This window comes from Phyllobates terribilis, unplaced genomic scaffold, assembly GCF_046119375.1.
Source record: "Phyllobates terribilis strain yellow unplaced genomic scaffold, ASM4611937v1 Scaffold_9__5_contigs__length_417890890, whole genome shotgun sequence".
In the NCBI taxonomy this organism is placed as follows: domain Eukaryota; kingdom Metazoa; phylum Chordata; class Amphibia; order Anura; family Dendrobatidae; genus Phyllobates; species Phyllobates terribilis.
The window spans coordinates 392,871,981-392,976,926 of NW_027362769.1; the positions used below are offsets into that span (position 1 = coordinate 392,871,981).

Below are 104,946 nucleotides of genomic sequence, written 5' to 3' on the forward strand. Positions count from 1 at the left end.
CCCAATGCACCGCAGGCGCTGCACATTTTCTAGAATATTTCTTATGTACTCCTGCATATCTTGGCCCTTTTTTTATCTTAGACTGTGTGGTAGATCGGCTCACTCAGCTGAACGTGGAGGTAGACACGGGAACACTGTCTCTTTAAGGTCTTCCCAGGTTTATTATAGAGGCGGAAAAAAAACATGGAGAAGTATAAATAAACACGGGCCTTTGGGCAAAAACAGGAAGACAAACAAAACTCAGCGGTAATACCACGCACAGTCCTTGTGGTAGCAGGGATCCACCCTCTCAGGGTTCAGCAAACACACTGTTCAGATTTAGCTCAAGCCAAATGTCTCCTGTCTGGAGCTAGCCTTTCTAGATACTGAACACCACATGACTCAACAGGCTGGCTATTTATATCTCAGACCACACCCCGGGGAGGAGGTATGGTGAACAGCCTCCCACCTGCTCTACAGATGTTCACATAAAACCTGGCCCATTAAAAATGGCTGATTAACCCACTCAGCACATACCATGCTGGGGAAAACTTCCAGGTTTCACATCACTGAAGCCAACAGCCTCAGTGAATCATATCTCCAAGCATTCTGCCAGTGACTTTGTCACAACTGATACAGCTATCTCATTAAATAGAGCTTATTGCTGAGATTTATCTTTTCATGCACTTTCTGCAGCTGTTCCCACATTTCTTTTGCAGTTTCACATTTACATACATCTATAGTGAGGGAGATAGTGCTTTGTGCTTTTTAATCCTTCTCTACCCAGTCTTCTGGTAATGGGTCAGGTCTAAACTCCTCTGTGTATTTATTTCCACATGCCTTCTCTTATCAGCAGCATCTTTACCTTGAATTTCCAGGATTGGTATTCCTGGTTGGTTAGATTTTACACTGTGAACTTCAGAGTCTTCTTCTCCTTCTTCTTCCTCCCAACTGCTTAACATATGGCAGGATACACCTCAGAATCAGAAACCACCAAATGCAACCTTGAGGATTTTCTAAAACTTAACTTTTACTTGTTATCATAAAATATTGGCCTCAATTGCCATAAACCCAAAAAAACTTAACCAAAATGACCCTACCAACTTCGGGACAGTTAAGAGCTATATATAACAGGCATAATAAACTCTTATATCTATAAATGTCATATCTCTTCACATGTAATGTCCAGACGGTTAGATAATATACATAATCATAAACAAGTGCTCAACAATAACAAAGAAGGAAAATGTGTGGATCTCCCCCATTTCACTGGTATGCATTTCTCAGGGATACTCGTCCATGTTCGTAAGTTCTTTTTACTGGACTATTCTACCGTGTCGTGCCCCGGTAATAGCTCCTGTCCCTACAAGGACAGTACCCAAGTATACCTTCAACTTAGTCCCATAATAACCCTACCGACGCGTTTCTTTCTCCTTTCAGAGAAGTCATCTGGGGAGTATGTTAGGCATTTGGGAAGGCACGGGTATTATATAGAAAATAAGTGACTCTGTGCATAAAAAGTGCTTAAAAACGCCAAAAGAGCTTCCTGACAGCGGTGAGTGATCTCTCATAGTGGTGCAGAGTCCTGCCGGCCACCACTCTCTCCAGCAAAAAATAATAGGGAGACATCATACAGTGTGTGGTGTGACTGTGGGGGAACTATGGGGACATCATACAGTGTGTGGTGTGACTGTGGGAGAACTATGGGGACATCATACAGTGTGTGGTGTGACTGTGGGGGAACTATGGGGACATCATACAGTGTGTGGTGTGACTGTGGGGGAACTATGGGGACATCATACAGTGTGTGGTGTGACTGTGGGGGAACTATGGGGACATCATACAGTGTGTGGTGTGACTGTGGGGAACTATGGGGACATCATACAGTGTGTGGTGTGACTGTGGGGGAACTATGGGGACATCATACAGTGTGTGGTGTGACTGTGGGGAACTATGGGGACATCATACAGTGTGTGGTGTGACTGTGGGGAACTATGGGGACATCATACAGTGTGTGGTGTGACTGTGGGGAACTATGGAGACATCATACAGAGTGTGGTGTGACTGTGGGGGAACTATGGGGACATCATACAGTGTGTGGTGTGACTGGGGAACTATGGGGACATCATACAGTGTGTAGTGTGACTGTGGGGGAACTATGGGGACATCATACAGTGTGTGGTGTGACTGTGGGAGAACTATGGGGACATCATACAGTGTGTGGTGTGACTGTGGGGGAACTATGGGGACATCATACAGTATGTGGTGTGACTGTGGGGGAACTATGGGGACATCATACAGTGTGTGGTGTGACTGTGGGGGAACTATGGGGACATCATACAGTGTGTGGTGTGACTGTGGGGGAACTATGGGGACATCATACAGTGTGTGGTGTGACTGTGGGGAACTATGGGGACATCATACAGTGTGTGGTGTGACTGTGGGGGAACTATGGGGACATCATACAGTGTGTGGTGTGACTGTGGGGAACTATGGGGACATCATACAGTGTGTGGTGTGACTGTGGGGAACTATGGGGACATCATACAGTGTGTGGTGTGACTGTGGGGAACTATGGGGACATCATACAGTGTGTGGTGTGACTGTGGGGAACTATGGAGACATCATACAGTGTGTGGTGTGACTGTGGGGGAACTATGGGGACATCATACAGTGTGTGGTGTGACTGGGGAACTATGGGGACATCATACAGTGTGTGGTGTGACTGTGGGGGAACTATGGGGACATCATACGGTGTGTGGTGTGACTGGGGAACTATGGGGACATCATACAGTGTGTGGTGTGACTGTGGGGGAACTATGGGGACATCATACAGTGTGTGGTGTGACTGTGGGAGAACTATGGGGACATCATACAGTGTGTGGTGTGACTGTGGGGGAACTATGGGGACATCATACAGTGTGTGGTGTGACTGTGGGGGAACTATGGGGACATCATACAGTGTGTGGTGTGACTGTGGGGGAACTATGGGGACATCATACAGTGTGTGGTGTGACTGTGGGGGAACTATGGGGACATCATACAGTGTGTGGTGTGACTGTGGGGAACTATGGGGACATCATACAGTGTGTGGTGTGACTGTGGGGGAACTATGGGGACATCATACAGTGTGTGGTGTGACTGTGGGGAACTATGGGGACATCATACAGTGTGTGGTGTGACTGTGGGGGAACTATGGGGACATCATACAGTGTGTGGTGTGACTGTGGGGGAACTATGGGGACATCATACAGTGTGTGGTGTGATTGTGGGGAACTATGGGGACATCATACAGTGTGTGGTGTGACTGTGGGGGAACTATGGAGACATCATACAGTGTGTGGTGTGACTGTGGGGGAACTATGGGGACATCATACAATGTGTGGTGTGACTGTGGGGAACTATGGGGACATCATACAATGTGTGGTGTGACTGTGGGGAACTATGGAGACATCATACAGTGTGTGGTGTGACTGGGGAACTATGGGGACATCATACAGTGTGTGGTGTGACTGTGGGGGAACTATGGGGACATCATACAATGTGTGGTGTGACTGTGGGGAACTATGGGGACATCATACAGTGTGTGGTGTGACTGTGGGGAACTATGGGGACATCATACAGTGTGTGGTGTGACTGTGGGGAACTATGGGGACATCATACAGTGTGGTGTGACTGTGGGGAATATGGGGACATCATACAGTGTGTGGTGTGACTGGGGAATATGGGGGCATCATGCAGTGTGTCGAGTGACTGTGGGGAATATGGGGACATCATGCAGTGTGTGGTGTGACTGTGGGGGAACTATGGGGACATCATACAGTGTGTGGTGTGACTGTGGGGGAACTATGCGGACATCATACAGTGTGTGGTGTGCCTGTGGGGGAACTATGGGGACATCATACAGTGTGTGGTGTGACTGTGGGGGAACTATGGGGACATCATACAGTGTGTGGTGTGACTGTGGGGAACTATGGGGACATCATACAGTGTGTGGTGTGACTGTGGGGAACTATGGGGACATCATACAGTGTGTGGTGTGACTGTGGGGAACTATGGGGACATCATACAGTGTGTGGTGTGGCTGTGGGGAACTATGGGGACATCATACTGTGTGTGGTGTGACTGTGGGGGAACTATGGGGACATCATACAGTGTGTGGTGTGACTGTGGGGAACTATGGGGACATCATACAGTGTGTGGTGTGACTGTGGGGAACTATGGGGACATCATACAGTGTGTGGTGTGACTGTGGGGGAACTATGGGGACATCATACAGTGTGTGGTGTGACTGTGGGGAACTATGGGGACATCATACAGTGTGTGTTGTGACTGTGGGGAACTATGGGGACATCATTCAGTGTGTGGTGTGACTGTGGGGAACTATGGGGACATCATACAGTGTGTGGTATGACTGTGGGGAACTATGGGGACATCATACAGTGTGTGGTGTGACTGTGGGGAACTATGGGGACATCATGCAGTGTGTGGTGTGACTGTGGGGGAACTATGGGGACATCATACAGTGTGTGTTGTGACTGGGGAACTATGGGGACATCATTCAGTGTGTGGTGTGACTGTGGGGAACTATGGGGACATCATACAGTGTGTGGTGTGACTGTGGGGAACTATGGGGACATCATACAGTGTGTGGTGTGACTGTGGGGAATATGGGGACATCATACAGTGTGTGGTGTGCCTGTGGGGGAACTATGGGGACATCATACAGTGTGTGGTGTGACTGTGGGGAACTATGGGGACATCATACAGTGTGTGGTGTGATTGTGGGGAACTATGGGGACATCATACAGTGTGTGGTGTGACTGTGGGGAACTATGGGGACATCATACAGTGTGTGGTGTGACTGTGGGGAATATGGGGACATCATACAGTGTGTGGTATGACTGTGGGGGAACTATGGGGACATTGTGGCACCCCAGGGATCTGGTTTCCACAGTAACAGCAATGTTACGTCTGAGAGCAGGTGGGAGGTCTCTTGGTCAGGGATCCTATGCATGCCACACCTCCTGCCCAGTCCTGGGAGGGGAAGAACTTCCCCTATATAAACCTAGGGCTGAGGCAGGGTTAGTGGGTAGAGAAGAAGTAGAGACAGAGAAAAGAAGCAACTATAGGAACAGAACATCAGGAGCTCTGTGGGAGCAGTGTTACAAGGAGTCAGGGGCTGGCAGCTGCAGAGCTCGCCCTGACTGAGAAGATTTCTTACCGGACCCGGAGTCCGAGGCTGTGGGGACTAACTCCTACCCAGCAGCAGAATCCGTCAGGCAGGGGATTCCAGGTCCTCTGGCCAAGAAACCCGAAGGCACAGTCACACGCATGGGACCAGCACCGCCGTCGTGGAGCGGAAGCTACTAGAAGGCCCCGAGTCACCGGCCATACGGGTGAGCACCATACGGTACACTCAGGGACGTGGGCTACTTATACCCGCCTCTAGCAAGGTAGCCAGAAGAGTACAGTTAGTTTGGGAGGCCTACAACTCCGCCTGGCCAGGGGAGATCCCATCTGCTCAAGGACTGACCAGGCCCCAATCGCTAGCCAGTACTCCGGGAGGGTCTATCTTTGTCACCAGTAAAGACCCTGAACTACACCGTACCGTCTCCGAGTGGTTCCTGCTACCCCCATCATCCACGTCGGCTGCCCTGAGGCCATACCCCTCCCGTTGGGGGTTATACTATCACGCTGCACAATCCTACCACCGGCCTCAGCGGTCTGCCCTGCAGCAGCAGCTCCTTAGCTGTACTCAACGGGTGGCGTAGTCGTCCAACATCTACCGCTGATACATCGCCGCTCAGTTTGACTCCCTGGGCACGGACCGGGTCACCGCCACGAGACTACAACCCTCAACAGATCCGGCTCCGGGTAAGCTCCCGCGTGCGCAACGCAGCGCGACACAGGCCCAGGGGCGCGTCAACTTTTGGCGTAGTCGGCAGGATCTCGTGCCCGCAACCACCGGGTACTGCGTGCCTGAAAGAGACTGTTCAAACTTACCTGTGGTGAAGATTCCCGCCATCCGGCGCCATCTTCAGCCTTCTTCCCGCCATCGGTGAAGATTCCCGCCATCCGGCGCCATTTTCAGCCTTCTTCCCGCCTTCCGTGGATTTTTCGCGCCGTTGGACGCCATCTTGAAGACGTCGCGCGGGAAGAAGAGGGGCGTGGACTCCGAAAGCGCGCGAGAACTGAAGCCCCGCCTCACGTCCGGACGTCGCGTAAGGTCTTGGAAGGAGCCCAGCAGACGCCGACGTCACAGGAGCGCGACGGAAGGTCCTCAACCCTGACGATCTACTGCGGAGCCGAGGCCTACGGAAGAGGATCATCGCAAGGTAGGCCACGGTCCACTAGGGGGGAGGAGGATGTCGGATACGGAGGAGAGCTTCACTGCCTCAACCCCCGCCAGCGCCATCGCTGCTGCAGTCATGCCTTTCACCATGCCCTATATCCCGGGAGCGGCCTGGCTACCCCAGTACTCAGGGGAGTCACATACCCTGCATGACTTTAGAGAAAAGCTGGATAGCCTCTTCCAGGTGTACCCCCTCACAGAAGAGCAAAAAGTGAGCATCCTGGTGGCCCAATTAACTGGGGCAGCCCGAAGGGAGGTAAAGTCCTGGCCACATGGGGGGAGGACTGTCGCAGGGATACTAACCCGGCTGAGGGACACCTTTGATACCCGCACCTCAGCCGAGATCAAGCTTAGATTCTACGGGTGCAAACAGCGGGCACATGAGAGTATAAGGGACTATGCCCTGAACCTACAAGAGGCCCTGAGAGCCATTAAGCAGACCGACCCTGACGGCGTGGGAGACGAGGACAGGCTGTTGACTGAACAATTTATAGAGGGTTTATATTGCAATGCCCACCGAACCCAGTTGCGGGCAATGGCCTTACAGGACCCTCATCTGGGATTTGCACAGTTCAAGGACAGAGCCATCCGGGTGCTCCGAGAACCGGCACCAGGTGGCGTTGTGACCCACAGACGCCCCACTACTACTTACCACCAGGAGGCGGCGCCCTTGTCGGCAGGGCCTGTGGGAGCTGATGCGCAGGCTTTGAGCAATGACCCGGCTCCAGACCTGCACCATCAGGTCCAAGAGCTAGCTAAAAGCGTTGCTGCGCTAACCCGAACTGTGCAGTCTTTACAGGTTTCTACTCCAGGGAAGATCCAGCTGGCATCCGGACCGGAGGACATCCCGTGGCGTCGACCAAGGAGGACCCCACCGGCCAGAGGAAGACCCAGCGACCGATACAACGAGGACGGACGACCCATCTGACGCCGCTGTAATCAACCCGGACATATGGCAAGGTACTGTCCTTTAAACTGGCACAACCTAGGGTAGAGGGCCAGCCCCTAGGAAAAAGATCATCAGGCCCATCGAACTGGCGCGACAAATATGTGGGAGGACGTCCAGTCTTGCCTGTGGTACTGGATGGCATTCCTATGAGTGCCCTACTGGACACCGGGTCACAGGTCACCACCATCCCGTACGTGCTCTTCAAGCAGTACTGGAATGACTCGGATATTACCCGCTACCCTGACGACGACTTGAGTATCATCGCCAGCAATGGTCAGCCCGTGCCACAGATCGGATTTAAAGAGGTGACCATTAAAATTGGTAGAGTTGAACTGGCAGCACAGGGACTGATCATTGTAGACATTGACAAACACGAGAGTCACCCAAAGATAACTCTAGGAACTAATGTAATTGAAAATTGTCTTGCAGAGGTGATTTTCCTTTTACAGCAGGTTGCCAAGAACGCCAGCTCCGGCGAGCAGCGAGTGCTCCAAAAAGAGATCCGGGCACTGATGCGACGGCAACAGGTGGAACTCTCCGGCGGTGAGATTGGTAGCGTGAGAATGTGTGACCCTTTCCCTATTGCCATGCCCCCAAAAAGTGAAATGATGATTTGGTGCCGGGCAGCTATTGGTCTGAGAGGTAGAGATTACCAGGCAATGGTAGAACCAGTTTACTCAGACAGTAGGCCCACCATCTTGACAGCACGGGGGGTGGTTAATGTACGCCATGGGAGGGTGCCCGTTCGCATAATCAATATCGGGAAGAGGGAAGTGTACCTGCCCCGGTATGCCACGCTAGCCAAATTATATACCATTAACCAAAATGCTATACAATCTGTGGAACCCTTGCCTCCATCTCACCCGGAGGAAGGTAACGGCTCTAAGAAAACAATGGAGGACTGGTGTCAGCAACTACATTTGGGTACTGACTCCACTCCCTCACACCAGAAACAGGGAGTCTATCGGGTGGTTCAAGAGTACGAGAGAGTGTTTAGTAAACACCCATTAGACTTCGGGCGAGTCAAGGGGGTAGAACACCACATCCCCACGGGAGACCATCCTCCCATAAAAGAGAGGTATCGACCCGTACCCCCTGCACACTACCAACACGCCAAGGGGATGCTTAGAGACATGAAGGAGGCTGGGGTGATCAGGGATAGCTGTAGCCCCTGGGCAGCTCCACTAGTCTTAGTCAAAAAGAAAGACAACACCATGAGGATGTGTGTAGATTACCGGAAAATCAACCGTATCACACACAAGGATGCGTACCCCTTACCAAGGATAGAGGAGTCTTTGGCTGCTTTAAGATCTGCTAACTTCTTCTCTACCTTGGATCTCACTAGTGGGTACTGGCAGGTTCCTGTAGCAGAGGCGGACCGGGAGAAGACCGCATTCACCACCCCGATGGGACTTAGCGAGTTTACCTGCATGCCGTTCGGACTCTGCAACGCACCAGGAACCTTCCAACGATTAATGGAGTGCTGTCTGGGCCACAGAAACTTCGAGACGGTCCTGTTGTACCTGGACGATGTCATCGTATATTCTAAGACTTATGAGGACCACCTGAAACACCTGGCGTAAGTGTTCGAAGCTCTGGCAAGCTACGGCCTAAAGGTGAAACCCTCCAAGTGTCACCTCCTGAAACCAAAGGTGCAGTACCTGGGACACGTGGTGAGCGCTGACGGAGTGGCTCCCGACCCTGATAAGATCACCGCAATTAAGGAATGGCCAAGTCCCTCCAGTGTAAAGGAAGTGCGGCAGTTCCTCGGGTTGGTAGGCTACTACCGCAGGTTCATCCCCGGTTTCACCAAAAAGGCAGCTCCTATGCAGGACCTCCTGATAGGCCAGTCCCGGAAGGCCAAGAACCAGAAGCCGCCCTTCAGATGGGAGAAGTTGGAAGAAGAGTCCTTCCGCCAGCTGAAGATGGCCCTCACGGGGGATGAAATCCTGGCGTACCCGGATTACAGCCAGCCCTTTATCCTCTACACCGACGCAAGTAACATCGGGCTAGGAGCCGTGCTGTCCCAGATCCAGCAGGGGAAAGAGCGAGTAATCGCTTACGCCAGCCGAAAACTGCGACCCACCGAAAGAAACCCTGAGAATTACAGCTCATTTAAGCTAGAGTTCCTGGCAGTGGTGTGGGCAGTCACCGAACGCTTTAAGCACTACCTCGCTTCTTCCCGGTTCGTCGTGTACACGGATAACAACCCGTTGACACACCTGGACACGGCAAGACTCGGTGCCCTAGAGCAGAGATGGATGGCCCGCCTGTCCAACTACGAGTTCACCATCAAATACCGGGCAGGACGCTCCAATACCAACGCGGACGCCCTGTCCAGGATGCCAAACCTACCGGACGTAGGAGAAGATCCAGAGGGACTGGAAGAAGTCGAACTCCCTGCGTTTCACCGTCATGGGACTATCCAGTATTCCCATCGGGTAAGGAGTAAGCAAGGCGCTACGCTTAACCCCTTACCTCACTACAACTGGGCGGAAACGCAAGACAGTGACCCTGCTGTCCGGCTGGTGAAGGAGATGCTGACTCAGCCAGAGGCTCGCCTTGACCCAGACGCTCCGGAGGAAGCCAAGCAACTGTGGGCAGAAAAGAGTAGACTGTTCCTTTACAAGGGGAAGTTGTGCCGCAGGATGGTTAACTCCCGGACGCATGAACTAATCTGGCAAGTAGTGGTGCCACGACGAGACGCAGCCATGGTGATGGAGGCATACCACGATGGAGCTGGGCATTTCGGATGGAAGAAGCTGGAGTTCCTGCTGCGCGGGCGGTTCCATTGGGTAGGCATGAGGGGAACCATTGAGAGGTGGTGCAGAGACTGTGGCCCGTGCAACCTGAGGAGGAAGGACCGTGCCAGCCAGAAGACTCCCCTGCAGTCCATCGTCACCTGGCAGCCGTTGGAACTGGTAGCCTTGGATCATGTAAAACTGACCCCAAGCAGAAGTGGCTACGTCTACGCGTTAACCATCGTGGATCATTACTCCCGGTTCTTGGTTGTCGCCCCCGTCAAGGACTTAACGGCTCAAACAGCAGCTAGAGCCTTCCAGCAGCACTTCTGCCGTCCACACGGGTACCCGGACCAAGTGCTGACGGACCAGGGACCTGCCTTTGAAGCGGAGGTCTTTCAGGAATTCTGCAATCTGTATGGCTGCCGGAAGATAAGGACGACACCCTATCATCCGCAAACTAATGGACTTTGTGAGAAAATGAACCAGGTGGTAATGGATCTTCTGAAAACGTTGCCCCTGGAAGAACGCAGTCTGTGGCCTGAGAAGCTGCCCGATCTAGTGGACCTATACAACCACATCCCGGTAGGTTCCACCAACTGTACCCCGGCTTACCTAATGAGGGCGAGACCTGGTAAGTTACCTGTTGACCTGGAAATGGGAGTCCTGACACCCAAGGACACTTCACCAGAAGCATACTGGGACACAGAGAGGCAGCAGCAATACCGGAAAGTACAGGAGAGCGTGGAGCGAAGTCTCTGTCAGGCTAGGGAGAGACAAGAGAAAACTTACAACCAGTATGCTCCCGCTGTTCCCCTGGTGCCCGGAGAGCAGGTCTTGAAGAGGAAAAGACGGCTCCACAAGTTGGACGACCAGTGGGAGAAGGACCCGTACACCGTACTGCCCTCAAGCCACGAGAACCCGAAGGTCTGTACCATCAGTAAAGACGGAGGGGAGACCACAGCCATTGTATCCCGGGATCACCTGAAGAAGTGTCCTGAACAGCTACGGAACCCTGAAGAGGAACAAGAAGACCATCGACCCGTAGAGGAAAGGGAAGATATGGTTAGTACTGTGCTCGGAGACTTCCCTCGGTCTTGGACTCAAGTCAATGGTGCAGTTGTGGTACCCGTACTTACCTTCCTCCAACCAGCATCCCAAGCACCTACGGAGCAACAGGTAGAGCTGGAAAAACAGCCGGTCCAGGAGGCAGAAGACCCCACACCAGCAGACCAGGAGGATCAACCCTCTGCTTGCAGTGAGCCTGCCATATCCCTAGTGAGCCAAAGGGCCCGTAGACCGCTGCCCAGTTTACCCTTAACAGCTCCTACACCCTGTAGTTCAGGGCCAGACAGTCAGCTCCGTAGGTCCACTAGGGCCACTAGAGGCCAGTTACCCGCACGTTGGAGGATTTGAAGTGTATAAATTGTTTTATTTGTGGTTACCTGTTTTTCTTGTTGCTTGTGTATAATTATGTGTTTCTAGTTGTTTATAGGAGTCTTTGGTGGATTTACCGGGAATCCTGTGTACATTGTTGGAGCGTAACCCAGGACGGACTAAAGACTGTTAAGGACTCGGGGCAGGACAGACCCCTACCTGGTTACGTCTCCCTGTTTTGGTGAAATGGACACCTTGCTTTCTTCAAAGACTGCACCCGGTTACGGACATGCCGTGACCACCTTTATGTGTTTCTTTATTGTATTGTTATTGTTATATCTTGTTATGTTTTTCTAAAATATGTTTAGTCCCGGAGTACTAAATTTCACTAGGGGGGAATGTGGCACCCCAGGGGTCTGGTTTCCACAGTAACAGCAATGTTATGTCTGAGAGCAGGTGGGAGGTCTCTTGGTCAGGAATCCTATGCATGCCACACCTCCTGCCCAGTCCTGGGAGGGGAAGAACTTCCCCTATATAAACCTAGGGCTGAGGCAGGGTTAGTGAGTAGAGAAGAAGTTGAGACAGAGAAAATAAGCAAATATAGGAACAGAACATCAGGAGCTCTGTGGGAGCAGTGTTACAAGGAGTCAGGGGCTGGCAGCTGCAGAGCTCGCCCTGACTGAGAAGATTTCTTACCGGACCCGGAGTCCGAGGCTGTGGAGACTAACTCCTACCCAGCAGCAGAATCCGTCAGGCAGGGGATTCCAGGTCCTCTGGCCAAGAAACCCGAAGGCACGGTCACACGCATGGGACCAGCACCGCCGTCGTGGAGCGGAAGCTACTAGAAGGCCCCGAGTCACCGGCCATACGGGTGAGCACCACACGGTACACTCAGGGACGTGGGCTACTTATACCCGCCTCTAGCAAGGTAGCCAGAAGAGTACAGTTAGTTTGGGAGGCCTACAACTCCGCCTGGCCAGGGGAGATCCCATCTGCTCAAGGACTGACCAGGCCCCAATCGCTAGCCAGTACTCCGGGAGGGTCTATCTTTGTCACCAGTAAAGACCTTGAACTACACCGTACCGTCTCCGAGTGGTTCCTGCTACCCCCATCATCCACGTCGGCTGCCCTGAGGCCATACCCCTCCCGTTGGGGGTTATACTATCACGCTGCACAATCCTACCACCGGCCTCAGCGGTCTGCCCTGCAGCAGCAGCTCCTTAGCTGTACTCAACGGGTGGCGTAGTCGTCCAACATCTACCGCTGATACATCGCCGCTCAGTTTGACTCCCTGGGCACGGACCGGGTCACCGCCACGAGACTACAACCCTCAACAGATCCGGCTCCGGGTAAGCTCCCGCGTGCGCAACGCAGCGCGACACAGGCCCAGGGGCGCGTCAACATCATACAGTGTGTGGTGTGCCTGTGGGGGAACTATGGGGACATCATACAGTGTGTGGTGTGACTGTGGGGAACTATGGGGACATCATACAGTGTGTGGTGTGCCTGTGGGGGAACTATGGGGACATCATACAGTGTGTGGTGTGCCTGTGGGGGAACTATGGGGACATCATACAGTGTGTGGTGTGACTGTGGGGGAACTATGGGGACATCATACAGTGTGTGGTGTGACTGTGGGGGAACTATGGGGACATCATACAGTGTGTGGTGTGACTGTGGGGAACTATGGGGACATCATACAGTGTGTGGTGTGCCTGTGGGGGAACTATGGGGACATCATAAAGTGTGTGGTGTGACTGTGGGGGAACTATGGGGACATCATACAGTGTGTGGTGTGACTGTGGGGGAACTATGGGGACATCATACAGTGTGTGGTGTGCCTGTGGGGGAACTATGGGGACATCATACAGTGTGTGGTGTGCCTGTGGGGGAACTATGGGGACATCATTCAGTGTGTGGTGTGACTGTGGGGAACTATGGGGACATCATTCAGTGTGTGGTGTGACTGTGGGGGAACTATGGGGACATCATACAGTGTGTGGTGTGACTGTGGGGAACTATGGGGACATCATACAGTGTGTGGTGTGACTGGGGAACTATGGGGACATCATACAGTGTGTGGTGTGACTGTGGGGAACTATGGGGACATCATACAGTGTGTGGTGTGACTGTGGGGGAACTATGGGGACATCATACAGTGTGTGGTGTGACTGTGGAGGAACTATGGGGACATCATACAGTGTGTGGTGTGACTGTGGGGGAACTATGGGGACATCATACAGTGTGTGGTGTGCCTGTGGGGGAACTATGGAGACCTCATACAGTGTGTGGTGTGACTGTGGGGAACTATGGGGACATCATACAGTGTGTGGTGTGCCTGTGGGGGAACTATGGAGACCTCATACAGTGTGTGGTGTGACTGTGGGGAACTATGGGGACATCATACAGTGTGTGGTGTGACTGTGGGGGAACTATGGGGACATCATACAGTGTGTGGTGTGACTGTGGGGGAACTATGGGGACATCATACAGTGTGTGGTGTGACTGTGGGGAACTATGGGGACATCATACAGTGTGTGGTGTGACTGTGGGGGAACTATGGGGACATCATACAGTGTGTGGTGTGACTGTGGAGGAACTATGGGGACATCATACAGTGTGTGGTGTGACTGTGGGGGAACTATGGGGACATCATACAGTGTGTGGTGTGCCTGTGGGGGAACTATGGAGACCTCATACAGTGTGTGGTGTGACTGTGGGGAACTATGGGGACATCATACAGTGTGTGGTGTGACTGTGGGGAACTATGGGGACATCATACAGTGTGTGGTGTGATTGTGGGGGAACTATGGGGACATCATACAGTGTGTGGTGTGACTGTGGGGGAACTATGGGGACATCATACAGTGTGTGGTGTGACTGTGGGGAACTATGGGGACATCATCTTGTGCGCGGCAGAGAGTGGGATTATACTGAGTTTAGAGTGGAATCATACAGTGTGTGGTGTGACTGTGGAGGCAAATTGTGGGGGTATCATACTGTGTGCAGGGGACATGTTTGCTGGTATTACGCTGTATGGGGGCCATGAAAAGGGCATCCTAGTGGGTGAGAACAATAAGGGGTTTCATGGGCGACATTACATGTCCCTCTCACTCTCTTTAAGGCTATGTGTCCACGATGCAGAAATGCTGCGGATTTTTCCTGAGCGTTTCTGCTTCTCCCTGGCAGAAAAAAACGCATGCGGATCGTACATGCGGATCGTACATGCGGAGTGTACATGCGGATCGTACATGCGGATCGTACATGCGGAGTGTACATGCGGATCGTACATGCGGATCGTACATGCGGATCGTACATGCGGATCGTACATGCGGAGTGTACATGCGGATCGTACATGCGGATCGTACATGCGGAGTGTACATGCGGATCGTACATGCGGATCGTACATGCGGAGTGTACATGCAGATCGTACATGCGGATCGTACATGCAGATCGTACATGCGGAGTGTACATGCAGATCGTACATGCGGATCGTACATGCGGAGTGTACATGCAGATCGTACATGCGGATCGTACATGCGGATCGTACATGCGGATCGTACATGCGGATCGTACATGTGTTTTTCCTGCCAGGGACAAGCGGATGTGAAGCGTTCTTCACATGCATTTCCGCATGTGGGTTGACAAGCGTTTTTAGCATCACTTGGAAAGTGCTTGTCAACTTCACACTATATAAATCCATGCAACTGGCAACCGGCATATATAGTGTGACCCGAGAGAATGTCAAAAAATAAAAAAATAAATATATACTTACCCTCCGATGGCCCGCGCTGTCCTGCTTCGCTCTTGGTCCCGGCTGCCGGCAGCGGTAGAGTGAAGGACCTGCTAACGTCAGCATCGCGTGACCCGTCACATGACTGTGACGTCAGCGCAGGTCCTTCATTCCATTGCGAAGTGCCGGGAAGCAAGCAGGAGCGCAGCGCGGGCCGCCAGAAGGTAAGAATACATTTATTTTTTATTTTATTCTTTTTTTACAGCTTTTTTAATGGTACCTGGGTGTGGATGAGACTCTCCTCTCCTCCACACCCGGGTATCATCCGCACATTAGAACGCGTGGAATAAGCATCTACATATACAGTAATGCGGATTCCATGCGTTCCAATGCAAGTCAATGGCGGCGAAAACGCAGCGTTTCCACAAAATAATTGGTAGTGCTGTGTTTTTTTCCGCAGCGGAAATTTCCACAGCATGTGCAGATTATCATTGGGGAACATGGCAGACCTTCTACCAAGCATTTTTTAAGCGTTTCTGCAGCGGAATTGCCGCTGTGGAAACGCTTAAAAAACGCATCGTGGGCACACAGCCTAATAGTTGGGGGGTCTGCTCTTCTGTGACTTTCTGCCGTGACCCAAATAGATATTTTTTTAGGTGGGGGCAGTTTAGAATTTTACTATGGGGCCCCATGATTTTTATGTAGGTCCCTGCTGATACGTCTGCTGAGCCGTGTATCTAATCTTGTGAGTGATACATTCTGCTGTATCTAATCTTGTGAGTGATACATTCTGCTGTATCTAATCTTGTGAGTGATACATTCTGCTGTATCTAATCTTGTGAGTGATACATTCTGCTGTATCTAATCTTGTGAGTGATACATTCTGCTGTATCTAATCTTATGAGTGATACATTCTGCTGTATCTAATCTTGTGAGTGATGCATTGTGCTGTGACTACATATAAATTCTCGGTAATCCAGAATAACCAGATAATTAGAGGAGGCTGCAGCAGTCGGGGTGAGGGGGTTAATAATGAGGTCACATGGTCTGCTCCAGCCCTGCAGGCCCCGCCCCTGCTCTTCTCCACAGTCAGTCCTCTCACTGATGAGTGCTGGGAGTGCGGCTGCCGCCATCCTCAGGTAAGTGCAGGGTCAGTGCTGGATGTGCTGTCCCGGACCTCAGAACACATCCAGAACCAGAGGCCTCGGCGAGAATTGTTCAGTTCTTCCCAGTGAAACTGCACAAGGCTGAGAAAAAGGATGTGGAAGGGATTCCTATGGATCCTGGGCTGGTTCTGGTACTCCGCACGCTGGGCTGGTTCTGATACTCCGCACGCCGGGCTGGTTCTGATACTCCACACGCCGGGCTGGTTCTGGTACTCCGCACGCCGGGCTGGTTCTGATACTCCGCACGCCGGGCTGGTTCTGGTACTCCGCACGCCGGGCTGGTTCTGGTACTCCGCACGCCGGGCTGGTTCTGGTACTCCGCACGCCGGGCCGGTTCTGATACTCCGCACGCCGGGCCGGTTCTGATACTCCGCACGCCGGGCCGGTTCTGATACTCCGCACGCCGGGCCGGTTCTGGTACTCCGCACGCCGGGCCGGTTCTGGTACTCCGCACGCCGGGCCGGTTCTGATACTCCGCACGCCGGGCTGGTTCTGATACTCCGCACGCCGGGCTGGTTCTGAGGACAGCTGATCTGTCAGGTTCTACGTCTTAACTGTAGTAACCGAACAATTGCGTTATTGTGACAGTAAATTCAATAACTCTTTCGTAAGTGTCCAGCTCACAAGTCAGAACTATGTGGCACCATGGTGACTGCCTGACAGTAACCAAGAGGCCCCCGAACCAGCAGTCATATTGTGTGTAGATTAGAAGAGGGAGATGGAACATTTCTGCAAACTCACATCATCCACAACACTAAAGATAATGTTCTTATCTGTCCCAAAAAGCAACAGATACGACATACTGAGACTATTATCTGCTCATTAACACCCAAAATATATCCTGTATGTAGAATATATCCACTATAATACTGCCCCCTATGTGCAAGAACATAACTACTATAATACTGCCCCTATGTACTAGAATATAACTACTATAATACTGCTCCTATGTACAAGAATATAACTACTATAATACTGCTCCTATGTACAAGAATATAACTACTATAATACTGCCCCTATGTACAAGAATATAACTACTATAATACTGCCCCTATGTACAAGAATATAACTACTATAATACTGCTCCTATGTACAAGAATATAACTGCTATAATACTGCCCCCTATGTACAGGAATATAACTACTATAATACTGCCCCCTATGTACAAGAATATAACTACTATAATACTGCCCCTATGTATAAGAATATAACTACTATAATACTGCTCCTATGTACAAGAATATAACTACTATAATACTGCTCCCTATGTACAAGAATATAACTACTATAATACTGCCCCTATGTACAAGAATATAACTACTATAATACTGCCCCCTATGTACAAGAATATAACTACTATAATACTGCCCCTATGTATAAGAATATAACTACTATAATACTGCTCCTATGTACAAGAATATAACTACTATAATACTGCTCCCTATGTACAAGAATATAACTACTATAATACTGCTCCCTATGTACAAGAATATAACTACTATAATACTGCCCCTATGTACAAGAATATAACTACTATAATACTGCCCCTATGTATAAGAATATAACTACTATAATACTGCTCCTATGTACAAGAATATAACTACTATAATACTGCTCCCTATGTACAAGAATATAACTACTATAATACTGCTCCCTATGTACAAGAATATAACTACCATAATACTGCTCCTATGTACAAGAATATAACTACTATAATACTGCTCCCTATGTACAAGAATATAACTACTATAATACTGCCCCTATGTACAAGAATATAACTACTATAATACTGCCCCCTATGTACAAGAATATAACTACTATAATACTGCCCCTATGTATAAGAATATAACTACTATAATACTGCTCCTATGTACAAGAATATAACTACTATAATACTGCTCCCTATGTACAAGAATACAACTACTATAATACTGCCCTTATATACAAGAATATAACTAATATAATACTGCTCCCTATGTACAAGATTATAACTGCTATAATACTGCCCTTATATACAAGAATATAACTACTATAATACTGCTCCCTATGTACATGAATATAACTACTATAATACTGCCCGTATGTACATGAATATAACTACTATAATACTGCCCCCTATGTACATGAATATAACTACTATAATACTGCTCCTATGTACAAGAATATAACTACTATACTACTGCCCCTATGTACAAGAATATAACTACTATAATACTGCTCCTATGTACAAGAATATAACTACTATAATACTGCCCCTATGTACAAGAATATAACTAGTATAATACTGCCCCTATGTACAAGAATATAACTACTATAATACTGCCCCTATGTACAAGAATATAACTACTATAATACTGCCCCTATGTACAAGAATATAACTAGTATAATACTGCCCCTATGTACAAGAATATAACTACTATAATACTGCCCCTATGTACATGAATATAACTACTATAATACTGCCCCTATGTACATGAATATAACTACTATAATACTGCCTTCATGTACAAGAATATACAGTTATATGAAAAAGTTTGGGCACCCCTATTAATCTTAAGCTTAATGTTTTATAAAAATTGGTGTTTTTGCACCAGCTATTTCAGTTTGATCTATGTAATAACTGTTGGACACAGTAATGTTTCTGCCTTGAAAGGAGGTTTATTGTACTAACAGAAAATGTGCAATCTGCATTCAAGCAAAATTTGACAGGTGCATGTGTATGGGCACCCTTATCATTTTCTTGTTTTAAATACTCCTACCTACTTTTTACTGACTTACTAAAGCACTTTTTTTGGTTTTGTAACCTCATTGAGCTTTGAACTTCATAGCCAGGTGTATGCAATCATGAGAAAAGCTACTTAAAGTGGCCACTTGCAAGTTGTTCTCCTGTTTGAATCTCCTCTGAAGAGTGGTATCATGGGCTCCTCAAAACAACTGTCAAATGATCTGAAAACAAAGATTATTCAACATAGTTGTTCAGGGGAAGGATACAAAAAGCTGTCTCAGCGATTTAACCTGTCAGTTTCCACTGTGAGGAACATAGTAAGGAAATGGAAGAACACAGGGACAGTTCTTGTTAAGGCCAGAAGTGGCAGGCCAAGAAAAACATCAGAAAGTCAGAGAAGAGGAATGGTGAGATCAGTCAAGGACAATCCTCAGACCACCTCCAGAGAGCTGCAGCATCAACTTGCTGCAGATGGTGTCACTGTGCATCGGTCAACTATACAACGCACTTTGCACAAGGAGAAGCTGTATGGGAGAGTGATGCGAAAGAAGCCGTTTCTGCAAGCACGCCACAAACAGAGTCGGCTGAGGTATGCAAAAGCACATTTGGAGAAGCCAATTTCTTTTTGGAAGAAGGTCCTGTGGACTGATGAAACCAAGATTGAGTTGTTTGGTCATACAAAAAGGCGCTATGCATGGCGGCAAAAAAACAGCATTCCAAGAAAAACACTTGCTACCCACAGTAAAATTTGGTGGAGGTTCCATCATGCTTTGGGGCTGTGTGGCCAATGCCAGCACCGGGAAATCTTGTTAAAGTTGAGGGACGCATAGATTCCACTCAGTATCAGCAGATTCTTGACAATAATGTTCAAGAATCAGTGACAAAGTTGAAGTTACACAGGGGATGGATCTTTCAGCAAGACAATGATCCAAAACACCGCTCCAAATCTACTCAGGCATTCATGCAGAGGAACAATTACAATGTTCTGGAATGGCCATCCCAGTCCCCAGACCTGAATATCATTGACCATCTGTGGGATCATTTGAAGAGGGCTGTCCATGCTCGGCGACCATCAAACTTAACTGAACTGGAATTGTTTTGTAAAGAGGAATGGTCAAAAATACCTTCATCCAGGATCCAGGAACTCATTAAAAGCTACAGGAAGCGACTAGAGGCTGTTATTTTTGCAAAAGGAGGATCTACTAAATATTAATGTCACTTTTCTGGTGGGGTGCCCATACTTATGCACCTGTCAAATTTTGTTTGAATGCAGATTGCACATTTTCTGTTAGTACAATAAACCTCATTTCAAGGCAGAAACATTACTGTGTCCAACAGTTATTACATATATCAAAGTGAAATAGCTGCTGCAAAAACACCAATTTTTATAAAACATTAAGCTTAAGATTAATAGGGGTGCCCAAACTTTTTCATATAACTGTAACTACTATAATACTGCCCTCTATGTACAAGAATATAACTACTATAATGCTGCTCCTATGTACAAGAATATAACTACTATAATACTGCGTCTATATACAAGAATATAACTACTATAATACTGCGTCTATATACAAGAATATAACTACTATAATACTGCTCCTATGTACAAGAATAAAACTACTATAATACTGCCCCTATGTACAAGAATATAACTACTATAATACTGCGTCTATATACAAAAATATAACTACTATAATGCTGCTCCTATGTACAAGAATATAACTACTATAATACTGCGTCTATATACAAGAATATAACTACTATAATACTGCTCCTATGTACAAGAATATAACTACTATAATGCTGCTCCCTATGTACAAGAATATAACTACTATAATACTTATAACTACTATAATACTGCTCCTATGTACAAGAATATAACTACTATAATACTGCCCCCTATGTACAAGAATATAACTACTGTAATACTGCCCCCTATGTACAAGAATATAACTACTATAATACTGCCCCCTATGTACAAGAATATAACTACTGTAATACTGCCCCCTATGTACAAGAATATAACTACTATAATACTGCCCCCTATGTACAAGAATATAACTACTATAATACTGCTCCTATGTACAAGAATATAACTACTGTAATACTGCTCCTATGTACAAGAATATAACTACTGTAATACTGCCCCCTATGTACAAGAATATAACTATCATAATACTGCTCCTATGTACAAGAATATACCTACTATAATACTGCCCCTATGTACATGAATATAACTAATATAATACTGCTCCCTATGTACAAGAATATACCTACTATAATACTGCCCCTATGTACAAGAATATAACTATTATAATACTGCCCTCTATGTACAAGAATATAACTACTATAATACTGCCCTCTATATACATGAATATAACTACTATAATACTGCCCCCTATGTACATGAATATAACCACTATAATACTACTCCTATGTGCAAGAATATAACTACTATAATACTGCCCCTATGTACAAGACTATAACTACTATAATACTGCCTTCATGTACAAGAATATAACTACTATAATACTGCCCTTGATGTACAAGAATATAACTACTATAATACTGTCCCCTATGTACTAGAATATAACTACTATAATACTGCCTCTATGTACAAGAATATAACTGCTATAATACTGCCTTCATGTCCAAGAATATAACTACTATAATACTGCCCTTATGTACAAGAATATAACTACTATAATACTGCTCCCTATGTACAAGAATATAACTACTATAATACTGCCCTTATGTACAAGAATATAACTACTATAATACTGCTCCCTATGTACAAGAATATAACTACAATAATACAGCCCCCTATGTACAAGAATATAACTACTATAATACTGCTCCTATGTACATGAATATAAGTACTATAATACTGCCCGTATGTACATGAATATAAGTACTATAATACTGCCCGTATGTACATGCATATAACGTATGTACATGAATATAACTACTATAATACTGCCCTTATGTACAAGAATATAACTACTATAATACTGCCCCTATGTACAAGAATATAACTACTATAATACTGCCCCTATGTACAAGAATATAATTGCTATAATACTTCCTTCATGTACAAGAATATAACTACTATAATACTGCTCCTATGTACATGAATATAAGTACTATAATACTGCCCGTATGTACATGAATATAAGTACTATAATACTGCCCGTATGTACATGAATATAACGTATGTACATGAATATAACTACTATAATACTGCCCTTATGTACAAGAATATAACTACTATAATACTGCCCTTATGTACAAGAATATAACTACTATAATACTGCCCCCAAGCTGTGAGGTTGTGTTTTGTAGCTCTCCTCATGTCTGGAGCAAGCCCAGGGCGGGGCCCCCCTGGGCGGGGAAGCTCCCCAGGCAAGGCCCAGGCTTCTCGGCCTACACTGGGACAAGGCTCCCAGGCTACTTCCAATGGGAATAATACACCCAGAGTCACTGTGAGACCTGTGACTGCAGCACAAAGCTCCAGCAAGAAAGAAGGAGATAAAGAATCTGTGTGTAAAGTTTTGGGAGGAAAACCAGCTCCAAGTGCAGCAAAGAAGCCAGAAGTGAGTAAAGAAATGCAGCAAAGTGTGAAGCTTTGTAATCCACCCAGTGGAAGTCCAGTCCGTGCACAGCCCCAGCCGGCAGCTCAGCCTCCATCACCATCAGGTGTGCAGCTCAGCTCTCCAGTCTGCAGACAGAGACGGACGTCTCTGGAGAAACAAACCCTCCAGGAAAATCTCCAGCAGCAGCATGTGGTGTCCGGCATGGTGAATTCAGGTCGCACGAGGTCGCAGTCTGGTGTCAGCGGTAAACTTGCCGCAGTGCCTGAATCCAACAAGGTAGCCACAAAAACACCTGTGGTGGACGCAAGGGACAAGTCAGTATTCAGAGTCCCTGACCCTGTGGCCAAGCCTAAATCTGTGGAGACGCAGCGTGCCCCCGAGCTGCAGCTGGCGGAGGAGATACCCGGACTGGTCAGGAAGATGGGCGAGTTGCAGCAGCACAAACAACTGCTGCAGATGCAGATAGACTTTATCTATAATCTAAAAGCAACTAACCCTGAGAGTAACGCTGTATGTGACATGAAACTGAACTCACTTGGTGTAGAGCTGGCGAGTGTGGTGCAGGACATGGACAGTGTGCTGGAAAACATGGGGCCCCTGAAGGAGACCTACGCAAACCGGGCACGGTTCGCCTCCTATAAGCAGGACTGTGCTGCGGAGTCCAGTACCCCTGATGTGAAGTCAGAGACCCCCCAGCTGCAGGCACGACCGGTGTTACAGGCTCCCCGCTTCTGTTTCCAGGTTGGAAAAACACTGCAACAGCAGGCAGCGGCGTGTGAACCGGAGTGTATCCCTCAGATTCCAGCAGAGGCACCACAAGTCCCAGAGTGCCCCACACAGGAGCAGGACATTGCATGTGAGACTGTTTGTGCTGATGAGGCCGAGGCTGAAGCACAGACTGGCGCTAATGATGCTGTGCCTATGGGGTCGGGGGCTGGGGGGGATTCACAGGCTGTGATGGACGTTGTACTGTCTGATGATAATAATGCTGTTCATGATAATGTGCATGATATGGGTGATTGTCCCCCTTTACCATCTAGTACACAAGGTGTGACAGCCCCTCCTGCTGCAGACCCTATCCCTGTCAGCCAGCCTAGTGTGACCCGGCAGGTGCCCCCCAGGAATGCCTGGAGCCGCGGCGCTCCGTCTTTCACCTCCGGAGCAGGGTATACGGGCCAGACATTTAGGCGCATAAATGTAGTGCGTTTTAAATTCTTAGGTGCCAAGGAGGATCTACCACAACGCAGGTATGTGGTGAGAGAGCTACTATGCCGCCAGATGGGGTTTGTGCCGACTGAAATCCTGGCGGTAACTAATCTGCAGGACAGGCAGGGCTATGATGTCAGCTTTAAGCTCATGCCTGACCTGGATAGATTCTGGGCCAATTACCCCAAGTTCAGAGAAACTGAAGGCTGGAATAAGTTTATACTGGTTCCCATTTCCAGGCCAGATACCGTCACTGCGAATATCACCTTCTGGAATGAGGCCGTTCCCCCACAGGACATCCAGGTGTGGCTCCAGAGACATTGTGACCTCGTCTCTGGACTCACCAAGATCAGAGATGAGGATGGTATCTGGACAACGGGGTGGAAGGTCCAGGTGAAGCTGCGGCAGTATAACAACATCACTGCCCACCTACCCAACTCCTTCTTCATTGGGAGGGAGAAGGGGGCATGTTACTATCCCGGGCAGCCAAGAAAATGCTTTAAATGTGGTAAAACAGGTCATCTGGCTAATGCCTGTACTGTACTAAAGTGCAGCCTGTGTGGGGTAATCGGCCATGTCGCTGCAGACTGCCGGGACGTTAGGTGCAACCTCTGTGGTAAGATGGGCCACCCTCACAGGGACTGTCCAGACGCCTGGCACAATATCTGCAAAGCCTTCCCTGATGAGGATGTGGTGGCAGGGGCAGAGGCTCAGGAGGTGGTGGCAGGGGCAGAGGCTCAGGAGGTGGTGGCAGGGGCAGAGGCTCAGGAGGTGGTGGCAGGGGTGCAGGAGGAAGAGGATTTAACTTCAGCAGGGATACTGAATAGCTCAGGTGCCCGTCAGGAGTCCACCCATGTAACACCAGAGCAGCGGGGTACAGAGGGTGCAGAGGGGAACATGGAGGTCGTGCCTCAGGTAGCCCCCCCTTCAGCATCAATGTCTGTATCTGATGACTGGAGCGTAAATCATAATAAAAGAAAGAAAAAGAACACGTCCTCCCGTAAACCTGAGGCAGAATATGACTCTGGTCAGAGTGGTAGTAAGAAGGTCCAGAGTTCTGCAGATGTGATGGTTGTGTCCAACAAATATGGAGTCTTATCTGAGGATAATGATGATGACTATGAGGAAGAGTTGAGGAAAATTGATGCTGAATGTGACAGGGACACAGAGGACCATCCCCCGCCAAAGCGGAAGCCCTTATCTGTGGACCCTCAGGTGGAGGCTGACATGGACACCGGTGGTGGACAGAATATCTCTGATTCACGATGATGGCTGTTACTCTGCTCCTTCTATATTGTGTTGTGATGGCGGGGTTCTCATTAACACTGACATCAAGTAACGTGAATAGTATTAAGGTGAGGAGGACGAGACACACGGTGTATGAACATCTCAGATACCTGGACACAGATGTCATCTTCCTGCAGGAGACACGACTGACATCTCTGGGGCTTTTGAGAGAGGCTGAGAGGGAATGGCGATCCGGTCCATCTTTCTGGTCACTGGCTGTGGAGCCTTACGCCGGGGTTGCTATCCTGTTTAACACCCATGATGTGACTGTACATAGGATGACAGAAGTGGTCATGGGAAGGTGTCTGGTCCTGGAAGTCACTATCCATGGTAGGCGACTCCGGCTTATTAACATCTATGGGCCACAGACGGTGACTGACAGGATCCAGCTGTTTAATGACGTCAGGCCTTTCCTCTTCACCTCTCTCCCGGTGGTGATGGCGGGAGACTTTAATGCCATACTGACATCAGGTGACAGCTCCTCAGGTAGGACAGTGACCAGGGACGGCAAGGTCCTACATAACATCATAATGCAGGCAGGACTGACTGACATTTTCACACAGGGAGGTCGTCAGCCAAAATTTACGTATTCTTGTTCCAACAGGAGCAGTAGGATAGATTTTGTTTTTGCGAGTCCTACTGAGGCTGTCAGCACCCTGAGTGAGAAGGTCGTCCCTTACTCTGACCACCTCGCCTTGTGCTTCTGTCTGGGGACCTCTAACCGCCCGGACATTGGTAGAGGGTTGTGGAAGCTTAATTCCAGTCTCCTAGGTGATGCCTATGTCCAGAGTCGTGTCCACTCCCTTATTCAGGTCCATCTAGACAGGGTTGATTTTTATGACAACATGACCGACTGGTGGGAGGACGTCAAGGAGGATATCAGATCCCTCTTAAAGAGACTGTCAGTTAATAAAGGGAAGAACAAGTACAGCCAGTACCTAAAGCTGCGTAAAGAATTGGAGTCATTGTATTCGGCAGGCGGGGATGACAAAGTGAAGATCGACCGGCTGAAATCTGAGATAAGGCAGTATCAGTACAGCAGGTACACCTCCCTGGTTCTTGAACGGGATTATGGGTCCTTAGGGGCACCTGATCCCTTTGAGAATTGCAGGGAGAGGGTGGCCAAAAAAATGGTCCCAGGTCTCACTGACTCCCAGGGTGTATTGCAGGATTCACGGGAGGGTATTCTGGGGGTCGTGAGATCTTACTATGCTGACTTGTTTCAGAGGAAAGTTTTGGATAAAAATAAGATGGCTCAATTCTTGGAGGCAACTCCAGTGCCTGATACTAACGATCTGGACTTTTCTTCTTTGACAGCAGAATTAACGGTGGAGGAAGTTAAGGCGGCTATTGATAAATTATATCTGAAGAAGGCACCAGGTCCAGATGGTATAACAGCAGAATTTTATAAGGAATTCAGAGACCTCCTGGCTCCAATCCTTGTGGATGTGTATAGGAATTGTCTAGAAAATCACCTGATGCCTCCATCCATGAGAGTGTCCTCGTTAATTCTGCTGTCTAAAGGTAAAGAGCCGAGTGACATCAAGAACTGGAGGCCGATTGCCCTCTTGAATGTAGACAGGAAGATTCTGGCAAAGATCCTGTTTTCTAGGTTAGTCTGTTTGTCCCCGGCACTGTTGGCAGGCTCTCAGTTTGGCACAGTAAAAGGGCGGAACATCTCTGGAGCAGTCATCTCGATACGGGAGATGTTTGAGAGATGTAAAGCTCTGCGGTGTGGGAGATATGTTGTCAGTCTGGACCAGGCTAAAGCCTTTGACAGGGTTGATCACGATTATCTGTGGGCCACTTTGTCAAAGTACGGTGTTCCGGGACAATTCGTGGATTGGCTGAAGACTTTGTATAGAGAGGCGGTGAGCTTTCCTCTGATTAATGGTTGGCAGGGTGATACTTTTGGAGTTGGGGCGGGGGTGAGACAGGGCTGCCCACTGAGTCCGCTCCTGTATGTTTTCGCCATAGACCCGTTTCTGAGGTCACTGCAGGAGTATGATTTTCAGGGGGTGCCGGTCCCCCACTGCCTGCCTCTGACTGTTGTTGCCTATGCTGATGATGTGACGTTGGTGATCTCCAATCCTCAAGAGGTGCGGATGTTATCGGCGGCCATCAGAAGCTACTCTGAGGCCTCCGGGTCTCTGGTCAACCTTGAGAAGAGTCAAGCTCTGTGGACGTTAGACACTGATCCTGGCTTTGATCTGCCACAGTTTGCTAAAGCCTCCACCCATATTAAGATCCTAGGGGTTAAATTTGGGAGGGATGATAATGCCAAGCTAAATTGGGAAGAGAAATTGGAAACCGGAAATGCAAAGGTTCAGCGATGGAAGAACTGGAGGCTGACCTACAGAGAAAGGGTCGCTATGTTGAAGACCTACCTGGTCCCCATCTTCTTGTATGTCTCTGTTATTTTCCCTTTGCCAGAGTCTTTCTCAGCGAGGCTTTTCAGCTTGTTCTTCCAGCTCTTGTGGGGGAATAGGTTGAACCTAATAAAGAGGGGAGTAACGTACCTACGGCGGAGAGATGGTGGGCTGGATATGTTAAATCCAAGGGTTTTCTTTGACTCCCTGTTTCTAAAAGTGAATTTTGGGAACATGGACTCAAACAGTAGCTCCCTGTGGGTGAATAGTATCAAGGACTGGATATTGCCTTTTGCAGAGTCTTGGGTGCGAGGCGGCAGTCTCAAGAGGAGGAGATGGACAGGTGGCCACCTCCCCCAGTATCTGGACTACGGTCTGAAGTGTGTCAGGAAGTGGGGACTGGAGAGGTCTTACATTGAGAGCAATACGAGAAGAGACCTATATGCTCATGTATGTGGGACGTTCTTCTTTTCTCCACTGGCCCTGAGAGATTGTGTCACCACCACCCTGCAGGAAAGTCTCAGGTTCCTAAACGGGAAACGACTTCCTCCCAAACTGTTTGACATCTCTTGGCTTTCACTACATAGTCGGCTCTTTGTCAGGGGGAACCTGAAACATCTGAGTGTCTCTGATCGGAATTGTCCCCTTGGTTGTCAGCAGGAGGAGACTATGGAGCACTCTATCTGTGATTGCTGGGGAGGGAGGAAGATCTGGGAGGAGGTGTCAGCTAATCTAAAAATCCCCAGACTTCTGACCCTAAAGTATCCTGACATAATCTATGGTGTCCCATCCACTGTCAGTAACATCGACAGAGAGACCATGTACATTATAATCAGTGTCATAAAATACTATCACTGGCACATGAGAACCCGGGTGTCACTGCACAATGAGCCGTTCGATCACACCGCTGCAGCCAATCAGGTGATATCAGAACTCCGGTGGATAAAATCACTAGAAGTTGGAAGGAGTCAGAAAAACATAAAGTTATGGAGCAACGTAAAATTCAGTTAGGGAATATGATTATTATTATTATTTATTTTATTTTTTTTCTCTTTCCCGCAGGCGTGGACTTTTTAATTTATTTATGTATATGATCTGATTATTTTAATGGTTTTTTTTTGTATATATAACCCATGTGATTTGTCTTTTTGTAATACTGGATGATTTTTGTTTGTTATATTTGTATTTATGTTTGTTTTTATAATAAAAATTGCCCCCTATGTACATGAATATAACTACTATAATACTGCTCCTATGTACAAGAATATAACTACTATAATGCTGCTCCTATGTACAAGAATATAACTACTATAATACTGCTCCTATGTACAAGAATATAACTACTGTAATACTGCTCCTATGTACAAGAATATAACTACTATAATGCTGCTCCTATGTACAAGAATATAACTACTATAATGCTGCTCCTATGTACAAGAATATAACTACTATAATACTGCCCCCTATGTACAAGAATATAACTACTATAATACTGCCCCCTATGTACAAGAATATAACTACTATAATACTGCCCCCTATGTACAAGAATATAGCTACTATAATACTGCCCCCTATGTACAAGAATATAGCTACTATAATACTGCTCCTATGTACAAGAATATAACTACCATAATACTGCTCCTATGTACAAGAATATAACTACCATAATGCTGCTCCTATGTACAAGAATATAACTACTATAATGTTGCTCCTATGTACAGGAATATAACTACTATAATACTGCCCCTATGTACAAGAATATAACTACTATAATACTTATAACTACTATAATACTGCTCCTATGTACAAGAATATAACTACTATAATTCTGCCCCCTATGTACAAGAATATAACTACTATAATACTGCCCCCTATGTACAAGAATATAACTACTATAATACTGCCCCCTATGTACAAGAATATAACTACTATAATACTGCCCCCTATGTACAAGAATATAACTACTATAATACTGCCCCCTATGTACAAGAATATAACTACTATAATACTGCCCCCTATGTACAAGAATATAACTACCATAATGCTGCTCCTATGTACAAGAATATAACTACTATAATGTTGCTCCTATGTACAGGAATATAACTACTATAATACTGCTCCTATGTACAAGAATATAACTACTATAATTCTGCCCCCTATGTACAAGAATATAACTACTATAATACTGCCCCCTATGTACAAGAATATAACTACTATAATACTGCCCCCTATGTACAAGAATATAACTACTATAATACTGCCCCCTATGTACAAGAATATAACTACTATAATACTGCCCCCTATGTACAAGAATATAACTACTATAATACTGCCCCCTATGTACAAGAATATAACTACTATAATACTGCCCCCTATGTACAAGAATATAGCTACTATAATACTGCCCCCTATGTACAAGAATATAACTACTATAATACTGCCCCCTATGTACAAGAATATAACTACTATAATACTGCCCCTATGTACAAGAATATAACTACTATAATACTGCCCCCTATGTACAAGAATATAGCTACTATAATACTGCCCCCTATGTACAAGAATATAACTACTATAATACTGCCCCCTATGTACAAGAATATAACTACTATAATACTGCCCCTATGTACAAGAATATAATTGCTATAATACTTCCTTCATGTACAAGAATATAACTACTATAATACTGCCCCCTATGTACAAGAATATAATTACTGTAATACTGCCCCCTATGTACAAGAATATAACTACTATAAAACTGCCCCCTATGTACAAGAATATAACTACTATAATACTGCCCCCTATGTAGAAGAATATAACTACTATAATACTGCTCCCTATGTACAAGAATATAACTACCATAATGCTGCTCCTATGTACAAGAATATAATTACTGTAATACTGCCCCCTATGTACAAGAATATAACTACTATAATACTGCCCCCTATGTACAAGAATATAACTACTATAATACTGTCCCCTATGTACTAGAATATAACTACTATAATACTGCCTCTATGTACAAGAATATAACTGCTATAATACTGCCTTCATGTCCAAGAATATAACTACTATAATACTGCCCTTATGTACAAGAATATAACTACTATAATACTGCTCCCTATGTACAAGAATATAACTACTATAATACTGCCCCCTATGTACAAGAATATAACTACTATAATACTGCCCCCTATGTACAAGAATATAACTACTATAATACTGCCCCCTATGTACAAGAATATAACTACTATAATACTGCCCCCTATGTACAAGAATATAACTACTATAATACTGCCCCCTATGTACAAGAATATAACTACTATAATACTGCCCCCTATGTACAAGAATATAGCTACTATAATACTGCCCCCTATGTACAAGAATATAACTACTATAATACTGCCCCCTATGTACAAGAATATAACTACTATAATACTGCCCCTATGTACAAGAATATAACTACTATAATACTGCCCCCTATGTACAAGAATATAGCTACTATAATACTGCCCCCTATGTACAAGAATATAACTACTATAATACTGCCCCCTATGTACAAGAATATAACTACTATAATACTGCCCCTATGTACAAGAATATAATTGCTATAATACTTCCTTCATGTACAAGAATATAACTACTATAATACTGCCCCCTATGTACAAGAATATAATTACTGTAATACTGCCCCCTATGTACAAGAATATAACTACTATAAAACTGCCCCCTATGTACAAGAATATAACTACTATAATACTGCCCCCTATGTAGAAGAATATAACTACTATAATACTGCTCCCTATGTACAAGAATATAACTACCATAATGCTGCTCCTATGTACAAGAATATAATTACTGTAATACTGCCCCCTATGTACAAGAATATAACTACTATAATACTGCCCCCTATGTACAAGAATATAACTACTATAATACTGTCCCCTATGTACTAGAATATAACTACTATAATACTGCCTCTATGTACAAGAATATAACTGCTATAATACTGCCTTCATGTCCAAGAATATAACTACTATAATACTGCCCTTATGTACAAGAATATAACTACTATAATACTTCCTTCATGTACAAGAATATAACTACTATAATACTGCCCTCTATGTACAAGAATATAAGTACTATAACACTGCCCCCTATGTACATGAATATAACTACTATAATACTGCTCCCTATGTACAAGAATATAACTAGTATAATACTGCCCCTATGTATAAGAATATAACTGCTATAATACTGCTTTCATGTACAAGAATATAACTAATATAATACTGCCCCTATGTACAAGAATATAACTACTATAATACTGCTCCTATGTACAAGAATATAACTACTATAATACTGCCCCTATGTACATGAATATAACTACTATAATACTGCTCCCTATGTACAAGAATATAACTACTATAATACTGCCCTCTATGTACAAGAATATAACTACTATAATACTGCCCTCTATGTACAAGAATATAACTACTATAATACTGCCCCCTATGTACATCAATATAACTACTATAATACTGCCCCCTATGTACATCAATATAACTACTATAATACTGCTCCTATGTACAAGAATATAACTACTATAATACTGCCCCTATGTACAAGAATATAACTACAATAATACTGCCTTCATGTACAAGACTATAACTACTATAATACTGCCCCCTATGTACAAGAATATATCTACTATAATACTGCCTTCATGTACAAGAATATAACTACTATAATATTGCCCTCTATGTACAAGAATATAACTACTATAATACTATCCCTATGTACAAGAATATAACTACTATAATACTGATCCTATGTACAGGAATATAACTACTATAATACTGCCCCTATATACAAGAATATAACTACTATAATACTGCCCCTATATACAAGAATATAACTACTATAATACTGCTCCTGTGTACAAGAATATAACTACTATAATATTGCCCCCTATGTACAAGAATATAACTACTATAATACTGCTCCTATGTACAAGAATATAACTACAATAATACTGCTCCTATGTACAAGAATATACAGTGCTGGCCAAAAGTATTGGCACCCCTGCAATTCTGTCAGATAATACTCAGTTTCTTCCTGAAAATGATTGCAATCACAAATTCTTTGGTCTTATTATCTTCATTTAATTTGCTTGCAAAGAAAAAACACAAAAGAGAATGAAGCAAAAATCAAATCATGGATCATTTCACACAAAACTCCAAAAAAGGGCCGGACAAAAGTATTGGCACCCTCAGCCTAATACTTGGTTGCACAACCTTTAGCCAAAATAACTGCGAACAACCGCTTCCGGTAACCATCAATGAGTTTCTTACAATGCTCTGCTGGAATTGTAGACCATTCTTCTTTGGCAAACTGCTCCAGGTCCCTGATATTTGAAGGGTGCCTTCCCCAAACTGCCATTTTGAGATCTCTCCACAGGTGTTCTATGGGATTCAGGTCTGGACTCATTGCAGGCCACCTTAGAAGTCTCCAGTGCTTTCTCTCAAACCATTTTATAGTGCTTTTGGAAGTGTGTTTTGGGTCATTGTCCTGCTGGAAGACCCATGACCTCTGAGGGAGACCCAGCTTTGTCACACTGGGCCCTACATTATGCTGCAAAATTTGTTGGTAGTCTTCAGACTTCATAATGCCATGCACACGGTCAAGCAGTCCAGTGCCAGAGGCAGCAAAGCAACCCCAAAACATCAGGGAACCTCCGCCATGTTTGACTGTAGGGACCGTGTTCTTTTGTTTGAATGCCTCTTTTTTTTTCCTGTACACTCTATGTTGATGCTTTTTCCCAAAAAGCTCTACTTTTGTCTCATCTGACCAGAGAACATTCTTCCAAAACATTTTAGGCTTTCTCAGGTAAGTTTTGGCAAACTCCAGCCTGGCTTTTTTATGTCTCGGGGTAAGAAGTGGGGTCTTCCAGGGTATCCTACCATACAGTCCCTTTTCATTCAGATGTCGACGGATAGTACGGGTTGACACTGTTGTACCCTCGGACTGCAGGGTTGCTTGAACTTGTTTGGATGTTAGTCGAGGTTCTTTATCCACCATCCGCACAATCTTGCGTTGAAATCTCTCGTCAATTTTTCTTTTCCGTCCACATCTAGGGAGGTTAGCCACAGTGCCATGGGCTTTACACTTCTTGATGACACTGCGCATGGAAGACACAGGAACATTCAGGTCTTTGGAGATGGACTTGTAGCCTTGAGATTGCTCATGCTTCCTCACAATTTGGTTTCTCAAGTCCTCAGACAGTTCTTTGGTCTTCTTTCTTTTCTCCATGCTCAATGTGGTACACACAAGGACACAGGACAGAGGTTGAGTCAACTTTAATCCATGTTAACTGGCTGCAAGTGTGATTTAGTTATTGCCAACACCTGTTAGGTGCCACAGGTAAGTTACAGGTGCTGTTAATTACACGAATTAGAGAAGCATCACATGATTTTTCAAAGGGTGCCAATACTTTTGTCCACCCCTTTTTTAGGTTTGGTGTGGAATTATATCCAATTTGGCTTTAGGACAATTCTTTTTGTATTTTTTTCATTGAAGACAAATGAAATTAAGAGAATAATACCAAAGAATTTGTGATTGCAATCATTTTCAGGAAGAAACTGAGTATTATCTGACAGAATTGCAGGGGTGCCAATACTTTTGGCCAGCACTGTAACTACTATAATACTGCTCCTATGTACAAAAATATAACTACTATAATACTGCTCCTATGTATAAGAATATAACTACTATAATACTGCTCCTATGTACAAGAATATAACTACTATAATACTGCCCCCTATGTACAAGAATATAACTAATATAATACTGCCCCGTATGTACAAGAATATATCTACTATAATACTGCCCCCTATGTACAAGAATATAACTACTATAATACTGCCCCCCATGTACAAGAATATAACTACTATAATACTGCCCCCCATGTACAAGAATATAACTACTATAATACTGCTCCCTATGTACAAGAATATAACTACTATAATACTGCCCCCTATGTACAAGAATATAACTACTATAATACTTCCCCTTATGTAGAAGAATATAACTACTATAAAACTGCCCCCTATGTACAAGAATATAACTACTATAAAACTGCCCCCTATGTACAAGAATATAACTACTATAATACTGCCCCCTATGTAGAAGAATATAACTACTATAATAATGCCCCCTATGTACAAGAATATAACTACTATAATACTGCCCCTATGTACAAGAATATAACTACTATAAAACTGCCCCCTATGTACAAGAATATAACTACTATAAAACTGCCCCCTATGTACATGAATATACCTACTATAATACTGCTCCTATGTACAAGAATATAACTACCATAATGCTGCTCCTATGTACAAGAATATAACTACTATAATACTGCCCCCTATGTACAAGAATATAACTACTATAATACTGCCCCCTATGTACAAGAATATAACTACTGTAATACTGCTCCTATGTACAAGAATATAACTACTATAATACTGCTCCTATGTACATGAATATAACTACTATAATACTGCTCCCTATGTACAAGAATATAACTACTATAATACTGCTCCTATGTACAAGAACATAACTACTATAATACTGCCCCTATGTACAAGAGTATAACTACTATAATACTGCCCTCTATGTACAAGAATATAACTACTATAATACTGCCCTCTATATACATGAATCTAACTACCGGTATTATAATACTGCCCCCTATGTACATGAATATAAGCACTATAATACTGCTCCTATGTACAAGAATATAACTACTATAATACTGCCCCTATGTTCAAGAATATAACTACTATAATACTGCCCCTATGTACATGAATATAACTACTATAATACTGCTCCCTATGTACAAGAATATAACTACTATAATACTGCTCCTATGTACAAGAACATAACTACTATAATACTGCCCCTATGTACAAGAGTATAACTACTATAATACTGCCCTCTATGTACAAGAATATAACTACTATAATACTGCCCTCTATATACATGAATCTAACTACCGGTATTATAATAATGCCCCCTATGTACATGAATATAAGCACTATAATACTGCTCCTATGTACAAGAATATAACTACTATAATACTGCCCCTATGTACAAGACTATAACTACTATAATACTGCCTTCATGTACAAGAATATAACTACTATAATACTGCCCCCTATGTACATGAATATAACTACTATAATACTGCTCCTATGTACAAGAATATAACTACTATAATACTGCCCCCTATGTACATGAATATAACTACTATAATACTGCCCCTATGTACAAGAATATAACTACTATAATACTGCCTTCATGTACAAGAATATAAGTACTATAATACTGCCCCTTATGTACATGAATATAACTACTATAATGCTGCTCCTATGTACAAGAATATAACTACTATAATGCTGCCCTATGTACAAGAATATAACTACTATAATACTGCTCCTATGTACAGGAATATAACTACTATAATACTGCTCCTATGTACAGGAATATAACTACTGTAATACTGCCCCTATGTACAAGAATATAACTACTATAATGCTGCTCCTATGTACAAGAATATAACTACTATAATACTGCCCCTATGTACAAGAATATAACTACTATAATACTGCTCCTATGTACAAGAATATAACTACTATAATACTGCTCCTATGTACAAGAATATAACTACTATAATACTGCCCCTATGTACAAGAATATAACTACTATAATACTGCCCCTATGTACAAGAATATAACTACTATAATACTGCCCTCTATATACATGAATCTAACTACCGGTATTATAATACTGCCCCCTATGTACATGAATATAAGCACTATAATACTGCCCCTATGTACAAGAATATAACTACTATAATACTGCCCCTATGTACAAGAATATAACTACTATAATACTGCTCCTATGTACAAGAATATAACTACGATAATACTGCTCCCTATGTACAAGAATATAACTACTATAATACTGCCCCTATGTACAAGAATATAACTACTATAATACTGCCCCCTATGTACAAGAATATAACTACTATGATACTGCTCCCTATGTACAAGAATATAACTACTATGATACTGCCCCCTATGTACAAGAATATAACTAATGTAATACTGCCCCCTATGTACAAGAATATAAGTACTATAATACTGCCCCCTATGTACAAGAATATAACTACTATAATGCTGCTCCTATGTACAGGAATATAACTACTATAATACTGCCCCTATGTACAAGAATATAACTACTATAATACTTATAACTACTATAATACTGCTCCTATGTACAAGAATATAACTACTATAATACTGCCCCTATGTACAAGAATATAACTACTATAATACTGCTCCTATGTACAAGAATATAACTACTATAATACTGCCCCTATGTACATGAATATAACTACTATAATACTGCTCCCTATGTACAAGAATATAACTACTATAATACTGCCCCTATGTACAAGAACATAACTACTATAATACTGCCCCTATGTACAAGAGTATAACTACTATAATACTGCCCTCTATGTACAAGAATATAACTACTATAATACTGCCCTCTATATACATGAATATAACTACTATAATACTGCCCCCTATGTACATGAATATAACCACTATAATACTGCTCCTATGTACAAGAATATAACTACTATAATACTGCCCCTATGTACAAGACTATAACTACTATAATACTGCCTTCATGTACAAGAATATAACTACTATAATACTGCCCCCTATGTACATGAATATAACTACTATAATACTGCTCCTATGTACAAGAATATAACTACTATAATACTGCCCCCTATGTACATGAATATAACTACTATAATACTGCCCCTATGTACAAGAATATAACTACTATAATACTGCCTTCATGTACAAGAATATAACTAATGTAATACTGCCCCCTATGTACAAGAATATAACTACTATAATACTGCCCCTATGTACAAGAATATAACTACTATAATACTGCCCCTATGTACAAGAATATAACAACTATAATACTGCCCCCTATGTACAGGAATATAACTACTATAATACTGCCCCCTATGTACAGGAATATAACTACTATAATACTGATCCCTATGTACAAGAATATAACTACTATAATATTGCCCCCTATGTACAAGAATATAACTAATGTAATACTGCCCCCTATGTACAAGAATATAACTACTATAATACTGCCCCCTATGTACAAGAATATAACTACTATAATGCTGCTCCTATGTACAGGAATATAACTACTATAATACTGCCCCTATGTACAAGAATATAACTACTATAATACTTATAACTACTATAATACTGCTCCTATGTACAAGAATATAACTACTATAATACTGCCCCTATGTACAAGAATATAACTACTATATTACTGCTCCTATGTACAAGAATATAGCTACTATAATACTGCTCCCTATGTACAAGAATATAACTACTATAATACTGCTCCTATGTACAGGAATATAACTACTATAATACTGCCACCTATGTACAAGAATATAACTACTGTAATCCTGCCCCCTATGTACAAGAACATAACTACTATAATACTGCCCCCTATGTACAAGAATATAACTACTATAATGCTGCTCCTATGTACAGGAATATAACTACTATAATGCTGCTCCTATGTACAAGAATATAACTACTATAATTCTGCCCCCTATGTACAAGAATATAACTACTATAATACTTCCCCTTATGTACAAGAATATAACTACTATATTACTGCCCCCTATGTACAAGAATATAACTACTATAATACTGCCCCCTATGTACAAGAATATAACTACTATAATACTGCTCCTATGTACAAGAATATAACAACTATAATACTACTCCTATGTACAAGAATATAACTACTATAATACTGCTCCTATGTACAAGAATATAACTACTATAATACTGCCCCCTATGTATTAGAATATAACTACTGTAATACTACTCCTATGTACAAGAATATAACTACTATAATACTGCTCCTATGTACAAGAATATAACTACGATAATACTGCTCCCTATGTACAAGAATATAACTACTATAATACTGCCCGTATGTACAAGAATATAACTACTATAATACTACTCCTATGTACATGAATATAACTACTATAATACTGCTCCCTATGTACAAGAAAATAACTACTATAATACTGCCCGTATTTACAAGAATATAACTACTATAATACTGCTCCCTATGTACAAGAATATAACTAGTATAATACTACTCCTATGTACAAGAATATAACTACTATAATGCTGCTCCTATGTACAAGAATATAACTACTATAATACTGCTCCCTATGTACAAGAATATAACTACTATAATACTGCCCGTATGTACAAGAATATAACTACTATAATACTACTCCTATGTACATGAATATGACTACTATAATACTGCCCTTATGTACAACAATATAACTACTATAATACTGCCCCCTATGTACAACAATATAACTACTATAATACTGCCCCCTATGTACAACAATATAACTACTATAATACTGCCCCCTATGTACAAGAATATAACTACTATAATGCTGCTCCTATGTACAAGAATATAACTACTCTAATACTGCTCCCTATGTACAAGAATATAACTACTATAATACTGCCTTTATGTTCAAGAATATAACTACTATAATACTGCTCCTATGTACAAGAATATAACTACTATAATACTACTCCTATGTACAAGAATATAACTACTCTAATACTGCTCCCTATGTACAAGAATATAACTACTATAATACTGCCTTTATGTTCAAGAATATAACTACTATAATACTGCTCCTATGTACAAGAATATAACTACTATAATACTACTCCTATGTACAAGAATATAACTACTATAATACTGCTCCTATGTACAAGAATATAACTACTATAATACTGCCCCATATGTACAAGAATATAACTACTATAATACTACTCCTATGTACAAGAATATAACTACTATAATACTGCCCCATATGTACAAGAATATAACTACTATAATACTACTCCTATGTACATGAATATAACTACTATAATACTGCCCGTATGTACTTGAATATAACTACTATAATACTGCCCTTATGTACAAGAATATAACTACTATAATACTGCCCTTATGTACAAGAATATAACTACTATAATACTGCCCCTATGTACATGAATATAAGTGCTATAATACTGCCCCTATGTACATGAATATAACTGCTATAATACTGCTCCTATGTACAAGAATATAACTACTATAATACTGCCCCTATGTACAAGAATATAACTACTATAATACTGCCTTCATGTACTAGAATATAACTACTATAATACTGCCTCCTATGTACAAGAATATAACTACTATAATACTGCTTCTATGTACAAGAATATAACTACTATAATACTGCTCCTATGTACAAGAATATAACTAATATAATACTGCCCCCTATGTACAGGAATATAACTACTATAATACTGCCGCTATGTACAAGAATATAACTACTATAATACTGCTTTCATGTACAAGAATATATCTACTATAATGCTGCCTCCTATGTACAAGAATATAACTACTATAATACTGCTTCTATGTACAAGAATATAACTACTATAATACTGCATCTGTGTACAAGAATATAACTACTATAATACTGCTCCTATGTACAAGAATATAACTACTATAATACTGCCCCTATGTACATGAATATAACTACTATAATACTGCTCCCTATGTACAAGAATATAACTACTATAATACTGCACCTATGTACAAGAATATAACTACTATAATACTGCCCCTATGTACAAGAATATAACTACTATAATACTGCCTTCATGTACAAGAATATAACTACTATAATACAGCTCCTATGTACAAGAATATAACTACTATAATACTGCCCCTATGTACATGAATATAACTACTATAATACTGCTCCCTATGTACAAGAATATAACTACTATAATACTGCCCCTATGTACAAGAACATAACTACTATAATACTGCCCCATGTACAAGAGTATAACTACTATAATACTGCCCTCTATGTACAAGAATATAACTACTATAATACTGCCCTCTATATACATGAATATAACTACTATAATACTGCCCCCTATGTACATGAATATAACCACTATAATACTGCTCCTATGTACAAGAATATAACTACTATAATACTGCCCCTATGTACAAGACTATAACTACTATAATACTGCCTTCATGTACAAGAATATAACTACTATAATACTGCCCCCTATGTACATGAATATAACTACTATAATACTGCTCCTATGTACAAGAATATAACTACTATAATACTGCCCCCTATGTACATGAATATAACTACTATAATACTGCCCCTATGTACAAGAATATAACTACTATAATACTGCCTTCATGTACAAGAATATAACTAATGTAATACTGCCCCCTATGTACAAGAATATAACTACTATAATACTGCCCCTATGTACAAGAATATAACTACTATAATACTGCCCCTATGTACAAGAATATAACTACTATAATACTGCCCCCTATGTACAGGAATATAACTACTATAATACTGCCCCCTATGTACAGGAATATAACTACTATGATACTGATCCCTATGTACAAGAATATAACTACTATAATATTGCCCCCTATGTACAAGAATATAACTAATGTAATACTGCCCCCTATGTACAAGAATATAACTACTATAATACTGCCCCCTATGTACAAGAATATAACTACTATAATGCTGCTCCTATGTACAGGAATTTAACTACTATAATACTGCCCCTATGTACAAGAATATAACTACTATAATACTGCCCTCTATATACATGAATCTAACTACCGGTATTATAATAATGCCCCCTATGTACATGAATATAAGCACTATAATACTGCTCCTATGTACAAGAATATAACTACTATAATACTGCCCCTATGTACAAGACTATAACTACTATAATACTGCCTTCATGTACAAGAATATAACTACTATAATACTGCCCCCTATGTACATGAATATAACTACTATAATACTGCTCCTATGTACAAGAATATAACTACTATAATACTGCCCCCTATGTACATGAATATAACTACTATAATACTGCCCCTATGTACAAGAATATAACTACTATAATACTGCCTTCATGTACAAGAATATAAGTACTATAATACTGCCCCTTATGTACATGAATATAACTACTATAATGCTGCTCCTATGTACAAGAATATAACTACTATAATGCTGCCCCTATGTACAAGAATATAACTACTATAATACTGCTCCTATGTACAGGAATATAACTACTATAATACTGCTCCTATGTACAGGAATATAACTACTGTAATACTGCCCCTATGTACAAGAATATAACTACTATAATGCTGCTCCTATGTACAAGAATATAACTACTATAATACTGCCCCTATGTACAAGAATATAACTACTATAATACTGCTCCTATGTACAAGAATATAACTACTATAATACTGCTCCTATGTACAAGAATATAACTACTATAATACTGCCCCTATGTACAAGAATATAACTACTATAATACTGCCCCTATGTACAAGAATATAACTACTATAATACTGCCCTCTATATACATGAATCTAACTACCGGTATTATAATACTGCCCCCTATGTACATGAATATAAGCACTATAATACTGCCCCTATGTACAAGAATATAACTACTATAATACTGCCCCTATGTACAAGAATATAACTACTATAATACTGCTCCTATGTACAAGAATATAACTACGATAATACTGCTCCCTATGTACAAGAATATAACTACTATAATACTGCCCCTATGTACAAGAATATAACTACTATAATACTGCCCCCTATGTACAAGAATATAACTACTATGATACTGCTCCCTATGTACAAGAATATAACTACTATGATACTGCCCCCTATGTACAAGAATATAACTAATGTAATACTGCCCCCTATGTACAAGAATATAAGTACTATAATACTGCCCCCTATGTACAAGAATATAACTACTATAATGCTGCTCCTATGTACAGGAATATAACTACTATAATACTGCCCCTATGTACAAGAATATAACTACTATAATACTTATAACTACTATAATACTGCTCCTATGTACAAGAATATAACTACTATAATACTGCCCCTATGTACAAGAATATAACTACTATAATACTGCTCCTATGTACAAGAATATAACTACTATAATACTGCCCCTATGTACATGAATATAACTACTATAATACTGCTCCCTATGTACAAGAATATAACTACTATAATACTGCCCCTATGTACAAGAACATAACTACTATAATACTGCCCCTATGTACAAGAGTATAACTACTATAATACTGCCCTCTATGTACAAGAATATAACTACTATAATACTGCCCTCTATATACATGAATATAACTACTATAATACTGCCCCCTATGTACATGAATATAACCACTATAATACTGCTCCTATGTACAAGAATATAACTACTATAATACTGCCCCTATGTACAAGACTATAACTACTATAATACTGCCTTCATGTACAAGAATATAACTACTATAATACTGCCCCCTATGTACATGAATATAACTACTATAATACTGCTCCTATGTACAAGAATATAACTACTATAATACTGCCCCCTATGTACATGAATATAACTACTATAATACTGCCCCTATGTACAAGAATATAACTACTATAATACTGCCTTCATGTACAAGAATATAACTAATGTAATACTGCCCCCTATGTACAAGAATATAACTACTATAATACTGCCCCTATGTACAAGAATATAACTACTATAATACTGCCCCTATGTACAAGAATATAACTACTATAATACTGCCCCCTATGTACAGGAATATAACTACTATAATACTGCCCCCTATGTACAGGAATATAACTACTATAATACTGATCCCTATGTACAAGAATATAACTACTATAATATTGCCCCCTATGTACAAGAATATAACTAATGTAATACTGCCCCCTATGTACAAGAATATAACTACTATAATACTGCCCCCTATGTACAAGAATATAACTACTATAATGCTGCTCCTATGTACAGGAATATAACTACTATAATACTGCCCCTATGTACAAGAATATAACTACTATAATACTTATAACTACTATAATACTGCTCCTATGTACAAGAATATAACTACTATAATACTGCCCCTATGTACAAGAATATAACTACTATATTACTGCTCCTATGTACAAGAATATAGCTACTATAATACTGCTCCCTATGTACAAGAATATAACTACTATAATACTGCTCCTATGTACAGGAATATAACTACTATAATACTGCCACCTATGTACAAGAATATAACTACTGTAATCCTGCCCCCTATGTACAAGAACATAACTACTATAATACTGCCCCCTATGTACAAGAATATAACTACTATAATGCTGCTCCTATGTACAGGAATATAACTACTATAATGCTGCTCCTATGTACAAGAATATAACTACTATAATTCTGCCCCCTATGTACAAGAATATAACTACTATAATACTTCCCCTTATGTACAAGAATATAACTACTATATTACTGCCCCCTATGTACAAGAATATAACTACTATAATACTGCCCCCTATGTACAAGAATATAACTACTATAATACTGCTCCTATGTACAAGAATATAACAACTATAATACTACTCCTATGTACAAGAATATAACTACTATAATACTGCTCCTATGTACAAGAATATAACTACTATAATACTGCCCCCTATGTATTAGAATATAACTACTGTAATACTACTCCTATGTACAAGAATATAACTACTATAATACTGCTCCTATGTACAAGAATATAACTACGATAATACTGCTCCCTATGTACAAGAATATAACTACTATAATACTGCCCGTATGTACAAGAATATAACTACTATAATACTACTCCTATGTACATGAATATAACTACTATAATACTGCTCCCTATGTACAAGAAAATAACTACTATAATACTGCCCGTATTTACAAGAATATAACTACTATAATACTGCTCCCTATGTACAAGAATATAACTAGTATAATACTACTCCTATGTACAAGAATATAACTACTATAATGCTGCTCCTATGTACAAGAATATAACTACTATAATACTGCTCCCTATGTACAAGAATATAACTACTATAATACTGCCCGTATGTACAAGAATATAACTACTATAATACTACTCCTATGTACATGAATATGACTACTATAATACTGCCCTTATGTACAACAATATAACTACTATAATACTGCCCCCTATGTACAACAATATAACTACTATAATACTGCCCCCTATGTACAACAATATAACTACTATAATACTGCCCCCTATGTACAAGAATATAACTACTATAATACTACTCCTATGTACAAGAATATAACTACTCTAATACTGCTCCCTATGTACAAGAATATAACTACTATAATACTGCCTTTATGTTCAAGAATATAACTACTATAATACTGCTCCTATGTACAAGAATATAACTACTATAATACTACTCCTATGTACAAGAATATAACTACTATAATACTGCTCCTATGTACAAGAATATAACTACTATAATACTGCCCCATATGTACAAGAATATAACTACTATAATACTACTCCTATGTACAAGAATATAACTACTATAATACTGCCCCATATGTACAAGAATATAACTACTATAATACTACTCCTATGTACATGAATATAACTACTATAATACTGCCCGTATGTACTTGAATATAACTACTATAATACTGCCCTTATGTACAAGAATATAACTACTATAATACTGCCCTTATGTACAAGAATATAACTACTATAATACTGCCCCTATGTACATGAATATAAGTGCTATAATACTGCCCCTATGTACATGAATATAACTACTATAATACTGCTCCTATGTACAAGAATATAACTACTATAATACTGCCCCTATGTACAAGAATATAACTACTATAATACTGCCTTCATGTACAAGAATATAACTACTATAATACTGCCTCCTATGTACAAGAATATAACTACTATAATACTGCTTCTATGTACAAGAATATAACTACTATAATACTGCTCCTATGTACAAGAATATAACTACTATAATACTGCCCCCTATGTACAGGAATATAACTACTATAATACTGCCGCTATGTACAAGAATATAACTACTATAATACTGCTTTCATGTACAAGAATATATCTACTATAATGCTGCCTCCTATGTACAAGAATATAACTACTATAATACTGCTTCTATGTACAAGAATATAACTACTATAATACTGCATCTGTGTACAAGAATATAACTACTATAATACTGCTCCTATGTACAAGAATATAACTACTATAATACTGCCCCTATGTACATGAATATAACTACTATAATACTGCTCCCTATGTACAAGAATATAACTACTATAATACTGCACCTATGTACAAGAATATAACTACTATAATACTGCCCCTATGTACAAGAATATAACTACTATAATACTGCCTTCATGTACAAGAATATAACTACTATAATACAGCTCCTATGTACAAGAATATAACTACTATAATACTGCCCCTATGTACATGAATATAACTACTATAATACTGCTCCCTATGTACAAGAACATAACTACTATAATACTGCCCCTATGTACAAGAGTATAACTACTATAATACTGCCCTCTATGTACAAGAATATAACTACTATAATACTGCCCTCTATATACATGAATATAACTACTATAATACTGCCCCCTATGTACATGAATATAACCACTATAATACTGCTCCTATGTACAAGAATATAACTACTATAATACTGCCCCTATGTACAAGACTATAACTACTATAATACTGCCTTCATGTACAAGAATATAACTACTATAATACTGCCCCCTATGTACATGAATATAACTACTATAATACTGCTCCTATGTACAAGAATATAACTACTATAATACTGCCCCCTATGTACATGAATATAACTACTATAATACTGCCCCTATGTACAAGAATATAACTACTATAATACTGCCTTCATGTACAAGAATATAACTAATGTAATACTGCCCCCTATGTACAAGAATATAACTACTATAATACTGCCCCTATGTACAAGAATATAACTACTATAATACTGCCCCTATGTACAAGAATATAACTACTATAATACTGCCCCCTATGTACAGGAATATAACTACTATAATACTGCCCCCTATGTACAGGAATATAACTACTATGATACTGATCCCTATGTACAAGAATATAACTACTATAATATTGCCCCCTATGTACAAGAATATAACTAATGTAATACTGCCCCCTATGTACAAGAATATAACTACTATAATACTGCCCCCTATGTACAAGAATATAACTACTATAATGCTGCTCCTATGTACAGGAATTTAACTACTATAATACTGCCCCTATGTACAAGAATATAACTACTATAATACTGCCCTCTATATACATGAATCTAACTACCGGTATTATAATAATGCCCCCTATGTACATGAATATAAGCACTATAATACTGCTCCTATGTACAAGAATATAACTACTATAATACTGCCCCTATGTACAAGACTATAACTACTATAATACTGCCTTCATGTACAAGAATATAACTACTATAATACTGCCCCCTATGTACATGAATATAACTACTATAATACTGCTCCTATGTACAAGAATATAACTACTATAATACTGCCCCCTATGTACATGAATATAACTACTATAATACTGCCCCTATGTACAAGAATATAACTACTATAATACTGCCTTCATGTACAAGAATATAAGTACTATAATACTGCCCCTTATGTACATGAATATAACTACTATAATGCTGCTCCTATGTACAAGAATATAACTACTATAATGCTGCCCCTATGTACAAGAATATAACTACTATAATACTGCTCCTATGTACAGGAATATAACTACTATAATACTGCTCCTATGTACAGGAATATAACTACTGTAATACTGCCCCTATGTACAAGAATATAACTACTATAATGCTGCTCCTATGTACAAGAATATAACTACTATAATACTGCCCCTATGTACAAGAATATAACTACTATAATACTGCTCCTATGTACAAGAATATAACTACTATAATACTGCTCCTATGTACAAGAATATAACTACTATAATACTGCCCCTATGTACAAGAATATAACTACTATAATACTGCCCCTATGTACAAGAATATAACTACTATAATACTGCCCTCTATATACATGAATCTAACTACCGGTATTATAATACTGCCCCCTATGTACATGAATATAAGCACTATAATACTGCCCCTATGTACAAGAATATAACTACTATAATACTGCCCCTATGTACAAGAATATAACTACTATAATACTGCTCCTATGTACAAGAATATAACTACGATAATACTGCTCCCTATGTACAAGAATATAACTACTATAATACTGCCCCTATGTACAAGAATATAACTACTATAATACTGCCCCCTATGTACAAGAATATAACTACTATGATACTGCTCCCTATGTACAAGAATATAACTACTATGATACTGCCCCCTATGTACAAGAATATAACTAATGTAATACTGCCCCCTATGTACAAGAATATAAGTACTATAATACTGCCCCCTATGTACAAGAATATAACTACTATAATGCTGCTCCTATGTACAGGAATATAACTACTATAATACTGCCCCTATGTACAAGAATATAACTACTATAATACTTATAACTACTATAATACTGCTCCTATGTACAAGAATATAACTACTATAATACTGCCCCTATGTACAAGAATATAACTACTATAATACTGCTCCTATGTACAAGAATATAACTACTATAATACTGCCCCTATGTACATGAATATAACTACTATAATACTGCTCCCTATGTACAAGAATATAACTACTATAATACTGCCCCTATGTACAAGAACATAACTACTATAATACTGCCCCTATGTACAAGAGTATAACTACTATAATACTGCCCTCTATGTACAAGAATATAACTACTATAATACTGCCCTCTATATACATGAATATAACTACTATAATACTGCCCCCTATGTACATGAATATAACCACTATAATACTGCTCCTATGTACAAGAATATAACTACTATAATACTGCCCCTATGTACAAGACTATAACTACTATAATACTGCCTTCATGTACAAGAATATAACTACTATAATACTGCCCCCTATGTACATGAATATAACTACTATAATACTGCTCCTATGTACAAGAATATAACTACTATAATACTGCCCCCTATGTACATGAATATAACTACTATAATACTGCCCCTATGTACAAGAATATAACTACTATAATACTGCCTTCATGTACAAGAATATAACTAATGTAATACTGCCCCCTATGTACAAGAATATAACTACTATAATACTGCCCCTATGTACAAGAATATAACTACTATAATACTGCCCCTATGTACAAGAATATAACTACTATAATACTGCCCCCTATGTACAGGAATATAACTACTATAATACTGCCCCCTATGTACAGGAATATAACTACTATAATACTGATCCCTATGTACAAGAATATAACTACTATAATATTGCCCCCTATGTACAAGAATATAACTAATGTAATACTGCCCCCTATGTACAAGAATATAACTACTATAATACTGCCCCCTATGTACAAGAATATAACTACTATAATGCTGCTCCTATGTACAGGAATATAACTACTATAATACTGCCCCTATGTACAAGAATATAACTACTATAATACTTATAACTACTATAATACTGCTCCTATGTACAAGAATATAACTACTATAATACTGCCCCTATGTACAAGAATATAACTACTATATTACTGCTCCTATGTACAAGAATATAGCTACTATAATACTGCTCCCTATGTACAAGAATATAACTACTATAATACTGCTCCTATGTACAGGAATATAACTACTATAATACTGCCACCTATGTACAAGAATATAACTACTGTAATCCTGCCCCCTATGTACAAGAACATAACTACTATAATACTGCCCCCTATGTACAAGAATATAACTACTATAATGCTGCTCCTATGTACAGGAATATAACTACTATAATGCTGCTCCTATGTACAGGAATATAACTACTATAATTCTGCCCCCTATGTACAAGAATATAACTACTATAATACTTCCCCTTATGTACAAGAATATAACTACTATATTACTGCCCCCTATGTACAAGAATATAACTACTATAATACTGCCCCCTATGTACAAGAATATAACTACTATAATACTGCTCCTATGTACAAGAATATAACAACTATAATACTACTCCTATGTACAAGAATATAACTACTATAATACTGCTCCTATGTACAAGAATATAACTACTATAATACTGCCCCCTATGTATTAGAATATAACTACTGTAATACTACTCCTATGTACAAGAATATAACTACTATAATACTGCTCCTATGTACAAGAATATAACTACGATAATACTGCTCCCTATGTACAAGAATATAACTACTATAATACTGCCCGTATGTACAAGAATATAACTACTATAATACTACTCCTATGTACATGAATATAACTACTATAATACTGCTCCCTATGTACAAGAAAATAACTACTATAATACTGCCCGTATTTACAAGAATATAACTACTATAATACTGCTCCCTATGTACAAGAATATAACTAGTATAATACTACTCCTATGTACAAGAATATAACTACTATAATGCTGCTCCTATGTACAAGAATATAACTACTATAATACTGCTCCCTATGTACAAGAATATAACTACTATAATACTGCCCGTATGTACAAGAATATAACTACTATAATACTACTCCTATGTACATGAATATGACTACTATAATACTGCCCTTATGTACAACAATATAACTACTATAATACTGCCCCCTATGTACAACAATATAACTACTATAATACTGCCCCCTATGTACAAGAATATAACTACTATAATGCTGCTCCTATGTACAAGAATATAACTACTCTAATACTGCTCCCTATGTACAAGAATATAACTACTATAATACTGCCTTTATGTTCAAGAATATAACTACTATAATACTGCTCCTATGTACAAGAATATAACTACTATAATACTACTCCTATGTACAAGAATATAACTACTCTAATACTGCTCCCTATGTACAAGAATATAACTACTATAATACTGCCTTTATGTTCAAGAATATAACTACTATAATACTGCTCTTATGTACAAGAATATAACTACTATAATACTACTCCTATGTACAAGAATATAACTACTATAATACTACTCCTATGTACAAGAATATAACTACTATAATACTGCCCCATATGTACAAGAATATAACTACTATAATACTACTCCTATGTACAAGAATATAACTACTATAATACTGCCCCATATGTACAAGAATATAACTACTATAATACTACTCCTATGTACATGAATATAACTACTATAATACTGCCCGTATGTACTTGAATATAACTACTATAATACTGCCCTTATGTACAAGAATATAACTACTATAATACTGCCCTTATGTACAAGAATATAACTACTATAATACTGCCCCTATGTACATGAATATAAGTGCTATAATACTGCCCCTATGTACATGAATATAACTACTATAATACTGCTCCTATGTACAAGAATATAACTACTATAATACTGCCCCTATGTACAAGAATATAACTACTATAATACTGCCTTCATGTACAAGAATATAACTACTATAATACTGCCTCCTATGTACAAGAATATAACTACTATAATACTGCTTCTATGTACAAGAATATAACTACTATAATACTGCTCCTATGTACAAGAATATAACTACTATAATACTGCCCCCTATGTACAGGAATATAACTACTATAATACTGCCGCTATGTACAAGAATATAACTACTATAATACTGCTTTCATGTACAAGAATATATCTACTATAATGCTGCCTCCTATGTACAAGAATATAACTACTATAATACTGCTTCTATGTACAAGAATATAACTACTATAATACTGCATCTGTGTACAAGAATATAACTACTATAATACTGCTCCTATGTACAAGAATATAACTACTATAATACTGCCCCTATGTACATGAATATAACTACTATAATACTGCTCCCTATGTACAAGAATATAACTACTATAATACTGCACCTATGTACAAGAATATAACTACTATAATACTGCCCCTATGTACAAGAATATAACTACTATAATACTGCCTTCATGTACAAGAATATAACTACTATAATACAGCTCCTATGTACAAGAATATAACTACTATAATACTGCCCCTATGTACATGAATATAACTACTATAATACTGCTCCCTATGTACAAGAATATAACTACTATAATACTGCCCCTATGTACAAGAACATAACTACTATAATACTGCCCCTATGTACAAGAGTATAACTACTATAATACTGCCCTCTATGTACAAGAATATAACTACTATAATACTGCCCTCTATATACATGAATATAACTACTATAATACTGCCCCCTATGTACATGAATATAACCACTATAATACTGCTCCTATGTACAAGAATATAACTACTATAATACTGCCCCTATGTACAAGACTATAACTACTATAATACTGCCTTCATGTACAAGAATATAACTACTATAATACTGCCCCCTATGTACATGAATATAACTACTATAATACTGCTCCTATGTACAAGAATATAACTACTATAATACTGCCCCCTATGTACATGAATATAACTACTATAATACTGCCCCTATGTACAAGAATATAACTACTATAATACTGCCTTCATGTACAAGAATATAACTAATGTAATACTGCCCCCTATGTACAAGAATATAACTACTATAATACTGCCCCTATGTACAAGAATATAACTACTATAATACTGCCCCTATGTACAAGAATATAACTACTATAATACTGCCCCCTATGTACAGGAATATAACTACTATAATACTGCCCCCTATGTACAGGAATATAACTACTATGATACTGATCCCTATGTACAAGAATATAACTACTATAATATTGCCCCCTATGTACAAGAATATAACTAATGTAATACTGCCCCCTATGTACAAGAATATAACTACTATAATACTGCCCCCTATGTACAAGAATATAACTACTATAATGCTGCTCCTATGTACAGGAATTTAACTACTATAATACTGCCCCTATGTACAAGAATATAACTACTATAATACTTATAACTACTATAATACTGCTCCTATGTACAAGAATATAACTACTATAATACTGCCCCTATGTACAAGAATATAACTACTATATTACTGCTCCTATGTACAAGAATATAGCTACTATAATACTGCTCCCTATGTACAAGAATATAACTACTATAATACTGCTCCCTATGTACAAGAATATAACTACTATAATGCTGCTCCTATGTACAGGAATTTAACTACTATAATACTGCCCCTATGTACAAGAATATAACTACTATAATACTTATAACTACTATAATACTGCTCCTATGTACAAGAATATAACTACTATAATACTGCCCCTATGTACAAGAATATAACTACTATATTACTGCTCCTATGTACAAGAATATAGCTACTATAATACTGCTCCCTATGTACAAGAATATAACTACTATAATACTGCTCCTATGTACAGGAATATAACTACTATAATACTGCCCCCTATGTACAAGAATATAACTACTGTAATCCTGCCCCCTATGTACAAGAACATAACTACTATAATACTGCCCCCTATGTACAAGAATATAACTACTATAATGCTGCTCCTATGTACAGGAATATAACTACTATAATGCTGCTCCTATGTACAAGAATATAACTACTATAATTCTGCCCCCTATGTACAAGAATATAACTACTATAATACTTCCCCTTATGTACAAGAATATAACTACTATATTACTGCCCCCTATGTACAAGAATATAACTACTATAATACTGCCCCCTATGTACAAGAATATAACTACTATAATACTGCTCCTATGTACAAGAATATAACAACTATAATACTACTCCTATGTACAAGAATATAACTACTATAATACTGCTCCTATGTACAAGAATATAACTACTATAATACTGCCCCCTATGTATTAGAATATAACTACTGTAATACTACTCCTATGTACAAGAATATAACTACTATAATACTGCTCCTATGTACAAGAATATAACTACGATAATACTGCTCCCTATGTACAAGAATATAACTACTATAATACTGCCCGTATGTACAAGAATATAACTACTATAATACTACTCCTATGTACATGAATATAACTACTATAATACTGCTCCCTATGTACAAGAAAATAACTACTATAATACTGCCCGTATGTACAAGAATATAACTACTATAATACTGCTCCCTATGTACAAGAATATAACTAGTATAATACTACTCCTATGTACAAGAATATAACTACTATAATGCTGCTCCTATGTACAAGAATATAACTACTATAATACTGCTCCCTATGTACAAGAATATAACTACTATAATACTGCCCGTATGTACAAGAATATAACTACTATAATACTACTCCTATGTACATGAATATGACTACTATAATACTGCCCTTATGTACAACAATATAACTACTATAATACTGCCCCCTATGTACAACAATATAACTACTATAATACTGCCCCCTATGTACAAGAATATAACTACTATAATGCTGCTCCTATGTACAAGAATATAACTACTCTAATACTGCTCCCTATGTACAAGAATATAACTACTATAATACTGCCTTTATGTTCAAGAATATAACTACTATAATACTGCTCCTATGTACAAGAATATAACTACTATAATACTACTCCTATGTACAAGAATATAACTACTCTAATACTGCTCCCTATGTACAAGAATATAACTACTATAATACTGCTCCTATGTACAAGAATATAGCTACTATAATACTGCTCCCTATGTACAAGAATATAACTACTATAATACTTATAACTACTATAATACTGCTTCTATGTACAAGAATATAACTACTATAATACTGCCCCTATGTACAAGAATATAACTACTATATTACTGCTCCTATTTACAAGAATATAGCTACTATAATACTGCTCCCTATGTACAAGAATATAACTACTATAATACTGCTCCTATGTACAGGAATATAACTACTATAATACTGCCCCCTATGTACAAGAATATAACTACTGTAATCCTGCCCCCTATGTACAAGAACATAACTACTATAATACTGCCCCCTATGTACAAGAATATAACTACTATAATACTGCCCCCTATGTACAAGAATATAACTACTATAATACTGCTCCTATGTACAAGAATATAACAACTATAATACTACTCCTATGTACAAGAATATAACTACTATAATACTGCTCCTATGTACAAGAATATAACTACTATAATACTGCCCCCTATGTATTAGAATATAACTACTGTAATACTACTCCTATGTACAAGAATATAACTACTATAATACTGCTCCTATGTACATGAATATGACTACTATAATACTGCCCTTATGTACAACAATATAACTACTATAATACTGCCCCCTATGTACAGGAATATAACTACTATAATACTGCCCCCTATGTACAAGAATATAACTACTGTAATCCTGCCCCCTATGTACAAGAACATAACTACTATAATACTGCCCCCTATGTACAAGAATATAACTACTATAATACTGCCCCCTATGTACAAGAATATAACTACTATAATACTGCTCCCTATGTACAAGAATATAACTAGTATAATACTACTCCTATGTACAAGAATATAACTACTATAATGCTGCTCCTATGTACAAGAATATAACTACTATAATACTGCTCCCTATGTACAAGAATATAACTACTATAATACTGCCCGTATGTACAAGAATATAACTACTATAATACTACTCCTATGTACATGAATATGACTACTATAATACTGCCCTTATGTACAACAATATAACTACTATAATACTGCCCCCTATGTACAACAATATAACTACTATAATACTGCCCCCTATGTACAAGAATATAACTACTATAATGCTGCTCCTATGTACAAGAATATAACTACTCTAATACTGCTCCCTATGTACAAGAATATAACTACTATAATACTGCCTTTATGTTCAAGAATATAACTACTATAATACTGCTCCTATGTACAAGAATATAACTACTATAATACTACTCCTATGTACAAGAATATAACTACTCTAATACTGCTCCCTATGTACAAGAATATAACTACTATAATACTGCCTTTATGTTCAAGAATATAACTACTATAATACTGCTCTTATGTACAAGAATATAACTACTATAATACTACTCCTATGTACAAGAATATAACTACTATAATACTACTCCTATGTACAAGAATATAACTACTATAATACTGCCCCATATGTACAAGAATATAACTACTATAATACTACTCCTATGTACAAGAATATAACTACTATAATACTGCCCCATATGTACAAGAATATAACTACTATAATACTACTCCTATGTACATGAATATAACTACTATAATACTGCCCGTATGTACTTGAATATAACTACTATAATACTGCCCTTATGTACAAGAATATAACTACTATAATACTGCCCTTATGTACAAGAATATAACTACTATAATACTGCCCCTATGTACATGAATATAAGTGCTATAATACTGCCCCTATGTACATGAATATAACTACTATAATACTGCTCCTATGTACAAGAATATAACTACTATAATACTGCCCCTATGTACAAGAATATAACTACTATAATACTGCCTTCATGTACAAGAATATAACTACTATAATACTGCCTCCTATGTACAAGAATATAACTACTATAATACTGCTTCTATGTACAAGAATATAACTACTATAATACTGCTCCTATGTACAAGAATATAACTACTATAATACTGCCCCCTATGTACAGGAATATAACTACTATAATACTGCCGCTATGTACAAGAATATAACTACTATAATACTGCTTTCATGTACAAGAATATATCTACTATAATGCTGCCTCCTATGTACAAGAATATAACTACTATAATACTGCTTCTATGTACAAGAATATAACTACTATAATACTGCATCTGTGTACAAGAATATAACTACTATAATACTGCTCCTATGTACAAGAATATAACTACTATAATACTGCCCCTATGTACATGAATATAACTACTATAATACTGCTCCCTATGTACAAGAATATAACTACTATAATACTGCACCTATGTACAAGAATATAACTACTATAATACTGCCCCTATGTACAAGAATATAACTACTATAATACTGCCTTCATGTACAAGAATATAACTACTATAATACAGCTCCTATGTACAAGAATATAACTACTATAATACTGCCCCTATGTACATGAATATAACTACTATAATACTGCTCCCTATGTACAAGAATATAACTACTATAATACTGCCCCTATGTACAAGAACATAACTACTATAATACTGCCCCTATGTACAAGAGTATAACTACTATAATACTGCCCTCTATGTACAAGAATATAACTACTATAATACTGCCCTCTATATACATGAATATAACTACTATAATACTGCCCCCTATGTACATGAATATAACCACTATAATACTGCTCCTATGTACAAGAATATAACTACTATAATACTGCCCCTATGTACAAGACTATAACTACTATAATACTGCCTTCATGTACAAGAATATAACTACTATAATACTGCCCCCTATGTACATGAATATAACTACTATAATACTGCTCCTATGTACAAGAATATAACTAATATAATACTGCCCCCTATGTACATGAATATAACTACTATAATACTGCCCCTATGTACAAGAATATAACTACTATAATACTGCCTTCATGTACAAGAATATAACTAATGTAATACTGCCCCCTATGTACAAGAATATAACTACTATAATACTGCCCCTATGTACAAGAATATAACTACTATAATACTGCCCCTATGTACAAGAATATAACTACTATAATACTGCCCCCTATGTACAGGAATATAACTACTATAATACTGCCCCCTATGTACAGGAATATAACTACTATGATACTGATCCCTATGTACAAGAATATAACTACTATAATATTGCCCCCTATGTACAAGAATATAACTAATGTAATACTGCCCCCTATGTACAAGAATATAACTACTATAATACTGCCCCCTATGTACAAGAATATAACTACTATAATGCTGCTCCTATGTACAGGAATTTAACTACTATAATACTGCCCCTATGTACAAGAATATAACTACTATAATACTTATAACTACTATAATACTGCTCCTATGTACAAGAATATAACTACTATAATACTGCCCCTATGTACAAGAATATAACTACTATATTACTGCTCCTATGTACAAGAATATAGCTACTATAATACTGCTCCCTATGTACAAGAATATAACTACTATAATACTGCTCCCTATGTACAAGAATATAACTACTATAATGCTGCTCCTATGTACAGGAATTTAACTACTATAATACTGCCCCTATGTACAAGAATATAACTACTATAATACTTATAACTACTATAATACTGCTCCTATGTACAAGAATATAACTACTATAATACTGCCCCTATGTACAAGAATATAACTACTATATTACTGCTCCTATGTACAAGAATATAGCTACTATAATACTGCTCCCTATGTACAAGAATATAACTACTATAATACTGCTCCTATGTACAGGAATATAACTACTATAATACTGCCCCCTATGTACAAGAATATAACTACTGTAATCCTGCCCCCTATGTACAAGAACATAACTACTATAATACTGCCCCCTATGTACAAGAATATAACTACTATAATGCTGCTCCTATGTACAGGAATATAACTACTATAATGCTGCTCCTATGTACAAGAATATAACTACTATAATTCTGCCCCCTATGTACAAGAATATAACTACTATAATACTTCCCCTTATGTACAAGAATATAACTACTATATTACTGCCCCCTATGTACAAGAATATAACTACTATAATACTGCCCCCTATGTACAAGAATATAACTACTATAATACTGCTCCTATGTACAAGAATATAACAACTATAATACTACTCCTATGTACAAGAATATAACTACTATAATACTGCTCCTATGTACAAGAATATAACTACTATAATACTGCCCCCTATGTATTAGAATATAACTACTGTAATACTACTCCTATGTACAAGAATATAACTACTATAATACTGCTCCTATGTACAAGAATATAACTACGATAATACTGCTCCCTATGTACAAGAATATAACTACTATAATACTGCCCGTATGTACAAGAATATAACTACTATAATACTACTCCTATGTACATGAATATAACTACTATAATACTGCTCCCTATGTACAAGAAAATAACTACTATAATACTGCCCGTATGTACAAGAATATAACTACTATAATACTGCTCCCTATGTACAAGAATATAACTAGTATAATACTACTCCTATGTACAAGAATATAACTACTATAATGCTGCTCCTATGTACAAGAATATAACTACTATAATACTGCTCCCTATGTACAAGAATATAACTACTATAATACTGCCCGTATGTACAAGAATATAACTACTATAATACTACTCCTATGTACATGAATATGACTACTATAATACTGCCCTTATGTACAACAATATAACTACTATAATACTGCCCCCTATGTACAACAATATAACTACTATAATACTGCCCCCTATGTACAAGAATATAACTACTATAATGCTGCTCCTATGTACAAGAATATAACTACTCTAATACTGCTCCCTATGTACAAGAATATAACTACTATAATACTGCCTTTATGTTCAAGAATATAACTACTATAATACTGCTCCTATGTACAAGAATATAACTACTATAATACTACTCCTATGTACAAGAATATAACTACTCTAATACTGCTCCCTATGTACAAGAATATAACTACTATAATACTGCTCCTATGTACAAGAATATAGCTACTATAATACTGCTCCCTATGTACAAGAATATAACTACTATAATACTTATAACTACTATAATACTGCTTCTATGTACAAGAATATAACTACTATAATACTGCCCCTATGTACAAGAATATAACTACTATATTACTGCTCCTATTTACAAGAATATAGCTACTATAATACTGCTCCCTATGTACAAGAATATAACTACTATAATACTGCTCCTATGTACAGGAATATAACTACTATAATACTGCCCCCTATGTACAAGAATATAACTACTGTAATCCTGCCCCCTATGTACAAGAACATAACTACTATAATACTGCCCCCTATGTACAAGAATATAACTACTATAATGCTGCTCCTATGTACAGGAATATAACTACTATAATGCTGCTCCTATGTACAAGAATATAACTACTATAATTCTGCCCCCTATGTACAAGAATATAACTACTATAATACTTCCCCTTATGTACAAGAATATAACTACTATATTACTGCCCCCTATGTACAAGAATATAACTACTATAATACTGCCCCCTATGTACAAGAATATAACTACTATAATACTGCTTCTATGTACAAGAATATAACTACTATAATACTGCTCCTATGTACAAGAATATAACTACGATAATACTGCTCCCTATGTACAAGAATATAACTACTATAATACTGCTTCTATGTACAAGAATATAACTACTATAATACTGCTCCTATGTACAAGAATATAACTACGATAATACTGCTCCCTATGTACAAGAATATAACTACTATAATACTGCCCGTATGTACAAGAATATAACTACTATAATACTACTCCTATGTACATGAATATAACTACTATAATACTGCTCCCTATGTACAAGAAAATAACTACTATAATACTGCCCGTATGTACAAGAATATAACTACTATAATACTGCTCCCTATGTACAAGAATATAACTAGTATAATACTACTCCTATGTACAAGAATATAACTACTATAATGCTGCTCCTATGTACAAGAATATAACTACTATAATACTGCTCCCTATGTACTAGAATATAACTACTATAATACTGCCCGTATGTACAAGAATATAACTACTATAATACTACTCCTATGTACATGAATATGACTACTATAATACTGCCCTTATGTACAACAATATAACTACTATAATACTGCCCCCTATGTACAACAATATAACTACTATAATACTGCCCCCTATGTACAAGAATATAACTACTATAATGCTGCTCCTATGTACAAGAATATAACTACTCTAATACTGCTCCCTATGTACAAGAATATAACTACTATAATACTGCCTTTATGTTCAAAAATATAACTACTATAATACTGCTCCTATGTACAAGAATATAACTACTATAATACTACTCCTATGTACAAGAATATAACTACTCTAATACTGCTCCCTATGTACAAGAATATAACTACTATAATACTGCCTTTATGTTCAAGAATATAACTACTATAATACTGCTCCTATGTACAAGAATATAACTACTATAATACTACTCCTATGTACAAGAATATAACTACTATAATACTGCTCCTATGTACAAGAATATAACTACTATAATACTACTCCTATGTACAAGAATATAACTACTATAATACTGCCACATATGTACAAGAATATAACTACTATAATACTACTCCTATGTACATGAATATAACTACTATAATACTGCCCGTATGTACTTGAATATAACTACTATAATACTGCCCTTATGTACAAGAATATAACTACTATAATACTGCCCTTATGTACAAGAATATAACTACTATAATACTGCCCCTATGTACATGAATATAAGTGCTATAATACTGCCCCTATGTACATGAATATAACTGCTATAATACTGCTCCTATGTACAAGAATATAACTACTATAATACTGCCCCTATGTACAAGAATATAACTACTATAATACTGCCTTCATGTACAAGAATATAACTACTATAATACTGCCTCCTATGTACAAGAATATAACTACTATAATACTGCTTCTATGTACAAGAATATAACTACTATAATACTGCTCCTATGTACAAGAATATAACTACTATAATACTGCCCCCTATGTACAGGAATATAACTACTATAATACTGCTTCTATGTACAAGAATATAACTACTATAATACTGCTTCTGTGTACAAGAATATAACTACTATAATACTGCCTCTATGTACAAGAATATAACTACTATAATACTGCTCCTATGTACAAGAATATAACTACTATAATACTGCCCCTATGTACATGAATATAACTACTATAATACTGCTCCCTATGTACAAGAATATAACTACTATAATACTGCCCCTATGTACAAGAATATAACTACTATAATACTGCCCCTATGTACAAGAATATAACTACTATAATACTGCCTTCATGTACAAGAATATAACTACTATAATACTGCCCTCTATGTACAAGAATATAACTACTATAATACTGCTCCTATGTACAAGAATATAACTACTATAATACTGCCTTCATGTACAAGAATATAACTACTATAATACAGCTCCTATGTACAAGAATATAACTACTATAATACTGCCCCTATGTACATGAATATAACTACTATAATACTGCTCCCTATGTACAAGAATATAACTACTATAATACTGCCCCTATGTACAAGAACATAACTACTATAATACTGCCCCTATGTACAAGAGTATAACTACTATAATACTGCCCTCTATGTACAAGAATATAACTACTATAATACTGCCCTCTATATACATGAATATAACTACTATAATACTGCCCCCTATGTACATGAATATAACCACTATAATACTGCTCCTATGTACAAGAATATAACTACTATAATACTGCCCCTATGTACAAGACTATAACTACTATAATACTGCCTTCATGTACAAGAATATAACTACTATAATACTGCCCCCTATGTACATGAATATAACTACTATAATACTGCTCCTATGTACAAGAATATAACTACTATAATACTGCCCCCTATGTACATGAATATAACTACTATAATACTGCCCCTATGTACAAGAATATAACTACTATAATACTGCCTTCATGTACAAGAATATAACTAATGTAATACTGCCCCCTATGTACAAGAATATAACTACTATAATACTGCCCCTATGTACAAGAATATAACTACTATAATACTGCCCCTATGTACAAGAATATAACTACTATAATACTGCCCCCTATGTACAGGAATATAACTACTATAATACTGCCCCCTATGTACAGGAATATAACTACTATGATACTGATCCCTATGTACAAGAATATAACTACTATAATATTGCCCCCTATGTACAAGAATATAACTAATGTAATACTGCCCCCTATGTACAAGAATATAACTACTATAATACTGCCCCCTATGTACAAGAATATAACTACTATAATGCTGCTCCTATGTACAGGAATATAACTACTATAATACTGCCCCTATGTACAAGAATATAACTACTATATTACTGCTCCTATGTACAAGAATATAGCTACTATAATACTGCTCCCTATGTACAAGAATATAACTACTATAATACTGCTCCTATGTACAGGAATATAACTACTATAATACTGCCCCCTATGTACAAGAATATAACTACTGTAATCCTGCCCCCTATGTACAAGAACATAACTACTATAATACTGCCCCCTATGTACAAGAATATAACTACTATAATGCTGCTCCTATGTACAGGAATATAACTACTATAATGCTGCTCCTATGTACAAGAATATAACTACTATAATACTTCCCCTTATGTACAAGAATATAACTACTATATTACTGCCCCCTATGTACAAGAATATAACTACTATAATACTGCCCCCTATGTACAAGAATATAACTACTATAATACTGCTCCTATGTACAAGAATATAACAACTATAATACTACTCCTATGTACAAGAATATAACTACTATAATACTGCTCCTATGTACAAGAATATAACTACTATAATACTGCCCCCTATGTATTAGAATATAACTACTGTAATACTACTCCTATGTACAAGAATATAACTACTATAATACTGCTCCTATGTACAAGAATATAACTACGATAATACTGCTCCCTATGTACAAGAATATAACTACTATAATACTGCCCGTATGTACAAGAATATAACTACTATAATACTACTCCTATGTACATGAATATAACTACTATAATACTGCTCCCTATGTACAAGAAAATAACTACTATAATACTGCCCGTATGTACAAGAATATAACTACTATAATACTGCTCCCTATGTACAAGAATATAACTAGTATAATACTACTCCTATGTACAAGAATATAACTACTATAATGCTGCTCCTATGTACAAGAATATAACTACTATAATACTGCTCCCTATGTACAAGAATATAACTACTATAATACTGCCCGTATGTACAAGAATATAACTACTATAATACTACTCCTATGTACATGAATATGACTACTATAATACTGCCCTTATGTACAACAATATAACTACTATAATACTGCCCCCTATGTACAACAATATAACTACTATAATACTGCCCCCTATGTACAAGAATATAACTACTATAATGCTGCTCCTATGTACAAGAATATAACTACTCTAATACTGCTCCCTATGTACAAGAATATAACTACTATAATACTGCCTTTATGTTCAAGAATATAACTACTATAATACTGCTCCTATGTACAAGAATATAACTACTATAATACTACTCCTATGTACAAGAATATAACTACTCTAATACTGCTCCCTATGTACAAGAATATAACTACTATAATACTGCCTTTATGTTCAAGAATATAACTACTATAATACTGCTCCTATGTACAAGAATATAACTACTATAATACTACTCCTATGTACAAGAATATAACTACTATAATACTGCTCCTATGTACAAGAATATAACTACTATAATACTGCCCCATATGTACAAGAATATAACTACTATAATACTACTCCTATGTACAAGAATATAACTACTATAATACTGCCCCATATGTACAAGAATATAACTACTATAATACTACTCCTATGTACATGAATATAACTACTATAATACTGCCCGTATGTACTTGAATATAACTACTATAATACTGCCCTTATGTACAAGAATATAACTACTATAATACTGCCCTTATGTACAAGAATATAACTACTATAATACTGCCCCTATGTACATGAATATAAGTGCTATAATACTGCCCCTATGTACATGAATATAACTACTATAATACTGCTCCTATGTACAAGAATATAACTACTATAATACTGCCCCTATGTACAGGAATATAACTACTATAATACTGCCTTCATGTACAAGAATATAACTACTATAATACTGCCTCCTATGTACAAGAATATAACTACTATAATACTGCTTCTATGTACAAGAATATAACTACTATAATACTGCTCCTATGTACAAGAATATAACTACTATAATACTGCCCCCTATGTACAGGAATATAACTACTATAATACTGCCGCTATGTACAAGAATATAACTACTATAATACTGCTTTCATGTACAAGAATATATCTACTATAATGCTGCCTCCTATGTACAAGAATATAACTACTATAATACTGCTTCTATGTACAAGAATATAACTACTATAATACTGCTTCTGTGTACAAGAATATAACTACTATAATACTGCCTCTATGTACAAGAATATAACTACTATAATACTGCTCCTATGTACAAGAATATAACTACTATAATACTGCCCCTATGTACATGAATATAACTACTATAATACTGCTCCCTATGTACAAGAATATAACTACTATAATACTGCCCCTATGTACAAGAATATAACTACTATAATACTGCCCCTATGTACAAGAATATAACTACTATAATACTGCCTTCATGTACAAGAATATAACTACTATAATACTGCCCTCTATGTACAAGAATATAACTACTATAATACTGCTCCTATGTACAAGAATATAACTACCATAATACTGCCTTCATGTACAAGAATATAACTACTATAATACTGCCTTCATGTACAAGAATATAACTACTATAATACTGCCTCCTATGTACAAGAATATAACTACTATAATACTGCTTCTATGTACAAGAATATAACTACTATAATACTGCTCCTATGTACAAGAATATAACTACTATAATACTGCCCCCTATGTACAGGAATATAACTACTATAATACTGCCGCTATGTACAAGAATATAACTACTATAATACTGCCTTCATGTGCAAGAATATATCTACTATAATGCTGCCTCCTATGTACAAGAATAACTACTATAATACTGCTTCTATGTACAAGAATATAACTACTATAATACTGCCCTTATGTACAAGAATATAACTACTATAATACTGCCTTCATGTACAAGAATATAACTACTATAATACTGCCTCCTATGTACAAGAATATAACTACTATAATACTGCTTCTATGTACAAGAATATAACTACTATAATACTGCTCCTATGTACAAGAATATAACTACTATAATACTGCCCCCTATGTACAGGAATATAACTACTATAATACTGCCGCTATGTACAAGAATATAACTACTATAATACTGCCTTCATGTGCAAGAATATATCTACTATAATGCTGCCTCCTATGTACAAGAATAACTACTATAATACTGCTTCTATGTACAAGAATATAACTACTATAATACTGCCCCTATGTACAAGAATATAACTACTATAATACTGCCCCTATGTACAAGAATATAACTACTATAATACTCATAGAATCATAGAATGGTAGAGTTGGAAGGGACCTCCTGGGTCATCTGGTCCAACCCCCTGCTCAAAGCAGGATTCACTAAATCATCTCAAACAGATGTCTGTCCAGCCTCTGTTTTTAGACGTCCATTGAAGGGGAACTCACCACCTCTCGTGGCAGCCTGTTCCACTCATTGATCACCCTCACTGTCAAAAAGTTTTTTCTAATATCTAATCTGTGTCTCCTTCCATTTAGTTTAATCCCATTGCTTCTAGTCTTTCCTTGTGCAAATGAGAATAAAGATGATCCTTCTACAATGTGACAGCCCTTGACATATTTGTAGACAGCTATTAAGTCTCCTCTCAGTCTTCTTTTTTGCAAGCTAAACATTCCCAAATCCTGCAACCGTTCCTCATAGGACATGGTTTGCAGACCAGTCACCATTCTGGTCGCTCTTCTCTGAACTTGCTCCAGTTTGTCTATGTCTTTTTTAAAATGTGGTGCCCAAAACTGTACACAGTATTCCAGATGAGGTCTGACCAAAGAGGAGTAAAGACCGATAATGACTTCACGTGATCTAGACTGTATGCTTCTGTTAATACATCCCAGAATTGTATTTGCCTTTTTTGCTGCTGCATCACACTGTTGACTCATGTTCAGTCTATGATCTATTAGTATACCTAAGTCTTTTTCACATGTACTGTTGCTTAGTCCTATTCCTCCCATTCTGTATATGCTTTTTTCATTTTTATTGCCCAGATGTAGTACTTTGCATTTTTCCCTGTTAAAAACCATTCTGTTGGTTGCTGCCCACTGCTCCAGTTTATTTAGGTCTTTTTGAATCCTCTCTCTCTCTTCTCTAGTGTTAGCTATCCCTCCTAGCTTTGTGTCATCAGCAAATTTAATCAGTTTACCCTCAATTCCTTCATCTAAATCATTGATAAAGATGTTGAACAATACAGGTCCCAGGACGGAGCCCTGTGGTACCCCACTTGAGACATTCATCCAGCTGGATGTGAAGCCATTTACAACCACCCTTTGAGTCCGATCACTAAGCCAGTTATGAATCCACCTAACAGTTGCCTGGTCCATTGCATACTTGGTCATTTTTTCAATAAGGATGGTGTGAGATACTTTGTCAAATGCTTTGCTGAAGTCAAGATATACTATATCTACAGCATTTCCCTGATCCACCCAGTCAGTGATTCTGTCATAGAAGGAAATTAAGTTAGTCTGACATGACTTGTTAGTTACAAACCCATGCTGACTCTGGTTAATCACTTCATTCTTATCCATGTACTTACATACATGTTGTTTAATAATTTGTTCAAAGATCTTTCTTGGTATAGAAGTCAGACTCACCGGCCTATAGTTCCCTGGGTCCACCTTCTTCCCCTTTTTGAAGATAGGAACAACATTTGCTCTTCTCCAGTCTTCTGGGACTTCTCCTGTTCTCCAAGAATTTTCAAAGATTATGGAGAGTGGTTCTAAAATTTCTTCTACGATCTCCTTCAGTACTCTGGGGTGTAATTCATCTGGACCTGGAGACTTGAACTCATTTATGTTAGCTAAATATTCCCTCACAATCTTTCTGTTTACAGATAACTTGGATTCTTCTATTCCTTTAAAACGACAGTGAAGATCAGTTGATGATACATTTTCTTTCTGAGAGAAAACAGATGCAAAATAGGAATTAAAAAGTTCGGCCTTCTCAACATCCTCTCTTACCATTTCTCCATTTTCATCCTGTAAAAATCCTATAGCATCTTTGACTTTTCTTTTACTTTTGACATACCCCCAAAATCCTTTTTTGTTGCTTTTGACATCTCTTGCAAGCCTTAATTCATTGTCAGCTTTAGCTAACCTGATACGTGCCCTACAGGATCTGCAGACTGCATTATAATCTTCTTTAGATATGCCTCCCTCTTTCCATTTAATAAACATTTCTTTCTTTCTTTTTAGCATGTGTTTAAGTTCTGTGTTCATCCATCCTGGTTTCCTTAAATGCTTCCCATTCTTCCTACTTTTCGGGATTGTTAACGATTGTGCTTTGAGAATCTCATTTTTAAAAATTTCCCATCCTTCCTGGACATTTTTGTCCTTAAGGACATCCAGCCATTGGATCCCTCCTATTCTCTTTCTGAGTCTCTTAAAATCTGCCTTTCTAAAATCTAACCTTGAAGTTTGAGTCTTCACATGTCTTCCTCCTCTAGTTATCGAAAATTCTATAATAGCATGATCGCTGCCTCCTAGGGTCCCAGCCATCTTTACCTCCTCAACCATTTCATCCCTGTTTATAAGGATTAGATCCAAAGTAGCAGATCCCCTTGTTTTCTCCCCTACCTTTTGGAAGATAAAGTTGTCAGCAAGAGAGGATAAGAATTTGCTTGACCTGTTAGTTTTACTTGAGAGAGATTCCCAACAAATGTCTGGATAGTTGAAATCTCCCATGACCACTACGTCATATTTTTTGGAGAACTTGGTCATTTGATACATAAAGAGTTCATCCATATCTTCAGCTTGCCCAGGTGGCCTGTAGTAAATGCCTACAATGGTGTCCTTTCCGTTGTTCTCTCCTTGTATTCTTACCCAAACAGTTTCCACAGAACTCCCAATCTCTGAAGCTTCAATCTCTGTGCAGATATACGCTTTTCTAACATACAATGCGACACCTCCTCCTCGTTTATCAAGTCTGTTTCTTGCAAATAAGTTGTATCCTTTTAGCCTTTTCATGTGTATCGTCCCACCAAGTTTCAGTGATTCCAATGACATCATATTCCTTTTCCTGCATTAGTAGTTCCAATTCTCCTTGTTTGTTGCCCATGCTTTGTGCATTTGTATAAAAACATTTTAGTTTGTGATTGGTTTCTCTTCCTCCCATATTTTTATTATTTAGATTGTTTTGTCTTTGTTCTTCCTTTCCACTTCCAGTAGCAGAGATCTCAATAGTATTTGTCAGCTGTATGGCTTTTTCTGGCCTTTTGCTTCCCTTCCCACATTGTTCTAGTTTAAAGCTCTTCTGATGAGTGCAGCAAGGCGACTTCCAAATACATGTTTTCCAGTCTTCGTAAGGTGCACCCCATCTCTAGCAAGTAGTCCATCGTATAGGTAATTCATTCCGTGATCCAGAAATCCAAATCCTTGTTGACGGCACCATCGACGTAGCCAGTTGTTCACCTGTAGAATCTTATTCCACCTCATTGTTCCATGGCCATCCACTGGGAGGATGGATGAGAAGACCACCTGCGCTCCCAATTCTTTCACTTTCTTGCCTAAGTCTTCAAAGTCACTGCAGATGGTTTCCAGGTCCTTTCTTGCGGTGTCATTTGTCCCCACATGTATTAGCAGGAATGGGTAGTGATCTGTAGGTCTGAAGAGTCTTGATATCCTGTCAGACACATCTTTAATTTTTGCTCCTGGAAGACAGCACATTTCTCTTGAGGTTATGTCTGGTCTGCAGATAGCGGCCTCTGTTCCTCTTAACAGGGAATCCCCCATGACCACCACTCTCCGTTTTTTCTTCACAACATTCTTCTTTCTCCATCCAGGAGGATTCTGAGGGCTTACAAGGTTATTCATTGCTGGCAAAGTCTTATCTTGCTGTATTTCTTCATGGTTCTCCTGCGTGAGAGCCTGGTACTGGTTCCTGAGCAGTATAGGTGCTGACTGCCTCTCGATCCTCCGGCTTCTGTGGGTCACAGGCTTCCATTCCTCTGTTTCGTCAGGTGCAGTTCGAATTTCTTCTCTTTCTGAATCATGAAGAGATAATTCTGCTCTGTCTAAGAACTCTTCACCTTCCTTAATGATTTTCAAGGTAGTTAACCTCTCTTCTAGATTTCGCAACTTTTCCTCCAACAGGGACACAAGCTTGCATTTCTGGCATGTGAAGTTTGGCTTTTCCACTGGCAAGTCTGTGAACATGTAGCAGGATATGCAGCTCACCAAATGGCTCCTGGACTCTTCCATGTTCTTACTGTTAATGTTCTGAAAACAGTGAAAAAAGCTTAAAAAAAAGTTTCAAAATGCGCGCGCCTACCGGCGCGCGGTTTACCGATGTCCTCTTTTCAGCTCCAACAGCCAAAATCCAGTGTTCTTTGAGCTCGCGGAGACTCTTCACTTACCCCAAAATGCAGTGGGAATATGCAAATTATCTCCTCAGGACTCCTCCCCTGGTTTGGACTCCTGCCCCTATGTACAAGAATATAACTACTATAATACTGCCTTCATGTACAAGAATATAACTACTATAATACTGCCCTCTATGTACAAGAATATAACTACTATAATACTGCTCCTATGTACAAGAATATAACTACTATTATACTGCCCCCTATGTACAAGAATAAAGCTACTATAATACTGCTCCTATGTACAAGAATATAACTACTATAATACTGCCCTCTATGTACAAGAATATAACTACTATAATACTGCTCCTATGTACAAGAATATAACTACTATTATACTGCCCCCTATGTACAAGAATAAAGCTACTATAATACTGCTCCTATGTACAAGAATATAACTACTATAATACTGCCCTCTATGTACAAGAATATAACTACTATAATACTGCTCCTATGTACAAGAATATAACTACTATAATACTGCCCCCTATGTACAAGCATATAACTACTATAATACTGCCTTCATGTACAAGAATATAACTACTATAATACTGACCCTATGTACAAGAATATAACTACTATAATACTGCCTTCATGTACAAGAATATAACTACTATAATACTGTCCCTATGTACAAGAATATAACTACTATAATACTGCTACCTACAGTGCTGGCCAAAAGTATTGGCACCCCTGCAATTCTGTCAGATAATACTCAGTTTCTTCCTGAAAATGATTGCAATCACAAATTCTTTGATCTTATTATCTTCATTTAATTTGCTTGCAAGGAAAAAACACAAAAGAGAATGAAGCAAAAATCAAATCATTGATCATTTCACACAGAACTGCAAAAAAGGGCCAGACAAAAGTATTGGCACCCTCAGCCTAATACTTGGTTGCACAACCTTTACCCAAAATAACTGCGAACAACCGCTTCCGGTAACCATCAATGAGTTTCTTACAATGCTCTGCTGGAATTGTAGACCATTCTTCTTTGGCAAACTGCTCCAGGTCCCTGATATTTGAAGGGTGCCTTCTCCAAACTGCCATTTTGAGATCTCTCCACAGGTGTTCTATGGGATTCAGGTCTGGACTCATTGCAGGCCACCTTAGAAGTCTCCAGTGCTTTCTCTCAAATCATTTTATAGTGCTTTTGGAAGTGTGTTTTGGGTCATTGTCCTGCTGGAAGACCCATGACCTCTGAGGGAGACCCAGCTTTCTCACACTGGGCCCTACATTATGCTGAAAAATTTGTTGGTAGTCTTCAGACTTCATAATGCCATGCACACGGTCAAGCAGTCCAGTGCCAGAGGCAGCAAAGCAACCCCAAAACATCAGGGAACCTCCGCCATGTTTGACTGTAGGGACCGTGTTCTTTTCTTTGAATGCCTCTTTTTTTTCCTGTACACTCTATGTTGATGCTTTTTCCCAAAAAGCTCTACTTTTTGTCTCATCTGACCAGAGAACATTCTTCCAAAATGTTTTAGGCTTTCTCAGGTAAGTTTTGGCAAACTCCAGCCTGGCTTTTTTATGTCTCGGGGTAAGAAGTGGGGTCTTCCTGGGTATCCTACCATACAGTCCCTTTTCATTCAGACGTCGACGGATAGTACGGGTTGACAATGTTGTACCCTCGGACTGCAGGGTTGCTTGAACTTGTTTGGATGTTGGTCGAGGTTCTTTATCCACCATCCGCACAATCTTGCGTTGAAATCTCTCGTCAATTTTTCTTTTCCGTCCACATCTAGGGAGGTTAGCCACAGTGCCATGGGCTTTACACTTCTTGATGACACTGCGCACGGAAGACACAGGAACATTCAGGTCTTTGGAGATGGACTTGTAGCCTTGAGATTGCTCATGCTTCCTCACAATTTGGTTTCTCAAGTCCTCAGACAGTTCTTTGGTCTTCTTTCTTTTCTCCATGCTCAATGTGGTACACACAAGGACACAGGACAGAGGTTGAGTCAACTTTAATCCATGTTAACTGGCTGCAAGTGTGATTTAGTTATTGCCAACACCTGTTAGGTGCCACAGGTAAGTTACAGGTGCTGTTAGTTATACCAATTACAGAAGCATCACAGGATTTTTCAAAGGGTGCCAATATTTTTGTCCACCCCCTTTTTTAGGTTTGGTTTGAAATTATATCCAATTTGGCTTTAGGACAATTATTTTTGTGTTTTTTCATTGAAGACAAATTAAATGAAGAGAATAATACCAAAGAATTTGTGATTGCAATCATTTTCAGGAAGAAGCTGAGTATTATCTGACAGAATTGCAGGGGTGCCAATACTTTTGGCCAGCACTGTATGTACCAGAATATAACTACTATAATACTGCTCCCTATGTACAAGAATATAACTACTATATTACTGCTCCCTATGTCCAAGAATATAACTACTATATTACTGCTCCCTATGTCCAAGAATATAACTACTATAATACTGCTCCCTATGTATAAGCATATAACTACTATAATACTGCTCCTATATACAAGAATATAACTACTATAATACTGCTCCTATGCACAAGAATATAACTACTATAATACTGCTCCCTATGTGCAAGAATATAACTACTATAATACTGCTCCCTATGTGCAAGAATATAACTACTCTAATACTGCTCCTATGTACAAGAATATAACTACTATAATACTGCTCCTATGTACAAGAATATAACTACAATAATACTGCCCCTTATGTACAAGAATATAACTACTATAATACTGCCCCTTATGTACAAGAATATAACTACTATAATACTGCCCCCTATGTACAAGAATATAACTACTATAATACTGCCCCTATGTACAAGAATATAACTACTATAATACTGCTCCTATGTACAAGAATATAACTACTATAATACTGCTCCCTATGTGCAAGAATATAACTACTCTAATACTGCTCCTATGTACAAGAATATAACTACAATAATACTGCCCCTTATGTACAAGAATATAACTACTATAATACTGCTCCTATGTACAAGAATATAACTACTACAATACTGCCCCTATATACAAGAATATAACTACTATAATAATGCTCCTATGTACAAGAATATAACTACTATAATACTGCCCCCTATGTACAAGAATATAACTATAATAATACTGCCCCTTATGTACAAGAATATAACTACTATAATACTGCTCCTATGTACAAGAATATAACTACTATAATACTGCCCCTATATACAAGAATATAACTACTATAATACTGCTCCTATGTACAAGAATATAACTACTATAATACTGTCCCTATGTACAAGAATATAACTACTATAATACTGCCCCCTATGTACAAGAATATAACTACTATAATACTGCCCCTATGTACAAGAATATAACTACTATAATACTGCCCCCTATGTACAAGAATATATCTACTATAATACTGCTCCTATGTACAAGAATATAACTACTATAATACTGCTCCTATGTACAAGAATATAACTACTATAATACTGCTCCTATGTACAGGAATATAACTACTATAATACTGCCCCTATATACAAGAATATAACTACTATAATACTGCCCCTATATACAAGAATATAACTACTATAATACTGCTCCTATGTACAAGAATATAACTACTATAATACTGCCCCCTATGTACAAGAATATAACTATTATAATACTGCTCCCTATGTAGAAGAATATAACTACTATAATACTGCTCCCTATGTACAAGAATATAACTGCAATAATACTGCCCCCTATGTACAAGAATATAACTACTATAATACTGTCCCTATGTACAAGAATATAACTACTATAATACAGCTCCTATGTACAAGAATATAACTACTATATTACTGCTCCTATGTACAAGAATATAACTACAATAATACTGCCCTTTATGTACAAGAATATAACTACTATAATACTGTCCCTATGTACAAGAATATAACTACTATAATACTGTCCCTATGTACAAGAATATAACTACTATAATACTGCTACCTATGTACCAGAATATAACTACTATAATTCTGCCCCTATATACAAGAATATAACTACTATAATACTGTCCCTATGTACAAGAATATAACTACTATAATACTGCTCCTATGTACAAGAATATAACTACTATAATACTGCTCCTATGTACAGGAATATAACTACTATAATACTGCCCCTATATACAAGAATATAACTACTATAATACTGCCCCTATATACAAGAATATAACTACTATAATACTGCCCCTATATACAAGAATATAACTACTATAATACTGCTCCTATGTACAAGAATATAACTACTATAATACTGCTCCTATGTATAAGAATATAACTACTATAATACTGCTCCTATGTATAAGAATATAACTACAATAATACTGCTCCTATGTACAAGAATATAACTACTATAATACTGCCCCCTATGTACAAGAATATAACTACTATAATACTGCCCTTATGTACAACAATATAATTACTATAATACTGCCCCTATGTACAAGAATATAACTACTATAATACTGCACCTATGTACAAGAATATAACTACTATAATACTGCCCCTATGTACAAGAATATAACTACTATAATACTGCCCCTATGTACAAGAATATAACTACTATAATACTGCCCCTATGTACAAGAATATAACTACTATAATACTGCTCCTATGTACAAGAATATAACTACTATAATACTGCCCCTATGTACAAGAATATAACTACTATAATACTGCTCCTATGTACAAGAATATAACTACTATAATACTGCTACCTATGTACCAGAATATAACTACTATAATTCTGCCCCTATATACAAGAATATAACTACTATAATACTGTCCCTATGTACAAGAATATAACTACTATAATACTGCTCCTATGTACAAGAATATAACTACTATAATACTGCTCCTATGTACAAGAATATAACTACTATAATACTGCTCCTATGTACAGGAATATAACTACTATAATACTGCCCCTATATACAAGAATATAACTACTATAATACTGCCCCTATATACAAGAATATAACTACTATAATACTGCTCCTATGTACAAGAATATAACTACTATAATACTGCTCCTATATACAAGAATATAACTACTATAATACTGCTCCTATGTACAAGAATATAACTACTATAATACTGCTCCCTATGTGCAAGAATATAACTACTATATTACTGCTCCCTATGTGCAAGAATATAACTACTATAATACTGCTCCCTATGTATAAGCATATAACTACTATAATACTGCTCCTATATACAAGAATATAACTACTATAATACTGCTCCTATGTACAAGAATATAACTACTATAATACTGCTCCCTATGTGCAAGAATATAACTACTATAATACTGCTCCCTATGTGCAAGAATATAACTACTCTAATACTGCTCCTATGTACAAGAATATAACTACAATAATACTGCCCCTTATGTACAAGAATATAACTACTATTATACTGCCCCTTATGTACAAGAATAAAACTACTATAATACTGCTCCTATGTACAAGAATATAACTACTATAATACTGCCCCCTATGTACAAGAATATAACTACTATAATACTGCCCCCTATGTACAAGAATATAACTACTATAATACTGCTCCTATGTACAAGAATATAACTACTATAATACTGCTCCCTATGTGCAAGAATATAACTACTCTAATACTGCTCCTATGTACAAGAATATAACTACAATAATACTGCCCCTTATGTACAAGAATATAACTACTACAATACTGCCCCTATATACAAGAATATAACTACTATAATAATGCTCCTATGTACAAGAATATAACTACTATAATACTGCTCCCTATGTACAAGAATATAACTGCAATAATACTGCCCCCTATGTACAAGAATATAACTACTATAATACTGTCCCTATGTACAAGAATATAACTACTATAATACAGCTCCTATGTACAAGAATATAACTACTATATTACGGCTCCTATGTACAAGAATATAACTACAATAATACTGCCCTTTATGTACAAGAATATAACTACTATAATACTGTCCCTATGTACAAGAATATAACTACTATAATACTGTCCCTATGTACAAGAATATAACTACTATAATACTGCTACCTATGTACCAGAATATAACTACTATAATTCTGCCCCTATATACAAGAATATAACTACTATAATACTGTCCCGATGTACAAGAATATAACTACTATAATACTGCTCCTATGTACAAGAATATAACTACTATAATACTGCTCCTATGTACAGGAATATAACTACTATAATACTGCCCCTATATACAAGAATATAACTACTATAATACTGCCCCTATATACAAGAATATAACTACTATAATACTGCTCCTATGTACAAGAATATAACTACTATAATACTGCTCCTATGTATAAGAATATAACTACTATAATACTGCTCCTATGTATAAGAATATAACTACAATAATACTGCTCCTATGTACAAGAATATAACTACTATAATACTGCCCCCTATGTACAAGAATATAACTACTATAATACTGCCCTTATGTACAACAATATAATTACTATAATACTGCCCCTATGTACAAGAATATAACTACTATAATACTGCCCCTATGTACAAGAATATAACTACTATAATACTGCCCCTATGTACAAGAATATAACTACTATAATACTGCCCCTATGTACAAGAATATAACTACTATAATACTGCTCCTATGTACAAGAATATAACTACTATAATACTGCCCCTATGTACAAGAATATAACTACTATAATACTGCTCCTATGTACAAGAATATAACTACTATAATACTGCTACCTATGTACCAGAATATAACTACTATAATTCTGCCCCTATATACAAGAATATAACTACTATAATACTGTCCCTATGTACAAGAATATAACTACTATAATACTGCTCCTATGTACAAGAATATAACTACTATAATACTGCTCCTATGTACAAGAATATAACTACTATAATACTGCTCCTATGTACAGGAATATAACTACTATAATACTGCCCCTATATACAAGAATATAAATACTATAATACTGCCCCTATATACAAGAATATAACTACTATAATACTGCTCCTATGTACAAGAATATAACTACTATAATACTGCTCCTATATACAAGAATATAACTACTATAATACTGCTCCTATGTACAAGAATATAACTACTATAATACTGCTCCCTATGTGCAAGAATATAACTACTATATTACTGCTCCCTATGTGCAAGAATATAACTACTATAATACTGCTCCCTATGTATAAGCATATAACTACTATAATACTGCTCCTATATACAAGAATATAACTACTATAATACTGCTCCTATGTACAAGAATATAACTACTATAATACTGCTCCCTATGTGCAAGAATATAACTACTATAATACTGCTCCCTATGTGCAAGAATATAACTACTCTAATACTGCTCCTATGTACAAGAATATAACTACAATAATACTGCCCCTTATGTACAAGAATAAAACTACTATAATACTGCTCCTATGTACAAGAATATAACTACTATAATACTGCCCCCTATGTACAAGAATATAACTACTATAATACTGCCCCCTATGTACAAGAATATAACTACTATAATACTGCTCCCTATGTGCAAGAATATAACTACTATAATACTGCTCCCTATGTGCAAGAATATAACTACTCTAATACTGCTCCTATGTACAAGAATATAACTACTCTAATACTGCTCCTATGTACAAGAATATAACTACAATAATACTGCCCCTTATGTACAAGAATATAACTACTACAATACTGCCCCTATATACAAGAATATAACTACTATAATAATGCTCCTATGTACAAGAATATAACTACTATAATACTGCCCCCTATGTACAAGAATATAACTATAATAATACTGCCCCTTATGTACAAGAATATAACTACTATAATACTGCTCCTATGTACAAGAATATAACTACTATAATACTGCCCCTATATACAAGAATATAACTACTATAATACTGCTCCTATGTACAAGAATATAACTACTATAATACTGTCCCTATGTACAAGAATATAACTACTATAATACTGTCCCTATGTACAAGAATATAACTACTATAATACTGCTACCTATGTACCAGAATATAACTACTATAATTCTGCCCCTATATACAAGAATATAACTACTATAATACTGTCCCTATGTACAAGAATATAACTACTATAATACTGCTCCTATGTACAAGAATATAACTACTATAATACTGCTCCTATGTACAAGAATATAACTACTATAATACTGCTCCTATGTACAGGAATATAACTACTATAATACTGCCCCTATATACAAGAATATAACTACTATAATACTGCCCCTATATACAAGAATATAACTACTATAATACTGCTCCTATGTACAAGAATATAACTACTATAATACTGCCCCCTATGTACAAGATTATAACTACTATAATACTGCTCCCTATGTACAAGAATATAACTGCAATAATACTGCCCCCTATGTACAAGAATATAACTACTATAATACTGTCCCTATGTACAAGAATATAACTACTATAATACAGCTCCTATGTACAAGAATATAACTACTATATTACTGCTCCTATGTGCAAGAATATAACTACAATAATACTGCCCTTTATGTACAAGAATATAACTACTATAATACTGTCCCTATGTACAAGAATATAACTACTATAATACTGTCCCTATGTACAAGAATATAACTACTATAATACTGCTACCTATGTACCAGAATATAACTACTATAATTCTGCCCCTATATACAAGAATATAACTACTATAATACTGTCCCTATGTACAAGAATATAACTACTATAATACTGCTCCTATGTACAAGAATATAACTACTATAATACTGCTCCTATGTACAGGAATATAACTACTATAATACTGCCCCTATATACAAGAATATAACTACTATAATACTGCCCCTATATACAAGAATATAACTACTATAATACTGTTCCTATGTATAAGAATATAACTACTATAATACTGCTCCTATGTATAAGAATATAACTACAATAATACTGCACCTATGTACAAGAATATAACTACTATAATACTGCCCCTATGTACAAGAATATAACTACTATAATACTGCCCCTATGTACAAGAATATAACTACTATAATACTGCCCCTATGTACAAGAATATAACCACTATAATACTGCTCCTATGTACAAGAATATAACTACTATAATACTGCCCCTATGTACAAGAATATAACTACTATAATACTGCTCCTATGTACAAGAATATAACTACTATAATACTGCCCCCTATGTACAAGAATATAACTACTATAATACTGCCCCCTGTGTACAAGAATATAACTACTATGATACCGCCCCCTATGTACAAAAATATAACTACTATAATACTGCTCCTATGTACAAGAATATACCTACTATAATACTGCCCCTATGTACAAGAATATAACTACTATAATACTGCCCCCTGTGTACAAGAATATAACTACTATGATACTGCCCCCTATGTACAAAAATATAACTACTATAATACTGCTCCTATGTACAAGAATATAACTACTATAATACTGCTCCTATGTACAAGAATATAACTACTATAATACTGCCCCCTGTGTTCAAGAATATAACTACTATGATACTGCCCCCTATGTACAAAAATATAACTACTATAATACTGCCCCTATGTACAAGAATATCACTACTATAATACTGCCCCCTATGTACAAGAATATAACTACTATAATACTGCTCCTATGTACAAGAATATAACTACTATAATACTGCCCCCTATGTACAAGAATATAACTACTATAATACTGCTCCCTATGTACAAGAATATAACTACTATAATACTGCTCCCTATGTACAAGAATATAACTACTATAATACTGCCCCTATGTACAAGAATATAATTCATTCAGAGGCTTGCGCCAGTGTAAGAAATGTATTTCAGTTTCGTACTGCGTGTTGCTGGTATTTACACCCCAGGACGAGCCCTTCCTTGCTAAAACCACTTAAACATTAAGTTCTTGCACAAATACATGATATGCAAATGCATTATGAAATTTGCAAAAGTTTTACTTCAGTTTTTTGGTGCAAAATGTTTAATGATGTGGAGTTTAATCTTTATTGGATTTGCACTTTTTTAGGACTAGTTTGTGGTGTTTTTAGACAGTTTTGTGCCAAATTATTCTTTTAATTTGTGCCTTTTTTAAGTCTATTTTATTTGCTTGGTATTTGGTATCGGAGCATAAGTCTGGACCCCGTTTTGCCAGGGATTTCGAATGTATGCCCCGACAGGGACACCCAATGCAGGGTGAAAGCGCCCTTAGGAGTCAGTCCGTAGAAGATTAGCGCTTGTGTAAACTTTACCAAATGCAAACAGACCCTAGAGGTGAAGGACTCTGCTCGGAAAGCTCTTACAATTTTGGTGGTGGAGCCGTCCCGAAAATGTTGAAGGAAAATGTCACTGAAGATGCTTAAGGTTAAAACAAAGTTGGCGTTTTCCTGAAGTCTTTGGTTTGGAAGACTCGGCGGCTGCTCTAAGTGTCTAAAACCCGCTGTGTGCACATAGTCTTAGTTATCATATTAATCTGCCAATCTGTAATGCTTGGGAAAATATGACTTGCATGGGTTTACACCACAGATTTGCTTGCACATATGTTGACAGTACTCCAAGAGACCGTGACTTTTTGACCTTCTGAGAAACAATGGCTCTTGCTGAAATACTGGAATTTGCTATTGCAGGTGATATCAACTTATAAATATATTCCCCAGGTTTGAACTGCTTGGTATGAATAAATGCTGACTCTGGGACTTCCCTCAGAGCCATACTGACCTGACAAAGCACCACATATGCTTTAGACAGCCTGTTTGACTAATTGTTTGGTGACCGCTATCTGGAGAGCTCCCTATAGTGAGTGCTTCAGTGATCTCTATGAGAAAGAGGTTGCCAGACACTTCTGGAGGTTGTCAGACACTTCTGGAGGCTGCCATACAGTTCTAGAGGTTGCCAGACACTTGTGGAGGTTGCCAGACACTTGTGGAGGTTGCCAGACACTTGTGGAGGTTGCCAGACAGTTCTGGAGGCTGCCAGACAGTTCTGGAGGCTGCCAGACACTTGTGGAGGCTGCCAGGCACTTGTGGAGGCTGCCAGGCACTTGTGGAGGCTGCCAGGCACTTGTGGAGGCTGCCAGGCACTTGTGGAGGCTGCCAGGCAGTTCTGGAGGCTGCCAGGCGCTTGTGGAGGCTGCCAGACGCTTGTGGAGGCTGCCAGACGCTTGTGGAGGCTGCTTGTCTCTCAGACAACAAAAAAGATTGACACTCTGAAATTGGTCATCATCTGTCGGGTGACGGTCAGGAGTCTCTTGACGCCATAAATTGTCGGCCAAACTCATTAAAATTGGCCATCGTTAGTCAAATGTGTGACCTTTAGTTTGTCGATGTGGTCTCCGGACGCACATATTCGCCACTATCGGAAGAGATGACCTTTTGAGGAGTTGATTAGGCTTGTCTAACAAAACAAAGAAACAGAAAAAACTGACTGACACATCCAATACAAGAAATAGGTGTGAACAGGTGCTTACTAGGGGGAGCTACCGCCATATACAATTAACAAACAAAGTAGCACTCTGTAACGCTTAGTATATAATTATGAAGTATGAAATATGAATAGCATTACTGCTGTGGAATATAGAAATAAATGAGAAATCTTAGCGCATAAATTGCCCAATTCATGTGTACCCGACGGCCGCGATAAGGCGTTTCTCAATGTCAGGACCCTATCAATGTGAACACCTCTCTAAGGGACATCCGTCTGCTTATGTGTGGGAAAGTAAGATCCTGCTGCAATTAAAACCACCTGCGGCATCAGGGTGGAGTGCTCAAAGCGTTAATTAGTACATTATTATTATACTCTGCCGATCCTGCGTTACATCACTTCTTACATCCTTCTCACCTCTCAAGTTGTATTCCTACTTCTCTCCAGATCTCGCACCTCTTGTAAAGGCTCTCCATCTATCTCCTAGGTTGCAGACATGGGTGATCGCCCTCCAATAAAAGTAGTGAGTGGGATGCCCACCCTGGGACCCTTTGCAGAAAACTGGGAGAATGTTCAGAGCTTCCAGGCCAGAGATGAGGATCTGCTGATAGTTACCTACCCTAAATCAGGTGAGACCATCAGGTGAGGTATAATATAAAATGCTAAGAGCATCATCCTGGGGTATAACTACTGATTATATCCAGGTGATTTGGATATTAACATACATGTATGACTTATGTCCATGCTCAACACATGTTGCCTCCTAACAGGTACCACGTGGATGAGTGAGATTTTGGACTTAATGTTACATAATGGAGATGTAACGAAAACCCAACGTGGAGCCATATATGAGCGGGTGCCTTTTCTGGAGTATGCGGTGCCCGACATGCCCACAGGTAATTGGCGTCACAATGGTTTATCTTCTCTACAAATGACCAGGTTACACCAAGTCAGAAGCTCCGGTGAACTGGATGAACCATTGGCCGTGTATCTTCCATGAGTCTACTTCTCTTATTGTCAGACACGTTCTCTTATTTTACAAGTCCAACTTGTTACCTCTCCCTCAGGAACTGAGATCCTGAATGCACGGGAGTCTCCACGCATCATCAAATCTCATTTACCCGTGAACGTCCTGCCAAGAAGCTTCTGGGGAAAGAAATGCAAGGTACTGGAAGAACGAAGTGAGACTGATCACAACCCTGCGTCTTCCTGATCAGTCTGGAGTGACGTGGAGCCTTCATTTCCTTATTCTCTTGTCGTCTGCGTAGGTCTTCTTCTCACGTTCTCCGTGGCCTGTATCTCTTGCTGTAAACCTTGGTCTTTGTCTCCATGGAAGTCCTGTTTTTTTCCTCCTATTTTAGATGTGACCTATGTTCTTTGTATACAGACTTTTCCATCCGAAGTCTATCGTACTGCCCCAACTATGTCTATCGTTTGTGTTTTAGAGCCTGGATCTCTTGTCATACACCTTCTATAGCTGTCAGATGGTATCTCGTAATCTTATTCAAGTCGCGAAAAAGCAGCAATGGAAAATGATCTATATGCTATATTGGGTCCATCTATACTATCGTAGGTCTTGGCCATACTCTAGTGCTAACACTTACCCATAAGTCCTTCTGTAGACTCTTCTCGTACTGTACTGCTATAAAGGGTCCATCTATCCTTCTGTAAACCTTGGTCACACTCTGTCGCTGAATATCCAGGACCATCTTTTATTCTTTACAACTTGCTGCTGAGCCGATCACACCTACAATTGTAAAGATCTGCTTTTTCCTCTTCGCCTTCTCACTGCAGAGTATTTCAGTAACTTTGTTTTGGTCTCTTCTTCTGTAGATCATTTACATGGCTCGTAATCCTAAGGACGTATTGGTGTCGTATTATCATTTCTATCGTATGGCTGTTGTGCACCCAGATCCGGGGACTTTTGAAGAATACCTACACACGTTCATAGAAGGGAAAGGTACATATAATATACCCACACGTGGTGTGACAACAAGCTGGTAACATAGGGGGTTAAATCCTATAACGGATCCTGGACTGTAACCTTCTTGGATCCTGATAAATATATCCTTGATTTACTGGGCCCAGTTACTATACTGGTAGTCTGAAGACTGTGATCCCCCATCTATTAAGAAACTACGACTCTCATCATGCACTGGAAACCTTCCTGTTTTTGTGATTATTCACACTTTGACCTCGTTATTGATTATCCTTCACCTTTTTCCCCTTAGTTGCCTTTGGGCCTTGGAGTGATCACGTGAAGGGCTGGTGGAAGATCAGACATCAGAAAGACATCCTCTACCTCTTCTACGAGGACATGTTAGAGGTGGGAGATATAGTTATCAATTCCAGTAATCCTTAATAGCATGTCATAGACCCGGTGTGGATTAGGTGCATGGACACGGCCTTATGTAGAAAAATTAGATGTTTGGGTTGTATTAGACGGGCAGAGTGAACGTTATCAGGGTGACTAAAGATGGCTCCACTTTTCTTTTTCTGCACCACTATTTGTGGCTTTTCTGTGTGTGTCTCTTTTACTCTCTTTTTCTCCTCTATTTGTGGCTCCTTGTCTCTCTGTGGCTCCTCTTCTCTTTTTCTCCTCTATTTGTGGCTCCTTGTCTCTCTGTGGCTCCTCTTCTCTTTTTCTCCATCACTGTTTGTGACTTCTCCCCTCTCTGTGGCTCCTCTTCTTTCTTTTTCTCTACCACTATTTGTGGATCCTCCTCTCTGTGGCTCCTCTTCTCTTTTTCTCCATCACTGTTTGTGACTTCTCCCCTCTCTGTGTCTCCTCTTCTCTTTTTCTCCATCACTGTTTGTGACTTCTCCCCTCTCTGTGGCTCCTCTTCTTTCTTTTTCTCCACCACTATTTGTGGATCCTCCTCTCTGTGGCTCCTCTTCTCTTTTTCTCCATCACTGTTTGTGACTTCTCCCCTCTCTGTGGCTCCTCTTCTCTTTTTCTCCATCACTGTTTGTGACTTCTCCCCTCTCTGTGGCTCCTCTTCTTTCTTTTTCTCCACCACTATTTGTGGATCCTCCTCTCTGTGGCTCCTCTTCTCTTTTTCTCCATCACTGTTTGTGACTTCGCCCCTCTCTGTGGCTCCTCTTCTCTTTTTCTCCATCACTGTTTGTGACTTCTCCCCTCTCTGTGGCTCCTCTTCTTTCGTTTTCTCCACCACTATTTGTGGATCCTCCTCTCTGTGGCTCCTCTTCTCTTTTTCTCCATCACTGTTTGTGACTTCTCCCCTCTCTGTGGCTCCTCTTCTTTCGTTTTCTCCACCACTATTTGTGGATCCTCCTCTTTGTGGCTCCTCTTCTGTTTTTCTCCTCCATTCTTTGTGGCTCCCCTTCTCTTTTCCTTCAACATTATTTGTGGCTCCTCTCTCTACTCTTCTCCTCCACTGTTTGTGGTTTCTCCTTTCTTTGTTGATCCTCCTCCTTACATGACTCATCTATTTGTGGCTCCTCTTCTCTTTTTCTCCTCTACTATTTGTGGCTCTTCTTCTCATTTTTTCCTCTATTTGTGGCTTGTCTCTGTGGCTCCTCTTCTCTTATTCTCCAACAATATTTGTGGCTTCTCCTCTGTCTTTAGCTCCTCTTCTGTTTTTCTCCTCCCTTATTTGTGGTTTCTCCTTTCTTTGTGGCACCTCCTCTTTATGTGACTTATCTATTTGTGGCTCATCTCTGTGGCTCCTCTTCTCTTTTCCTCCATCACTATTTGTGGCTCCTCTTCTCATTTTTTCCTCTATTTGTGGCTTGTCTCTGTGGCTCCTCTTCTCGCTTTTTCTCCACCACTATCTTTTTCTCCTCCTTTCTTTGTGGCACCTCCTCTTTATGTGACTTATCTATTTGTGGCTCTTCTCTGTGGCTACTCTTCTCTTTTCCTCCATCACTATTTGTGGCTCCTCTTCTCTATTTCTCCTCTACTATATGTGGCTCGTCTCTGTGGCTCCTCTTCTCGCTTTTTCTCCACCACTATCTTTTTCTCCTCCTTTCTCTGTGGCTCCTTTCTTCAGTCGTATGGAAATCCAATTGCTCAGGCATCTGATTGACGCATGTGTACAACCCACAACCAGCACAGTCCAACACCGCAGCAGAGTGACAGTAAAGAGGAGGACGGTATTAGACAAGGAGCTGGGAAAAGCTCTAAACTCTTACTATCTATTTGGTGCAGGACCAAGACCGTGAGATGAGGAAGGTGATGAAGTTCATAGGGAAGGATCTACCCGAAGATGTTCTGGAAAAGATCAATCAGCGCACCACCTTCAAGGCCATGAAAGACAACGACATGGCCAACTACCGCTCCATCCCTTCCTCCGTCATGGACCACAACATCTCTCCCTTCATGAGGAAAGGTATCACGTGCTTCTGGGGAGTATCAGTGCTGATGCTGGTGGTATTTATGATTGTTCAATCCTGTATTTCTGCCTTTTTAGGGGTTTGCGGAGACTGGAAGGTCCATCTCACGGTGGCTCAAAATGAATTATTTGATGAGTATTATAAAAGGGAGATGGCTGATACCGACCTGACCTTCCACTTCGAGGACTGAGACAGCGACCTGCAAATCCCTTTTCCCTTATCTCAATCTTCGTCATTGCACATAAAGAAAGATATTTTATGGGTTATAGTCACTAACAGCAATGATGCTGCCTTTTTACTTGGCGCTTGTTTTTTATGCAATATGTATTCTCCGGGAGACAGAATGGGAGAGGGGAACTTTGGGAGACTCGCACCGTCCCGATATTGGACGCACCGGCTCCCCGTGTATGATGTGAGCTCAGGAGCTGAGCCGGCATCGATCACAGCAGATGATGACTGTGTTACACAGCCATCATCTGCCTCTAACAGAAGTGATCGGGTATGAGCACCGATCACTGCTGTTAACCTTTTAAATAAACCTGTCACTAAATTTGTCACACATCCGCTTAAAATATCAACTTATTCAGTGTCTGCACTGCTTTCTCCAAATCCTTATGTAACCCCCCCCTGACTACCCCTGTATACCACCGAAAAGCCTTTTCAATTTCTCCTGCGTTGTATTCTAATCGGGTCCATCTGGTCTGATAGTCATGGCTTCAGACTCTCCACTCCTTCCCCACGGCTGCTGCTCGCCGTCCTTGACATTAATGACGCCTCCTTCGTCATCCTCATCGCCGTGAGAAATATTGCGCCTGCGCAGACAAAATTGTGTCTCGCGCCTGCGCAGTATGCTATGCCCAACTGCGGGCAAAGCCGAGAAACAGAAGTGTGCACCGCAATGGCCACAAAATCCTTCAGGTACGTGAGCTGGAAATCATGTGCACTTCTATTTTTCGGCTTTGCCCGCCATTGGGCAAAGCGTGCTGCGCAGGCGCAAAATTTCTCACGGTGATGAGGATGACGCAGGAGGTGTCATCGGCGCCAATCAGCAGCCAAGGGGAGGAGTGGAGAGTCCGAAGCCATGCCCATCGGACCGGAAAGTAGGAGACCATGATTTCTATCGTGTACTCCAATACCCTTTGTGACAAAGTCACTGGCAAAGTACTGGAGGGGAGATATGTAGCACTGAGGTTGTTAGCCTCAGTAATATAAACCTAGGAAAAATGATCCAGCACACAAAGTGCTTAGAGGGGTTAATCAGCCATGTTTAGTGCTAGGATGATTGAACATCTGTAGAGTGAGAGGAGTACAGAGGATAAATGCTCAGCTTTCTAGAGCTGTGTGTGTGGGTCTGGAGGTGAAAGCTCTGGAGCTGTATTGCCCGTGAAGGAAAGCTAAACCTTGTGTGTGTTCCTGAAGCGGGTGGTTTCCCGTAGCAACAAGAACTGTACCATACGTAATGTTTTTGTATTACTATTAAGCCGGGAAAGCCGTGTTTGTTTTGCTAACATTGCTGTGGTTTATGCAGTACTCTTAATAAACCAGCGGAAGATTTAAAGAGACAGTGTTCCTGTGTCTAACTCTATGTGCTGCTGAGTGATCTACCGCACCTTATATAGAACCAGCGATCGGTAAGGGAACTTAACAAAGTCAAAAAAAGTTACTAAAAATATTAAAATAAAAAACAATTTGAATCCTTCATTTTCCCCTATTTAAAAATGTAAAAAATTGAAAATAAAAAAATGTAATATTTCCACGTCCATAAAAGTCCAAGCTATCAAAATGTAAAATTAATTCACCCATATGGTAAAAGCAATAAAGAGAAAAAAAATGAAATGCCAAAATTAAGCTTTTCCAGTCATTTGACCCAAAAATGCAATAAAAAATAAGATCAAAATGTGATAACATTTTGTGGTAGATATCAATATAACAGCTAAAAACAAACCCTCACACAGTTTTATAGAGATAAAAATGAGAATGTTACAGGTCTCAGAAAATGGTGCCAATTTTTTTTTTTCCTTTTTACAAATTTCTGAATTTCAAAAAAAAAAAAAAGTTCTTGTATTTAGTTTACACCTTTTTTTTTTACATTAATAGGGTCCTCCAAGAATGTAATAAAATTGTTCCCATCACATAATTCAAACAGCAACTTATCATAGTAATGTGTAAGGAAGGGCTGAAGTCTGAAGAAACACAGCGCCTGAAACCTGTGTCTCAACTGACAGAGGAGCTGTGTTATAAGCTCACATACCGGTGAGCTGCTGTAGAAGTGCTGTGACAAAAGAAGAAATAAATCTTGACTGAGCACAATGGATTTTTTTTCTCCAGGCTCAGCCCTCTGCGGAGTCAGCTGAGATATATTTTTTCTCCTGTAACACATTTCTCTGGTAACTCACCAGTACGTGTGCGCTTATGATACAGCTCCTCAGTTCTATTTTGGTCTCATCTGACTAGGGCACCTTCCACATGCTTGCTGTGTCCCCTACATGGTCAGATGAGACCAAAGCACAACTCTTTGGACTAAACGCAAAACACTGTGTGATGGAAAACAAACATTGCACATCACCGTGAAAACACCATTCCCACAATCACACATGGTGGTGTCCGCATCATGCTGTGGGGAGGCTGAATACAAAAGCTACTCACAATTCTCAGATTTATATTTTTAAAATACTTAGAAAACCCTGTATCACTTCCTTTAGGCTATGTGCCCACGATGCAGAAATGCTCCGGATTTTTCCTGAGCGTTTCTGCATCTCCCTGCCAGAAAAAAACACATGCGGATTGTACATGCGGATTTTACATGCGGATTGTGCATGCAATCCATGCAACCAGCATTCATTTTATATAGTGTGACCAAGTTAGTTAAAAAAAAGAATAAAGATGGTAAAAAATAAAAAAAAACATATACTCACCTTCCGATGGCCCCCTCCTTATCAGATGTGTCTGGTCTTCCCGGTGTCTCGCGATTGTGTAAAAGGACCTTCTATGACGTCATTTATTCATGTGACAGGTCACGTAACTGCTGACGTCAGCGGTCACATGACCCGTCACATGACTAAATGACAACATGGCAGGTCCTTTTCAGACCATCGCGAGCTGCCGGCAAGCCAGGACGGATCGCTAAGGAGACCGGGGGCCATCAGAAGGTAAGTATAATGTATATTTTTTATTTTATTCTTTTTTTTACAGGTTCTATGGTACCCGGGTCCAGAGGAGAGTCTCCTGTCCTCCACACCCGGGTACCATCCGCACATTGAACTGCATGGTATCCACATCTGAAGATGCAGTGATGCGGATGTCATGTGTTCCAATGGAAGTCAATGGCGGCGAAAAGGCCGCGATTCTGCAAAATAATTTGTAGTGCTGCGGATTTTTTCACAGTGATAATCCGCAGCGGAAATTTCCACAGCATGTGCACAGCACAAGCGGATTATCATTGGGGAACATGGCAGACCTTCAACCAAGCGTTTTTTAAGCGTTTCTGCAGTGGAATTTCTGGTGCGGAAATGTTTAAAAAACACATCGTGGGCACACAGCCTAACACGTCACAAATACTACTGAAAATCCCATAAAACATTTATGTATTTGGGAGTAATGTGAAAAAATGGAAAAGTAAATGGGCTATTAATACATTTTCAAGGCACTGTAATCCTATCGTGATATTTTCTGGTGTACCTATGTATCTAATCCTCTCCTGTGTGATACTGTCTGCTGAGCCGTGTATCTAATCCTCTCCTGTGTGATACTGTCTGCTGAGCCGTGTATCTAATCCTCTCCTGTGTGATACTGTCTCCTGAGCCGTGTATCTAATCCTCTCCTGTGTGATACTGTCTCCTGAGCCGTGTATCTAATCCTATCCTGTGTGATACTGTCTGCTGAGCCGTGTATCTAATCCTCTCCTGTGTGATACTGCTGCTGAGCCGTGTATCTAATCCTATCCTGTGTGATACTGTCTGCTGAGCCGTGTATCTAATCCTCTCCTGTGTGATACTGTCTGCTGAGCTGTGTATCTAATCCTCTCCTGTGTGATACTGTCTGCTGAGCCGTGTATCTAATCCTCTCCTGTGTGATACTGTCTGCTGAGCCGTGTATCTAATCCTATCCTGTGTGATACTGTCTGCTGAGCCGTGTATCTAATCCTCTCCTGTGTGATACTGTCTGCTGAGCCGTGTATCTAATCCTCTCCTGTGTGATACTGTCTCCTGAGCCGTGTATCTAATCCTCTCCTGTGTGATACTGTCTGCTGAGCTGTGTATCTAATCCTCTCCTGTGTGATACTGTCTCCTGAGCCGTGTATCTAATCCTCTCCTGTGTGATACTGTCTGCTGAGCCGTGTATCTAATCCTCTCCTGTGTGATACTGTCTGCTGAGCCGTGTATCTAATCCTCTCCTGTGCGATACTGTCTGCTGAGCCGTGTACCTAATCCTATCCTGTGTGATACTGTCTGCTGAGCCGTGTATCTAATCCTATCCTGTGTGATACTGTCTGCTGAGCCGTGTATCTAATCCTATCCTGTGTGATACTGTCTGCTGAGCCGTGTATCTAATCCTATCCTGTGTGATACTGTCTGCTGAGCCGTGTATCTTATCCTATCCTGTGTGATACTGTCTGCTGAGCCGTGTATCTTATCCTATCCTGTCTTCTGAGCCGTGTATCTAATCCTCTCCTGTGTGATACTGTCTGCTGAGCCGTGTATCTAATCCCATCCTGTGTGATACTGTCTGCTGAGCCGTGTATCTAATCCTCTCCTGTGTGATACTGTCTGCTGAGCCGTGTATCTACCTCTCCTGTGTGATACTGTCTGCTGAGCCGTGTATCTAATCCTATCCTGTCTTCTGAGCCATGTATCTAATCCGATCCTGTGATACTGTCTGCTGAGCCGTGTACCTGATCCTCTCCTGTGTGATACTGTCTTCTGAGCCGTGTATCTAATCCTCTCCTGTGTGATACTGTCTGCTGAGCCGTGTATCTAATCCGATCCTGTGTGATACTGTCTGCTGAGCCGTGTATCTTATCCTATCCTGTCTTCTGAGCCATGTATCTAATCCGATCCTGTGATACTGTCTGCTGAGCCGTGTATCTAATCCTCTCCTGTGTGATACTGTCTGCTGAGCCGTGTATCTAATCCCATCCTGTGTGATACTGTCTGCTGAGCCGTGTATCTAATCCTATCCTGTGTGATACTGTCTGCTGAGCCGCGTATCTGATCCTCTCCTGTGTGATACTGTCTGCTGAGCCGTGTATCTAATCCGATCCTGTGATACTGTCTGCTGAGCCGCGTATCTGATCCTCTCCTGTGTGATACTGTCTGCTGAGCTATTTTTTCTTTCCTATCAGTACTTGTGGGGGACATCATACCATGTGTGGTGTGACTGTGGGGGAACTATGGGGACATCATACAGTGTGTGGTGTGACAGTGGGGGAACTATGGGGACATCATACAGTGTGTGGTGTGACAGTGGGGGAACTATGGGGACATCATACAGTGTGTGGTGTGACTGTGGGGGAACTATGGGGACATCATACAGTGTGTGGTGTGACTGTGGGGAACTATGGAGACATCATACAGTGTGTGGTGTGACTGTGGGGAACTATGGAGACATCATACAGTGTGTGGTGTGACTGTGGGGAACTATGGGGACATCATACAGTGTGTGGTGTGACTGTGGGGGAACTATGGGGACATTATACAGTGTGTGGTGTGACTGTGGGGAACTATGGGGACATCATACAGTGTGTGGTGTGATTGTGGGGAACTATGGGGTCATCATACAGTGTGTGGTGTGACTGTGGGGAACTATGGGGACATCATACAGTGTGTGGTGTGACTGTGGGGGAACTATGGGGACATTATACAGTGTGTGGAGTGACTGGGGGAACTATGGGGACATCATACAGTGTGTGATGTGACTGTGGGGAACTATGGGGACATCATACAGTGTGTGGTGTGATTGTGGGGAACTATGGGGTCATCATACAGTGTGTGGTGTGACTGTGGGGAACTATGGGGACATCATACAGTGTGTGATGTGACTGTGGGGGAACTATGGGGACATCATACAGTGTGTGGTGTGACTGTGGGGGAACTAGGGGGACATCATACAGTGTGTGGTGTGACTGTGGGGGAACTATGGGGACATCATACAGTGTGTGATGTGACTGTGGGGGAACTATGGGGACATCATACAGTGTGTGGTGTGACTGTGGGGGAACTAGGGGGACATCATACAGTGTGTGGTGTGACTGTGGGGGAACTATGGGGACATCATACAGTGTGTGGTGTGATTGTGGAGAAGTATGGGGACATCATACAGTGTGTGGTGTGACTGTGGGGGAACTATGGGGACATCATACAGTGTGGTGTGACTGTGGGGGAACTATGGGGACATCATACAGTGTGGAGTGACTGGGCACTATGGGGACATCATACAGTGTGTGGTGTGACTGTGGAGAACTATGGGGACATCATACAGTGTGTGGTGTGACTGTGGGGGAACTATGGGGACATCATACAGTGTGTGGTGTGACTGTGGGGGAACTATGGGGACATCATACAGTGTGGAGTGACTGTGGGCACTATGGGGACATCATACAGTGTGTGGTGTGACTGTGGAGAACTATGGGGACATCATACAGTGTGTGGTGTGACTGTGGGGGAACTATGGGGACATCATACAGTGTGTGGTGTGACTGTGGGGAACTATGGGGACATCATACAGTGTGGAGTGACTGTGGGCACTATGGGGACATCATACAGTGTGTGGTGTGACTGTGGAGAACTATGGGGACATCATACAGTGTGTGGTGTGACTGTGGGGGAACTATGGGGACATCATACAGTGTGTGGTGTGACTGTGGGGGAACTATGGGGACATCATACAGTGTGTGGTGTGACTGTGGCTAACTATGGGGACATCATACAGTGTGGAGTGACTGGGGGGAACTATGGGGACATCATACAGTGTGTGGTGTGACTGTGGAGAACTATGGGGACATCATACAGTGTGTGGTGTGACTGTGGGGGAACTATGGGGACATCATACAGTGTGTGGTGTGACTGTGGGGGAACTATGGGGACATCATACAGTGTGTGGTGTGACTGTGGGGGAACTATGGGGACATCATACAGTGTGTGGTGTGACTGTGGCTAACTATGGGGACATCATACAGTGTGGAGTGACTGGGGGGAACTATGGGGACATCATACAGTGTGTGGTGTGACTGTGGAGAACTATGGGGACATCATACAGTGTGTGGTGTGACTGTGGGGGAACTATGGGGACATCATACAGTGTGTGGTGTGACTGTGGGGAACTATGGGGACATCATACAGTGTGTGGTGTGACTGTGGGGCACTATGGGGACATCATACAGTGTGTGGTGTGACTGTGGGGGAACTATGGGGACATCATACAGTGTGTGGTGTGACAGTGAGGGAACTATGGGGACATCATACAGTGTGTGGTGTGACAGTGAGGGAACTATGGGGACATCATACAGTGTGTGGTGTGACTGTGGGGGAACTATGGGGACATCATACCGTGTGTGGTGTGACTGTGGGGAACTATGGGGACATCATACAGTGTGTGGTGTGATTGTGGGGAACTATGGGGTCATCATACAGTGTGTGGAGTGACTGTGGGGAACTATGGGGACATCATACAGTGTGGAGTGACTGTGGGCACTATGGGGACATCATACAGTGTGTGATGTGACTGTGGGGGAACTATGGGGACATCATACAGTGTGGTGTGACTGTGGGGAACTATGGGGACATCATACAGTGTGGTGTGACTGTGGGGGAACTATGGGGACATCATACAGTGTGGAGTGACTGTGGGGGAACTATGGGGACATCATACAGTGTGGTGTGACTGTGGGGGCACTATGGGGACATCATACAGTGTGTGGTGTGACTGTGGAGAACTATGGGGACATCATACAGTGTGTGGTGTGACTGTGGGGGAACTATGGGGACATCATACAGTGTGGTGTGACTGTGGGGGCACTATGGGGACATCATACAGTGTGTGGTGTGATTGTGGAGAAGTATGGGGACATCATACAGTGTGTGGTGTGACTGTGGGGGAACTATGGGGACATCATACAGTGTGTGGTGTGACTGTGGGGGAACTATGGGGACATCATACAGTGTGTGGTGTGACTGTGGAGAACTATGGGGACATCATACAGTGTGTGGTGTGACTGTGGGGGAACTATGGGGACATCATACAGTGTGTGGTGTGACTGTGGGGGAACTATGGGGACATCATACAGTGTGTGGTGTGACTGTGGCTAACTATGGGGACATCATACAGTGTGGAGTGACTGGGGGGAACTATGGGGACATCATACAGTGTGTGGTGTGACTGTGGAGAACTATGGGGACATCATACAGTGTGTGGTGTGACTGTGGGGGAACTATGGGGACATCATACAGTGTGTGGTGTGACTGTGGGGAACTATGGGGACATCATACAGTGTGTGGTGTGACTGTGGGGAACTATGGGGACATCATACAGTGTGTGGTGTGACTGTGGGGGAACTATGGGGACATCATACAGTGTGTGGTGTGACAGTGGGGGAACTATGGGGACATCATACAGTGTGTGGTGTGACAGTGGGGGAACTATGGGGACATCATACAGTGTGTGGTGTGACAGTGAGGGAACTATGGGGACATCATACAGTGTGTGGTGTGACTGTGGGGGAACTATGGGGACATCATACCGTGTGTGGTGTGACTGTGGGGAACTATGGGGACATCATACAGTGTGTGGTGTGATTGTGGGGAACTATGGGGTCATCATACAGTGTGTGGTGTGACTGTGGGGAACTATGGGGACATCATACAGTGTGTGGTGTGACTGTGGGGGAACTATGGGGACATTATACAGTGTGTGGTGTGACTGTGGGGAACTATGGGGACATCATACAGTGTGTGGTGTGATTGTGGGGAACTATGGGGTCATCATACAGTGTGTGGTGTGACTGTGGGGAACTATGGGGACATCATACAGTGTGTGGTGTGACTGTGGGGGAACTATGGGGACATTATACAGTGTGTGGAGTGACTGTGGGGAACTATGGGGACATCATACAGTGTGTGGTGTGATTGTGGGGAACTATGGGGTCATCATACAGTGTGTGGTGTGACTGTGGGGAACTATGGGGACATCATACAGTGTGTGGTGTGACTGTGGGGGAACTATGGGGACATCATACAGTGTGTGATGTGACTGTGGGGGAACTATGGGGACATCATACAGTGTGTGGTGTGACTGTGGGGGAACTATGGGGACATCATACAGTGTGTGGTGTGACTGTGGGGGAACTATGGGGACATCATACAGTGTGGTGTGACTGTGGAGAACTATGGGGACATCATACAGTGTGTGGTGTGACTGTGGGGGAACTATGGGGACATCATACAGTGTGGTGTGACTGTGGGGAACTATGGGGACATCATACAGTGTGGTGTGACTGTGGGGGAACTATGGGGACATCATACAGTGTGGAGTGACTGGGCACTATGGGGACATCATACAGTGTGTGGTGTGACTGTGGAGAACTATGGGGACATCATACAGTGTGTGGTGTGACTGTGGAGAACTATGGGGACATCATACAGTGTGTGGTGTGACTGTGGGGGAACTATGGGGACATCATACAGTGTGTGGTGTGACTGTGGGGGAACTATGGGGACATCATACAGTGTGGAGTGACTGTGGGCACTATGGGGACATCATACAGTGTGTGGTGTGACTGTGGAGAACTATGGGGACATCATACAGTGTGTGGTGTGACTGTGGGGGAACTATGGGGACATCATACAGTGTGTGGTGTGACTGTGGGGAACTATGGGGACATCATACAGTGTGGAGTGACTGTGGGCACTATGGGGACATCATACAGTGTGTGGTGTGACTGTGGAGAACTATGGGGACATCATACAGTGTGTGGTGTGACTGTGGGGAACTATGGGGACATCATACAGTGTGTGGTGTGACTGTGGAGAACTATGGGGACATCATACAGTGTGTGGTGTGACTGTGGGGGAACTATGGGGACATCATACAGTGTGTGGTGTGACTGTGGGGGAACTATGGGGACATCATACAGTGTGTGGTGTGACTGTGGGGAACTATGGGGACATCATACAGTGTGTGGTGTGACTGTGGGGAACTATGGGGACATCATACAGTGTGTGGTGTGACTGTGGGGGAACTATGGGGACATCATACAGTGTGTGGTGTGACTGTGGGGAACTATGGGGACATCATACAGTGTGTGGTGTGATTGTGGGGAACTATGGGGACATCATACAGTGTGTGGTGTGATTGTGGGGAACTATGGGGACATCATACAGTGTGTGGTGTGACTGTGGTGAACTATGGGGACATCATACAGTGTGTGGTGTGACTGTGGGGGAACTATGGGGACATCATACAGTGTGTGGTGTGACTGTGGGGGAACTATGGGGACATCATACAGTGTGTGGTGTGACTGTGGGGGAACTATGGGGACATCATACAGTGTGTGGTGTGACTGTGGGGGAACTATGGGGACATCATACAGTGTGTGGTGTGACTGTGGGGGAACTATGGGGACATCATACAGTGTGTGGTGTGACTGTGGGGGAACTATGGGGACATCATACAGTGTGTGGTGTGACTGGGAGAACTATGGGGACATCATACAGTGTGTGGTGTGACTGTGGAGGAACTATGGGGACATCATACAGTGTGTGGTGTGACTGTGGAGGAACTATGGGGACATCATACAGTGTGTGGTGTGACTGTGGGGGAACTATGGGGACATCATACAGTGTGTGGTGTGACTGGGGGGAACTATGGGGACATCATACAGTGTGTGGAGTGACTGTGGAGGAACTATGGGGACATCATACAGTGTGTGGTGTGACTGTGGGGGAACTATGGGGACATCATACAGTGTGTGGTGTGACTGTGGGGGAAGTATGGGGACATCATACAGTGTGTGGTGTGACTGTGGGGAACTATGGGGACATCATACAGTGTGTGGTGTGACTGTGGGGGAACTATGGGGACATCATACAGTGTGTGGTGTGACTGGGGGGAACTATGGGGACATCATACAGTGTGTGGTGTGCCTGTGGGGGAACTATGGGGACATCATACAGTGTGTGGTGTGACTGTGGGGGAAGTATGGGGACATCATACAGTGTGTGGTGTGACTGTGGGGGAAGTATGGGGACATCATACAGTGTGTGGTGTGCCTGTGGGGGAACTATGGGGACATCATACAGTGTGTGGTGTGACTGTGGGGGAAGTATGGGGACATCATACAGTGTGTGGTGTGACTGTGGGGAACTATGGGGACATCATACAGTGTGTGGTGTGACTGTGGGGGAACTATGGGGACATCATACAGTGTGTGGTGTGACTGTGGGGGAACTATGGGGACATCATACAGTGTGTGGTGTGACTGGGGGGAACTATGGGGACATCATACAGTGTGTGGTGTGACTGTGGGGGAACTATGGGGACATCATACAGTGTGTGGTGTGACTGTGGAGGAACTATGGGGATATCATACAGTGTGTGGTGTGACTGTGGGGGAACTATGGGGACATCATACAGTGTGTGGTGTGACTGGGGGGAACTATGGGGACATCATACAGTGTGTGGTGTGACTGGGGGGAACTATGGGGACATCATACAGTGTGTGGAGTGACTGTGGAGGAACTATGGGGACATCATACAGTGTGTGGTGTGACTGTGGGGGAACTATGGGGACATCATACAGTGTGTGGTGTGACTGGGGAACTATGGGGACATCATACAGTGTGTGGTGTGACTGTGGGGGAACTATGGGGACATCATACAGTGTGTGGTGTGACTGGGGGGAACTATGGGGACATCATACAGTGTGTGGTGTGACTGTGGGGAACTATGGGGACATCATACAGTGTGTGGTGTGACTGTGGGGGAACTATGGGGACATCATACAGTGTGTGGTGTGACTGGGGGGAACTATGGGGACATCATACAGTGTGTGGAGTGACTGTGGAGGAACTATGGGGACATCATACAGTGTGTGGTGTGACTGTGGGGGAACTATGGGGACATCATACAGTGTGTGGTGTGACTGTGGAGGAACTATGGGGATATACAGTGTGTGGTGTGACTGTGGGGGAACTATGGGGACATCATACAGTGTGTGGTGTGACTGGGGGGAACTATGGGGACATCATACAGTGTGTGGAGTGACTGTGGAGGAACTATGGGGACATCATACAGTGTGTGGTGTGACTGTGGGGGAACTATGGGGACATCATACAGTGTGTGGTGTGACTGTGGGGAACTATGGGGACATCATACAGTGTGTGGTGTGACTGTGGGGAACTATGGGGACATCATACAGTGTGTGGTGTGACTGTGGGGGAACTATGGGGACATCATACAGTGTGTGGTGTGACTGGGGGGAACTATGGGGACATCATACAGTGTGTGGTGTGACTGTGGGGGAACTATGGGGACATCATACAGTGTGTGGTGTGACTGGGGGGAACTATGGGGACATCATACAGTGTGTGGTGTGACTGTGGGGAACTATGGGGACATCATACAGTGTGTGGTGTGACTGTGGGGGAACTATGGGGACATCATACAGCGTGTGGAGTGACTGTGGAGGAACTATGGGGACATCATACAGTGTGTGGTGTGACTGTGGGGGAACTATGGGGACATCATACAGTGTGTGGTGTTGTAGCACCCTGAGGATTCGGCTGCTACAGGGGTATTGCACCTCAACCCAGAGGTGTGATATTCCACTCCCGGGTAAGGATGGAGTGTGGAACTGAGCTCAGATAGACTGCATGCACTACATACATCCCATTTCAGAGGAGCAGGCCGACGGTACTCCCACTTAGAAATGTGCAGGTACAACCGAGCCTGTTCCTGGCTGGAGTGGGAGGGGGGTGGTACATCCCATGTAGTGTAGGGGCAGATAGGGGGAGCAGTCTGGGTAGTGTTAGGAGCTCATTGGGTGCTGGTCACCTGAGCTCACACATAGAGGGTGTATATAAGGTGGGCACCAACTGAGATCAGGGTCAGTCTGTCAGAATCAGGAAGAGGAGCAGAGCAGAGCCCTGGAGAGAGAGAGAGTGGAGCAGAGAAAGACCCAGAGGGGGAAGACTGAAGGGACCCAAGAACCCAAATTAGAACACCGGGTGAGGAGTCAGCATCAGGGTACCGGAACCCAAGCTGGTGGGGGTAAAGACATTCCCCAGCCAGAGACCGGAGACCGTGGGCAGTGTCTGTCACGGTCACCCACTACATTCACCCCGAAGGCACACCACATGAAGGGTCAGGGAACCCAGGGCCAAGGGTGTCCCAAAAGAAGGCCCGAGGGAGCTGGACCTAGGTGAATCCCTGGTGGGGACGGCTGAAGAAAGGACAGAGGGAGAGCTCAGGGCCACGCTCCGGACTTGTTTGGGGGTTGGCTGGATCCAGGACCTGGTGGACGCAGCACGTCTCGGGTGGTCACTAGCAGCTGGAGTGACCGAAACATCAGCAGTAAGTAAACTCCCTTAACTGCACAACCCGAGTCTGTCTTCATTGCCGGCTGCACCGCACCACCACAACCCCCATCCTCTGCACCTGACCCCCTGAGGCTATACCCCTCCCGTTGGGGGTTATCCCACCAAGCTGCGCACCCACCATCAGCCTCAGCGGACCCTGCTGCAGCGGCGGCCACAGTGACCGCATCCCAACGGGTGGCGTAGTCGACACAAAAGAACTTTAGTAACATCTGTAAAGCTGCCACATAACACTGAGCTTGACGCCCTGGGCACGGGACCGGGTCACAGCCGCTCGGAGACTACAACCCCCCATCTGATCCGGTGCCGGGTATTCCCCTCAAAAAGGAATATGTCCCAGGGGGCGCGTCAACTTTGGCGTAGTCGGCAGGATTACGTGCCCGCAACACCCGGGTACTGCGTGCCTGAAGAAAAATGCAAGTTTACCTCAGAAAGAAGTCTCCCGCCGGTTCCGGAGGGTCCACGCCATCGGACTCCATCACCAGTCGTTTCCCGCCGATTGTCCGCCATTTCCAACTTGTTCCCGCCATCTGCAGAGTTTCCCGCCACTGGGCGACGCTTCCCGCCAAAACCGCAGATTTCCCGCCTTGAAAGAGCAGCGGACGCCATTATGGGCGTGCCAAAGGAGGGCAGGAGGCCACCTCCCATCGTGGGCCAGGACAGAAAATGGCGCCAAAAGTGGAAACCGCCCCCACCAACAGAGACTGTGATGCTGGAGGTGTCTGTCAGCGTGAAAGAACTCCCCCTGGAGCTGACAGTCACCGAGTTGCCCCGGGACCGCCCTCGAAGTGGGAGGAGACGAAAGGGAAGAGCAAAGATGGGTGTCGCTTGGAGCAGTCTGGAGCGAGCGCACCCGGAGGCAAGAGGTCTAACGAGGAGTAGCGGAGGAGCTTACCCGGAGATGGAGAGAAAGCAGAACAGCACCGGCCCGCTGGCCAGGAGTCTGCTAGAGACCGAGGAAGGAGGGCAGAGCAGCACCGGCCCGCTGGCCAGGAGCCTGCCGGAAGCAGAGCAGAGCAGCACCGACCCGATGGTCAGGAGCCTGCTAGAGTCCACAACCCCGCTAGGTCTAGCGGAGATCCTAGCGCAGCTCCCCCGAGACCGGGAGTGTGCACAAACTGCCCTGGAGGGCCTCGCAAGGAGGATGGCCCGGGTACAGCGTGAGATACTGGCGGAGTGGAGCCGGGAGATGGCCCAGCAAGCAGAGACCAGTCAACGGAGCACGCTACCCTGGAAGAGGAAGCAGACCGCCTCTGAGGATGGCGCGGGAGGACCTAAGGCCGGAGACGGCGCCGAGGAGGGAGCCGAGCGCATGGAGGCAGGTAAAGGGGACGCCTATACCCCAAGCCGTGACACCGCTTACCTGCCCCAGCTCCCCGTCGCAGAGCCCGAAAGTCCCCCTGCTGTGCCCGTAGCCGCCAGGTCACCGCCATGGACTAGGCCCCGACCGGAAGCCGCCGCCGCGACCCCTGTGACGTCACGCGCCTCGACCCGGAGCGTGACAAAGCAGGAAATACCACCAGCCTGGTCGCAAGGCCTAGTACCCCCGGGCGCCGCATCACCAACAGCGCCCCCTACCTCCGCGGAGCCTCCGGCCTGGCCGCAAGGCCAGGTAGCCCAGGGCGCCGCCGTATTAACGGTGCCCTTCACCTTCCAGGTGCCCCAGGCCTGGCCGCAAGGCCTGGGCAACCCGGGCGCCATCACCACCGCGCCCGCGCCCGCAATACCAAGGGTGCCACACCTGGGGGAGGACCTCTTCAGCCAGCTCACATGGCCGGACGGGCAGCCCTTCATCTGGCCCGAAGGATACCATGAGCTGGGGCGGCAACAGAGACGAGGGCCCTTGTGTGAGCCCCTGATCCCGGCTCCGAAGCCCGTGACTCGGGTCTCGCCTCCTTTGGAAGACGCACAGTTTGAGTGGGACCCCACCGGAGAAGATCTAATGGGGTTCACTCAGGAAACTCGGGCAGTCGCCGCTGAGCGGACTGAGTGTTGTCGTCAGCAGCTAGCAGAGTTTACGAGAGAACGGGAGGAGAGGCGGGTCAGAGAACAACAGGCCCAAATCCGGAGCGCGGAGCAGAAGAGCCGGACTAGGAGGAACCCCCGTGCAGCGCATTGTCCCCGCACCATCGGGACAGTGATAAAGTTCAACCCGCAGCATGGGTGGGGCTTTATTCGGGACCATAACAACCGCGGTGACGTTTTTGTGACTCGCAGAGACGTCGAGTCCCACCTGCCGGAAGGTCACAAAGGCCGTGACCTCTACGTCGGAGACGAGGTCACCTTCACCCGGCACAAGTGTGCCAAAGGACCTTACGCCCTCCACGTACACCGCTTGACGGAGGAGGAGTTGCGGTACGGAGAGGAGGAGCCAGAGGACCCGGACGGGTCTGAAGAAACATCATATCAAGAAAGAGCAGGAGGAAGACGCCGTTGAGTGCGGCAGAGCAGGTGCTGTAAATAAGTTACCCAATCGGGGTATAAAGAAACTGAAACTGTTGCTGCTAAAATAGTCCCCGTTGGGACCAGTGAACTGTTACCCGTTTAACCCCTTAATCCCACAGGCTGAGGACTGTGAGCAGCCATTCCCTTCCCTCTACCTGGCCGAGGACTGAGAGCGGCCAACTTCCCCTGTATATAGTTGCGCGTCCTAAAGCGCCCCTGTGATGAAAGCCGGCCGGTGGGTGCAGCTCTCTGGCGCCCCCTTACCTCTCAGGTCAGTCAAGGTACTGCACCTAGAGAAAGTAGTGCCAGGTAGCTGCAACCAGCGCAGGGAACACGGTAGTGTGTTATCCCTTCAACGTCACTAAACCGTAACGTCACTACACAGCACAACTCGCTAGCGCCCTCTTAGCCTCAGGTCAGTCAAGGAACTGCACCTAGGATAAGCGGTCGCCAGGGAGACTGTCCTGTAACCTACTGGGTATCGGGGCCCTCTGTAGTGAGGGCGGTATATATATCTTCCTTGGCCGCGCCAGGAATATATATATCTGAACCTCCGACCGTCACTACCAGCCTTCCCCAATCCCCAGTTGGTATGCTGCCACCAGTCCCTATTTTAGATATACGCCCAGTCCGTGAATGGGCCTATATCGGGTCAGGAACCAACCCTGGGTAGCGTTTTTGGCTTGAGCCGAGCTCACACGGACGTGCGTTCGTTATGCAGAATAAAAGGCGGGCCCACAATTACTTGAGGTAATTGATTATAATAATACACTAGATACACGATATACAACTAAATATACACAGGTATAAGGTCAGGCTAAACTATACAACAATGGAATACAACACACAGAATCACCACAGCATATCAGTTACCGGTTTCTTGATTTTCTTGTGACGCAGGGAGAGGATTCTGCGGTCGCAGGCACGGTTCTTTGTTACAGGCTGAGGCCTACCACCGCATGGTCAAACTGCTCCTCCCCTTGGTGGCCTCAGCTGGTGCTCAGATGTTCAGCACCCCACTCTTGGGTCAAGACTGACTTGTCTCTTGTCTGTCCTGCTATCTTACCTGCCCTGTCCCGCCCACTGCTGGTGAGGTCAGCTGACTCAGTCTCCACCCTCAGGTCTAACTTCGATCAGAAGCCCAAATTCTAAGGAACCCAATAACTTCTTCTGGGATGGTCTCAGGATACCCACAGGGGTTCCCACGGATTCGGGCCGCCGTAACCGACCTTTTGATATCAATTATGATACCATACGGTCCTCAGGAATGGCTCAGCGCTATATCTTGGCTTCCAGAGCACGTACAAACGTCTACCGCGGAGGCTTGTGTGCGCAATGGCTCCGGGACACCGTGATATTTTTTTATTGGCCCATCCCACGCAACATGCGTGTACTTTTCATGTTTCTATATCTTATGCCTCCATGCTTGTGACAGACAAAGAAACTAGTCCTATGGGACAAATGGTCAGTTACAGATGGACGAAGCACCCCCCCCTGCTGGCTGTGTTTCCTCTCGAAGTCTTTGAAGCTCCTAGCATTCAAGTGTTAAGTAGGCTTCTTATCTTACAGGAGCCTGGATGGGGGGAAACTATCTAGTTGACGTTTTAACAGAAGGTCCCAAGGGTGGGGGCTGCTGAAGTGTGGCCATCCCTGGATATGATTTATCATTACCAAGATGGCGGCTACAGGTTCATCACACCTCCCCCTATACGAGGGCGCGATGGGGTAGCACATTCCTGTGTTCCCCCGTGCGTCCTTCTGCACCCTCCCCTTGCCGGGATAACCCGTCAGCGTTACCGTGGTCACGGCCTCTTCTGTGGCGAATGGAGAAGTGGTACTGCTGGAGAGCGAGGCTCCAGCGTAGCAACCTGCCATTCGACCCAGAGACCGTGTGTAACCAGCTGAGGGGGTTGTGGTCCGTCTCCACGGTGAAATGGCTCCCGTACAAGTAGGGCTGCAGACGCTGCAGGGCCCATACAATTGCCAGGCATTCTTTTTCCACCGTGGAGTAAGCCACCTCCCGGGGCAGTAGCTTCCTGCTCAGGTACAAGACAGGATGTTCCTGGCCTGTCGTGTTGACCTGACTTAGCACAGCACCGAGGCCAAAGTCACTGGCGTCGGTCTGTACCACAAACGGCCGGTCGAAGTCGGCAGCTTGCAGTACAGGGGAGCTACTTAGGGCGGCCTTGAGTGCCCCGAAAGCTGTCTCGCAGGCGACTGTCCAGTCGACTGCGACGGGCAGCTTCTTCTTGGTCAGGTCCGTCAGGGGCTTGGCCAGGGTGCTATAGTGTGGGACGAACCTCCTATAGTACCCGGCGGTCCCCAAGAAGGACATCACCTGCTTTTTGGTCCTAGGAGTGGGCCAGGATGCGATGGCATCCACTTTCCCCGGTTCTGGCTTCAGAACCCCCCCGCCTACCCGGTGACCCAGGTAGAGGACCT

At 40.8% G+C, this 104,946-nt stretch overlaps 1 protein-coding gene across 2 annotated transcripts; it reads left to right on the top strand.

Annotated features, from left to right (window-relative positions):
- Nucleotides 1–16,057: 16,057 nt before the first annotated feature.
- Nucleotides 16,058–88,031, top strand: LOC141162539 (sulfotransferase 1C2-like). Of its 2 annotated transcripts, XM_073648739.1 has the most exons (9): nt 16,208–16,273; nt 26,432–26,726; nt 82,605–82,746; nt 82,888–83,013; nt 83,185–83,282; nt 83,951–84,077; nt 84,349–84,443; nt 86,289–86,469; nt 86,551–88,031. In XM_073648739.1, the coding sequence occupies exons 3-9, from the start codon at nt 82,614–82,616 to the stop codon at nt 86,661–86,663; spliced, it is 873 nt and encodes a 290-aa protein (XP_073504840.1). In that variant the 5' UTR covers nt 16,208–16,273; nt 26,432–26,726; nt 82,605–82,613; the 3' UTR covers nt 86,664–88,031. The 2 variants fall into 2 exon arrangements, with proteins under 2 accessions (XP_073504839.1, XP_073504840.1); XM_073648738.1 differs by lacking the exon at nt 26,432–26,726 and having other exon boundaries at nt 16,058–16,273.
- Nucleotides 88,032–104,946: the final 16,915 nt, after the last annotated feature.

What these genes read in the sequence shown, in the direction of transcription:
- LOC141162539 (XM_073648738.1), top strand. Translation starts at nt 16,073, where the DNA reads ATGCATTGTGCTGTGACTACATATAAATTCTCGGTAATCCAGAATAAC. An exon ending in GGTGCCCGACATGCCCACAG is followed by an intron (nt 83,014 to 83,184) that starts GTAATTGGCGTC and finishes CCTCTCCCTCAG; the next exon opens with GAACTGAGATCCTGAATGCA. An exon ending in CTCTCCCTTCATGAGGAAAG is followed by an intron (nt 86,470 to 86,550) that starts GTATCACGTGCT and finishes CTGCCTTTTTAG; the next exon opens with GGGTTTGCGGAGACTGGAAG.